At 39.4% G+C, this 144,179-nt stretch overlaps 5 protein-coding genes and 1 pseudogene across 5 annotated transcripts in view; all 6 read left to right on the top strand.

Moving 5' to 3' along the window:
- Positions 1-8,516: 8,516 nt before the first annotated feature.
- On the top strand, positions 8,517-21,584 carry LOC130222690 (NLR family CARD domain-containing protein 3-like). Its single transcript, XM_056455219.1, has 10 exons — positions 8,517-8,538; positions 8,707-8,791; positions 9,744-9,848; positions 10,407-10,491; positions 12,536-12,731; positions 13,991-15,776; positions 17,975-18,148; positions 19,244-19,417; positions 20,227-20,273; positions 20,987-21,584. Exons 1-10 carry the CDS (start codon positions 8,517-8,519, stop codon positions 21,514-21,516), a joined length of 3,204 nt encoding a protein of 1,067 aa, XP_056311194.1. The 3' UTR covers positions 21,517-21,584.
- A 14,266-nt stretch (positions 21,585-35,850) lies between these two features.
- On the top strand, positions 35,851-72,206 carry LOC130222043 (NACHT, LRR and PYD domains-containing protein 12-like). The gene is given in 8 exon segments (XM_056454664.1): positions 35,851-35,937; positions 60,663-60,842; positions 60,845-60,940; positions 61,353-63,174; positions 63,779-63,952; positions 67,538-67,711; positions 71,421-71,467; positions 71,538-72,206. Coding segments are annotated over 7 exon segments (2,997 nt in total). The 5' UTR covers positions 35,851-35,937; positions 60,663-60,682; the 3' UTR covers positions 72,062-72,206.
- Positions 72,207-86,835: 14,629 nt separating this feature from the next.
- On the top strand, positions 86,836-91,031 carry LOC130222689 (uncharacterized; annotated as a pseudogene).
- Positions 91,032-96,855: 5,824 nt separating this feature from the next.
- On the top strand, positions 96,856-99,939 carry LOC130222688 (NLR family CARD domain-containing protein 3-like). Its single transcript, XM_056455217.1, has 3 exons — positions 96,856-97,002; positions 97,853-98,048; positions 98,144-99,939. The coding sequence occupies exons 1-3, from the start codon at positions 96,856-96,858 to the stop codon at positions 99,937-99,939; spliced, it is 2,139 nt and encodes a 712-aa protein (XP_056311192.1).
- An 11,677-nt stretch (positions 99,940-111,616) lies between these two features.
- On the top strand, positions 111,617-122,350 carry LOC130222687 (NACHT, LRR and PYD domains-containing protein 3-like). Its single transcript, XM_056455216.1, has 6 exons — positions 111,617-111,627; positions 111,935-112,108; positions 112,223-112,396; positions 118,646-118,819; positions 121,481-121,527; positions 121,652-122,350. The coding sequence occupies exons 1-6, from the start codon at positions 111,617-111,619 to the stop codon at positions 122,176-122,178; spliced, it is 1,107 nt and encodes a 368-aa protein (XP_056311191.1). The 3' UTR covers positions 122,179-122,350.
- Positions 122,351-139,546: 17,196 nt separating this feature from the next.
- LOC130222153 (gastrula zinc finger protein XlCGF8.2DB-like) overlaps positions 139,547-144,179 on the top strand; it is a 9,344-nt gene continuing 4,711 nt past the window's right edge. The window contains exons 1-2 of the mRNA XM_056454779.1: positions 139,547-139,593; positions 140,185-140,334. Of these exons, the coding sequence (XP_056310754.1) occupies positions 140,250-140,334 (85 nt within the window). The 5' untranslated portion in view covers positions 139,547-139,593; positions 140,185-140,249. The remainder of the gene's footprint in view (positions 139,594-140,184; positions 140,335-144,179) is intronic.

Below are 144,179 nucleotides of genomic sequence, written 5' to 3'. Positions count from 1 at the left end.
AATTCATCATTCTGCTTGCGAGTGAGAAGGAGTGTTGGAAAGCACTCTTATCAGAATGTTTTCTCATTTGGTTTTGTATATGGATATGTATATGTTTTAGTTTCCATCTTAGTTAAATGCTGTTATTGAAGCAGTGGTGCTTTGTGTTTTTGGGTGTGACCACTGCGGGGCGCTGTTGTTATACATATAGATATATTCAGTTGTGTTACGTTTCCTTGACGTGATGCAGATGTGAGGAAGTAAAATAAAAGATTCTTTGAGTTCTGAGAGAAAAAGAGTCAGAGTCTTCATTTAAAACCAACAGTTGTAATTAAATCCTTTAGTTTAGGTGGACACTCACTGTTGTGAAGTATCTGTAATGACCCATAATGAAGGTACTAATTTAATGAAACTACTAACACAATAATAAAGTCAATAAAATGGAAGTGACCTGGCAAGTGAAGGAGGTAACAAAGAGCCAACAGTGAATGAGACGTGCCTGCAGCCGCTTACTTGTTGCACATGAATACAGACAGGAGTATTTCAGTGTTCATGTTAGCCTCACCTCAGATTTGGGTATTTTTATATTATTAAACTCTGCTAAATATTAAGATGTCTCATTCACATTCATTCATGGGTGTTTTCTGTCTGATCAGGTGATGGAGATTCTCTTCCAGTGCACTGACTTGTGAACTAGAGAAGTGATTGAGACAGACAGAGGTTTAGTCTTGATTTCTTCTTCTTTGTGTTGATTCTTCTCCTCTTTAACAGACAGAGAAACTCCTGCTGAAGCGACTGAGCTCCACCTCACACTATTATAAAGATGGTGTTTATTAAAGAAGAGAGAGAAGATTGAAGAAACATTCAGGGGTGGTTTCCCGGACCAAGATTAAATTAAGACAGACGTAGGCATTAATCTGGAATAGTTAATCATGTTTTAAACAATGGCTTTCTGAAACACAGATTAAGTACAGATTACTAACACCTGGACTATGGAGTCCCTTACCTAAAGCTGCGGTCAGACGAGAGTTTGTGTGTGCGAAATTCTGTCATGCGGAGCTGTGAAAAGGGGCGGGATTAAACAAGATGAGTAGACATTAAAAAAAGCGAGCGATTGCTCCATGTTTTAAATTTCTGTCCAGAGAGATCATGTTTTGATCCTCGATTGGTCTCACGCAAGTAAAGTGATGCGATTTTGCAGGTTAGAGTTCACTAAACTTGAACTTTGCACCGCAGCAAACTGCGAAACTTAACGTATGACCTTGCGTTTCCGCTCTGACGCATTCGCCTGTGTATGAATGGAAGTCTGTGGGAGGAAAAGCCCAGTGTGACCGCAGCTTAAAACACACTCCATTAATTTAATACCACCTGTGCAAATCAGGATTAGCTGGATTCAGATTGCTTATAAAACATGGAATGAACCAAGAGAAGGTTGAAATTGTATGCAACTAAGAAGCAAATGGCAATGGAAGTTGAAAAAAAAGAGTATAATCAAAGAACTTTAAAAGCAAATAGTTTCTTTTAAAGCAAATAGTTTCGAGACATCCTGTTATTGAAGATAAACTGCACACATCAGCTGTTGAATCAAACAAAAGGAATGCCTGGACATCTATTTGTAATGAATTTACTGCAAATAAACACACATCTACAAGAACAATACAACAACTCCAGGTAAGAATCATCAGGTTTATTATGGCTTTTTAAAATCACTGTTGTATTTATAATAGTTCTTTAATACAGGTGTTGTGGAAAAATATCTAAATAAACCTTAAAAAATGTTGCTGAAGCTTAAAGAGAGAGGTTTAAGACTGGTAGAGGACCTGCAAATAAGTTGATTTATAAACTTATTTCAAGAGGATCATGTGCTTATGATTGCTTGCGGCTGGCCCCGCATTCAATTTATGATTCACCAATCAGACGATTCCTAAGCCACTATAAATACCCCATAGAAGTTCCATATAACAGCCATCTCTTAATTTTGAAGAATCCCCCCTTCCACCCCTACTCCTCCTCCTTTCCTAGATGGATGTCATGGTTGCCCAGCGGTTAGCACTGTTGCCTCACAGCAAGAACGTCACTGGTTCTAGTCCTTAGCAAGCCAGCTGATGTTTCTGTGCGGAGTTTACACGTTCTCCCCATGCTCACATGGGTTTCCCCCGGGTTCCCCAGTTTTCTCCCACCGTCTAAAAACATGCAACTTAACTTAATTGACTGATCCATATCAGCACCATAGACATGCTCCTAGTAAGTAGTTATCTATCAAGAGCAATCACTATCTGTTCATTAGCTACTACAGCAGGGGAGTTCTCCAGATCTACCCGAGCTCAAACTTACCTCTTGCCTTGCAAACGGGAGGGAGCCCCGGGCTTGTGAGCTCAGGGCTCTCTCCCGGGACAGCATGCCAAACACTCTTTATAATCAATCATCAGCTAAGTGTGAACTCTTGAAAGACTGATGTGTTGGATGAGTTACTGACAGGAATACTGGAGAATCAGCAAGCTTTGGAGAACAGCAGATGATGACCATCTGGACAGTTCAGATGATGGATCACATGCACCTACAGTATATTAAGTTTTTGATTTTGGCTTTTGTTTCTCTCCTCTTCTGTTTGCTTCTGTCATGTGATGTGAAACATTTCCCATTGAATCTGTGTTTATTTGACCATATATGAACTGTTCATGTTTCAAGGAGAAGGTCCAAACAGAACTGAAGAATTAGAAAGCAGCGTACCCTCCACATCCTCAGAAGCAAGGGTGGCAATGTCTGCCAGTACTGGTAAGCAGAAGAAAAGTCTCACTGATCATGAAAAGTTGGCTAATGAATTTCATGATCATAAATGGAAGTATCTTAAAGAGGAGCAGGAAATGAAGATGAAGATTCTACAAGTAGAACTGGAAATAAAGATGAAGGAGAGAGATGCAACAGGCTCAAGTGTCACATCAGTACACGAATCTGTGAAATAAATATTGTTTTATTAGGAAAAGATGGATGTTGTGGTGGTCTCAGTAACATACCAGAGCAAAAGTTGTACACTTTTAACAAATATTTGGTTTTATTATTGCATGTATCAAATCTGAACCGAGGGTTGAAAGTTAAATAATGTAAACCGCTCTATTTAAAGTGACACAATGCAATAGCGTCCTGTATGCAAGTCCTTCTCTGTGGTTTGTTGTAAATGGTGGCACATCTGGATAGTAATCCTCTTCTATTGAAGAATCCCTGCTGTTTTAGGTAGTTGTGAAGAACAGCTGTTGCAATGATGACAGTGCAGCATCTACTTGCTTTGAAGCTGAGTGTTTTCCTAAGGCACTGGAAACGACTCTTCCAAACATGCGCTCGACTAAAGCCCTTGTGCACATATGAGCCTGGTTATAGCACAGTTGTTCAGCTGTTGTTGGGTTCAAGTATGGCGTAAACAAGAAATCCTTCTGAGCATACCCACTGTCACCAAGCAAAACAGTGTCTACAGAGATAAGTCGAGGAGAATCATGAGTTGCACCTTTCCACCGTGCAGCAATGTTTGAAAACTCTCACTGGGGAGTTCATACACCTTGGACATTTATGGAAACCCAGTTCTTTTGGTTCCTGTATTCCTCCGCATCTGGAGTAGAGGGACGCTTAATGGGAATATGGGTTCCATCTATGCACCCTATGACTCCTGGGAAATTTCCATATTCATTGAATAGTACCTTGTAGATAGCCTGGGTTCCAGCATCAGGGAAGTTTATGTGATGTGCTTTTAATTCACAAATGGTTTACTTCATGCATGCGGAAACGATCTCAAACTTATTACATCAAAACGTTGCAATGGATCACTTCTGTCTGCAAGAACTTGCCTGGCTGGTGGAAAACGCTGATCATCATTGACATAGTCCAAGTAATCCATGTGTCCTCCAAATGAAATGAATCTAAGTTAAACCTGCCTCCTGGTAGATTTAGTTTAAGCCTCAATTAGTCGTAAAGTTGCTCTAGTCTTCCTCCAGGAAATTAGCCTATTCTAGACTAGACTAATGTCGAGTTCAGACTGCATGATTTTCACCCTGATTTTGATTTGCCGACAGGTTTTGAGAAATCGCAGACAAATGGCTGAAATCACAGGTAAATCGCTCACCTACAGCCAATGACAGAGCAGCATCTACTAGTGTGGGTATCTGCAGGCCAGCGGGAGGTTGGAGGAGAAGGTAAAAGTGCTCATTTTCAGTTCATTTGGACCCAAGAAATGGAGAAAAAACTAGTGTAAATTTGCCAGGAGGACTGGGTCTGTTTGACGTGTCATCTGAGCAATATAACCGGGTTAAAAAAGAAAAAAGTTGAGGAGAGACTGCTAATTTCCTTCAAACCCAGGTGGGCAAATATGTACATTTTCTACCCCACTAAAGGCTTCTTTCTCATCATGTTGATGATAACAAAAGAAATACGATGTGTTTTTGGCTGTGAGACGTAGTTGAACAAAAGTCATGCAGTGTGAACCCCCTGTTGCTGATCAATCTTGCAGTGTAAACAAAGCAGCGACAGAATGCTAGCCCAGATAGTCATGCAGTGTGAAAACATCTGTGACACGATTACTTTGAAAATCTTGCAGTCTGAACTAAAGTCTTAGACTTTTTAAAACCATAACAGAGAAAACAAATTTCTGTTAGTCTGATTTAAATGGCCATTTCAGTCTAGGACTACGCATAATCTTGGTCCGGGAAACCACCTCTTAATAAAGTGAAGGAAAGCCATTTTAAAATATCACAGATAGATATTAGCCATGCAATCATTTATTTTTATCAGTGTTTTATTTTTGTAAAGTAAACAGAAACTATTATTAAATGACTGTTTCAGTTGTAATTACACTAAACTATTCTGGTTCCTCGTTATCTCATTATTATTATTATAGGAGCCATATTACTTTTCATTTAATTATGTTTATTTTGTATACCGATTAGTTTGGGTTTTACAGTGACGTATTATGGTTTGGTAAGGTTGGCAAACCTGGCACCTGCTAGAGCGAATAAAGCGCGTGCACACTCACACTGGTTTTAGGAGGAGAGAATGAGAGTGGGGTAACTGTATTTTTTGTTGACCGCCACGGAGCACGCGACAACCCTATATCACTACAACCCAATAATCAGCCTTTAACGCCTTATGCAACAGGTATTCATCCCACAGATTGCTGTATGTTTGTCATGTTTCAAGTTTATATAAAGTTTTGCTAATAACATCTTGGGCTCAGCGTGTCTGTCTCAGCCACAAGCACGTCACAAAATCAAAGGACCCCAGACATCCTAAGTCTCCGGGAAGTTCTATGCATTTGCTTGGGATGTCTGGGACCCTCACTGCCTCTCTAGCGACTTAAGGAGGAATCAGGAAGTCGCAACAATGATATTTTAGTGTTCTGTACATTTCTCATTATAACTGATTAAAATAATCTTGTTTATGGATTGTGAAGTAAAATTCTTACACTATTTGTAAAACATCACATTGACAGAACACAATGTATGCTAACTGATCCTGAATCTGTGAACTCTTTTCCACCGATCTAAAGGTTTTAATGATTCCCTGATTTCAGTCATTTAAGATATTTAAGTTCTCTGTATTTAATTTGAAAATTCCCTTTTATAATGGTTTGTGTGTTACTATGTATTCCCTTATGCTATTTCCCTTTAAACATATAATAAAAGAACAAATAAATAAATGAATAAAAGCTGCTAAGTTAGATTTTTTACTGATAATAATAAATCATTTTTCACAACCAAGACATGTCAACCCCGTCTTCCAGTTTCTGAGTAAATTATTGATATTTTTATTGACTTTTTATCCTGAATTTTGAGAAATGATGACAAAAACAATAGTATTAAACATCTGTATTTTAAATGAGGGATCATTGTATAATCAAAACATTTCATTAAAGCTGTCCTATTTTTGTCTTAGGACAATTTAGAAAAGCTTTTTGAATCATTTCAAATGTTGACTACTGTATATATACAATGCACAGCATTAATAAATACACTGCCTTATTATTAGCCCCCCTGAATTATTAGACCTCTTGTTTATTTTTCCCCAATTTCTGTTTAATAGAGCAAAGATTTTTACAGCACATTTCTAAACATTTTCATAGTGTTAATAACTCATCTCTAATAACTGATTTATTTATCTTTGCCATGATGACAGCACATAATATTTTACTAGATATTCTTCAAGACACTTCTATACAGCTTAAAGTGACATTTAAAGGCTTAACTAGATTAATTAGGTTAACTAGGCAGGTTAGGGTAATTAGGCAAGTTATTGTATAATGATGGTTTGTCCTGTAGATTATTGAGAAAATATATAGCTTAAAGGGGCTAATAATGACCATAAAATGGTGTTTAAAAAATTAAAAACTGCTTTTATTCTAGCCGAAATAAAACAAATAAGACTTTCTCTAGAAGAAAAAATATTATCTGACATACTGTGAAAATTTCCTGAATCTGTTAAACATCATTTGGGAAATATTTAAAAAAGAAGGAAAAAATTTGATGGGGGCTAATAATTCTGACTACAACTGTATATATATATATATATATATATATATATATATATATATATATATATATACATATATATATATATATATATATATATATATATATATATATATATATATATATTATAGTGAATGTATATGTATTGAATATAGACAAACAGATATATTGATTAAAATAAGTTTGAAAACACCTTCAAAGATAATACATGTAAATTCAAATTATGTGTTGCAAACAATGAATCGATGACAAACTACAACATTTTAACTAAATGCAATACTGTTTAATCGTTTTCTTGATTTTTCCTCTGTTTAAAACATTATTCATTTGTGTTTGCTGTTTTTCTTCACTGTGATCTGAAGTTTTTTTGTTCATTAGTTTCAGTTTTGCCTTTGATACTGACTAATCTATTGTATAAACACACTTATTGAATATTATTGAACAGCATCATATAGAAAATAATAATATAACAGAGATCTGTATGAGGTGTACTCATTTATATATAAATCTCTAATCTTATTTTATAGGTTCAACATTGCTGTACATATTCTTCAGAGACCTCTCAGATTTCATCTCAAATACCTTCTCTAAATCTTCCTTCAACACACTCGTGCTCAGAGAAGCCGCACAGATATCTTCAGCTCCAGTGGTTTGTGTGTTGTCTTCAGGACACGCCCACAGACAGAAGAATCTCATGAATATTCATGTCAGTGTCACTCTGTGGAGCCAATAATATTTCAGGATATACCTGTAGATCCCACAGGTGTGTTTTAGTGAAGTGAAAGAGTCAAAGAGCTCAGATTGTGTTCCTGCTGCACAAGAGTGTCTGTACTTCTGCATGTGAGTTTAATTCTTCTACATTACGCTTATTTGTGGAGATGATGAAGGGATTTTAGATGTGTGAGTGTGATTTAAATGTCTGATCCTGAGGATCAAATCCTCCAACACAGAATAAACACTGAGTCAAACACGGTCATTTAAACACTGTGTCTAAAAGCTTTATTTTTTAATCCCTTTAAAGTGTTTGTTCTCTTCTATATCAGACTGACTCAATAGTTTCCAATAATTCAGCATTAAATATAACTAAACATTCAGAGTCACGAAATCAAAAGTAAAGTTAAAGCAGACCTTTCAGTTGAACAGGAAGAAAAGCTGCTGAACAACAACAATCTGACGATCCTTAAACAAAACTGCATTTAACCTTTAACCGTCAGAGTAACTCATTAACTTACCAAATAGCCTCTTTAATAGATAAGACATTTTAACTAAATCAACAGTTAAACCTGAACTTATCTTGATAAACTCTATATAACATGCATTTATCTTAAATCAAATGTGAAATAGCTGGGGTGTCAGATCAGGGGTTAAACCAACTGCATTCATGTTAAGGACTATATATATATATGATTGTTTCCTGAACGCTCTGCTAATGTCTGCATTGGTGTTTTAGCTGCAGTATGGCAGAGGAGCGAGTAAAGGACTCATTTTCAGAGAAACACAGGTATTGCCTCTGTTTTTACACCATTATTTCAACACTTTCTCTGAAGAACAAAGAGCAACAACAATGCACTTATTTGTGTTGCTATTGCCTGATCAAATGATGGCCAAAGCTTCAGTTTAACTTCAGGAAATGTGTTTAGATCAGTCTAGATTACAGACAGCTTGATCTGGTGTCATATTTACCAGAGCTCAATATGTGTCATGTGTGCTGTTTAAAGTCCTGTACAACATCAGAGTTAAAGCTGACCACAGAACAGTTTCAGCTTGTGCTTACAAAGGAGAGAAAATGAAAATCAACTAAAATTAACACAAATGTGCATGTTAAACCTACAGTGTATAGTTCAGTGAAGGGAATTATAAAGTATTTTTGTCTCAGACTCAGAGATTATATTTATTTCTATAGATACAAACTAATATTTTGTATTTTATATTTCCACATCTCGTTTCTGTGGTCAGTTTTTACTCTACAGGTTCCATCACAAGGTTTTAGGTTCAAATGTGTTTTCAGTGAAACTGAGATTGTGCAGAATGAGAAAGCAGCACATCACTCGTCTGTTTACCCATGATTCCTGTGTAGCAGACCTAATCACACAGACCTTCAGTCAACTATTAGTTTGAGCTGAATTAAACTACACAAACTTTTTTAAAAGAGACTGAAATTTCTTCTTCAGATGTGTTTTATTCCTCTGGTGTGTTTGTGTGTTCAGTGTGAGATCAGGATCATGTGTGTCTCTGAAGAGTGACCAGTCTAAAGGTGTTGATCCTCCAGACTTCAGAGAGAAAACACCATCATCTGCTCAAAGGTATTGTGTGTTTTACATTATTGCTCACACATGGACTGTTTCAGTATTTGTTAGGACATTTTATTTTATATTTACATAACTTTAAAGCAAAAATGTTAGAAACACAAGAATAGTGTTATATCATTTTCTTGAATTCATCCACACTCCTGATTAGGACAGATATCTGACCATTAAACATTTATCTACAGTTTGCAACTTTAAATATTGCATCTGAATAAACTCTGCTAGTAAAATATCCTCTTTGTCATATAAAGTTATGAGTCACAAGCCAGAGGATTGATGTTCAGCATCTATTAAATCAAAAAATCTTATCCTGCAAATTCAGCCACATTAATATTTGAGATCATAAAACTATTATTATTATCTTTTTAAAGATTTTAATGATTACTTTTTAATATTGGGAGGGTTAGCCTAATGAAAGTGATCTTACACCAAACCCCCGTTAGCCACGTTTCCAACTATTATTAGACCTGTTTAATATAGGCTGATATAAATGTAATGAAAAATCACATCTAAACCTCAGCTTTTCCTTGTTAAACTGTAGACAGAAATAAAATAAAACACGAGCTAAATGAACAGAACCTTACAATACAATACGAGTTAAAGTATTCTGCAAGATCAGGGACTCCATTTATGAGCAAATAATGAGCAATTTGAAATGTGACACAAGTAATGCTTCATTAACTCCACTGAACACTTGAACTAATCTAACACACATTCAGCTGGTACAGGAAGAGGCAATACAAGTGAGAAATAAAGGTGTAGCACTAACAGATAATTAATCATTCATAATTCCCTATGAGCTAATTGTGTTACAAAGAGACAATCAGGAGCACAGGGGCTGATGGGAAATGAAGTCCAGGAAGATAAATCCCTGTGCCCTCTGCTGTTCATAAGAGAGACTGCAGCAGGTTGTGATGATCTGTTTCCTCTGATGTGTTTGTGTGTTCAGTGTGAGATCAGGATCATGTGTGTCCAGCTCTGTGTCTCTCAAGAGTGACCAGTCTAAAGATAATCCACCAGAGTTCAGAGAGAAAACTCCATCATCTGCTCAAAGGTATTGCGTGTTTTACATTATTGCTCACACATGGACTGTTTCAAACATGTTATTGTAAACCAACATTACAGTAAAGAGATTCATTCCTGAATGACTTTAGTGGTTCATTAAAACATTTACAGACAGCAGATTTTTACTCAGAGTATTTTCAGTAAATCATAATTTTATATTTCCATGTCAATTTAAAACATATATATTTCTTCATATAGAGTTCTCCAGATCTACCTGAGCTCAAACTCCCCTTTCGCCCTGCAAACGAAAGGGAGCCCCCAGGCTCAATGGTCTTATGAGCTCAGGGCTCTCTCCTTTTGGCATGCCAAACAAGCTTTATAATCAATCATCAGCTAAGTGTGAACTCTTGAGGCGTGTATGGGTGTTTCCCCAGTACTGGGTTGCAGCTGGAATGGCATCCACTGTGTAAAACATATGCTGGAATAGTTCATTCCACTGTGGTGACGCCTGATAAATAAGGGACCATGCTGAAGGCAAATGAATGGATGAATATCTGTCTCTGTTTGCCTCTAAATGTATAATTACAGTAGTTTTATCTGTTAACAGTGTTGAATATGAGTTAGCAGATTCAGGAGACGAGACTCACAGGAAACACAAGAGCTTCACAGACAATCTCCAGTCAATCTTCCAGGTGGGAAAAACTCATTTAGATTAATTAAAGTCACTGAAATAACTCCCTGAAACACAGAAATATTTGTTCACAAGACTGGAGAGAACTGAATCTTGTTACCTGCATGAACTTGGCCCCCCACCCAACTAAAAACATCTGCAAAATAGTCTTAATCTATGCAAGTCCTGAGAGGTCATGCAATAAAACATTTTTTCTCCCTTGTTTTCTTGTAATCATACCTTAATTTCTCATTTTGACACAGCAAAAATCTGTTTTTTAGTTATACCAACTTTTTCTTTTTCCTTTTATTTATTTCTGTAATTATTATTATTATTATTATTATTTTATTATTATTATTATTATTACTATTATTATGTCTTTCTGGAATGACCTAATTTTTCTGCCTTTTCAAAGATGTTGCCCCAGACATGCACAGTGTAGCTTCATATCACATTACCTGCAGGGATTCACTTTTTAAAGTAATAGTAAATCACTTGCAGAAAGGACACATTAAAGCATAAGCAGGATCTTCATCATTCTTCATAATCTAATTCATTTATGCAGCTTATATTGAGCTATACAGAACTACGCTATAAATGTTGAGGGAATATTATTGTAAATAATGAGATATAATGTTACACATAAATATAATCACAAATGTACATTAGTCATGAGTAGGGTTTGGCGATACATCAAATATTAGCAGAATAATTTTGTCGACGATGTAAAATCTTGAAATATCACGCTTATTGAATATTTCAAATTCAAGCATGACTACTTTGTCAATAAATCCACTGAGCGTCCAATATTACGCCCCTGTGAGCATTACCATGTGCACAAGAGACATGAGTTAGCTCCTGAAGATTCAGCTGTTTTCTCTGACATGTTTACCAGTCATGATGATAGAAGACACAGAAAGAGAAACGACTCCCTGTCAGTTTTACTCATTTAATAAGTGAACTTCATGAACTTCTAGTTTTGTTGTAATTATGAATAAATTTGCATAAATTTGCATATCTGCATCTGTTATAATTGTCAGCTGTGTAATGGCTGCTGCTTATATAGCCATGTGACAAGGATTGATCAGCCTTGAGAAATCTGACTCCACCCAAACCTATGTTGTGTACAGTAATCTCTCTGACATGATAAACACACAAGTTCAGTAACTGCTGCCAAATATTAAACTGATCAAATTTGAAACAGAAGCAGAGATCTGACTGTACCAGGGAAACACCTCACACTCTCGAGGTCCAGAAGTTGTTTTGAGATAAAGTTGCTAAATAATTTGCAGTTGGTGCTTTGAAATGGCTGAAATCCCTGCTCATTGAGAAGAGCAGAAATGGTACAGTACAGACACGTCAGAGTCTCCAAAATCTCCAGTGACTCCAGAAAAGAAAAGATTTGTCACTTTTTTGACATCTTGTTACTGGAAAAGTCTGCAAAGCCGCTAAATATAGCAACAAAGACACTAAATTAGCAAAACTTTTGACATATGTGTTCATTCATGTGTATTTGATGACTAGTCTAGATTAGGGCTAATCTTAGACGTCTATTAGATTTTCACTGACAGTCCAAATTTAGCAGAGATGTCTTTGTTTAGATGTTATTAGACTCTGGTTTCCACAGCCGTTCAGATGTTGTGTTTCAGACATTTGTCAGGTATTTGTTCTCAAACAGCTCCTGTGTGTAGGACTAGTCTCTTAAACCTCTTATCCAAAGACTGAGTTGTGTTTATTTTTGTCTTTTGTAGCTGTGAAATTTCATTTTTAATAACATGTGAATGTGTGTGTCTGGTGTGTGATACTTCCAGCTGTCATGTGTGTGCTGCATTGCGCGTCCGGTGTGCGACCCCCTTTAGTGTAATGTGCTCAAAACCTGCCTGGATCCAATTTAGCTGTGTTTATCTGAAAATAACCTTTGAATGTTCATCAGCTAATCAGAATCAAGCATTTACCACAGACTCATAGTATCATGTATTATAATGTATTTTGAGTAGTTTGTGGATCTACAACTGTGTGTGAATGAATCGTTTGGTTAAATATTGTTCTCGTTTCTTCACTCATAGAATCTTGAGAGTAAAATGATCAGATTTCTGAAGAATGAACTGGAGAAATTTAAGAAAATCTTACAAGCAGAAAACAGACAAGAGTTTGTAAAGGACTTTAATGAGAACAGAAGCAGAATCACAGAAGCAGCTCTTGATCTCACACTCCTCTTCCTGAGAGAGATGAAGCAAGATCAAGCTGCTGATACTCTTGAGGGTAAGAGACTCATGGGTAGACCTACACGAAATCGGCAGACTTTCACAGAGTTTTAGCCCATCATTGAGTTTATTTATTCGCTTGTGTAAATGTGTGTACATTTATATTCATTCAGTTATTTAATTTCAGTAATATTGTTGACTAATATGAAAATGTTCATCATTTATTTACAGTGCAGTTTGTAAAGTCATATTTTCTGTCCTTTAGTAGATCTGTTATACAAGAGTCTTGTGCTTTGTTTACCAATTAAGTAATTCTAATTGGATTTGTGTTGCATATTTTATTTTATATATTAAGTTTTTAGTTATGATATTCCCTAAATCTTTCCACAGTTATCTGCAGATTGTTTGCAAAATTCTCCACAGAAATAGCAAAAAATGACTGAAAATTCTAGGGGTGTAACGGATCACGGTTGATCCATGATTCATATGGATCACAACCCATGGTTAGGAAGACACGTGACCCGCAGATTAAATTTGTAACGATCGCTGAGAGATCTATATAAATAATGGTTATTTACATATGATTAATAATCCTCAAATCGCTGCATTCAAATCTGAAAATGCAAAAATGAAGTTACAAACAGTCAAATAACACAGAAGTACTGGGAGAACAGTTTATAGTTCAGATAAAATCACTGATGTTTATGTTGAAGATTAAAATCACAGTCATATGCTCAGAAATGAAAGTTGTAGGCAGCAATTACATTATTTAACCATTAGGAGGCAACAACCACTCAAACTCTTCAAAAAATCATCTAGCAATAAAACGAAGATTTATGAGTGAATAACTGAATCATTTATTTGAAAATGAGACTACAAATAAATATGGGCTGTTGAAAATTAAATGATAATGTTAGATTTCTACATTCAGCATTATCAGCAACAGTAGCAGTAACAGGGAATTTTTCACAGCACTGAATATTTTACTTTTTATTTTTATTCAGCAGATTATTTCTTTATTTTATTGTTAATAATATTACACTTTATTAGTTCTGTTTGTTAAAACCAAAAGTGTCCTGCAGTGCTGTTTCTGTAATAAATGGAAAGCAAATGACATTCGTCTCCTCTCCTTTTTGGCTGATCCGAAAAATGGTCCAATCTGTGACTAAAAAACCATAATGTGATCTGAACCCTGAGATTTGTGATCCGTTACACCACTAGGAAATTCTGCCAGGCCCATCTCATGGCCATCTGTCAGACTGTCACTTACAAATAAGTCAAGACTAATGCTATCTGTTTCTTTGCTCCTGTGTTTAGATAAGCTGTTCTTCATCAATCAGCTTAAATGTAGCCTGAAGAAGAAATATCAAAGTGTGTTTGAAGGAATTGCTCAGCAAGGAGACTCCACACTTCTGAATAACATCTACACAGATCTCTATATCACTCAGGGTGCGAGTGAACAGGTCAACACTGAACATGAGATCAGACAGATTGAAGCTGCTTCCAGAAATCATCAGTCACTAGAGATACAGGTTGAATGCAAACATTTGTTTAAAGCACCTGAACAAGACAAGCAGATCAGAACTGTGCTGACAAAAGGAGTTGCTGGCATCGGGAAATCAGTCTCTGTGCAAAAGTTTGTTCTGGATTGGGCTGAAGGGAAAGAAAATCAAGACATCAGCTTCTTATTTCCTCTTCCATTCAGAGAGATGAACTTAAAGGCGAAAGAAAGACAAAGTTTAAAAGACCTCATAACTCAGTTTTTCCCAGAGACTAAAGGACTGAACCTTACAAGAAGGACACGGTTCAAAGTCCTGTTCATCCTTGATGGATTGGATGAATGTCGTCTTCCTCTGAACTTTGCTGGTAATGAGATGTGTCGTGATGTATCTTCAGCAGTCTCTCTGGATGTTCTCCTGACGAACCTCATCAAAGGAAAACTGCTTCCTTCTGCTTTCATCTGGATCACCAGCAGACCAGCAGCTGCCAGTAAGATTCCTGCTGACTGTATCGACCGGCTGACAGAGATACGAGGATTCAATGATGCCCAAAAGGAGGAGTACTTCAGAAAGAGACTCACAGATCAGAATCAGGCCAGAGAAATCATTGATCACATTAAACAGTCAAAGAGTCTCTTTATTATGTGCCACATCCCAGTCTTCTGCTGGATTTCAGCCACTGTTCTCCAGAACATTTTGAAAGAGAACAGAAATATTGAACTGAAACACAGGGCTAATGCCGAAACACTGCAGGAATCTCCCAAGACTCTGACACAGATGTACACACACTTTCTCCGCTTTCAGATCCAGCAGAGCAGAAGAAAGTATGATGGAGAAAACACACCAGATGTCTCCTGGGATCAAAACCTCATCCTTTCACTGGGGAAACTGGCCTTCCAGCAGCTGGAAAGAAACAATGTGATCTTCTATGAGAGCGATCTGAAAGACTGTGGCATTGACGTCTATAAGGCATCGGTGTACTCGGGCATGTGTACCCAGATCTTTAAGGAGGAGACGGGAATCATTCTTGGTACCATGTACTGCTTTCTTCACTTGAGCATTCAGGAGTTCATTGCAGCCTTTTATCAACATCTGTTTCTAGACAGCGACAAGAAACGAGCAGAAAAAAGCAGAAATGTGTCCATAATTGATTTGCTGAAGGATGCAGTGGACAAGGCTCTGAAAAGTGAGAATGGACATCTGGACCTTTACCTTCGCTTCCTTCTCGGTCTGTCACTCCAGTCCAATCGACAACTGTTACGAGGCCTGTTGACACAGCAGGATGACAGAGACCAGAGCAAAAAGAAAATAATTGCATACATCAAGCAGAAACTTGAAGGGAATCTGTCTCCAGAGAGATCCATCAATCTGTTCTACTGTCTGAATGAACTGAATGATCAAACTGTGCTGAAAGAGATTCAGTTTCACCTCAATACAGGAAGTCTGTCATCTGCTCGCCTTTCACCTGCCCAGTGGTCTGCTGTGGCCTTTGTGTTGTTGACCTCAGAGGAGGAGCTGGAGGAGTTTGAGCTTCAGAAATTCCAGAGATCAGACGAGTGTCTCATCAGACTATCAGCAGTCATCAAAACTTCCAAAAGAGCTCAGTAAGTCAAAGTCTGTTTTGTTTTCATTTAAGAAATAGACATTTGCTGATATTAAATAATTCACTTGATCATGTTAATGAACGTGTACAGCATTGTTATTTTCGGCACTTCAAAATACTGTGAATAATTGTTTAATATTTAATATTTCAGATTGTTTTTAATAACCCTCAGATTAATGTATTGGCAGTGGTAGTGTAAGGGATAGTTTACCCAACAATATAAATTTACTCACCCTCAAGTGGTTATAAACCTTTCTGGAAGTTTCTTTCTTCTGTTGAACATGAAATAAAATATTTTGATGAAAGAAAAGTCTTTTGTGTTCAACAGAATAAAGAAGCTCATAAAGGTTTGGAACTCCTTGAGGCTAATGTTTGGGTAAATGTTTGGGTGAACTCTCCCTTTAAAGAGCATCTATGATGAAAATCATCTGTTGTAAGCAGTTTGAACAGATCTGTGTGTGGGTATAGTGTGTGTACAGTCATATTGGGGTGATAGTAACACAAGTCAGTCTCTTATTTTAAATTTCCTGGCATTAAAATAGGATCCAAATCTCTGCAATTCTGAGACCCACCAAAACTTTGTACCAACATTGTGTGTGACTCATCGTTCCAGAAAGGCTTTAATTAACTCCACAACAAATACATCAAATAAGCATAAGTTCTTACTGTAGTATTTCTCATTCTTGTCTGTCACTGTGCTGTTTATCTGACATGAGACGCAGCAGGAGATATAGACATGCCTCAGAGCAATATAGAGAGATCTCTGTGGCTCTGACATGTGGGAATGGTGGGCGGAGAGAACCGGCTCATTTGCATTAAAGACACAGGCAACAACACAGCTACAGGTGTTCAGAGTTGAAAATACCCATATTCTGAAAGGTATAATAAATAATCTGATGGGTATTTTGAGCTGAAACTTTACAGATACATTCTGGAGACCTTTATATAAACCATTTACCTACATTATCTATGAACAGTAGTTGATGTTACGGGAGAGGCAAAAGCATATTTAACAGTACAGTTTTCTAACCTTGTCTTCTGCTTCTCTGAAATATTGTAGATGAATTTGAGAAATGCAGATCTGCTCCTCATCTGTTGTCCTCTCTCGTTGAGTATCATTTTATAACTGACTTTGGATGTGTTGTACTGTTTCTGCTGTGTGGAAATTGAGTCCTTTCTGATAAGAGTGGAATAATCACACTGATGATTTCTCTATTCTGTTTATTTTGACCTTCTCTATTCTGATGATAATAAAGTAACACTCATCTGTGTCCCTTTACAGGGATAATATAATTTAAATTTAAATCTAGTAAATCATTTATTATCATCATTTTTGTTATGAATCGTGCAGGCAGGCAAAGCAACATGAGAGGTGGATCTTGGTGCAGTTTTAATGTTTAATATAATCCTTACACAAAGAAAGGAGCAGGGCTGAAGACCAGAAAACACAAGCAAGAGAAAGATACGCACATACACGTCTATGATCAACAAATAAGAGCTGCTTAAATACACAGAGATTAGTAAGTAAGCAAGGGGGTGAAGAGTAACTGGGCCAACTAACAAGGGTAACACGGGGATAAACTGTGGTGAAACATAGAGAGAGCACAGGGAACACAACAGTACAAGGACAAGACAACCAGGATCTATCCGACTATAAATGAACCTAATGGTCTGATATAAAGTTCAAGCTGAACTGCTGCACACTGACAGTCTGCAGAACAGGAAGTGGAACAGGGGTTGATGAGCTTACACTCTTAATTAATCAGACATTAATTAGACTATTAATTACACATTCTGCAGCTTGGAGCCTCGTCCTAAGCATTTGCAAGCCCTTTTTTATCTAAATTGCGTAATTGATGTAAAATTCCTATCAAACAAATGACAACAATAATCTAAAATTTTGTCAGCTAATTAATTGCAAAGTTTCTCACATGCATTAGTGCATTAGACTTCATAGTTTAACGTTTGCAGCTTCACTTCATTGCCTCTAAGAGTCGCCAACAGACAAAAACACAAGAAATTTGCATTCACCACTCATGAAGTTAGAGTGGGGGAACACACATACTCATGTTCAGTTTGGTGTTAGTACATTTGACCATTAGGGTGAAAGCTGGTGTACACATAGTTTTTGTGAGTAAGCATTGTTGATCAATGAGGTCTCAGATGACCACCTAAATATTGTGTTTGTCCTCTACACAGGCTACAGTGCTGTAATCTCACTGTTCAGTCCTGTAAGAGTTTGTCTTCAGCTCTACAATCCTCAACCTGTGTCCTGAGAGAGCTGGACCTGAGTAATAATGACCTGCAGGATTCAGGAGTGAAGCTTCTCTCTGATGGACTGAAGAGTCAACACTGTAAACTGGAGACACTGAGGTAAATGATTCTCCACTCAACAGTGAATACAAAAAGATAGTTACATATTGGGTTAACAAATATGGAAGCCTCTTTCCCCACTCAGTGTATTGTCAGTAAAAGAAATAAATATATTCATATATATAAAATATGTCATTTATATATTCCTATATATACAAACATGTGTATAGACAAACGTATTTAACCCTTTCACATGTATAATCACACCGGTGTGATCAGCCTTGGCTGGTCCCTGAAGCATGTGATCACACCGGTGTGATTAGAATGTTCAGAGCGCACGTCATCAACTGCTAAACTCAAATCTGACGGCACACACTGAGGCACAGAAAGAGGTGTGCTGTGCTCATAATTTATCTGTGCTTTCAAACAAATTAGCTTTCAGACATTCAAATACACACAACTACAAGCAAAACATACCATTTAAGGCTTGTAAAATACACGTGCAATAATACTTATGTGTCAACATAACTGGACGATGTTCTTTATTCATGTAAGATACACACTGTTTATGCTGCTAGAATATTTTCCCTATTCCTCACTCAGATAAACAGTTGTTTACCTTCATGTATTTCAGAAGAAAATGTAGTAAATCCAGCAGCTCAGATCTCTCCTGCGGTTGTTGCTATAAGGGATACAGCTGTGATCAAAAGTTAATGAAAAGTATTTATATTATTTATTAAATTACTCATTATTGTATTTTATTAGCAACTAACCATACAGCAACCCTAAACCCAACCCTCACGGTAATAAGCAAATATTATTTCTTGTGCAGTCTCACAAAAATGTTGCTATATTGATGTGAGTATCCTCAGCTGTATCTGATCTAGCCTTCACCGTGCTACAGGTGAGGGTGAAGTCTAGATGGGATACAGCTGAGGATATTTGCATTAATATAGCATCATTTTTCTAGCAACAACAGCGCTCCATTAATAATAATTTAGAGATCTCAGGGGTTGATCAATAAGTAGAGCTAATCAGGATGTGTGTGTTCATCACTGCTATTGACATGAGCAGAAACAGCAGTCAGCATCTTCACAACACAAAGAGATGTGTGATTGTCCAACTGTGTGATGTGGACTATTGCTGTGTTTGTAGATTGTCTGGCTGTATGGTGACAGAGGAAGGCTGTGGTTTTCTGTCTTCAGCTCTGACTTCAAACCCCTCACACCTGAGAGAGCTGGATCTGAGCTACAATCATCCAGGAGATTCAGGAGTCAAGCTGCTCTCTGAACAACTGGAGGATCCAAACTACACACTGGACAAACTCAAGTATGTGGAGCATCACTGGCCTTGTGCTTTTCCACTGAATGGCTTTAAAAAGACACTAGAAAGCTCTTTTCTGATCTTCAGTTTTCTGTGAGGGTTATGGGGTGAGGACAGCTTGTAGAGTATTCCAGTCATGTCTATGAAGAGCAAATCATTGAGTGTGAAATGAATCTCCTCTGTAAATGTTGGAGTGTATTGGCTCAGTTGTGACATTAAGCGGGACACACTGTACAGTTTCAGCATTTGAGCTGAGCAGAGAAACTTCTTCCTCCATTTGTGCTGAAGAATCCTCCAATATCAGGTCAGGAATAGGGTTGGGGATTGAAGATGGATTCAGATTCTGGAATCAGACACTTGGATTAATGTTCAGACTCTTGTTCTAAAATCAACATCTGGATTCCTCTTCTCTGTGCTCACATGTGTATTTTTCATTTGCTAATCTGTCAGGAACTTGGGCGCTGGCGAGCAGCTTTAATAATCTGAACATAGTTTAGAGATGGACTGCAACATGTGCTCAAAGGCTGCATGTGCTGAAGAACGATGGCAAAGCTAAGTGTGATCACTGTAATAAATGAATGTTGCAGCAGGGTGTCTCCATCAACATGAGCAGTATCTGCGCTCGCTTTACCAACAGCAGAGGAAAAGAACGCACTGTGTTAGATTCACTGTGCATCCCGGCTGGAACCAACAAGTGTTGTGTGTTTTAGCTGAAGAGTTTGGAGCGTGTAGCTGAGCAGCTCAGTGCTAGCTTTAGCTTATTAGCTGAGGGGGAAACTAAACAGCTCATTCTCTCCATCTGTGTGTGTTTACAGTCTGGATCATGGAGGAGACGCGAGGATTACAGCAGGACTGCACAAATGTAGGACTACACACACACTCACACGCACGCACGCACACACACACACACACACAAGGATTACAGCAGGACCACGCAAATGTAGGACTACACACACACACACACACTCACACACGCACACACACACACACACACAAGGATTACAGCAGGACCACGCAAATGTAGGACTACACACACACACACACACACACACAAACTCTCTCTCACACACACAAACTCTCTCTGTCTCTCACACACACACACACGCATACACACACAAACTCTCACACACACAAACTGTCTCTGTCTCTCTCATACACACACACATGCGCACACACACATGCACGCACACTCACACGGACTCACACACACACACACACACCACGCACGCACATACATGCACACACACAAACACACACTCTCTCTCTCTCTTTCTCACACACATACACACATACACACTCACTCGCTCTCATACACACACACTAACACAAACACACACACACACTCGCACACACATGCACAAACTCTCTCTCACACACACACACTCACTTGCTCGCATGCATACACACACACATGCTCACACAAACATGTACACACACACACACAGCTGTGGTCATACACACACTCCCTCTCTCTTTCACACACACACACGCACACACACACACACAGACACTCACTCTTACTCACACACACACACACACAGCTGTGGTTATAAATGTGTGTGTTCTTGTGTTCAGATGTCTGTTTCCTCACACTGGATCCAAACACAGCACACACTCGACTCATTCTGTGTGAGGAGAACAGAGAGGTGAAGAGTGTGTCGAAGAATCAGCCGTATCCTGACCATCCAGACAGATTTGATGGTGTGTATCCTCAGGTGTTGTGCAGAGAGAGTGTGTGTGGACGCTGTTACTGGGAGACCGACTGGAGTGGAGGTGGTGTGTGGATATCAGTGTCATATAAGAGCATCAGGAGGAAGGGAGGAGGTGTTGAGTGTGTGTTTGGATCTAATGCTCAGTCCTGGAGTTTGATCTGCTCTTCCTCCAGATTCACATTCATACACAATAACACACACACTGATCTCGCAGTAACTCCGCTCAGCAGGAGAATAGGAGTGTTTGTGGATCACAGTGCAGGAACTCTGATCTTCTACAACATCTATAGAAACACAATGAGCCTCATCCACTCAGTCCAGACCACATTCACTGAGCCGCTCTGGCCTGGGTTTGGGCTTTATTATCCTGGATCATCAGTGAAACTGAGCTGATGACTGACGAGAGATTTACCCACAATCCTCTGCAGGAGCAGTCAGCAGCTGTGTGTGTGTGGTCACTAGTGTGTGTGAGAGTGTGCACATGTGGTCACTAGTGTGTGTGTGTGTGCGTGTTTGTGTGTGTGTGTGCGTGCATGTGTGTGTGCATGCATGCATGTTCACTGCTGTGAGTGTGCACATGTGGTCACTAGTGTGTGTGTATGCGCGCATGTTCACTGCTGTGTGTGTGTGTGTGTGTGCGCATGCATGTTCACTGCTGTGTGTGTGTGCATGCATGTTCACTGCTGTGTGTGTGTGTGTGTGTGTGTGTGTGCATGCATGTTCACTGCTGTGTGTGTGTGTGTGTGTGTGTGCGCGTATTTGTGTGTTTGCGTGCATGTGCGTGCATGCATGCATGTTCACTGCTGTGTGTGTGTGAGTGTGCATGCATGCATGTATGTTCACTGCTGTGTGTGTGTGTGTGTGTGTGTGTGTGTAGCAGATCTCAAATGGATATCCCTCTCAGACACCACAGAAACACGGTCACACACAGATAAGGTGAAGGAAACGCTGATTTTACTCCTTAAACAGAGTAGTGAGGCACAGTGAGTACACACTATAACACCGGAGAGCTCCTCTCTCATCCCTCTGCTTCTCCACCAGCGTACACCACGCGACTGCGAGCGGGCACACAGAAAAATGTCTATTTTCTTATTTGTTAACCTTTAAATATAAATGAAAATAAAAGCACATAAATGAATCATGACTGTAAACTGCATTAATATCTAGATATTGAATCACCGACACCGTAAAACTCCTTCCATTAACAGCATTATTATGTAAAAATCTGCCACAGAACAATTAAATGATAGATTTATTGTAGTTTAAACTAAATCACATATTTGGATTCACAAAATAACAATTTAATAACCAAAATAACACCTTAAACAGAGTAGTAAAGCACAGTGAGGCAGAGCATGTGAGCGCAGCTGAGGGGTGTGACGCTCCGCTAAGCATTCCGCTCCTTGGGCGTGCGCTCCACTCAGTCACTAACTGCCCAAAGCAAGCGCTCCATTCGATTCCGCTCACGCTCGATCCATGGTGAGGTAAGTGACGATTTAAAGTTCACTGCCGTTCCATTTGAAGAAGTATCCGACTTGTGTCCTCGCGTCCTCAAGAGTTTGTTCTTACAAGTCTGAACTCTCAAGAACGCTAGTCAAAACTTTGCATACTTGATATTGAGAAACAGCCCGGTGCTCAAGTCTGCATTGCTGTGTCCTTGATATCAAGATCACATCCGGGAAGTTTCACACGTCCTTCGTGTTTGCGGTGTTGAGTATTGGAACTGAATTGATGACGTTACACGATGATGACGTTACACGAGAACATGAGGACCATTCTCCCGGTGTCACACTAATTACAGCCCCACCTACAACAAACATAGGAACTCTCGAACGGATGAAACAAAACATCAACTGCAAGTTCTGCTGAAGTTAACTACTTGATAAAACATGTTTTCCTTGCGTATAAAAATAAATCAATCAATCTCTCAATGAATCGGCCACATGTGTGCATGTGTTTACTACTGTGTTTGTGCGTGTGCATGTGTTCACTGCTGTGTGCATGCATGTTCACTGTTGTGTGTGTGTGAATGTGTGCACATATGTTTACTGTTGTGTATGTGTGTGTGCGTGTGAGAGAGATATAGAGTGTGTGCGTGTTTGTGTGTGTGAGAGAGAGACGGGCTCTATTTTGATGATCCATCGCAGGGCGCAAACGCATTAAGGGCATGTCGGAATCCACTTTTGCTTTTTTTAGTGACGGAAAAATCCGCTTTGTGCCGTGGCGCATGGTCTAAAAGTGTTGAGCTTATTCTCTTAATGAGTTATAGGCGTGTTTTGTGAATAAACCAATCACAGTCTTATCTCCCATTCCCTTTAAGAGTCAGTTGCATCCACACCAAAATGTTTCTGCAAAGTGATGCAACACAATAGGCCACGCCCACCAGATCAGTGGACAACCTGCATGTATAATTATTCACACTGGAACTGATGACCTTCACTCGTTATGCAGCAGTACTGCTGATGCCATGAGGACTGTGGCAGAGACCTCCAGTAAAAATCTCCACACTTCTTCAAGAGAGGACACACCACCACACATCATTTACAGCATCAATGCTGAAATTTCCAGAGGCTGTTCTGCGCTCTCCAATGTACATCTAACTCACCACCATCACATCGGCCTCCAACACCAGTATAATGGAGTTCACCTGCACAAAGATCAAACACCAACATCACATACACACCCGTTACCAACTGCACAATACCACCGACCTACACACCCAGACATGCTCCTCCAGCCCCTATGAAGAGAGACATCGCCTGGACAAACACACATTCTCCACCACACACACCAATGACTTCCTACACACCTGTAAACCTGCAGTCAACTTCACACCCACGGGTTACTCATCGAACCCCAATAAGAAAGAAGAAACCAGAAACCGCCCCACACCAAGAAAAGCCCCCACAGCAGAGAGCACAGAGCTATGCTGAAGCTGCTGCCCGGCCCCCAGCTGCACCCAGCACCTCCAGATAAGAGAGATGCTGCAGACACTATGCCAACAGCTCCTGCACAGATAAGAAGAGAAGAATATACACAAGTACAGTCTACTAAGAATAATGTGTGTGTGTGTGTATGTATTTAACAAATATAACTTTCATATGCTATTCTCCCTGTTCATTTCTTTGACAAGTAACTTTGTACTGGTGTAGGATAACACATTTCTAGTACATCATTCAAGTACATCAAGGCACATTGTTGCACCTGTAAACTTTAACAGATAGGCCTACAGTTGAAGTTAATTTATTTTGCCCTCCCATTCATTTAAAATAATGCTTCTGAACATTTTCACAGTGTTTCCTAAAATATAATTATTCTGGAGTCATAATAAGTCCTATTTCTTATTGCTTATTTCTGAAAAAAAGCAGTTTTTAATTTAAAGAAAAATGAAGGTCAGTATTATTAGCCTCCTTAAAGGGCACCTATGGTGAAAAATCTACTTTACAAGCTTTGGACAGACGTGTGTAGGTATAGTGTATAGACCGTCATATTGGGGTGAAATAAACACACACAGACCTTTTTTTTTTTCAATTTAACAAAATATAAACAGTGGACCAATTGGAGCGGTTTTCAGATCGACCGCAGCTTGACGTAGGAGTGCGGTCCCCCTGCCCACCTATATTGATTGACAGGCACGCGTCACCTAATCCTGTTTGTCGTTTCACGTCCGCCATTTTCAGCGTGTGAGTCAAAGCGATGTCACTACTAAAGGAACACCCTTGCTCTGTTTTTAGATGCCAGGCTCATTGGGCTCAACACAAGATCAGCATTTATCACATGATCGCTCTAATCGGAATTATTGTTTGTAACTTGGTTTGTTTGTAGGTAGGTTTGTAAACTAGTACTTTTCATTGCGTCTATCTTAAACTTCAGCCGTTTGCATTCCTCGAGGTCACAGAAGCTCCCTGTGAGTGTGATCTTAACTAGGTGCAGCTGAAAGTGCGAGCGCCTTTGCCTCATGTGAGTGTCGCTCCATTGGAAATAAAATAATGAACTTGCCTGCAACAACAGAAGCGCCGCTCGGCGACACGCAGCGCCATGCATTTTATAATTCTAAACACAGGTTTCTATCAGGGTATACACAACAGAGCTTCAAGTCGGCGGCGCCTAGCCAGGATTCGGGACACTTCATGTTTCTGCCGTGCCACAGAGCTACATCTGAATAGCTTTATTTTAAATATCATGCGAATGTCCGTGTCTGGTGTTCCGTGTCGCGGCTCTAAGTGGGTCATCCGGTGCTTCAGTCAAAGTTAATTCAGTGTGCGTGTTTATTAGTGTCGGTGTACACGCTCAGAACTTTAAACTAGCACACAATTGGCTGTAAAACTATACAGAGACACAAATGATTGTGTACTCTCTGCTTGGTCTGTGTCCGAGGCGTACATGTACGGCTAAATGCTGATCCTCTCATTCATGCTGCTTGCTTCTCTCTGTCTGCCTGTCTGATGCCTAACACAGAGCGGGGAAGCTCTTGGATCCACCCCCTTGTTACATTGGGCGGGAAGTCGAAACTAATTTTTATATGAAGCAACACACCCCTAAAACAGCGAGCTGTGTACACGCCCCCAAAATGACACATTATAACACATTATAATAGAAAAATCTGAACTGTGTTTTGAACTGAACCTAAACTGGCACTCTCACAAGAACCATAGTATTAATATTAAATCATAAAAAAGGGGTAAACTATGTGCCCTTTAAGAAATATTTACTGTATATTTTTGATATACACAACAAATCAGTTACAAAATAATTTGTCTTATTATTTTAACTTTCGTAGTTAACTGATTAAGTCTTTAAATGACACTTTAATCTGAATAAAAGACTATAAAACACTTAAAGGGACTTTGTCTAAAAACAACTGTCTTGCAAAATAACTAGTAAAATATTATGCACTGACTGTCACTATGGGATAGATAAAAGTAGATATTAGAAATGATTTAGTTAAACTATTGTTTAAAATGTGTTGTAAATAAATAATATGTTTAAGACGGAAATCAAAAATGAATGAAGGCAAAACTAAACGAGTTGAATATGACTTACATGAGCGTGGGGGCAAGCTTGTTGACACGGGGACTGGTGAAAGAGTGCTCTTTTAATGGAATTTGATACTGCACGTTAAATGGAAAGAAAAAAACTGCAATTCGCGACGCAGGTGTCTGTGGTCCTTTTAAGGTTATCAAAAATCACTGTTTACATGGAAGTATAGACTCTAAATCAGACTCTAAATCATATTAAAATCGGAGCATTGGTGTTTATGTACATACTCATTGAAAGTGCCAGATGATGTCAGAGACAGTGCATTCCTCTGCCTTTGAGCCTTCAAATGTGTCATTAAGCTTGACGTGTTTCCCTCTTGTAAAGCATCTGCTTCAAATTGTTGTGTCAGAATCCTTGCTTGTAAAATATGCTTTAGAACGCTTAGTTTAAGCAAATTTGATGAACGCGATCATGCGTGTTGATCTGAAGAGCATTCGTCTAATCCCTAAGTAACAAGAACAAACACCTGACATCGCCTGTCCGTACTCCTCAAAGTTGTTTAGAATTAAATGTTTAGAGATGGTGTCACAACATGTACCTATGTGTGCCTTTGATGCACCCCTTGATGCTTCTTGCGTTCTTGTCGTAGCACCAGTGGCACCAAAAGTAGGCAACGAAATTAATATGCTGATTTGATTTGGTACATACCGGTTACAAAGGTACCGGTGCTATAATAGCCCTACAGGCTACTATGAAATAACTATGCCCTCAGTTAAATCAAGTACAATCCAACATGGACAAGACTCGGGAGGAATTTTTGTGTGGTATATGGAAGCTCTGGCTAGACACATTTCTATTATTAAACTTAATAAATGTCATTGTTGGTTAAAATTAAAATCTCAAATTGGCATTGCATCTACTGACACTGTGTCTCTGTGCCATCTACATCCCTCCACCAGAATCCCCATACCATGATGAAGAATATCTAAACAATATCCGCACAGAAATAAGCCATTTCCAGGCCCAAGGGAACCTGCTGCTGTGTGGAGACTTTAATGCAAGAACCGGATCTGAGCCCGATAACATAGACTCAAAGGGCAATGAACATGTTTGGCCAGAGCCCCCTGAATCTCACTAAAAACCTCTCACCAAGAAACAGCCTTGACCAAACTATAAGTAAAACTGATAGAGAATTATTGCATCTCTGTCGAGCGTCAGGCCTGTACTGGCAGGACTCTTTAGGGAGGTTCAGATGTTGTTCAGGTCTTGGAGCTAGTGTAGTTGACTATGCCATCACTGACATGGAGCCCTCCTCTTCAGCGCATTCACTGTCATACAGCAAACTCCACTCTCTGACCATAACTAAGTGAACATTTATATTAAAACTCAACACATAACATACCCAAAACCTGCTAAATATATCAAATCCAGCCAAAATACATACGGGCTTCAGAGACCACAGACCAATTTATTCAAGCCCTCAATTCTGGAGAAATAAAAACTCTAATCACAGCATTAATTAACAAACAATTTAAACAACTAAAGATGGTGTTAATCCAGCTATAAGTGAAATAAATGACACATATAAAGAAATAGCATGTAAAACTGAATTGAAGAAAACTAAAACAAATAGCAAAAACTATGTCAAAAGATGAAAAATGGTTTGACTTAGACTGCAAAACATGAAGAAAGCATCTGGAAATGATCAAATTTAAAACTAAATAATGCTGAGTGAAGAACCAAATACTGTTCACAACTAAAACAATACAAAGACACAATAAGAGCAAAAGAGAAACAGAAGTCTACAAGACATTGAACAGTTTATAAACCAACATCAGTTCTGGGACATGTGGAATAATCTGAGCATGACGAAACCACAAGACCTGCCAATACAAGATGGAAACATTCAGATAAAACATTTTGACAATTTATTTAAAGAAATCCCTTTAAAACAACTCAACAATCATGACCAAATCAAACAAAATCTCCACAGTCATGAAAACACATTTAAAATAATCCAAACCCACTGGACTTCCCAATTTCACATGAAGAATTGGTGAATGAAATTAAAAGTCATAACTGCAGAGAATCACGAGGTCCTGACAATACTGTAGATGAAATGCTAAAACACAGCACAGCTGAGCTTCAGACTGCTCAAATCAATCAACCTTATCCTGAACTCGGGCTGTTTTCCTGACATCTGGAGCCAAGACTGTATCACCACATTCCACAAGAGTGGAGATAAATCAGACCCTAATCATTTCAGAGGCGTTTGTGTGAGCAGTAATCTGGGGAAGTTATTTAGAGGTATTTTAAACAATAGAATAGTAAACTTCCTTAACAAACAGTGTCCTGACACGAGTGCCCTAAGCCAGCTGGTGCTGAGACTGACTGACCTGAGCAACTCCACTGACTCTGAGCAGTATCAGACCAGCCCTGCTCCTCACACACACATCAGAATACATCACATTATCAAACAATCTAAAAGTACATATCTGGAACATTGGGCTGAAGACACTAAAACACAAAGTAAACTGAAACTCTATCAGACAATACAATCAAATTATGAACTGGAAGAATAGCTTCAGAGTGTTAGAGACGCAAAGCAGAGGCAGATCCTGAGCAAATACAGGCTCAGTGAACACCGTCTGGCCATCGAGACCGCCAGACACAGAAAGAGCTGGAGACCCACACAACAGAGAGTGTGTGTTCACTGTAGGACAGGCCAGATCGAGACATAGGTGCACTTTCTCCTTCACTGCCAACACTTTAAATCAAGCCGAGACACAAATTTCAACACACTCACAGACTACAGAGAGAACTTTCTGAACACGACTGAAGAGGAGCAGATGGACATTATTCTAGAACAGGGACAGACAGCAGCACTGATGGCCAGATATGTGTGGATGTGCCACAGACTGAGAGACACTAGATCAACTCAATTATAAGTGTGTGTTGAATGTTTTCAAACCTTTTTATTAAACTCAAGTTAATGAACTGACTCTTTCACTATATTAGTCTTGTTATGATACTGAACATCGGTACTGAATTAAATAAAAATGTCCATCTCTTGCTAACATTTAAACAGCTCTGATTTGCCGTAGTGTTCACCAGTGCTCAACAGAAGTGACTGTGATTGGCAACGAGCAATGCATTGATGACTGATCTTCACTCCAGTGTTTCTGTGTTTGTACTCGGTGAAGAGCGGTGAACTGATGAGCTTCACAGCCAATCACAGTAATTTCTTTTGAGCAATGGTGAACATTATGTTGAATCAGCGCCATTTAAGAACGCACTCAAATGTTAGTGGGAAATGGACGTTTTAAAAACATCAGTAGCGGGACAACACTTACAGACAACACGAGGGTGTCCTATAGAGGACTGCAGTGTTTTATCACTCACCTGGTTACATAGGCTGAAGCAGGGAAGCGTCCCCACGGTGTTTACATGCTGCCATGAACTGAAGTCTAGGAGGACACTGAAGCGGGTTACTCTGAAAAAGATTGTGATATTGTTTGATGCCTAATCTGCTGTTAATTGTGTAAATTAAACTGAACTGAGTGATATTAAAGTGATGTTTACACCACATCTGCACTTTGTGAAATCTCAGCAACAGCTGGAGGTTTGTAGTTGCTGCAATGTTTACAGTGCTGATCCTCTTTTCCAGGTTTCTTCCCACCGCAGCCTCGCTTTCGTGTTTTAAAATGGGGCCGCGTGAAATAAGTGTATAACTTACTGATTACACACATCCTGTGCTCTTTAACTGAAAGAGAATCTACATTCTGTTGAGTATGTAACAGAAGAGTGTGAGACACACTACCCTTACTTCATTAATTGTTAATAAACTCCCTAAATCACACAGATGCCCTTCCAGCTGCAACACATCACTGGGAAACACCCATACACACTCACATTCAGACACATACACTACGGACAATTTAGCCTACCCAATTCACCTGTACTGCATGTCTTTGGACTGTGGGGGAAACCGGAGCACCCTGAGGAAACCATTGCGAATGTGAGAAGAACATACAAACTCCACACAGAAACGCCAACTGACTCAGCTGAGGTTCAAACCAACGACCTTCTTGCTGTGAGGCAACAGCACTACCTACTTTGCCACCGCTTCACCCTGTATGCAAACTTACATTTTCCCGATTTGCCATCTGTTTCACTCTATGGTGTCGTTACATCTGGAAAGCGTTACATCACCTTCCTGCATTTGTTGCAAATTACGTGACGGAGGAGCTTGGCCAGACCCGCCTCGGCCTGAACCAATTGGATAGATCGAGCATGTCATTGTTAATATTAGGAGGAAAATAAATATATTTATGCTTTTTTGGAGCCAAAAAGTTTGGACAAAACTTGAACAAAATTGAAGACCTCGTAAAAACACGATTAAGATTTTTAATACCTTTTAAGGGCTTTCATTTTCTCGTAATTGATTTATCAATCTTTTCAAGACTCCGCGGACACCCTGTACATATATGCTCCGTCTTTTTAATGTGATCTCCTTGGGCTATAAATGAAATAATAAAATTAAAGGAGACATTGGTATATTATCCTCAATAATTTTTCTATCATTTATTTTACACCTTTCCAAAAGTTCTATACATTCCCATATTCAGTGATCCAGCGCTCCTTTAAGGTCCCAGCATCTCAAGCAAGAATCTGAAATATTTTCATGATATTTATGCAATAAACCTGGAGTTATGTAAATCCTCATCAACCACTTACACTGGAAGAGTTTCAGACAAGTGTTCATTGTCAGAGATTGAGCTTCATCCAGTCCTCTATAGAAATATCCTTCTTATGATCTAATCTCCAAGCTTCCGATAAAATCTCCTGATTAAGTCGTAATGGGACTCTCTCAGACACGCGTCAGTGCTCCTGTAAATGTGCTGCTTTAATGATCTGTTCAGTGGAGATATTTGGGTAATGTGTGTCAGAACATAAAGCAGCAAATGGATCTGTGAAGTATTTTTCAGGGTTTGGGATCATTTAAGACTGTTAAGAGTGTGTTCTGACCTGCTTCTTTGTGATTTGTTGTCCCTGTGTGTCGTCTGCATGTTTTTCCGGAGCAAGTACCTTTTGTTATGACAGCTCGCCATGTGCTCCATCCTTAGCGTGTTTCTCCCCCGCCTTCTTGTTATCCTATTATCTTTTCATTAGCGGTCAGGGTTGTTACCTGCATCCCCTATTTAATCCTTTTTGTCTCCTCACCTTTTGTCAGACAGTCTTGTGTGTTGTTTATGCAACTTGCTTGTGATTCGTATAGTTTGATCATTTTCCTGTCGTGTCCTGTCAATCTTCTAGACTCCAAGTACTTTAGTTTTGGTTTTGTTCTTGCCCTTTCTGCTTATTTCTCCTCTGCCTTCTCAGGCCCTCCGTTTTGGTGTCAGATCATGCCCCTGATCCTTTGTGGTGTTTAGATTCCACCCACAGTGATCTTCTTTGAGTTTAGTCACGCCGCTCTGCCCACTAAGCACGGGCACTCACCAAGTCTGCCACCGTGTGGCCAACCTCAAGAGCTGTACCACCGGTCTGGTCTCCTCCGGGCTTCATTAACACTGAACATTGACCTTTTTATTTGCTCTTTTTCCTCTACTAGAGGTGTTTTTTGGTTCAATCTAAGAAAATGAATTCTAATTGTTATCTGCATTATTGAATCCATGATTTCTCCTGTAGGGGATGGTATACAGTTTAACCCAAAGAACGAGCAGTCTGTCAGATGACGAAGAGCCGAAAGTTTATTACAGATAGTTTGCACTTTCATCAGCAGAAGCCAGCTTCAACACTCACAATGAGTTCCTAGGCCGCTCTACTCATATATATACCTACTCATTATACCTAATACCTAATACTCATTATACCATTATACCTATGGTTTGTGCAATCCAGTGGGGAATTGAAGAGACTGTCAGGAGAGCACAGCCACAGTCAGTGCCAGGTAATTGCCCTCCAGAGCGTCTCTTTGTACCTAACCATCTACGCTCTGAAGTGTTGCAGTGGGCTCATGCTTCCTTCCAATCGGGTCACCCTGGGGCTACAAGCTCACCCAGAGGAAATTTTGGTGGCCAAAGCTGTAGAAGAATGTCCGAAACTTTGTTGCTGCTTGCTCTTTTTGTGCACAGAACAAGGAACCAAGAACCCGACCTCAAGGCCTGCTGCACCCACTGCCTATACCTAAACACCCATGGACGCACATATCATTGGATTTTGTTACGGGCCTACCAGAGTCCAAAAGTAATACAGTCATTCTGGTGGTGGTGAACAGATTTTACAAGGCATGTCATTTACTCCCATTGCCCAAACTCCCAACAGCAAGTCAGACAGCAGAGTTTCTCATGCAGAATGTGTTTAGGATCCATGGCTTTCCGCAAGACATGGTCTCCGACTGGGGGCCACAGTTTACATCCAGGTTCTGGACGGAATTTGGCCGGCTCATTGGTCCTCCATTAGCCTCTTATCTGGCTTTCATCCCCAATCTAATGGTCAGACAGAGAGTGTAAACCAAGAGATTGAAAGGTCTCTGTGATGTTTGGTTTCAGACAATCAGACCACTTGGAGCTCTCGGTTGGTCTGGGCTGAGTTTGCACATAACCACTCTTCTTTGGGTCTACTTTTGAGTGCCAGTATGGTTTCCCTCCCCTTATGTTTCCAGGACAGGAACCAGAAGTCTGTGTCCCAGCTGCTGCACAACTGGTTCGCGGATGCAGATGATGGCAGAGAGCTCGAGTAGCCTTACTAAAAGCCACCCAACAACAGCAGAGACGGGCAAATAAGCGCCAAAGGCCAGGGCCCACACTTCAGCCAGGTCAGAAAGTGTGGCTTTCAACCAAGGATCTTCCTCTTCGGGTAGAGTCTCGCAAGTTGGCCCCACGCTATATTGGTCCATTTAAGATCCTCAGAAAGATAAATCCTGTATCCTACCGGCTACTCCTGCCCAGGTCCATGAGGATCATGGAGGATAGACTGGCTTACACAGTAAGCAGGCTTCTGTATTCTCGCCTAGTCCATGGGAAGGTGCAATACCTTGTCAACTGGGAGGGCTATGGCCCAGAGGAGCGGTCATGGGGGCCGGCTAAGAATATTCTGGATCCAGTGCTGATCACTGACTTTAAACGTGCCCAAAGACAGCTCTAGAGGAACGTCAGGAGCTGTTCTTAGAGGAGAGGTTCCTGTAAGAATCCATTAAGCTGCATTTCTCCTCCTAACCAAAAGGAGGTGCTCCAATCTTAAACAAACAGTATCCAATTTCTGCGCTGCCTCCGGAACAGTGGATGGCAACACTTACCTGCCGTCTGCTATATATATATATATATATATATATATATATATATATATATATATATATATATATATATATATATATGACAATACAAGATCAATGAAAAGATTTTTTGAAGTTATATTTGCATGAGCATACATGACTTGAGACATAAAGATTCAGCTACTTGCGCTGAAATCAGAGTAATTATTTTAAATTTCATTTCATTTAGAGTACGTATCATTGTTTTCTGTGGTGGGAATGGGATAATCCTATCAGACAAGCTTTAAGGGATTTTTTTATTGCATTTTTAAATATTTTGTACCATATCATGCCTCGGGACTTAAATGGCACCGAATAGTAGGAATGACCTAGTTGGGTTTAGGCATTGGGTAGGATTAGGAATGTAGAATGAGATCTAATAGTGTGAATTGTAACTTGAACTAAAGTGTGAAATGAATTAAGGAGCCGTAATGGAGACTATTTGAGTTCATCTGTCTGACTGATGTTCTGCTGCATTTTCCAGTTTTTTAACACTAATAAAGAGTGGGACATTGAGCTGCTGTCGTGTGTCATTAAAGTTGAGTTTTCATCTGTGTTTTCTGCTAAAGGAAGTGCTGATGAACATGAAGAAACCTGTAGAGGAATGCACAACACTTACAAAACAGGTTTATTTGGAGGACTGCCTCCTTCCACAGAATACTTGATCCTGAAGCAGGGAAACTGCACACTTATGAAGAGACAAACATCACAGTATATAGAGAGTATATTCAGTGAAATCAGATGCAGAAAGTCTTTTGTTGAGTCTAGCTTAATATGAGCTGCTGTGAAAGATATCAGGGTCATCAGTAAGGGTTTGCTGCACTTTTATTCATCAAACATAATCAATCCTGTCTGATTCCACATCACATCATTCCACATCAGTTACATGATCTCCAGATCTGTGTTTGTCATTGTCTCTGCTTCTACAGACACATGATAACCCTTACTGTACTCTGTACTGTTATGATCAAATACAGCAGACCATAAGAACAGTTCATTTTAACTCAATCAGACTCTACGTTCAGCAGCGACAGGTTTGTGTTCATCAAAACATTGTCTGACAGGGTGAACATTCAGCAGAAAGTCTGACTTTCCTTCAGCATTTGAAGAGTTTCCTAGAGTTTATCTAATATTAAAGTCAGATTGTCATCTGTAATGTGTTTTATTCATTTAATAGAACAGAGAGACAATCACTGTGATGAAATAAAGTTTGCAGATCAGTTCTACACAGATATTCTCTTCAGTTATAACCCAGATCCAGCAGTGGTTAATCTGATAGTCTGTCAGGACTTGAGTTTGACACCCCTGGCGTAGATCATCCTGTATGTGCTTTAGGAAATCCACCAACGCTCAAAAGTAAAATACAAAAGTACAGGACAGGACATCTGAGGAAGAGGCGCTGGTGTCAGCTTTACAGCATTCTGGAGTTCACCCTGGAGGCAGTAGTCATGTGATTACTGGTAATGCAGACCATAATCCTCTTGCTTTTCTGCACGGGATGAGGAGAGTTTATTCAGTATCTAATGATGATGATGATGAAGAACAGATCTTGAATATCCAATATACTGTAAAGATGTAAACAGCACAGCTTTCGAGATATTATTGTGCTGTAAACATATAAATATGAGTATTTGGTTTGTTCAGAGCTTTTATTTCCAATTGGTTAATGCTTGAAAAGATATTGGTGGGGGGTGTTACATTGGGTGGTTTGTTATATATATATTAAACTGTATATTTTCCAGAATCTGCTAAATATACCTCAGATAAGTGCACAAGCGGTGTTTGAATTACACACTACCACACAACTCCTCTGAGTTACATTTTCCTCAGCTCAGAGTCTATCTGGTCCCTCTCTACATTGAGTTAATCAGACAATTAAATGATGATTGAGCACTGATGATGAAGACCTGGTGTTAATAAGCGGAATCACTAAAGAGAAACACAAACACTTCAACTGACTCCAGTCACAGGCTTAGATGAAATCAGATGAAATAACCTCAAAAGCTGAGCAACATGTCTGCCATCCTGGAGTGATGAAGCTGTGTCTGGCTCTGCTGTGTTACAGAGATCAATACTGTCTGAAACGTCTCCAAAATACAGCTTATTATCATTGTTGTTGTGCTACTTTTACTCTTTTAAACTCTACACACTTCCCATCAGGGACAATATAAAATACACAACTTAACTGGGGCTAAAATTCATTCATTGTAACTTGTGTTACTGAGATTATAACAAGTACATTATAGTAACATTATAAGTACATTTGGAAAAGTGACCTGTTATTTTACAGTGACTGCTTTACTTTTGGGCTCGCAACACTGCTATTACCAGCTGAGCAAAAGTCTCCATTTGTATCTTCTATTCTTATCTACTTGTATGTCTGTGTTTTTCATCTCACTGGAAATTTTCTTATGTCTCAAACAGGTTGTGACGTGTTTTCCAGAAGTGAAAGAATTTTCAGATGTGTTGTTCAACTCAACAGTTCAGCGGAGGAACAGAAAGATCTGCAGGCATTATTTGAGGTGAGAGTTTGCTCTTTCTGTGCTTTATATCATCTATGAGTGTCGTCTGATTATCCGTCGATCATCTCTTTGTGTTTCTGAGACTTCACTGCTGAGCTGAAAATATTCTGATGATTTCAGTTCCACATTTTAATGTCGAGTGTGTTTCTGGAAGAGGATCACAGAAAGCAAAAACCTTCTCATTCTGATACTGAAATCTGTGTCCACTGTGCTCTCGCTCAACACAGTGGACATTTCTTTAGTTATATCGTTTTAGTCGTTTGATATGCAGTGGCACACAGTCGAATAATTCACCGAACAGATCAGCCACTTTTGACGCTCATAAACAATCATAAAGTCCTCGTGCTGCAGGAATTAGAAGGTTTGCTGGAGGTCCAGCTGTCGTGCAGTGAGGGGTTTGCGTCTTTAATAATCTGCGACAGTTTGATTTCATTGAACAGTAAGAATGATTAATAAATCCATATGAAACAGTCTCTTAAAAGTCACGTCTCGCCTTTAGTTTCCAAAGTGAACCAATTTCTGGCACACCTCTTCCAACTGGGCCAGGACCGGGCAACTGAACCGCACCTGAGCCCAATTCAGAGAAATCACACTTCTTAAACGTACAGGGAAACAGGCATGGCACGGTTCGGATAGCATAGTGTGAGTACGCCCTTACAGAAGCTTATAAATGCAGAAAACTCAAACTCAATAACAGTATTCATGAATGCATTTAGTTTGTTTTATGTGTGTAAATTAGTGGAAAAGAAGAGCTGAGTATCTTTATATGACAATAGTGATTTACAGTACAGTGGATTCACACAATCTTATTTGTAGATACATGAGCTGAAAACCCTGAAGAGTTTCAGCAGTCAGACATCAGTTCATTTGTTTGCCTGAAGTGTTTCTGCTTTAACTGATTCTGATGATAAACAACTGCTGTGGCTACAACTGTCACCTGTTTTATATTATTTATACACTTTTATTTTTCTAAATACTATTAAACCTGTACATTTCAGAGATCATGGCATTTCTCAAAACAAAAGCAGAAAACAAACTAACAAATTCTCCTCTAAAATAAGGAAAATCATTTTCAAAAGTACATTCAGATATTTATTTTTATTTTCGGCTTAGTCCCTTTATTAATCTGGGGTTGCTACCACAGAATAAACCACCAACTTATCCAGTATATGTTTTACGCAGTATATGCCCTTATAGCTGCAACCCAGTACTGGGAAACACCCATACACTCTTACATTCACACTCATACACTACGGGCAATTTAGCTTACTCAGTTCCCCTAGAGCGCATGTGTTTGGACTGTGGTGGAAACCGGAGCACCCGGAGGAAACCCACGAAATCCAGTTTGATCATGAAGATATGATGTGTAGTCAGAGTTGCAGGCAGGACTAGAAGGACTAGAAGGATCTATCAGCAGTAGAGGCTTTTGCTCTGCTTTTAATATTGGTGTTGAGAGTAACACATTACAAAAGTAAAGCAATCACTGTAATATATTAGTTTTTGCTGTAATGCAGAAATTTAACAGATCACTTTTACAAGTTTGGAAATATTGTACTCGGTACAATCTTAGTGATGCATGTTGTGGGTCTATGTGTTCTTTCTGTGTTGTATGTGTGTGGGTGTGGTATGTGGTAGGCTGATGTTCTGTGTTTACCTTCAGCATATGTGCGGTCATGTGGTAATGTTGTCACTGGTGATTCCTCGTTGCTTAGCACCACTCAGCTGATTCATCAGCACGCTACAGTTGCTGTGCATTACTATGCTTATATCTATGTGACGGATGGCAGGTGGGCGGATGAAGGAAGTGCCCCCCGCCAATATGATAGTAATTACACCAATTTACCCGACTACGCCACTTTGGGAATCCCACCCAAAGAATTAATACACCCACCAACTATAAAAAGGCACTGAAAAAATGGTTGGCTTTTAGTAGCTCTGCACCATAGACTTTTAGTTGCCAGTTATGATTGCTGACCCACCAGAGATTATCCGATTAGAGATGAGGCGAAGATGAACATTTGTGTGAACAACCCATTTATTGTCACCACTCAATAGACTTGTTTTGTAACACTTGTGTTGTGGTTTTTCTAAAATATAAAACACATTGAAAAGGAAATATGAATATACATAATGATAATCAAACAAATCACAATAGTAAAATACAGTCAATAACACAGCACAAACATTAAGCTTGATAATAATGTAATGTGCAAATGATTGTGGGCAAATTGTGCCAAGCTGTTACTTCAATATACCCTAGCATGCATAGATGTAACTTGACACCTTGTTAACAGAGCGCAGATTGTACAGCGCCTCACTCACAATGGCTTTAAGGGTTGTAATTGTTTACAGGGTTGTAAATACATGTTTACAATACAATGTTTTTTGCCAGTTCTTTGAGGTCAGAATTATACTGCCATTGTTGTATTATGAGCCAAGGGTCCAGATTTACTTTTTTGAACATCAGTGTTCATGACTGCATGATTTTGTTGTGTTTGGTCATCAAAGATCACCCCAGGATTCCTGACTGAATGAAAAGGATTAATTGTAGCTGACTCCAGTTTGATCATGAAGATATGTTTAGTCGGCATTGCAGACAGGACAAGATGTTCTGTTTTAGCTAGACTGAGCTGCAGATGATGGTCTTTCATTCATGTGGAGATGTTCTAGGTAATGAGGTCCAGGGAACAGGTTGTATATTGCCCTGAGAGAAGTTTGGACTCTTCTAACTTTGTGAGAGAGGAGGAGAGTGATTTATCTGCAGTAGGAGTGGATCTTAGCAGTTGAATGTTTTAGGAAACGGACCACTAATAATTGGAGCAACTTCATTAATATGCATGATAGCTTCGAAGACTGCTTTTACCTGTTACAGTGTTCAGATGGCAGAGAGATGCCATGTTGTGTTGCCAACTGTAATTAAAACAATTGAAGAATTATTTGAAGACATGAGTTGTCAGTGTTGCATTAATAAATGTGCCGCAATTAAGGTTTTGTTTTCATTAAGTGTCACATCCTCGGTCTGATCACTGGTTCATTCCTTGTGCTTCGTCTTTAACTCGTTTTGTGTTCACTCACACCATTCTTTGTTTACTTCTCGTTTCCCCACCCATCCGCTCTAATACTTTCCATCAGGCTATCTAGCTAATTCCACTCACCTGGTTTCCTTGATTTCTCACCCTATTTACTCCTCCCTTAACCGTAGTTCTGTGTCAGATTGTAGCTGTTCCCCTTCCTGCATGTCGGGCGATCTCCCGGTCTAGTTCTGTTCCTGCTTAGTCCTGTGAGTTTTGTCGTGTCTGATGTCCTGTCGATTTTTCCTAATATTGTTTTCTCCATCTGCCTTCAAGCCATTTCCCACCCATTTTTGTATCGCTGCCCATCTGACTCTCCGTCTCTACTCAGCCGGCTTTCGTCTCTCTCTCGCCGGTCTCAAAGCCTCCGTCTTCTTCGTGGCCGCGCGAATTCAGTCAGCGGCTGCCGGCCTCATCGCCCCCTGTCGGGTGTCAGGATATTGCACCCACTTGAGGATAGTTTCTCTGGCCTCTTCGGAGTTGTTTCATTTTGTATCATTTTGATGACTATATTACCTCACTGCTCTGTGTTTTTTGTGAATTGTGAGCCACTGTGCCAGCTCCATTACGGAGGAACTTTCAGTTTTTTTTGTTGCCCCCTTGAGAAAATTCAGGCTCTATAAATAAACATTATTGAAGACCTGCACCTGTGTCTCACCAATCTTGTCTTCATCCAGATCCCTGACATTGAGAGCACTGTTCTCAAAAATACGTTTGTAAGAAACATTTTTTACCCAAGAGCTTTTCACATCTGAAAATGGTGAAATCCCAATTTGCCACTCATCTTCTTTTAAAAAAGACACGGTTCCATTTTGTGTTAATTGTCCTGTCTCTACGGATTTGGTTTTACACCCTCTTCCAATGCATTGATGAAATTAACAGTTGGATGTGCCAAAAGTTTCTTCAGTTAAATAAAGAGAAAACTGAAGTCGTTGCGTTTGGGAACAGAGATGAGGTTCTCAAGGTAAATGTGTACCTTGGCTCTAAGGGTCAAACAACAAAAAATAAGGTCAAGAATCTGTTATTCTGAAGTCAGATATGAGTTTCAGTAGTCATGCCAATGGTGGTGATGGTGACTTTAGTCTATGTGGTCCACATATGTTTTAAGATAACTGGGTCACATTTGCCATATCTTCTCTGGGCCGCTTTAGGCTCACAGCCACATTAGCCACAGCTAACTGTGCCAAATCTTTGCCTTAAATGGCCTATGTATGAATTTGAATATTTGGCCCCCCTTTGCCATTGTACAGGTGGGCCACTTCAGGCTCACATTTATTATGTCTGGGCCGAAGGAATACCACCAGTGCCGCATAACTACCTAAACTGGCTCACATTCATATGCTATCTGGGTACTGTCTCTTTTATTCTTGTTTATCTAAAGCACTTTGAATTACCACTGTGTTTGAAATGTGCTATAGGGAACAGAGATGTTTTGTCTGTAGTAAACAGACTTTTGGGCTTGTGTTTGATGACCATCACTTCTGAAGATAGACGTCCATTGACGTCAAGATGGCGCCGCGGATGGCCGCTTCGGCGTGGGGCTCTCCAGTGTTTGCACTGTTTTTGTTAGTCTGTCCTGTTTTATGTTTGTCAAACACGATCAGTTACACCAGGGACGAGCTGCTGAACATTCGGCAGTGCACACCAACTAATCAAGAACTGGATTTTGATTTTTGTGGCGTTTTGCGGAACATTGTAGTCGGCGGAGCAGCCGCATTGTGGAAACGCTACAAGACGCGCAAGCGTGGGAAGCGAGCCGGCGCGCTCGTCAGGCTAAGACAGCGCGGCTTCAGAACGGCGCTGCCCAGCATTCACCTGGCGAATCTCCGCTCTCTTCCTAACAAAATGGACGAACTACTTCTGCTCACATGCAAAAACAAGAACTTTAACAACTCTGCTGTCCTGTGTTTCACGGAAACCTGGCTAAACGAAGCCATTCCGGACAGCGCATTAAACCTACCGGACTTTCAGCTGTACAGAGCAGATCGCGATACGGAGTCAACGGGCAAAACGCGCGGTGGTGGGACATGCTTTTACATCAACAGAAGGTGGTGTACGGATGTAACTGTGTTAAAGAAGATGTGCTGTCCTGATGTGGAAGTGCTTTTCATTAACTGTAAGCCGTTTTATTCACCAAGAGAGTTTTCCTCGTTCATTCTCGTCTGTGTTTACATTCCACCACAAGCACACGTGAGTACTGCGCTGCAACAGCTGGCTGATCTGATCACAGAGACAGAACAACAACACCCGGACTCTGCTTTTATCATACTTGGGGACTTTAATCAGGCAAAACTCACACATGAGCTGCCTAAATTCAAACAGCACATTACATGCCCCACCAGAGGCAATAAAATTTTGGACCATTGCTACACCACAATAAAGGATGCATATCGCTCCGTCGCCAGAGCAGCTCTAGGACTCTCCGATCACTGCCTGGTTCATCTTATACCAACTTACAGGCAAAAACTTAAAACTACTAAGCCAGTATTAAGGACTGTCAAGAGATGGACCAACGACACAGAGCAGGTCTTACAAGCCTGTTTTGAATGCACTGACTGGGATGTTTTTGAAGCTGCAGCCACAGATCTGGACGAGCTCACAGAGACTGTAACATCATACATCAGTTTCTGTGAGGAGTTATGCATCCCTACCAGGACCTACTTGTCATTTAACAATGATAAACCATGGTTCACACCAAAACTCAGACAGCTTCGTCAGGCCAAAGAGGATCCTTACAGGAGTGGTGACAGGATCCTGTACAATCGGGCCAGGAACACATTGACAAAGGAGATTGGTGTGGCTAAGAAAAGCTATGCCAAAAAGCTGCAAAACCAGTTTTCAGCTAACGACCCTGCATCAGTGTGGAGAGGCTTAAAAGATTTCACTAATTACAAGACACCGTCCCCCAGTATCGACAGCAATAAACATATTGCAAACGAGCTGAATATGTTCTACTGTAGGTTTGACACCTATGACCAGACACCTCACACCCACCCGGACCATCTCCCTACACAGCCATCAACACCACATCAACACAGCCCGGACCATCGCCCTACACAGCCATCAACACCTCCAGCCATCTTCCTCTCCCCCCCTGCTCTTCAGATCAGTGAGGAAAATGTGCGTCAGATCTTCAGTAAACAGAAGAGAAGGAAAGCACCAGGGCCAGATGGTGTCTCACCAGACTGTCTGAGAACCTGCGCTGACCAGCTGGCTCCCATTTTCTCCCATATCTTCAATAGATCACTGGAACAGCGCAAAGTTCCATCCTGCTTTAAGCGCTCCACCATCATCCCAATCCCAAAGAAGCCAAAGATCACAGGACTCAATGACTACAAACCTGTGGCCTTAACATCTGTGGCCATGAAGTCATTCGAAAGACTGATGCCAGCATATCTGAAGGACATCACTGGACCCCTGCTGGACCCCCTGCAGTTCGCCTATAGAGCAAACCGGTCTGTGGATGATGCAGTCAACATGGGACTGCATTATACCCTACAACATCTGGACAAACCAGGGAACTACGCAAGGATTCTGTTTGTGGACTTCAGTTCTGCCTTTAACACCATCGTCCCATCACTGCTTGAGTACAAACTGGCCCAGCTCTCTGTTCCTAGCTCTGTCTGTCAATGGATCACCAGCTTTCTGACAGATAGACAGCAGCTAGTCAGAATGGGCAAAATCACATCCGACAGCCGCACCATCAGCACTGGTGCCCCTCAGGGATGTGTTCTTTCTCCACTGCTCTTCTCCTTGTACACCAACGACTGCACTGCAAAAGACCCCTCCATCAAACTCATTAAGTTTGCAGACGACACTACTGTTATCGGCCTCATCCAGAACGGTGACGAGTCTGCATACAGACAGGAGGTGGAGCGGTTGGCGTTATGGTGCAGATACAACAACCTGGAGCTGAACACGCTCAAAACAGTGGAGATGATAGTGGACTTCAGGAGAAACCCCCCTGCACTCCCCCCACTCACCATCATGAACAGCACTGTGGCTGCAGTAGAGTCATTCAGGTTCCTGGGCACCACCATCTCTCAGGATCTGAAGTGGGACACTCATATAGACTCTATTGTGAAGAAAGCCCAGCAGAGACGGTACTTCCTTCGTCAGCTGAGGAAGTTCAACCTGCCACAGGAGCTGCTCGTACAGTTCTACTCAGCTGTCATCCAATCCATCCTCTGCACTTCAATCACCGTCTGGTTCGGCTCAGCTGCCAAAACTGACCTCCGTAGACTACAGCGAATAGTCCGGACTGCTGAACGAATCACTGGCACTACCCTTCCTACACTTCAAGAACTGTACTCTTCCAGAGTGAGTAAAAGGACTCGCAAAATCACTCTGGACGCCTCACACCCAGCACACTACCTGTTCGAACTGTTACCGTCTGGTCGGCGCTTCAGAGCACCGAGCACAAAAACAGCCAGACACAGGAAAAGTTTCTTTCCTCAGGCTGTCTACCTTATGAACAGTTAAATATTCCCCTACTGTGCAATAAATATGTGCAATACTTTCTCATACGCACTTGTACACAGCACCTTATATCAATATACAATGCAATACTTTCTACATTCGCACTTGTACACAGCACCTTATAACCTGTATATTTATAACAATCTGTACATACAACTCAACATCCAGGTGTCTTCACTAACCGCATCTGTTTAATGTTCATCATTTTTTATTATTATTATTTATTTTTTCAGATTATTTTGTGTTGTCACATGTCACTTTATGTACACTGGAAGCTTCTGTAGCCAAAACAAATTCCTTGTGTGTGTGAAGCACACTTGGCAATAAAACCGATTCTGATTCTGATTCTGAAAACGGGCCAATGAAATGCCAATTGAATTGGGAGAGCTTGGCTGCACAGCTGAACCTCATGAGCTCATCAATGCTAAATCAGTCAGCTGCTGGAGTCAGCTCCTCAGAATTTGCCTGCTGAAGAGCCGATCACTCAGCTCCCAACTGGAGACTCAGTTGCTGTGGCAGTGGAGACACACGTCTCTGTTCCCTTTACGGGGAATGTGGGTTACAGACGTAAAGTAAACAGACTTTAAGAGACAGTATGGAAAACGCCACAGCAGCCAAGCCCGCCACACTCCTGATGTGCAGTTTTCCAAGCAAAGTGTGAGCGCACTGACATTACCAAAAGCGCAACCTTCCAACATCCCCTAGGCCCAAAATATTACCATTACATGGGAATAATAATAAGAATTTAGATCGGGGGTCGTAAATGTGCTTTTTACCTAGCTAATATAGACTAGGGATTTTTAGAAAACGACAGTACATTAGGAAAGCGTTATTACCTAGAACCCGGGGCCAGCTGAGAGCCAGCACCTTTGTGCAGAGCAGGGAAAGCAGCCAGCGAAGGGCCGCTCAGAAGAAACAGCGGGATGACCTGGGCTTCTCTGAATCGTGCCCAAAACAGCTATAACATACCGGGGTGGAACCTCCGTTCCCCCGAAAACATAATGGTCCTGAGAGCATGTAAGCTGGCATGGAGAGCTTATACGGGATATGAACAGCGCGGCTTATTAGCCGCAAGACTCCGGAGGAGTTGATGTGCACTATCGAAGCCATGCTGGCTGTCCTAACCAACATGTGTTTCCCCCTCCCGCTTCGGTAGGGACCGGCGGAGAGCAAGAAAAATTGCCAACAGCTCCAGGCAGTTGAAATGCCAATGCAACCGAGACCAGTTTACGAACCTGCAGCTGTATGCTCGATACACACAGCACGCCAGCCCATACTGGAAGCGTCTATCATAAGACAGCATAACTAGATACTTTTTCTAAGAGCCCTCAGGCCCGTAGAACGCAAGATCCATCCAGGGGCTGAAGGTGCGGAGACACAGCAAGGTGACGTACATGATCTGGGGACCCGATTGCAAAGCCAGCACTGAATTGGTCTCATATGAACAATTAAGTGGCATGATAACAAATAATTTCAGTGAGACCACTATAACTGCCGAATTAATCGGACAGGGCAGCGCCAACCCAGCGTGCTAAGAGAGCACCGTGATGCAGACCAAGTCTAGCTCCAACCAGAGATGAGAGAAGCTCTGCCAGGGGGAGAGCCTGCTCATACTTGGTTGACCCTAAATTCAGAGACCAGCGAGAGGGCATCCTCCAAGCATGGAAACAGGGAGAGACCGAAGGGGAGGACTGTTACTACAATGCTTGGCCCCCACCGGAAAAATCACAGTATAAGGAGGAAGAGAGCGATACATGGAGTGAGCGTCCTTAAGGTCTATATCTGCAACCAATCCCACAGACGGACACACTGGGGGATGTGTTTTTGCATGAGCATCTCGATTGGCATCCTGAACAGAAGACAGATTAAAACAAGCAGATAGGAATGGTATAACCCACCACTCTCTGGATAAGATGAAGGGGGGCGTAAACCCATTCTTCATCTTGGCTGGAGGACTGTCTCGATTGTATCCTTCGCCAGGAGGATAACAATCTTCTCACATGAGACAGGGGGTGGCATAGCGATGATCGCTTAAGTAGCTGCTCTTTTGAGATCGCTATATACATTCACTGGTAAAGAACGGTTCTCCTCCTCTCCAAGTGGCCCGCCTCAGGTTCGCTTTGTGGTCCGATTACTGGACTTAAAGGTGACCAGTGACGGGAGCATCAACTCCCCGCGGGGGGTGGGGGTTGGCTTAGCGCGTTCACTAGCCAGTGGAATGGACTGTGACGGCGGAGCATTTTGGAGCTGCAAGAAGAGCTTACTCGGCGAGGAACAGCCTGCACGGACGGGTCTGATAGGGAGAGCAGTTTTCCGAGCCCACCAAGAGATGACCTGTTCCATCGCGCATGGCTGATCTTTCACCACCGAGGACTTCTGGGTAAAGTCCCCAATGGTGTCGCCGAGAAGACCTGCCTGGGATATGGGCACACTAAGAAAGAGTACTTTGTCAGCGTGGCGCATATCTTCAGGGTAAGCCAAGGTGGCATTTCCGGACCACTATGTGGCCATCGTCCTCCCTAAGGCACAGGCGGCCGACTTGAGAGTCTCATGAGAGTATAGTCGATCACCGTGCAATGCTTATGCATAAGCCTGGGCAAGAACCGCCCCTGTGCAGCACAGCCAGGAGGCCATGGTGCATGGCTGAAGCTGCATGGCTTGCAGCGGTGTGGACTGTGGCCGAGAGACACAGATAACCTAGCCGCCTTAGACAGGGTTCCTAGCTTCCTAGTTCCTAGCCTAGGCGGCATCCACCACCTGAGGAAATAGCTTAGTACCCACTGGCCGCCTCGCCGTTAAGGGAGGTGAAGGCGGAAGCGCACGTGGACCGGGCAGAGAAAAAACGCCCTCTATGCCAGCCTCTGCGAAGAAGGGGACGGGGGCTGGAAGATTAATCTTATAATAGCCTACACATCTAGTTGGTTCAGCGGTGAGACTGGGGGACAAGCCATCTCCAGCCGCACTGCTGAAACAGCTCAGGAAGCGCAGCCATTATGTCTGATTCGAGAACCGTGACAGCACATTGCACCCCGTAAGATGGAAGCGAGCCTGGTCTGTCATCTGAGCATAACAGCTCGCCCTGCGATGTCGCGATGGACCTTTGATTTCTGGTCTCATCAAGCGGAGGCGCAGGCATCCCGTGGAAATCTCGTGGGAGCAACGGGGGTGTATGAAGCCGCGATCTCAGCTGTGCAACAGCCACGCCCTTACAGTGAGAGCATGAGCTGTCCGCGGGCACCGCATCGACATGCGGGACCCCCAGATAGCGTGTCTTCAGTCTCGTGATCGGGTCTGAAGCAACAATTCTGAGGAGCTGACTCTAGCAGCTGGCTGATATAGCGTTGATGAGCTCTTCAGATTCAACTGTGGAGCTAAGCTCTGCCAATTCAATTGACATTTCATTGGCCTGTTTTCTTATCTTCAGAAGTGATTGGTCGTCTAACACACTGCCAAATGTCTGTGTGCTACAGACACACATTGGAGTTATGAAGGGGAAATAAAATTGCCTTGCCTTGCCTTAGTGTTTGATCAGTGTTCTTTTGTTTATGTTTATTCAGATGGCAAAGTTAGTTAGTATCATCAGCAGTACTTTGTCAGTTTTTAAAGACATACCTTAGTCAACCGAATGTTAACCGAATTATGTGCTATAACATGTAAATCGGGATCATGAAAGGAACATTCAAAAAGCAACTCATGTAAACACCTTAATCATATTATTGTCTTATTCAGATAAAGGCAAATAATTTAATTACTGATATCCATGTAAACGTATTCACTATATTGTACTTTAGAGCATTAGTCACATTTCCACTGTTGTGCCAGTGCAAACCAGGGCTTTTGCCGGGCCGGGCCATGCCAATAGCCTGGGAGCATGAGCAGTGAGGTCAAAATCATGTTGCATTTCCACAGTCGGGCTAGTAGCTTGCAGCAAACAGTGGTGGAAAGAGTACTAAAAAATTGTACTCAATTACAAGTACTATTACATTGCTGAAATTATACACAATTATACTCAATTACAAGTAAAAGTACTAGTGTTAAAAAGTACTTAAGTAAAAGTACAAGTTACTCTTAATAAAAACTACTCAGAGTACAAATTACTTTTTTAGCTGGTGGTATAATCCATAATTGCTGAATCAGACAAGATCCAGGCAATAAAACACAATTCGCCCACCCCTAAACATTCAGGAACGTTCAGGAAGCTGCGTGAGCTCATTATCCCCTGGGAAGAGAGCGATGAAGATGAAGCCTTTAACTTCACAAAAATGTATAAAAATGCTACAAAAGTGGACCAGAATAAAATACTCTCCGCTAGTCTCCGCTGATGTCAAGAGGAAGGCCACCCAGATAGCATACAGTTCTGGGCCACATCTGGGCCAACTAAAGCACATATGGCTCACTTCTGGCAATGGCAGGAGACATATGGGCCAGATCTGGCCCGCACACACATGCCAATATTATCATGAGTTGTGACTGATTGCATGTGGGCCAGATGTGGCCGTATGTGTCACATTGGGTGTAGTGTGAGTTGTGGCCTGCTGTATGTGGGCCAGATGTGGCCTGTGTGTCACACACCGGGTGTAGTATGAGTTGTGACTACTTTGGGAGAAACGCTTAATACTCTATTACCTGCGACTCATTTGTGTTCTGACCACATGTGCTTGGCTGTACACTATATCAATAAAGTGTTTAGAGTTTTAAAAACACTGTTGTAACACATTGAGCCACTAAGCATTGTTCTTATGATGTTTTTCAACAGGAGGAAAATGTGAATTACTTCCAAACACTTCAGATATAGTCTGTGTTAGTAAATGCAAGACTATTAATGAAATCCAGGCATAACACTGTATGACAACGCTTCAGGTGACGGTTCTAGAGCCTACAGCTAATCAATCTGTCAGATTCTGGAGGGCATTACAGTTGTAAAGAACATTATAAATGATAAATGATAATTTCACTCACCTGGAAAACGGAGGCCACGTGAATGGTTTGTGACCTGGACTTCCTGGAGCCAGCCCCCCAAGGCGAGTCAATATATTGCAAGTTTTAATTACTTCCGTATTGGCTTCCCGAGGGAGAGCGGGAGGTTGCCGCTTGGTCGTGGCCTGCTGTATGTGGGCCAGATGTGGCCCGTGTGTGACACACAGGGTGTAGTGTGAGCTGTGGCCTGCTGTATGTGGGCCAGATGTGGCCCGTGTGTGACACACTGGGTGTAGTGTGAGTTGTGGCCTGCTGTATGTAGACCAGATGTGGCCCCTGCCTCCCCTAGAACTGCCACTGTCTGTCAGTTTCCACTAATGTCAAGAAGAAGGCCAGGGGTTACAGTGAAATACTGCCTTTTTTCCTGTGCTCCTCCCCATCACAAGATGCCTGTCTGCCAGGCGACATTTCTAAGTGTCCTTTGTAAGTTTATTTTTTAAATAATTCTTTACATGTAGCTGAGTAGCCTATCTGAAGATTTATTTATGCGGTTGCACTTATTATTTATAGCCTAAAACCTCACATTAATTCTTGTTGTTGTTGTTGATTATAAGGGAACATAAGGGTACAGCAACCAATAAATAAGCTATTATTATTATTACAGTGAAATAATTAATTAAATATGGCGGGGCGAAGTGATCTTGTGTCGCGGACTCTGCAACAGAGAACTGTGACACCGCGGCTCCGCCCACTCTGATCATACAGGTTTGGTTTTCAGCAGCGGTGTGGAAGGAGCTTTCACTCTTTCTGTAACAAGCTACAAGTCGTTTATCTAACTAACTTAATCTTACTTATCAAACAAAACATTGATTCACTAGCCTTTTTTAATGGTATTACTGTAGTAGAATATAGCCTGGCCTTCACTGAGCTCAAGTAATAGTTTAATGTACAACAAGTGTGAATGAACTTAACTTAAATAATAATGTCAAATAACCAACATTTTTCAAAATGGATATATCTCGTTTTGCAACGAAACTCTTTATATATATATATATATATATATATATATATATATATATATATATATATATATATATATATATATATACACACAAATAAAATAAATAAATGTCTCAAATTAAGTCTTCTTACTTGTTTTACAAAAAAAATATTGTAACTTTATAAACAGTATTAACTTATCCCATTGTCATGGGATAACAAACAGCAAGGTTTCTGCAGATATCATAATGTCAAAATTTAAGACTTTTTAAAACCTTTTTTAGACCATTAAGTATTAAATTTTAAAACTATATCTCAATATCAAAAACATGCAAGAGAAAATGCACAATCACAACATTGTGGTTGAATAAAATTATTTAAATTGAACAGTACTGAAGACAGGTTAGATGCACGACTTCACTACAGGAAAAAAACAAACAAAGAAACATCTTAGGGCTGATTTATACTTTCGCCTAGCGCTGCATCGCGCACCTCCGCTGACTGTGCGTGCACCTCACGAAACAGACGAGGCTTTTATACTTGACGCATTCGCCATTTTTAAAACGACAGGGGGTGATCAAAAGAAACCCACTGTAAAGTCAGACGGATAAAGAGAGAAGTAGGAAATTTCCGGAACTACGTCATATCATTAAAATTGTTAAAGATTTTAAAACTAATTATTTTTTATTATTTTTATAATTTGTCACAATGATTACAGGGTGGCGCAGTGGGTAGCGCTCTTGCATCACAGCAAGAAGGTCACTGGTTCAAGCCTTGGCTGGGTCAGATGATGTTACTGTGTGGTGTTTGCATGTTCTCCTTACATTTGTGTGGGTTTCCTTCAGGTGCTCTGATTATAAAAGGAACAAAGCTGAAAAGATAATGAATGACAGAATTATTATAATATAACCATTCCAAAAAAATGTAAATCTAACTTTGATGCATCACTTGCTTTTGTTCATATTCTCGGACAGTTCTACCTATTAAAGTTAAAAATCAATGATAAGTGAAAAGGGGTTGCTCTACAATTATATATTTTATTATGGCAAGAATAAAATAAGAAAAAAACTTTTTTTTTTAATTTTACCCACTCAACAATTCACACATTAGTGTCTGGCTAGTCTCTGTCCTCTACTTATAAACTGAAAAGGCAATAATTGTCCAACAATCCTGTCCATTATCACCAATAAAGCCTGGAAATTGGGCATCAGTATACTGGAAACTGCAAATATTATTTTCCAGTTATCAAAGACATAATTTGTTAATTAATTTTAGTGTGTAGCTGTTGTTTAATTTCAAAATTATACATCAGTGTAAAACCTGGATGGACGGACGGATCAATAAGATGTGTGTTGTACAAAATCTCTTTAAAGTGTTTCAAATTCAACACAAATTAAATGCGGCGTCACGCGATCTGTTCACGCCGCCAGCCGAAATCATGTCACACGAAAAGCGAACCTCTGCAAACACTGCAATGACATCACATTCGCTGCGAGCACTGAGTCCAATAACAGAAAGCTGATTGGCTAATGCATGTTAGTTTCATTTGTAGTTGTAATACTACAAATTACATTACGACTAGTGAAATAAAGAACTAATAATGAAATAAAATAAAAAAACCTGTGCAAAAATATTTAAGAATTAGTATAGCGAATTTAATACTTTTTAAGGCTTAAAATTTTGATTTTTAAAGTTCAGACTTTTAAAGACCCCGTGGAAACCCTGTGTAAGCCAGAGGGTACAGCAGAGGGCAGGTGTCATCCACTTATTTTATGCGCTTTCTGGATGTGCACATAAAAACGATCAATGGAAACGCCATGATGCGCATACATTTTGAAAATGTGTGTGAATGGACAAACCAGCCGGCTGAGCACAAAAGCGTCTGCACTCCTTGTCTCGTGCCTTTAAATGCCACTGCGCGTTCACTGCGTGTCAGGATTGCAAGTCATTTATTAAATGAAGATAATATATTCACACAGCTTCTCCTACCGCAACAAATTCCGTAATTTCCTGTTGATATTTGTTGCCAGTTAATCAGGAAGTGGCGATTTTGTTCTCTTTGACTTGTTGGACGGAAACGCTGCTTACACATAATTTTACAACTATGTGTACACCTATTCATTGTACAAATCGCTGTCAACATTGCCAATTTTACATTGTCCTGTTTTTTTGGGAGTATGTTGTTGTATTTTGCACTGTTGTTGTATTTGGTTGAAATATTAATTAAATTACAGTACTCTGTAATGAATTGTGATTTTAAAAGTAACTTCAAGAGTTCACATTTAGATATTGCTTGATGCTATTAGCAGGTTGGCATGCTGGAGAGAACCCTGAGCTCAGAGATAATTGAGCCCAGGGCTCCAGCATGGTCGATAGAGCATGTAAGGGGAGTACGAGATCAGGTAGTTCTTGAAAGCTCCTCGTGGTAAAGGGGGAGAAGGGGTGGATGAGAGGTTTCTTTGGAGAATGAAGATAAGGGAGTAATTTTTGCTAGGCTACTTATAGTGAGTTTGGATTAATCTGATTGGCTAAGTAATGATTGTAGATGAGAGATCAGCTGCAGTCAATCATATCACATGCTCCTCTCGAAATTAGTTTGTGAAACTTCACTTCAAGAGTTCACACTTAGATATTGCTTGATGCTATAAGCAGGTTTAGCATGCTGTTCTGGGAGAGAACCCTGAGCTCGGAGATAATTGATCCCAGGGCTCCCGCCTGGTCGATAGAGGATGTAAAGGGAGTACGAGATCAGGTGGTTCTCCAGAGCTCCCCAAAATGCATAAGACTTGGGACAGCAGCCGTGTATTTGAAGGGGAGTTCAAAGGGAGTCAATTGCTCGAGAAACACTCTGAACGGTGATAGAGCTGGAAAGTGGCAGCAATTTATATATACATGTATATGTGTATATATATATGTGTATATGTATATGTGAACTCCTGCGGGAGTTAGGGGAGTGAAATAGGGGAGAAAGCTGAGTGAAACTCAGAGCTGGAAGGAAGAAGGCTAAATGGCTGGGTCGTGCCCGTGCCCTTGGGAAGTTGAAGTGGCTGGTTAGTGGCCCAGCTCTTGGGAGGTCGACGTGGCTGGATCATGCCCTCACCCTTGAGAGTTTGATGTGATTGGGTTGAGCCCGAGCCCTTGGCCCCTGGAACTAGTGTGTCTGCTGGTGAGAGTCTTCTGGCTTCTTTGAGATGGCTGTGGCTAAGGCGAATGTAGGATTTGAAGGCGTCGGAGGACCACCTTCCCAATGTTTGTATGTGCTGTTGTGATAGCCCTTGTGTGCGGCTGTGGTGGCGGCTCCGATTCTGAATAAGTGACTAGAGTATGATTCTGGTGGGAAGCCTGAATGGTGGAGGACTGCTTGAGATGTTTTGGAACCAAAAAATGTGTTACTGGGTGGTTTTCGGATGCCTTTGTAAGAGGGCTGATTTGTGAATTAGCTATGGAAATCAGATGTGGAGCCATGCGTTAACTTGTGGAACAATTTGGATTCTGCTTAGATAGAGCTGGCTTGGATGTGTTTTTGTGAATGGAGTTATGTGATGGATAAACTGATTGTAAGCGGGGAAAATTAGGGAATGAAGTGTTGTACGGGGAATGGAAATGTTTGGATGTGTTCTGTGGTGAGGAATTATTGAGATGTTCTGGGGTTACTTCTTAAAATATATGTATGGATGTTGATGCAAATTGTGTATGCAAAGATTATGGGGATATCATTTCAGAAGGAGGGATGGGGTCAGATGCGGCTCTGCTTCTGGTACCATTTACTGGAAATAAAAGCGAGAAAGAGAGTGAGCAATCTACTTATTAAACCAGTAACATGTACAACAGTTATAATTAATTGTTTATGGCTGAAGTGCAATTGAACCGATGGAGAAGCAGCATTAGAGTGAGATAATGATAACGCCCTTTATTTATGCAGTGAACAGTAACAGTAACTTCGTTGTAACCGTACGTTCACACCAAAAGCGGCGAGAGTGTCAAAGTAGTCATTCATTTTCAATGAGAGCCGGCGGCGAGAAGCAGCACGGCGCGTCTTCGCCGGTGTGGGCGTCGAGGAGAGTTGAAATCAAGTCAACTTTATGGTAATAGGCTATGATGCGGTTCGGCGGCAAGCAATCAGAATGGAGAAGTCAACCGCTTGAGAAGAGTTCAGAGAACACAGACCTGTGAACTTTGTTTCCGACCACAATTGTTCCCATGGGTTTGCTTATTGTGGTTGCCGGATTTACAATGTTTTCTTACAGGAACATGCATTAAATAAGTTACTGGCAAGTGATGTGCATTAATGTTTTATATCTTTATCTTTAAAAGAGCGGGAATCTCATGCGACAGTACAAAACAGCATTGCTGCTTCAGGATATTTCAGACATTGGATAACCTGAGGATTGTCAAAGACTGATTACACACACTACTTAAGCAGCACACTCACTCATTCCCATAGCCGAGTCTTGTTTACTGTAAGTGACATTTCAACGCTTTTCTTTTGTCTTGTTTTTCCGTGTGTTTACCCTAGCCTTGTAATCTTGTTATCCCTGTCTGCCGCCTGCCTTTCGACCTCTTGCCTGATACTTTGACCACGATTCTGGATTGTCTATATACATCTGTTTGCACCCGTGTTGACCATTGCTTGCCTGACTGCCGAATAAACCTGCATGTGGATCCTCACCTCAGTTATCTGTGTCACTCCCCGTGTTACAGCTAGACGGCGTCAAACATTCAGCCCAAATGCTCCAGGGAGACCTGAAACATATAAATTTTTCCCTAAGCTATATGACACTTAACCCTTAAAAACACAAACAGCCGCCCGCAGCTAAAAATAAGTATTGTTCTTAAATGTTTAATAACTTTTGATCTGCTGATCTGATCCGTACAATTCAAAGATTGGCATAAAGAAAAGAGTCTCAGTTTTCCATCGACATAACACATTACATTACATTCACTGCTCCGCAGTGTGGTTACGTCATCACATTTTGACAATGCTGATTTCACAATGGAACGCACGTGGCTTGTGTCTCCGAACAAACCAGACATGATGCATTGACTCTCCTCCATGCCCAGATTGGTTCAAACTCAATCTCTCTCAACCAATAAGCATAGGTTTTGCTTTGTGGACCACCAATCAACATGCTTTTGGTGAATTTGAACAACCAGAATTAGAAACAGGCTGTAAATGTACGTGCGGCTGAAAAAACGCAAACAAGCATTTTTGCATGAAATAATAATGAAGGTAATTTCCCTTTAATTATGAGAATAATTTAGCAATGTTGCATATTACTCGGTTATCTTAAGTAAAGGAAACTCTTGTCTTTCAGGACATAAGAGCAAGAAATAAAACATAGACCATAGCCTATATTTCGTTGCGCTCAGCAGCTATCCACTAATAAAGCTCCACATTTATAATTTCATTTTTAAATTTTACCATGTCATATAAAAACTTAAACACTTGTTTGAGGACATAAAACACATTTTTTTACTTGCAGCCTTTCCCAATCTGTTTATAAAGCTGTGCTGTGCAGGACTGGATGACAGAAAAGAATGTAGTTTTTGATTTTACTCAACCAAATAATGCTTTGTTTGCACGATTTTATTAATATCGTCTTATCCAAATACTTTTTTAAATAATATTTCAAAACTTAATTGTTTTTAGAAAATATCTGAAATCTTTTTTATCAGACAGGCATTTGTAAAATAAAAGTTTAAAATGGCTAAAACGGTTTAAATAATTTGTATTGTATATACCTAAATTGTTATAGCTTTTGTTTGTTTTATATTGGTTCAATATTTAATGTGATTTTATTATATCCAATATTTGTAATCCTTTAAATGATTTCAATATAGCTTAGGCTATTTTATCTAGATATGACACTATATTGTGTTTAGCCTACAAAAGTGGACAGGTAATTTGTAAATTTGATGTCTTTCAGTTGTATTTATATTTTTATTATCGTCAAAATAAATAAATAAAAAAAGAAACCCAGCTGCTTGCGGCATCAACAGAGCTGTCAAGTGAGCGCTCTTTCACCTGGTCTCTCTCTCTCACACACACACACACACACACACATGCATCTAAACACGCACGTTTCATGCACAAACACACCTTTTAAACTTAACAAAAACTCTCGACAACTGTTTCTGGCTGCTGTGTCTTTATTATGGTGTAAAGATTATTATGCGTAATTGAAACATCAAGGAGGACGTTGCAAAGAAATATTACTTATTGAATTAAAACTACTTTATTATTTTATGCAACAGCCTTACATTTAAAAGGGAAACATAAGGGCGATTATAAGCAAAAAAAAACCCTAACCTATAAGGGGTTTTATGATGTAGCTTATCTTAAACTGGCCAGCTTTATGTTTTTCTTTCCCTTATTTATTTATTTAGGCTATTTGTTTGGCACATGTACTCGTGTGCGATCTGAAAACTAGTGTATTGGCACACCAACTTTACCAGCCTCAGGCAAATTCCACCTCTCTTTCCACTCTGCCCTGAAGCCCCAGTTGGCCTCTTTGGCCCAAGGTATTTAGCAGGTCGAAAAAGACCACTCGCTGACCCTGAGGAAGCCCCGCTTTGGCCCGATCAGGCCCCGGAAGTGACAGTGGAAACGTGACTGGCCCTGGCACGCTCGCTTTAGGCATTATAGTGGAAACACGGCTATTGGTATTCACTAGCACACTCATTATGTGCGCATCCATCTATCTATCTATCTATCTATCTATCTATCTATCTATCTATCTATCTATCTATCTATCTATCTATCTATCTATCTATCTATCTATCTATCTATCTATCTATCAGCAATGGAGGCTTTTGCTCTGCTTTTAATGTTAGTGTTGAGAGTAACACATTACAAAAGTAAAGCAATTACTGTAATATATTAGTTTTTGCTGTAATGCAGAAAAATATCAGATCACTTTTCCAAGTTTAGTAATATTGTACTTGTTACAGTCTTAGTAACGCACATTACAATGACACACTTTAGCACAAGGTTTAGTGATGTATTTATATTGTTGTGTCTCTGATGCTAATTATCTAAGGTAACAGAGCAACAAACCAAAAGAGTAAAGTAAAATTAGTTGAGGTGAGCAAGTAGCAGTCCTCTGCCTCACATGACAAACATGTTTACATTTATGTTCAAGTAGTTTAACAAATGTACAAATGATAAAAGTAAAATCAGAAGCATAAAAACAAACAAAAGCAGCCTTTAATGGCTCGTTTCCACTGACTTGTACAGTACGGTTTGGTTCGGGTCGGTACGGGTCACCTTTATCAGGCTTGCATTTCCACTACCAAGGGTACCCTTTTGGTGGGCGTGGTGTATGACAGAAAGTTTCAGTCGACGTCATTCTCGCTGGAGGAAATGTCTACAATAAAGCTGTACAGGTCACTTGTATATCATATGAGAAGCACTTCTCATAAAACAGATGCTTCATACACATAAATACTTGTGTAGAAATGTTTATTACTAACTTTTCAATGAACATGAGTTGATTATAACTGCAGATCAATGACAGTGTGAAACAGCCTACTGTAACGTCTGTAATTATATTAAATAAATGAACATATATGAACACATACAGACCCTTACAGTCTCCGATATGTTACCAACTACAGAAGAACTACACACAGCAGACATTTCATCCTATTTAGGTTCAAAAACAACACAAAATATAGCCTACAGTCAGCAAAAACCTCTTATCTGTTTCTGTAATCTTCAAATCAAATCACTTTTATTGTCACATCATCAGCAGCACATGTGCGGTGATGAGTGAAAAGCTTAGATGCTGGCTCCAGACAGTGCAAAATACAGACAGTGCAAATACAACGACAGTGCAAAATGCAACAACATACAACAGCATACTCCCAAAAAACAAAAACAAACAGGACAATGTAATATTGGCAGTGTTGACAGCAATATGTATAATGAATAGGTGTACACATAGCTGTAGGCAGTATTGTTTTAAGTATCAAGGATAGGTTAAAGTGCAGTGCATGCTACATGTTGATGGTGTGCAGTGAGGGGTGTGGAAGAGTTTGTGTAGGGTGTGTTAAGTGTTCATCAGCCTGATAGTCTGAGGGAAGAAACTTTCCTTCCCTCAGACTATCAGGCTGAGCACAGGCTTCAGCAGCACATGTAGCCTTTGTTAGACAGTAATTCCATCATTCCCAGTTCATATTAGTCCAAAAGGTGAAGATAATAGTTATACATGGCAGTTTGTTCATGTTTGCTGAAAAAATAATGTGCTCCTTTTTTCCAGCTTCTCCTTTGCTTTTTCGCGCTTCACTCTTGCGTTTGTCAGTTTCTGACAGGATCGGGTTTCAAAAGCACGTCAATAATCAAGCGCAGGTTATTATCATCAGCTCAAGAAGTTTGTTATTTCAGATATAGATGCGCGGCAACGCAAGGAAGAAAGCAAAACCACTCGCACTTCAGACTGCCTCATAAAAAAGGCACAGGGTAGATTCTACTCTACTCCATGGCTTTGTGGCTGTTCATCAAGACGATGACGAGCTTTGTTTGAGCCCAGGTCGACCATGGCTCATTATTATATGTATTTATAATTCCGCTGTAATCTCTCGCTGTGTATTTTAAACATAGCAGATTTTTTGTTTTCATTCTGGCTTGTTGCGTGAGCGAATGACATATCTCTGTAAACCAATAACGTTCAGCTGCGCGTGTGGCTCCGCCTTTTGGTACCCTTTCTCGTGTTTGGTACCCTTACGAAAGGGTGCCGAAAAAGGGGTACGGTACAGTTCGGTACGCCTTTTGACAGTGGAAACGGCCAAAAAAGGGGAGGGAGTAAAATCATTTAAACCTTCAAATGAAAAGAAAATTAACAACAGAAACATACACTAATTACCTAAACAACTTTTCAAGCTGTTTGGACAGACATTTGTGTATGTATAGTGTATAGACCATCATATTGAGGTGAGATAAACACACCCGTCCTTTTTTTTTTTTCAATTTAACAACATAAAAACGGTGGACCAATTGGAGCGGTTTTTAGATCGAACGCAACTTGACATAGGAGTACGGTTGTGCGTGTCTAGTGTGCCGTGGCTCTAAGCGGATCATCCGGTGCCTCAGTCAAAGTTAATTCAGTGTGCGTGGTGATTAGTCTCGGTGTACAAGCTCAGAACTTTAAACTAGCACACAGTTGGCTGTAAAACTATACAAAGACACAAATGATGTGTACTCTCTGCTTGGTCTGTGTCTGAGTTGTACATGTACGACTGAATGCTGGTCTTCTCACTCAAGTTGCTTCTGTCTTTCTGCCTGTCTGTTGCCAAACACAGAGCGGGGGAGCTTTTGGCCCTGCCCCCTTGTAACTAATTTTCATGTGAAGCAACACACCCCTAAAACAGCGAGCTTTGGACACCCTCCCAAAATGACACTTTTTAACACATTATAATAAAAAAATCTGAATTGTGTTTTGAACTGAACCTAAACTGGCACACTCAGAAGAACCATAATATTAATATTAAATCATAAAAAAGGGGTAAACTATGTGCCCTCTAAAAAAAAGTGAGCGATTGGTCCATATTTAAATTTCTGTCCAGAGAGGTCATGTTTTGATCTTCTATTGGTCTCACACATCATGTGATGCAATTTCGCAGGTCAGAGTTCACCAAGTTTGAACTTTCCAATGCAGTGAGCTGTGAAACTTGTCACACGAGCTTGCGTTTCCAGTCTGACACATTTGTGTGTGTATCAATGGAAGTCTATGGGGAGAAAAGTTCAGTGTGACTGCAGCTTAAAGGTGCGGTCACACTTGACTTTTCCTCCCATAGACTTCCATTCAAACGCACGCGAATGCGTCAGACCGGAAACGCAGGGTCATGCGTCAAGTTTCGCATGTTGCTGCTGTGCAAAGTTCAAGCTTGGTGAACTCTGACCTGCGAAATCGCATCACTTGACTGCGTGAGATCAATCGAGGATCAAAACATGACCTCTCTGGACAGAAATTTAAAACATGGAGCAATCGCTGGCTTTTTTAATCTCTAATTATCTTGTTTAATCCCGCCCCTTTTCGCAGCGCCGTACGACAGAATTTCGCACACACAAAGCCCGGTGTGACCGTAGCTTAAGTTAGCAGCAGAGTTAAAGTTAATGAGACAACTAAGGGATTAATTAAGTGATGATTGAGCCCTGATTATGAACACCTGCTGCTGATAAGTAGGTAAACTTTCAACATTTTTGACTCAAAAGTTGCAGCCACAATATCGAGTGTTTGGAATAATCAATACATTTCCTCAGTAGGATGAATGTCCACTGGTCAAATTTAAGGCAACTATTTTAATAAGCCTCTTCATATTTCCATTGAATCTCTGTATGACAGTAAAGGGAGTTCCCAGATCAGTCGGAGTTACCAGACTGGTGCTAAAGAGTAGTGTGTTTTAACTTTTTATCTGATTGGCTCTGATGGGTTTTATCCATATTTGCATCATTGATACTGTGATTGATCTCATAGCCAGGAGAACCCAATTAAACTAGGTCAAGCTGGACTTTTTCCTCTTATCCTGGATTTCTTGATTCAACTTTTGTGCAATAACTCTTTGGTCGGCATCGACACCTAATAAGCCTTTTGTTTTCCATGTTGTTTATTGCTTAATTTTTTATTTGCTCCCATCGTGGTTATCCTTTTATGTTTATTTTTCTGTTTAAGCATTTGTGTACCTCAATCTAAGAAGAGCCTCAGTTGACTGTTTGCTGCTAAGTCAGAATTGTTTGATTTGGATGGCTCAGTGGTACACCTCTCCAGTCACTACACCAGAGTAGGGATACTCATAATAATCGATTCCCGGTTCAGTTAAACGATTAAAACTTATTATTATTATTTTTTTAAGCCTGCCTGCATAAATGTGCAACACATACTTGTTAACTTGCATGACGGTAACACATGCAACCACATGTGCCTACAGACATATTTCAGACAAAAACTGGTTTTATTAGTTTCTAAAATGGTTGTGGTTTAACCAGTTGAACATCAAAAAAACACTTCTGTAAGATGATACAGGAAGATAAGTTACAGAGCTTCTGCTCAAGACACCAGTTAAGTAGAGGAACGATAAACATCTATATTATTCCTGGTTAGTAAGTACAGCTTAAAATAGCGACAATCAATTTTCAAAACACAGCTTTGTGAAATGTCAAGTTTCTACTCACAGGTCATTTTCATTATTCAAATAATAAATAAATGCTTAGGTCCATATGTTAATTGTGAAACTAATTCAGATGTTGCTCTTGTCCTGTAGCTGTGAATGGATGAAGCACCATGGCGAATGTTAAACAGCTGCTCAAGAACTCACTGGATGAACTGGTAGAAGATGAACTAAAGGACTTTCAGTGGTATTTAACAAATGACCATAGAGATTTTTCAAAAGCTGAAATGGAGAATGCAGACAGGCGGAAGACAGTGGATAAGATGGTGTCATGTTTGGACCAGAAAGAGCTGTGAAGATCACAGTGGACACACTAAGAAAAATAAAGCAGAATGACTTGGCTGATCAGATGGAGAATACACATAAGCAAGGTATTGTTTAATTCCTTGTCAAACTTTACAAATGTGATCATTTGACATGTTTTTATCAGTTCAAATATTTCATGTTAAAACCCTGTCCTAGCAATGGTTTTTGAGTCAGATGTATTGTCATAACATGTATTGCACAGCTATTTAACCAGATAAACAGTCAAATTCAGCATTGCTATGGACAACAGTGATTGTCAATCATAATGCTAATGCATGTAGTTGGGTGCCTGAATTTCACATTATCAACATTTGTGGGCTTCAGGAAGCTGCATGTCTGGTTGTGCTGAATGTGAATATATTGTTTGTCTTCTTTCATCTAAATTTGTTTAAATTGTTAAATTGCAATTGTTCTTTTTCATAAAGGGAAGCACAGGACATAATCATGTTTTACAACTTTTCCCTCTCTCTTTTAAAGGTGCAGCTCCAGAGAACTGTAAATCTTCTCCTCTTGATTACACAAACACCAGCCATGAACTAAAGGACAAATTAAAGGAGGAATATGAGCAGATATTAATTGGTAATTCACAGACGGGTTGTCAGAAGTGCCTGGATGATATTTACACTGATCTATATGTGGTGGAGAACGAGATTGGAGGAAGAGAGAATGACCATGAGGTGATACAGATGCAGTTAAAACACAACCAACAGACAGCCAAGGATAAACCAATCAAGTGTAATGACATGTTTAAAGTTCAGCCTGACAAAGATCGAAAAAACAGAAGAGTCCTGACACTGGGGATCGCAGGAGTGGGAAAGACTGTGTCTGTCAACAAATTCATCCTTGACTGGGCTGAAGGAAAAGACAATCAGGAAATACTCTTCATATTTCCACTGCCGTTCCGTAGACTGAATCTGATTAAAGAAGAAAAGTACAGTCTCATAGGTCTGCTTAACAAGTACTTCTTTAGTAGACCTGGAGGACTGATCTCTCTTCCTGAAGAACAAGGTAAGGTCATGTTTATCTTTGATGGACTGGATGAATACCGCTTTCAATTGAACTTTAAGGAGGATGATGGATTTACAGATGTTGATAAGGAAATGACAGTGAGTGAGATAATAACACATCTCTTAAAGAGACAGCTGCTACGCTCTTCCCTCATCTGGATTACATCCAGACCAGCAGCAGCTAGTCTGATACCCCAAAACTACATTGATCAGGTGACAGAGGTGCGAGGATTCAATGATGAGCAGAAGGAGCAGTACTTCATCAAAAACAGCAGTCCTGGGGTTGCTGGAAACATCATCGGCCACATCAAGAAATCTAGGAGTCTGTATATTATGTGCCACATCCCCGTCTTCTGCTGGATCTCTCTCACTGTTCTTCAGCGTTTGCTGGGTCAAAAGAGCAATGAAAAAACACCCACAACTCTCACAGAGATGTACATCAACTTCTTACTGTCTCAAAAGCAACAGATGAAAGAAAAATACAGCAATGATTCTGAACCTGAAGCCAATGCCAGGTCTTTTGATGACATTGTTCTGAAGCTTGGGGAACTGGCCTTTAAACAGCTGGAGGAAGGACAACTGATATTCTACAAAACAGATCTGGAGAAGTGTGGCCTAGATGTCAAGGAAGGGTCTGTGTTCTCTGGATTATGTACTCGAATGTTTCAGGAGGAAAACCCCTTTTCAGGGGAACAGGTTTACAGTTTTGTACATCTCAGCGTTCAGGAGTTCATTGCTGCTCTCTATGTGTTTTTCACTTACAAAGACAAGAAAGCAAATCCATTTCTTGATTCCAGGAAAAATGAACTGACACGGAAACTGTCTACAAAGACCCTGTTTCAACTTCATAAGGATGCAGTCAAGAAGACTTTACAAAGCAAGAACGGACACCTGGACCTTTTCCTCCGGTTCCTGCTGGGTCTCTCACTGGAGTCTAATCAGAGTAACCTGAAGCAGCTCCTGCCAGGACTGATGCTTAAAACTGACAAGATCAAAGACACGACTGACTATATTAAAAAGAAAATAGAGAAGACGAAATCAGCAGAGAGGACCATCAACCTCTTCCACTGTCTGAATGAACTGAAGGATGACTTTGTGGAGGAACTCCAGAAGAGTCTGAGCTCAGGAAATCTTACAGCACAGGATCTGTCCTCTGCTCAGTGGTCGGGTCTGATGTTCGTGCTCCTGATGTCAGAAGAGACTCAAGAGAAGTTTGAACTGCAGAAATACAGAAGGTCTGATGAAGCACTGATGAGGCTGATACCAGTGGTCAAAAACACTAGTAGAGCACTGTAAGAGTTTATGTCTACACTTATGCTCATTTCACACATCGATTTGCAACACATCTGCAACCCATAAGTTATATGCATGCAGGGCAGAAACAGCACAGACTATTTGTGCTTTCACATCAAATATGTATTACTGATCTCCTGCTGTATACAATATCTGTTCTCCTTATGTTTACTCCATTTTTAGACTTTCTTTTCAATGCTTTGACTATTTTTACACAATACAATAATATAATCTCTCATTTCTGTAAACACATTGAACTGTGAAATATAGATAGTGTGCATTTCAAAACTGACAGCTCTAATACGTTAACATGAGCTTGAAAAAGGGATATAAAATATTGATTTTAAGTTTTGAATAATAACTAATTATTAATTATCACACAAAATTGTGAATTGTTAACTAAAGAAAACTTTTATGTTTATTTTACAGCCTTGGATTCTCCCTTAAATTCAGTATTTACATAGTCCATATATTGTTTTTACCTTTGCTCAAATTAAAAGACAACATTTAATTGTTTTTGTTTCTGCTCTGGATTACCCCAGCTAGATAAACACAAAATTATTTCTGTTATTAATTCATTATTTCTGTTTTTCTTCTACACAGGCTACAGGGCTGTAATCTCACTGTTCGGTGCTGTGAGAGTTTGTCTTCAGCTCTACAATCCTCAAACTGTGTCCTGAGAGAACTGGACCTGAGTAACAATGACCTGCAGGATTCAGGAGTGAAGCTTCTCTCTGATGGACTGAAGAGTCAACACTGTAAACTGGAGACACTGAGGTAAAATAAAAAAAGACAGTTTCTCTAAAATAAATGCTGCCACATTTTACTTTTACATTGAAAATACCACAAAGAATGATGACATGAGAAAAAAAATGCTGCCATGTATTTTATTTTTGCCATGTATTTTATTTTCAAGTGTGAAGTGATGTCAAATATGAGAAAAGTCTTGGTTTTAAAGGGCACCTGTTTTTACCAGATATAATATTGATCTCAAGTGTCTGTGAAATTTCAGCTCATAACATCATTGATTCATCTTCTCTGGGATTTTTGCAGCATGTCTTAAAAGAGCTGTTTTGTGCACTCACTTCAAATAATCAAACTATAAACCGAAAAGTCATCATTTTAAACGAAATCTGGCCCAAACAAAGTTCTATTGTAAGTTTGGGCATTTTAAAACAGCTTTGACCTGTAATTCCTTCCCCCTGATTCATTTCATCTCATTGTCTGGTTGTCAAACAGGAAAGCAACATTAACACAACAATACTAGTCACATGAATACATTAGAGTAGGGGTTCTCAACCTTTTGCAAGCTGCACCCCCCCCCCCCCCCTCCAAAAAAAAGCCGGTTTATTGCAGTTGTGGCCCCAGTATTTATTTATATATTATTTATTTTATTATGTTATGAGATTTTAATTTAGGGTTTTATTTACATATTTTACACTGTTTTTATTAGTTGCTTAATGTTGTCTATACAATATTTTATTTTACACTTGATCTTAAACTAAAATAATTTACAAAAAAGACAAGAACACTCAGTAATAAAATAATAAAACAAATGAATTTGTTTCACTTGAGGTATTTAAAACATGACAACACTACATTTTTCAAAGCAGTGTTTTAAGAGCCTTATTGTTTATTTTGATAAATGTAACAACAGATTGTTTGACCTGTAATACCTGCACAATTTAGTGATGCTTTCAGACAGAGCAGAATACCGCTATTATGTATAAATCACACATATACCTCATCCAGAAACATTTCTAGCATATTTATTTTGTCGTGAAGAAATAAAAAATTTCCACCTTTGCTAAAAGTTCTGCTAGGCTAAGTTTCACTTCATAATACAGCCAAATAAGTTCGTTAGCATTGTCATTGGCCATGCATCAATCTAATTTTAAATTCTTGATAGTTTTTAAAGTTTAGTTTTAAGTTTAGTCAAGGAGCAAAGATAAATAATTTCTACTTCTAAGCGATCGCGATTGTATACAGTCTGAGAACACACACGCGATGATGAGAGAGCACTTGCAGTTCATTTGAAAAAGCCTATTCAAGACCTCGCATATCCAGTTTTAACAATTAACATACATGACTGCGCTCTCGTGTTAAAATAAAGCACTCGCGACATTTGCAGTAATTAATAGTTACGCAATACCCGCATTCCTATGCCGACATTCAGACTGTATTAAACCAGGCTTCAGAAGCGTGACAGGTTAGAGGCGAGTAAATTTGCCGTCGGAGAAAAGAGAGCGAAACGTGTAGATCGTCAAAATGGCAGGAAGTATGTCCGCGGTTTAATTACTCTTGCTAATAACATAGACATCTCTATTGTGAAAACATCCGAAAAGCATTAATCCAATAAAACATTTGTTTATAAGTTGTTATTTTCTGACACTGTAACACAGACAGGCCTTTGTTCCCACCCTTACGTTTCACGCAAAACTAGACAAGGTCAACTGTGATTGGTCACTTTTCATGTCAGTCAAATCACCGCTTCGGAATCCCGGTATATTTTATATATTGTATAAAAAAATGTTTAATTATATTATATATTTTTGATGAAATAATGACTGTTTTGGTCTATTTTAGCAGCGAAAATAGATCCGATGAATCCGAACAAAGATCACAAATTTGCACATTGTTTTTTTTCCGTTCTTTTCCTCCCATCCTGTAGCCTACTCGTGCCCACCGTTTGAGAACCACTGCACTAGAGGGTCAGGTAGCAGAGCCAGTACAGAAACTTCTGCACCTGTTTGATCACTCAATGTAAATATGTGGCCATAAACATTATTCTCTAGTGGACATTATAATTGTGTCATGAATTTTATAACAGCGTCATTATAATGTAATTAATGTCATTAAACATTCATGATGCTGTTTTACATTTATTTGAAAGCAAACTGACAGTTTTATTGTGAAATTTTAATGACAAATTTGATTTTTTCCACTAAAAGAAATGATCATAAAACAATTCATGACACAATTCTAATGACCTCATGACAATTATGTTTATGACAGATTTATGAAGTTGGCTTGGCAATGTCAAGTTACACAACACAGACAGCAAACAATGTCATCTCTGTATTTATAATGGCATAACTGAGCTAATGAGACTTAATGACAATTGTCTTAAGCATTCATAACATCTCATCCATATTCATATCACAACATAATTATAAAGGTGTCATGACAGTCTTATGAACACCCCTTCAAGTAAAGTGTTTCCGTATTTGCTTTTGTGACTAAAACTAGAGCAAATATCAGCTTCTGCACAGGTGACTGTGTGTTAGTGACATTGGCTGTCAAACTAATGTGACGTGGACTGTTTGCATAGGCGGAGCGTGTGTAAGGCTGGGGAAGACCACGGAGATAGCAGCAAAGAAAAAAAATGCATTGATAACATGTAACCGGTGTAAGGCGTAATATGAATGTAATGTAATGTTGATGATTAACACAACACTTTAGCTAATGTAAGTTTGTTAATCAAATTTAAAGTCCCCTCTGCACAGAAATGGAACTGTCTAACCCCACACGTTGCACTGATGCGCGGCTTTTTAAAAATGGAGTTCGCAGCTGCTCTGAAAACCAAACCAAAATTGCTGGCCAGCGGACTATTCTGATTTGCTGGTCAATGACATAAGTAATAAAATGACAAATAAGTATTACGAGAGGGGTATAATAATATATTACACTGGTTTAACGTGTTAAATGAAATTGGTAGTTTCATTGTAGCGTAGTCTAGCCTGTAGTAATCTTGTTTAGGCAATCGTTTGGAGTGTTACATTTTAAAGGTCAAATATTTATTGCTGAATTACAAGTCTGGTTTTCGATTGGCCTCGTGAAAAAGAGAATGATTTCGTATTCTCAGGGCCACCGTGTCCAGAGGCGACCTAGGTGGCCGCCTAGGGCGGAAGAATTGTAAGGGCTGCGTCCTCTCTAATATTAATTATTATTACGATTATTATTGGTAATAGAAATAAAAGCAACAAGGAGTAATAATTTCATTTGAAACTGCATACAGTAAGTAATAAATAAATATTTAACAACTTTTAAATATTTAATAAATGCTGTCTTGATGAACAGAATAATTTTAATTTGATTTTTAAATAAAAGTAATGATAATAAAAAATAAATAAAGACCCCAAACTTTTGACCGGTAGTGTAGATCAGTGGGTTAGATAATAAACTAATTTATTGTGCATGTTGAATATTTTAGATATTTATTGATAGGCGGTGCTTTTGTTAAAACCTCTTCTTGGACGGTCGCAAAATCTTTTTAAATGCATTAAAGGGCAGCGCATATATTAGCCTTACCCTGGAGTTTGTTATCCCTCCGCTTATGACTGTTTGTGTGTGTTTTTGTAGATTGTCTGGCTGTATGGTGACAGAGGAAGGCTGTGGTTTTCTGTCTTCAGCTCTGAGTTCAAACCCCTCACACCTGAGAGAGCTGGATCTGAGCTACAATCATCCAGGAGATTCAGGAGTCAAGCTGCTCTCTGAACAACTGGAGGATCCAAACTACACACTGGACAAACTCAAGTATGTGGAGCATATACATGTTTTTGTTTTGGTGATTTCTGCATCGATGTAACTCTTCTCTTCCAGATGACACACAAATCACAGACACAAAGAACTGTTTTATATAGAAATATATATCCACTGGCAACAGTATGCATTTAAGCATGCATCGCCTTTCTGCGTTCAGCAACCATTTCTGCTGTGTTGCCACATAAAGTCATTTTAACAAAACATTATTTATATACAAAAGTTCAACATACCTGTAACAAGAATGTATATCCTCTGGCAACAGTATGCATTTAAACATGCATCTAAAAAAACCAAACAAAAAGTAAGAATTCACCCCTGCTCATAATAATTGTATCTTTCCAGCTACACATAACATGAGCAAATTAAACCACACAAAGTTGGTCACACACGGCAACCACTTGATAGATTGATATAAAACTTCACTTAATGTTCATTTTGGGCTTGTATGTGTTATTAACATGTGTTACAATACAGAATTTGTCACATTTTCGCTGGAGCACATTTTACCTACCGCCTCACTGCATTCAGCAACCATTTCTGCTGTAGGTGAAAGCTTCTGCTTTGCAGGTGAAAGGTGAAAGAACCAAGTACACACTGTTGCCACAAGAGGTCTCCCAACAACCACAAAATAAACAAAAGAACACTTTTTGGTGAAAGACAATTAAACGTTATTTTAACCCTGTTACATCAAGACAGATAGCGAATAATCTGGTGTATATTTATAGCAGCAGCTGTGGTTGCCAGTAAACTACTGTTTTTAACATTTTACATTCATAAATTCAGTTTACAGAATATTTCTGTTAAAAATACATTTCACATATTTAACCCCTCACAACCACCTCAGCAAACTCCTCACTAGTGTCCTCACTACAGAGGGTTGAACACAGTGATGAAGTTAATGAGATAATTAAGTGTCTAATTAAAGGTGGATTAAGAATTATTGATGAACAACTGTTAACAGCAGAATCACTCAAGGAAAGAAAAACACAAAACACAGCCAAAACCAAAGATGAAATTAACTGAGAATAAAACTCTAAATAAAATAACAATTAATGAAAATAAAAATAATTACGCAATAATAATTCTCAAAATCTCACAACTCCACAAACATCAGGAGCTTCACTTATTTTTGACTTTTGTCACGTGAACAAAAGTTCTTCATGAAATTTCTGTTGTTCATTTGAAGTCACCATGATGGAGGTCAGCATCTGCTTTAGTTGGGCTCTTCAACTTCTTGTTTTAAAATTAGTTGTTATTTTGGTTGCTATAATTAGTTGTGGTAATCACACTATTTATATAGCATGAAAAGCCAAAAAAACATGCATTCATATTCATTTGCACTTCTTATTTATGACCTAACTTATAAAAATATTAGGTTATTTATAATTATTTCTGTAACAATTAAGCGCATACAGTATAGTTGTGTCAGGGTTCTGCCACTCTGGTCTTGTAAATTCTTATTTTGGTGGCAGAGTCTGGACACTGGCTCTGTGTTGTCCTGTCCTGTTGTGCTCGGCTCGAGTTTACTCGGGTCAAGCTCTTGTTTTCTGTCGTTGTGTGTGTCTCTGTGTGCACGCCGTCATGAGTGCGCGCTACCGCTTGATGACACGCGCTCTTGTACTCGTGTTTGTGTTTTATTCTGTTCTGTCGGCATCGCGCTGTTTCATTCTCAGTGTCTCAGTCTGGTTTGATTTTGGTTTCGGTTGGTGTTGAGATGAAACATGTGCGTTGCTTATGTGTGAGCGCACGGTAAGGTGTTTTCGTGTGCTCGTGTCCTGCGACTGTTTATGTTGGTGTTGTCTAAGCACGTGGCTCTGCGTTTACATTGTGGTCGCGTGCTTTTGTTGTGTTGTGCTTGTCTTGTCATGACATATGAACATGTGGTTAATGAGTTCTCTCATTGGCTGCGTGTTCTAGTCTCGTTTTATGTGAGCACATGGCTTGTGTTGTCTCTTTGTGTCAAGTGCTCTCCTGTCTATTGTCTAGTCCCACCCTCCTTGTTAACCCATTATTAGTTTATTATGTTCACCTGTTTGTGTGTTAATTTACTTCTGCTTATATTCCCCTCATGACTGCTGTCCTGTGCCAGTTCGTCGTCGTATGTTGCCTTGTCCTGATGTGTTCTAGTCCTAAACCCTGCCAGCCTGCCCAGTCTAGTTTGTTTTGTTTGTTTGTTTATCTATTTTGTTAGTGTTTTCCCCCTCGGGGTAGTTTATTTTACTATTTTGTCTTTTATTTTATCGATCCGATGTCTAAATTAGTCCGTTGTCTTTAAGCCGATAAATTACGTAATTGTACAGAACTGTCTGCCTCGCACATGCGTGGGCGGAACTTGTTCATACTTGCCCAGTGCACTATAATAGAGCTTTCCTCACGTTGTTTATTCCTTCCGTCCTTTCTTCATGTGGTATTGCTGTGCGTTAATATCTCAGTAAGTAACCATGTTCCTTATCATTGTAGATATGTTTGATTGAGTGTCATTGTGTATTTTGCTTTAAATCGCCTCGGGACAAATATTACATGTGTAAACATAACAGCAGCATTGCACATGTGCTAAACAACTAGTTGGGTTGTTTGTTATCTAATATGATGATTTGTTCTTATCAACGCGTTGCTTGTCATGTGTTGTTGATGTAAGATTGTATTCAGCTTGATCTGATTATTCATATTGATTATAACGAAACTCACAGCGGTTTATCATTGTTACGAGGATGGTCACAACATTAAATAAGGAAGAACACAAACGGATCGGTCTAGGGGTTTTATTAACTGAACAACCAAACGTAAACAAAGTGTGGGAGAGAAAATACAAACTCAAGCTACGGTCACACCGGGCTTTGTGTGTGCGAAATTCTGTCGTACTGCGCTGCGAAAAGGGGCGGGATTAAACAAGATAATTAGACATTTAAAAAGCCAGCGATTGCTCCATGTTTTAAATTTCTGTCCAGAGAGGTCATGTTTTGATCCTCGATTGATCTCACGCAGTCAAGTGATGCGATTTCGCAGGTCAGAGTTCACCAAGCTTGAACTTTGCACCGCAGCAACATGCAAAACTTGACGCATGACCCTGCGTTTCCGGTCTGACGCATTCGCGTGCGTTTGAATGGAAGTCTATGGGAGGAAAAGTCAAGTGTGACCGCACCTTAAGGCTGAACACAAAAGGAGCACAACTGTGTCATCTATTAATGTAGAGTTAAAGATTAATAGATAATAAAATAACTATATGCTAATGCTTAATAAATAAGGAATTCACTACATGCTAATGCTTAATAAATGGTTAATAGTGTGTCGTTATTATAAAGTGTTGCTGAAAAACGAATTTCTAGAAGATTCCAGTAAATGGTTCGAGGCCAGAGTGGTTTACAATAGGTAAGAAGGCTACTATAGTTCTAACTATACGCTTTATAAAGCAGAAATAGGCAACAGCTCTTGTCATAAGCATACAAGGGGGCGCAGCTGCACATTTACAGAGGGGTGTGCAGGTTCAAGTGTTGGGTTCAAGTATTGTTTCCTCATCAACATGTCACAGCTCTGACCACAACTGAAACAGGACGAAGAAGGAGAATATAAATCACACTGAACATGTCAAGACACAAGGAAGACCATCTTACCCCACTGACAAAGAGATCTGTGTGTGTGTGTGTGTGTGTGTTATAAGCTGATGATTGTTTACTGACTAAATATGTGTGTGCGATTACAGTCTGGATCATGGAGGAGAGACGAGGATTACAGCAGGACCATGCAAATGTAGGACTACACACACACACACACACACACACACAGCTGTGGTTATAAATTTGTGTGTTCTTGTGTTCAGATGCCTGTCTTCTCACACTGGATCCAAACACAGCAAACACTGAACTCATCCTGTCTGAGGAGAACAGAGAGGTGAAGCGTGTGAGAGAGAAACAGCCGTATCCTGATCATCCAGACCGATTTGATGTTCATCCTCAGGTTTTGTGCAGAGAGAGTGTGTGTGGACGCTGTTACTGGGAGATTGACTGGAGTGGAGGTGTTGTGGAAATATCAGTGTTATATAAGAGCATCAGGAGGAATGGAAATGGTGTTGAGTGTGTGTTTGGATGTAATGCTCAGTCCTGGAGTTTGCGCTGTGATTCCTCCAGTTTCACATTCAAACACAATAACATACACACTGGTCTCCCAGTAAAGCCGCTCAGCAGGAGAATAGGAGTGTTTGTGGATCACAGTGCAGGAACTCTGATCTTCTACAACATCTATAGAGACACAATGAGGGTCATCCACTCAGTCCAGACCACATTCACTGAGCCGCTCTGGCCTGGGTTTATGGTTTATTCTGGATCATCAGTGAAACTGTGCTAAAGACTGAGGAGAGATTTACCCAGCATCCTCTGCAGAAGCAGTCAGCTGCAGCATGTGTGTGTGTGTATAAGTGTTGTAATGTAAAACCATTCACTAATTCACAATAAAATATTCAATAAATAAATAAAGTTTCAATAACAATGCATATATGTCCACCCTGTCAAAGAAAGATTTGTAACAGGATGGACAAATGACAAGGAGGACATTTTTGGCTAAAGATAGCATTCAACACAGGTTTTACCTGCAGCTGTAAAGTGTTTCCCTATTTAAGGTCTTTGTACACGGTTTAAAAGCTATATTTTTCATTTCTGAAAGTTTTTATAAAAATTAATATTTCACTATGACAGGGTGGACATGTTAAGCTTGACAACATTCATTTTCAAACAATATGAGGAAAAATACGAAACATTTACTTTGTGCACAGTAGATGATTAAACCTCCTCTGAAGAAAAGCAAAATGGGCACGGGGATGCCAATGAGTACATCAGAGGGTTTCTTAAAGGGGCCACATCATGACAGGGTGGACAGCAATTTCATGGACACGTGCAAAATGATTAATAATGTTATGAAAACAAAATCAAAGTTATTAAAATGACTTTTTTTTGTCAAATAACTTGTTAAATATAATAAGAATATTTTAAAAAATCTTTTTAATTTGAACTAATTTACCTACTTTTTAGACTCACTGAAGTTGTCTGAGCAGTGTGTGGGACATGACAAAATCACATCTATTCAATGAAAGAATTTGGCAAAAACATATTTCAAAACACTTATAATTTTACCTGCATGTGTATAAAAGTTTAACCAATTATATCAAAACATCAGAGTTTCATTATTGCGCATTATGTTCATATAGGACTGATTCAATCTTGTGGGACATCAAAGGCACTTTATAGTGATAATGACCCAGCTAGTGAAACTAAATCATGTAGTAGTAATGGGTGCTTTTTATTTAAAGGGCACCTATTTTACCCCCTTTTCAAGATTTAAGAAAAGTCTTTTGTGTCCCCAGAATGTGTCTGTTTAGTTTTAGCTCAAAATACCCATCAGATTATTTGTTTAGAATGTTGAGATTTTCTGCTTTAAACACTTAGACTTAGTGGATTAAAAATACTTTGTCAAAATTATCTTAAAATGTTTAGAGTAAAGGTTTTGATCAGCTCCAAATACTGAATATATGTTTGTGAGAAATTGGAAAACGAGAGAGAAATGTATCAATAAGTCATGACTGCAACATTAATTGGCAAAAAAAACGAAACAAAAAAAGACTTATTTTGGCGTGGCGTGTGACGTCATAAGGCTGCGCCGCTCTTGCAATGGGATTCGACAGGAGAAAGGTTTGTTTTAAAGCGTTTACCTAAATATAAACCGATTGATTAAAGTTTCAGTTTTTTTTCCGATGCTAAATTATGTACCTGCTGTTAACGATATTGTTTTAACCCTTTATACAATGTAGTACTTTTTTTACTCACAGTAATAAAGAGTTATTGTTTGAATAAAGCAACAGAAATGTGTGTAATAAGTGTTTTAATGAAGGTTTAGTTAATAAAATAGCTTAATGTCATTCCATTCTAAGTATACATCACTATATAAGAAATGGAGTCTGTTAAACATAGCAAGAACACACCTTTGTGAATACTAGAAGCTTAACGCAATTACTCACTCCCTTGGTTACATGCACAATTTCTCCAGTCTCCTGGTCCACACTGGAAATACAGAAAGCCTCAACAAATGCAGCTCAACCATTAACAATAATGCACACTAGCAAACAACTCCTACCTTTCCTCAGACCAAACGACACGCCTGAACAACGTCACCCAAGCTTCCACCTGACGTATGGTTTAAAGCTCAGTGCAACGGCGTATTATATGCCTCAAAGTAGTTAGGGGTACACCCCCTAATCTCACAACAGGTGTGGCGAATCACCACAAAAGCATCAAGCTGCGGTCACACTGGGCTTTTCTCCCCATAGACTTCCATTCATTCGCCAAGTTTCACAGGTTGCTGCGGTGCAAAGTTCAAGTTTGGTGAACTTAGTGGTGGGCAAAGCGAGGCTTCAGGAAACACTGAAACAGTCGGAGCAAATGTGTCAAAGCTTCGAGACGTTTCGAAACCCCACTCTACGGTGACACCTAGTGGTAATTTTTTATATATTGCACTGAAATAGCTTCAGCAAAGAACAGTTGAGCAAATTGAGGTATTACACCCCACTTTGTAAGCTAGGATCTGCAAGTGACTTAGTGGAGCGGTTAGGGTTCCTAACTATCATGTGGGGAAATTGGGTTTGAATCCAGACTGATGAAGCTATTTTGAAATGCTTTAATATCAGTATGAAATGCTTTGTTCTTGTATCGTTTTGTTTCAACATTGGTCTGACATCCGAATAAACACTTTGTGAATAAATATGTCTTGTTTTGGTCATGAAACAGGGTTGTTGCTTGATCAGACATGGTTGTGGCCAGAAGTTAACAAGAATTATTTATATTATTCAATAAATTTCCCATTGTATTTTATTAACATCTACCCACAACCTAAACCCAACCATCACAGTACTGTAAAATATTCATTATTGTTTTACAGTGTTACAAAAATGATGCTAAATTGATGGCGTATCAGCAGCTGTATCCTATCTAGACTACACCATAAAACAGTAACATTATTAAAATACATAAAATCATGAATTCGGAGTATTTGTACAAGTCGGGCTTCGAACCCAAAACGCATTTGAAGCTCAGTGACAACATGCACTAGCACGTTCCTCTAGGCTATATGAGACAAAAAAACGCAGATTCGCCAGGTCTCAAAGCACTTCTGAACTGATCGATGCTTTAAATTGCTTTAGTCACGTGACCAGGTGTTTCGAAACACTTTAGTCACGTGACTTGGGTGTTTCACATCATGCTTCGGTGCAGTTTCGAAACACTTGCGAGTCGGGATCTCGATACTGTGTCGAAACGTCAGTTTCACGTCAGCCATCCCTAGGTGAACTCTGACCTGCAACATCGCATCACTAGAGTGTGTGAGACCAATCGAGAATCAAAACATGACCTCTCTGGACAGAAATTTAAAGCATGGAGCAATCGCTCTCCTTTTTTAATGTCTAATCATCTTGTTTAATCTTGCCCCTTTTCGCAGCGCCGCACAACAGAATTTCGCATGCTCAAACTCTAGTGAGACCACAGCTTTACTTTTCAAGAAATACAATAAAAAAATATAAATTGGTGTTGTAACATTATGTTGATGTTTGAGATAGTTACATTTTTGCTTTCTCTAACATTTATTTCATGTTTTAGAATGAATATTTTTTTCTTGTTTAAATTAAGCAAACAAGGCTGTGCTCAATATAGTGTGCAGTGCAATGTTAATTTTATCTAATTAATATGTTTATTATTGATATTATTAAAATGTTATGCTTTATATGAATTATTGAATTATATTGATTCAATTATATGCCCCATGAATTAAATTAAGTATTTGCCCTTCAAGACTTAATATTAAATTTAAAGACTTTTTAAAGAAAACAGACAATAAGCAAATGTCTTTAATAAACACTGAAAAATGTTTCACTTTCCATATATACACAAATAAAAATATTTCACATTTAATATAGAATTTTTTAATATTCGTTTCTGTTCAGCAATGTCAAATTTAACATTTCATCTCAATGTCAAAAAATGCTTCTAAATCATCACATTTACACACATCTCAATTCTGAGTGGTGTGGCATTATTTAGTCGACTCTGATTTTGTCTTTCTGGTGTTTCCCGCTGTCAATGGAGCAGTCCAGTGAAATAACAAAGAAAGCTGATCCTGATTGGTCCTTGTGCATTAAAAATGCTGATTGGCTCCCAAAAAGAACCTTATAGAGCCTAGCTAGAGTTCAACTTTGTAGATAAATCGTTTTTGCTTTTTAAATAAAAAGTCTTAAAATGTAAACAACTTATAAAAAAAACATCATATAATGTAAATAAGATGTCATTTAATAAGAATATGAGAATAACTCAATTTTGACAAAAATGTCAGATAGAACCTTATAATTCTAAGGTGAGGAAATGTGTGTCTTCTTGTGTTCAGGGGCCTGTTTTCTCACTTTGGATCCAAACACAGCACACACTCTTCTCAGTCTGTCTGAGGAGAACAGAGAGGTGAAGTGTGTGAGAGAGAAACAGCCGTATCCTGATCATCCAGACAGATTTGGTAATTATCTTCAGGTGTTGTGCAGAGAGAGTGTGTGTGGACGCTGTTACTGGGAGACTGACTGCAGTGGAGATGATTATGTGTGTATATCAGTGTCATATAAGAGCATCAGGAGGTAGGGAGGAGGTAATGAGTGTGTGTTTGGATGTAATGCTCAGTCCTGGAGTTTGAGTTTCTCTCCCTCCAGTTTCACATTCAGACACAGTAACACACACTGATCTCCCAGTAAAGCTGCTCAGCAGGAGAATAGGAGTGTTTGTGAATCACAGTGCAGGAACTCTGAGCTTCTACAACATCTATAGAGACACAATGAGGGTCATCCACTCAGTTCAGACCACATTCACTGAGCCGCTCTGGCCTGGGTATTGTGCTGACTTTGACTATGGATCATCAGTGACCATTTTCTTTCTTCTTTTAAAATTTGCGCTGCTATCAATATACATAGTAAGATGAAAGAACTTAATAAATATATTTTTTTCATAACTACTGTTCATGTAATTCTTTAATGTCTAAATTTAACACAATTTTTAATAATGCACAGATTTGTAAGGAGTTTTGGACAGAAGTGTCCTGCTGTTCTTCAGCTTACATTAAATCTCTGACTTCAACAGTGAATGTACTGTTGTATTTGTGAGTCAGGTTTATAGTAAGTGGATGATGTGTTGAAACTGTTCACTCTTTTCAGCCTCTTATCTTAATAAATGTAAAGTTATTAATTGTATGCCCAGTTTTAGCACATTTTGTTTTGATTTGAAGCAAGTTTCTGAATCTTTCTGTGCATCTCTGAATAAGAAAGCTGCTAAAACAACTGTGATACTGGCATCACTGTAAGGAATGCTTACAGCTTATTTTATATCAGATCTATTTATATCAATCAAACAGTTTAACGATTTACTTGTTTGTTTGTCAGATGTTCGTTTATAGTAATTATTTGCCTTATATTTTTTTCAGTACCGAAATTCAGTATCGTGACAAGTCTAATATAGTGAAAGAATCAGTTCATTAACTTGAGTTTGATAAATATCATGTAAAACGTGTTTGGGAAAGAAAATGTTAGCTAACTAGTGCCATTTCCCTTGACTGAAAATGAAGTCCAGTATCCCTTTTTATTTTCACCATTCATTCAGAACAGACCTTCGGGTCACTCGGAAAGCAGTAAAATGATAAATTTGTGTGACTTTCTCTTCGCTGATAAGATATACAGCCAGGTACACAATGTTCCGATGTGACTTCAAGTTATACTTACGGGTTTCTTCCCACCACAGCCTCGATTTCACTTTTAAAAATGGCAGCCGCGTAAAATCAGTCTATAGCTCAAATGGCAGGACATGGCACTATACGTGCTAAAAACACTACGGCACTAGATTTAGTCATCTACCATTTAACCAACTGAGATCAAACAATCTATTCTAACTCTCTGATATCCAAATAGCATTTGAGGAAGCAGTAAGTGCTACATTTCGGGTTTTTTTTGTCTCAATCAGGCAGTGTAGATCATTGGTTTGAACAACACAGATCTTAAATGCAGCGAGTTTAGAAAGGCATGTCTGTTCACCAGAAGTGCCTGAGCTGATTTAAAGCTGACCATTAAATGAAGGATTACATCTTGAGAACCTCTCAAGATTAAATTGTATATATTCAGTATGTAATGTTTTTTTACAAGCAAACTTTGTCTCACGGGCTGTACTGTGAATGCAGTGCTTAACAGAACCACTCAAAAAAGCTTTTATGCTCTGTCTCTGAAAACCATACAATGCCTTTTAGCTGGAGGATCAACATTCACTGTGATCATTTTTCATCTCTTCCTGCTGTAGTTTCCTGTCACCTGACAGCAGAATGCAGCGTCTGCAGCTGTATAATCACACATATGTGGTGAGCCATTCTAGAGAAATTGAAACAGGTTACACAGCAACAATAATATGCACTTATCCAAATGCTCACTAATATGTTTTGAGGTTATATCGATTAATTTTAGAAGTATGTGGAATTACACGATTTAATAAAAATATAAAAAATGTATTCAAACCTGGATACAACACAAATCTGACAAAAACAGATTAACGTTGTTCTTAATATTCTCCTGTTTTTTATTTAACTGATGCTTGTCATGTATATATTGCAGCTCTTTAAACACGTAGCAAAACAAAATGGGTAAAAACATTTTTTAATTACTATAAATTTTTTGGCTTTATTATTCATTCACTTAAGAGCTAACAGTTTGCATAACCAGTGGGTGATACGTCATACTTCCTTTCTCCAGTGGAAAGAAACACGTTTAACCGAAAGAGTCAAAGAGCTCAGATTGTGTTCCTGCTGCACAAGAGCATCTGTACTTCTGCATGTGAGTTTAATACTTCTACCATTACACTTATTTGTGGAAATTATGAAGATATTTTATATGTGTAAGTGTGATTTAAATGTCTGTCCTGAAGCTTAAAGGGCACCTATGGTAAAAAAAATTTTTCAAGCTGTTTGGACAGACATATGTGCATGTATGGTGTATAGACGTCATATTGGGGTGATATAAGCACACCCAGTGCTTTTTTTTCAATTGAACAACATAAAAAACGGTGGACCAATTGGAGCTGTTGTCAAATTGACCGATACCCGACGTAGGAGAGTGGTACCCCCACCCACCAATATTGATTGACAGGCGCGTCATCATATCCTCAGTTTGTTGATTCACGTCCGCCATTTTCAGAGTGAGTCGAAGCGATATCACTAAAGGAACACCCTTGCTCTATTTTTAGATGCAAGGCTCGTTGGGCTCAACACAAGAGCAATATTCTCCACATTATCGCTCTAATCGGAATTATTGGTTGTATCTTTAGGTAGGTTTGCAAACAAGTGTACTTCTCATTGAGTCTACCTTATACTTCAGCCGTTTGCATTTCTCGCGATCCCAGAAGCTCCCTGTGATCGTAACTAGCTTGCGTTTCAGAATTCTAAACATAGGTTTCTATCAGGGTACACTCAAGTCGACGGCTGGGCGCCGCGGACTGCTGCAATAACCTATGTTTAGAATTCAAAAATGCGTGGCTCGACGATTCGGGACACTTCATGTCTCTGCCGCGCAACAGAGAGTGTCTGGTGTGCCGTGTCGCGCCTTCGAGCGGCGCATCCGGTGCCTCAGTCAAAGTTATTTCAGTGTGCGTGGTTATTAGTTTCTGTGTACAAGCTCGGCACTTGAAACTAGCACACAGTTGGTTGTAAAACTGTACAAAGACACAAATGATTTTGTACTCTCTGCTTGGTCTGTGTCAGAGTCATACATGTACGACTGAATGCTGATCCTCTCCTCCATTCAATCTGCCTGTCTGTGTTGCAAACACAGAGCGGGTCATGGCCCCGCCCCCTTGTTACATTGGGCGGGAAGCCGAAACTAATTTACATGTGAAGCAACACACCCATAAATCAGCGAACTGTGGACACGCCCCCAACATGACACTATTTAACACATTATAATAAAAAAATCTGAATTGTGTTTTAAACTGAACCTAAACTGCACACTCAGAAGAACCATAATATTATTAAATCATAAAAAAGAGGTAAACTATGTGCCCTTTAAAGCCTCAAACACAGTTTAAACACTGTCACAAAACTTTTTTTTTTAATTCTTCAATATTAGGCTGACTTGATGTTAGCTCATTCAGCATAAAATGTAACTCTAAACATAGACAAAACATTCATGATCAAGTCATGAAATCGAAAGTAAAATTAAACCAGATCTAAGATGGGTGCTTCATTGCCATGGACTACCGAACCATTCTGGAGTACCATGTGCACCCAACGGTTCAAACACTGTATCCTGAAGGCAGTGGCGTGTAACAGGACGATAATGCACCAATACACACAGCAAAACTGGTGATAGAGTGGTTTGATGAACATGAAGGTAAAGTTGAACATCTCCCAACACTATACTAATAAATTAGTGTGGTCTAAAACCAGGCTTTTCCGTTTCATTGTCCAACCCCTGTATATTGCTTCATATATGGCTGGTAAGTTCAAAGAGTCTCAAAATTCAAAAAAATGTTGTATATGCTCATTTATTACTTTATAAAATACCCCTACAATTAGAAGTTCCATACTGACCGCATTTGGATTGGCCGCCATTTGCATTAACATCCCACTGGGGAAAATAGAAGAATGGGAACGGATCAATTGACATGGTTTATCCATATGAAAATGGATTCTAAAAGTTAAGAAGCATGTAATTTTTTGTCTTGAGAAATTGGGAAAGCACAAACAAATAAAGTGTAATAGCTTTGTTTTTTTGATAATGAAAATGAAAAAGTATATGATATGCTATGAATACAGGGTCTTCTTATTGAATAATTATTGAATAATTTAAAAGACGGGTTTAAGTATACATTTGGACACTAGACTGTTTTATTTGACAAAACAACTAAAGGGAAAAATGAAACACCAAAAGCTAGACTCTAGAGTATGAAGTCTGTTAATGGGTAATTTTAGGATTTTCATTTTAGGATGGCTCAGCTCCTTACGAGGTGATATATATATATATATATATATATATATATATATATATATATATATATATATATATATATATATATATATATATGTTTACAGTTGAAGTCAGAATTTATTAGCCCCCCTTTTAATTTTTTTTTCTTTCTTTTTTTTTTTTTTTTTTAATATTTCCCAAATGATGTTTAACAGAGCAAGGAAATGTTCACAGTATGTTTGATAATATTTTTTCTTCTGGAGAAAGTCCTATTTGTTTTATTTTGGCTAGAATAAAAGCACTTTTAAATTGTTTCAAAAAAACATTATAAGGTCACAATTATTAGCCCCTTTAAGCTATAGTTTTTCTTCGATAGTCTACAGAACAAACCATCATTATCCTCCTAGGGCTTGAGTGTACACATACATGGACAGCAAATTTTAGCTCTTGACTGGCTTTGAATGTAATATACTTTGAATGTTTTATATTTTGTTACAGACACGCAGTGTCATCCTGCAAATGTTTTGCAGCGTATGAAATATCCCAAACACTATTTTTAACTATCCAAAAAGGAGGGAGGGGGGGGGGGGGGGGGTAGTTTACTCTCTGATACTCAAAGCAAGTTAAAAAAAAAAATATATATATATATATATATATATATATATATATATATATATATATATATATATATATATATATATATATATATGCTAAATATGCATTAACAGAATTCAGGAAAAAGTGTTTTATGTAAATTCGGACCACGAGTCCACATATATGGACATCATTTTTTTCTAAAAGTACACTGTATCAAAAAATTTCACTTAGGTTTTTATTCTAATTAGGTTCTCATTAGCCCAAACAGCAAAGACAAATAAAAAATGTATGTCAAAAACACCTTGGGCCTTAAGAGAATATACAATAACTTGCCTAATTACCCTAACCTGCCTAGTTAACCTAATTAACCTAGTCAGGCCTTTAATTAACCTGGTCAAGTGTCTTGAAAAATATCTGGTCAAATGTTATTTACTGTCATCATGCAAAGATGAAAATAAATCAGTTATTAGAGATGAGTTATTAAAACTATTATGATTAGAAATGTATTGAAAAAATCTCTCTGTTAAACAGAAATTGGGGAAAAAATAAACAAGGGGGCATATATATATATATATATATATATATATATATACACACACAGTTGAGGTCAGAATTATTAGCCCCCTTTGAATTTTTTTCTTTTTTAAATATTTTCCAAATGATGTTTAACAGAGCAAGGAAACTTTCACAGTATGTCTGATAATATTTTTTTTCTTCTGGAGAAAGTCTTATTTGTTTTATTTTGGCTAGAATAACGCAGCCACCAGCGTTGGCGAGGATCAGACACTTTTTCTGGGGCAGCATTTAATATCTGATCACCCTGGATGGGACCCCCATCACAAGCCGTTTCTTTTTGTTACAGCGTCTGAGAAAGAAAACAATTGAAATACAAATGTAAAAAGCAATACAGTGTTACTCAAGTTCTATGGACCCTTTTTACATTTCCGGGTTTCTTAGCAGCAGAAGTCATCATAGTTGTGTAAACTTGGAATGCAGTGAATGGGAGATCACAACTAATATTTTTGGCATTCCGATTTGCTCTAATAATAACAAAAAAAAAAACTTGATGGTGTTATAAAGGCTTTCAGAAAAAGCAAAAAATAAATGATTGAATAAATAAAAATAGTGTGAGATAATGGCAGATAGAAGAGAGAACTACCTAAAATTCACTGTCCTGCCCATAGACACAGCATTACAAACACCTGACATAAGCGTAATTATTATTTGTAATTTTTTGTTAAGATTACATAATACAAAGTATAGCTCTATAAGTGTACATAATATTTTTTATTTAAATATTTTTAAAAATCAGGATTTAAGATGTTGATTTCTATTAAAAGGGTCCATTTACCATAACAAGATGTATTCTTAAATACACTCATTTAAGCTGCAATTAAAGTATATTCACTATAAAGCAGTATAAAACTACTAGTGGTTTGGTAAAAGTGTACTCACTCGTGGCCTAGTAGTGGATAGAGACTTATGATTCAAAGGTTGCAGGTTTGAGTCCTTGCACCTTCAGGAATTTTGTGTGTGTATCGATGACTTGATAACTTCAGATGATTTAGCACAAAATATAACTTTAAACGTACAGTCACAAAATTGAAAGTAAGATTAGCCTTCCGTAAACAGGAAGAGTTCCAACCTGCGGATGTTCTTTAAACTGCATTTAACTGTTAATGTCTTGGTACTGCTAAATAGTTGGCTAAAATGAAATTTAACCTGTCAAACATATAAAATGCATATACATCAAATGTGAAATATGAGTGGTCAGATTGGCTGTGAAATGACTGAAACTCAGTTTGTTGTCTCCCTCATCATTGGCCTGTTTTAGTAAGGTCTTGTTAGTGAAGTCAGCATTGATTGCTATAAAGTGTGATGTTCTTAATCTCAGTATATTGTCATCTCCAGGTGATGGTCAGCGGCTAATTGTTTCTTCAAAGCTCTGGTGATGTTTGCATTGGTGTTTTAGCTGCAATATGGCAGAGGAGCGAGTAAAGGACTCTCTCTCAGAGAAACACAGGTATTGACTCTGTTTTTACACCATTATTTCAACACTTTCTCTGAAGAACAAAGACCAACAACAATGCACTTATTTGTGTTGCTATTGCCTGATCAAATCATGAACAACGCTTCAGTTTACAGCTTCAGGAAATGTGTTTAGATCAGTCTAGATTACAAACAGCTTGATCTGGTGTCATATTTATCAGAGCTCAATATGTGTCATGTGTGCTGTTTAAAGTCCTGTACAACATCAGAGTTAAAGCTGACCACAGAACAGTTTCAGCTTAAGCTTATAGAGGAGATAAATGTCTGTTTATCCATGATTCCTGTGGAGCCGACCTGATCAGATAGACATTCAATTAGTTTGTGCTGAATTAAATTGAACAAACTCATATTTGTCTATTAAACTCTTGTAAAGGAGACTGAAGTTTCTCTTGCGGTTTATTCCTCTGGTGTGTTTGTGTCTTCAGTGTGAGATCAGGATCATGTGTGTCCAGCTTTGTGTCTCTGAAGAGTGACCAGTCTAAAGGTTATCCACCAAACTTCAGTGAGAAAACACCATCATCTATCAAAAGGTATTTTGTGTTTTACACTATTGGTCACACATGGACTGTTTTTGTATTTATCAGGACATTTTTATTACAGTTAAACAATGCTTAAAAGAACAATATGTAAAAAAAACACAATAACGGTCTTGTATAATTTTCTGACATGAATTCTTCTGAATGTATTCATCCATACTCCAGGTAACGACAAATATCTGACAATAAAACATTTCCTTATTGTTTTTAACTTTAAAAAATCTGAAAAAAAAACAGTGAAATGTCCTCCTTGTCAAGATAAGTTATGAGTCAAAAGATCAGACAGAAGATCAATGTGTAGCATCTATGAAATAAAAATTCAAATATCAAGAAGAACAAAGCTAAAACAAAATAATCCAAGTAACAAGGTGGCAGACAAACGGCAAAAATATAATCCACAGAGCAGAGAGATAGAGATATAAACACAATTGTACACATTAATCAGTCCAACAAATGCAAATCTGAGCACAAAAATCAACTTATGACAAGGTTCATGTGGGATTTGTAAAACATTCATATGCAGACAATCCCATCATACGGATGATCGTATGTTGATGAAAGTGGTTAATGAAAACATTTGTCATTTGTTTACCACACTCTTAAATATTAATGTTTTAGAAACCTCACCCCTAGAGTTCATGCCATGGATAAACAGCCTGACCAAAAAGAGGAACTTCTCACAATAAGGGAGAAACGGAGAGATATCCAATAGTAATTGGATGCAGGATGGAGCCTTTATGATGCAAGCTGAGAGACACAATGCACTCAATGGAGCTAGTGACGTCACTGTGAGGGGTAGGGTTATGGGTGGGTATAGGTGAGCATATTAAAAAGCAGTGCATGCAGCTCAGATTGCACTGCACCAGGTCTGCATCTAGACCCCTCTCGAGATATCACTGATTGATAATGTGAAAGAGAAAGTAATGAACACATAAGCTTTAGCCAACTCATCATACAAAATTTAGCCACCTTTTTATGTTTTACATTATGTAATTTATATGTACTTATATATGCAAATACACCTGTTTAAGGGAAGTGACTATTCTTATGTTGGTGTTCACCAAAAAACTGAACCTATTAGGTGAACTGTTTGTGTGTGAGATCGCTCACCCTCTTCAACACCATTCACCTGCTTCACCTTGCTACTTGTTGTTGCATCACTTAAATGAATACCCTTGAAGTTTATCCTTGTCTTTCTTGTGTGATCTAGGCATAGCATAGCTCAACTGCAAGGTTGAGAGTTAAATTTGACCTAGAGCCACAAAACGCATGTGATTTTGTCAATGCAAAGTTTAACCACAGAAGTGGAAGTATCATTGGCGTGTGACTGAGCAGTTTAAGACCATTTAAAACATTTGGGCACAAGAAATGAAGACGTTTGGAGGTGTAAGAAAGATTAATTGTTTTTATGCTGAAGACTATACAGTGTTTTACATGTGCACTGCAAACAAATGCTTTTCTTTTTTACAGATTTTGTCTTGTTTCTGGTCCAAATGTCTACATTTCAAACTGAAAACAATATTATTTTACTCACCCCATTGGCAGATTGAGTGCAATTGCAATACATACTGCAGAAAACTAAAATATCACAACATCAGGTTTTTGCAATATCCTGCAGCCCTTCTTTGTATATTAAACTTATCGTATACCTCTGTTAGTAATAGCCGTTATTAGTAAAAGTTCTAGTGCACTTATACTTAATTAATCAGAACTTTTGATGAATTATTCATAATACCATATAAGCTCAATTTGCTACAAAGAGACAATCAGGAGCACATGGGATGATGGGAAGTGAGGTCCAGGCACATAAAACAGCAGAAAACTCAGTGCCCTCTAATGTTCATTAGAGAGACTGCGGTAGGTTGTGACGCTCCTGTTCCTCTGGTACCTTTGTGTCTTCAGTGTGAGATCAGGATCATGTGTGTCCGGCTTTGTGTCTCTAAAGAGTGACTGGTCTAAAGAGGGTCATATACCAAACTTCAGTGAGACAACACCATCATCTGCCCAAAGGTATTTTGTGTTTTACATTATTGCTCACACATGGACTGTTTAGAACATAATATGTGAACCAACAATTCAGTAAAGGGAGTCATTCCTGAATGAATCAGTTGCGTGAATTAATCAATAATAATTTCATATTGCTGTGTTAGTTTAAAAAAAGATTGTTCACCTCAATTCTAATTCTGTCATCATTTATTCACTTGTGGAGCATAAAAGATGTCTTAAATATGTTTATAAACAACACTATAGTAAAGGTATCTAAATACAGGCGAAGCTTTTTAAAAATAATCAGAGCTATTGTAGCTTAACCTTTAACTTGACATAATAAATTGCAAATCAGATATTTCTTTCTAAAATATTTTTTTCTACAGCTACTTTTTGAAATCTTTCAGATGCTAAACACAATAATGACTTTAGTGTGTGATTTCTCATATAAATTTTAACATGTGACACAGCAACGGCACTACAGAACATTCATTATTTTCAGTGTTTGTAAGATGTATCTGTTTGTCTCTAAATGTGTTATTACAGTAGTTTTATATGTTAACAGGTTTGAATATGAGTTAACAGATTCAAGAGACGAGACTCACAGGAGACACAAGAGTTTCTCAGACAATCTCCAGTGGATCTTCCAGGTGGGAAAAACTCATTTTGATTCATTAAAGTCACTGAAATAACTCCACGAAACACATACAGAATATTTGTTCACACGGCTTTTGAGAATTGGATCGTGTAATATACGTTGGCCCTTCACCCTACTAAAAGTATAAATATTAAAATAAATAGTCTTAATTGTTTGTGGTGCAAAAAATGATTTATGCTGCTTTTTTTTGTTTTTATATTTAAATAATATTTCTAGGTCATTCTGATATCCCTAGCCACCTCAACTTCTCCAGATTCAGCCCAAATAGTATCGCTTGTACAGTATGTGCTACGTTGGTTTGTGCCAGTGAAAAATTTATTTGTGCTGCTTCTGTTATTAAAATAATGGACATTCAGTTAAAGAAAATGGCATCACCTCTTGCCAGATTCAACTCCGATAGTCTTTGTTGTTTGTGCCTGATACAGTTTTGTCTGTGTTGCTTCTGTTATTAAAATATTGGAGAATGACTTTGAAATAAAGACAATGACTTCACCAGACCCCCACATGCTCCGAATTCACTCCAAACTGTTTCTTTTTTGTGCTTTGTGTTGATTTAAAAAAAAAAGTAAATTATATTTAACATAATATTAGCAATTATTATTGGTTTTTGCAAGTGAAAGTTTAGATTGTGCTGGTTCAGACTCACTCTTAATGGCCTTGTCAAACTTGAAATCAGCTGAACACTGAAGACACATGAGGAGCACAGCACCACACTTATTAAATGACAACTCCAGGTATCACACCTCATTCACACGGGGCTTCAGCATCAATGCTTGACAGAGGGCATGTCCGAAGTTGGCAATGACGCGATCGCCATAGCAGTGTCAGCCAATAAAATTAGTCAGCAGTCGGCTACTGTCTGAGCTGGTGTATTTGCATACAGCGATCTGATTGGCTGACGCGTCCGTTGGCGCTTGAAAAGTTCCCAACTTTCCCAACTCAATTCCCAACCTCTGCAGCGAGCAACGCCACTAGAGCAGCACCGACAGATCCACAATGCAGTTCAGCAATGCTTGACGTTACCCATTTAAAATAAATGGGAAGCGTTGAAGCTGACGCCCCGTGTGAATAAATAGCTCCACCATGAATGATGCCAGGGGCGACACGGCGGCTCAGTGTTTACCACTGTCACCTCACAGCAAGAATGTCACTGGTTCTAGTCCTGGCTGGGTCAGTTGGCATTTCTGTGTGGAGTGTGCATATTCTCCCCTTGTTCACGTGGGTTTCCTCTGGGTGCTTCAGTTTCTCCCACAATCCAAACACATGCACTATGGGTGAAATAAATATGCTAAATTGCCTGTAGGATATAATTGTGTGTATGTATGGGTGTTTCCCAGTACTGCTTTGCAGCTGGAAGGGCATCTGCTGTGTAAAACATATGCTGGATAAGTTTCTGGTTCATTCTGCTGTGGTGGCCCCTGATGAATAAAGGGATTAAGCAAAAGGAAAATTAATGAATTACATCATTGCTGAATACTCATAATTCAGTGTGTAAAATTTTAAAAACTGAAACCACACAAACAAAACTTCTTCTGGCAACAAACAAACGGACCATTTGTGGTGATTTTTGAGTGAAAGTAGGCTACATATTTCAACAAATTTTACTCAAATAACTGATTACAGTCTGACAACGGCCTGATTGGTATTTTCCAAATGTAGATGTAAAATATATGGTATATATAATTGAACAACACACTAAATAATAACAAGATACATGTGTAACAGTGGTCCGAAAGGAACAGGTGAACTGGCCGGCTGCAGTGGCAATTAAGGAGTGGGAGAAATTTGATCAAGATGTGGATGAGGTGCTGAAAGCAGCCCTGGCAGGAGATGTAGGAAAGAATCTCAAGGCAATGGCTGCCATTATGTGGACCATGGGACCTGATCACTTTGGGAAGAAAGAGTTAAAGGTGAAAGCAGGGATCCAGCTAAAAGAAAATAGACGTATGAAGGAAATATCAATCCTCAGAGAAGACCTCTCAGAGATTCATGACAACTTGAGGGAGTGCATTAAGACTTTGTGCAGAGCTGAGATGTTGTGAAAGGAGGAGACGATTGTGGAAGCTACTGAGAGTGACATGGAAGAAGAACTTTCTAGCTAATAGTTGGCTGGTGGCTGAGGGATGTTTCAGCTCTAAGGAAGGAAATTCTGCAGGAAATTCACTTCTTAACGTCGAAGGCAAGATTTTTCTTGGGATTCTGGCAAAGAGATTGACATCTTTCATGATGGATAATGGATACATGGATACATCGGTCCAAAAGGGAGGAGTTCCAGGGGTTATAGGTTGCCTTGAGCACACCAGCTTAATCACCAAAATCATTGAAGATGCGAAAAAGAACCATGTTGATCTGGCAGTCTTGTGGCTATATTTAACAAATGCATATGGAACAATATCCCATAAGCTGGTGGATTTGACGCTGGAAACCTACCATGTCCCAGAGCGATTCCGGAAGCTCCTGCAGTGCTATTATGGCAAATTCTATATTTGCTTCACCTGTAGGAATTTGACCACAGAGTGGCAGAGACTAGAGATGGACATTGTCACTGGATGCACAATTTCAGTGATCTTGTTTCTAGCAGCAATTAATCTTATTGTTAAGTCAGTAGTGAAGCTGCGGCGTGGAGCAATCTTGGCCAATGGCAACCAGCAGGTACCTAAAGAGCATTTACGGTCAACCTCACCATCATGGCAAAATCAGTACCTTAAGGGAGATGGATTCTAGAGGATCTCATGGAACTCACTGATTGGGCACGGATGGAGTTTAAACCTGAGAAGTCCAGGAGCCTGGTATTGAGGAGGGGGTGCATTCAGGACCGCTTTCGGTTCAGAATAAAAGGTACCACCATCCCAACAGTCAGAGAGAAACCAGTCAAGAGTTTGGGAAAGGTATAGGGCAGACTTTAATGATAAGGAAAGCGTGAGGTAAATGATTGTCCAAGTAGATACCTGGATGACATCTTTAAAGAAGAGTGGCTTACCTGGCAAACATAAGGCCTGGAGTTACCAGCATGGAGTACTTCCTAGACTGCTCTGACCTCTGCTTGTTTATGAGGTGCCTGTCTCTACAGTGGAAGGACTGGAGAGGAAGATGAACACGCATCTACAACGGTGGTTGGGTGTGCCAAGAAGGTTCTGCTCCATTGGTCTATATAGCACAGGCAGCAAACTACAGCTGCCAGCGACATCAGTCGTGGAGTATAAAGTCACGAAAACTCGGCAGGACATATTGTTGCGAGACAGTATGGATGAAAAAGTATACCAGGCAGACATTGGGGTTAGGGCAGGCCGCAAATGGTCAGCTAATAAAGTGCTAAGGGATGCTGAAGAACGACTGCAGCATGCTGATATTGTTGAGACAGTTGCACAGGGCTGCTTCTCTAGCGCATGCTGGAACAAAGCTGACCCAAAGGAACGCTGCAGGCTAACACAAAAAGAGGTCCGCAAAGCAGAGGAGGAAACTCGGCGAGTTAAAGCTTTTGGCATGAAAAAGCAGGGCAGCTGGACAAGATGGGAGGACGTAAGAGAAAGGGCCCTAACATGGCAAGATTTTTTGAGCACGGAAAGACAACGCATAAAGTTCCTGCTGTGTTTGGTCTATGATGTTTTGCTGACTCCATCAAACCTTCATATCTGGGGGATGGTAGAGAGGCCAAGCTGCTCACTATGTGGAAAGCAGGCAAATCTTGTGCATGTCCTATCAGCATGCCAGTCAAGTTTAGCAGATGGGAAATTTTGGTGGCGACATGATATAATCCTCTCTCAGATGGCGGATGGATTGGAGCAGGCAAGGAAGGTGAAAACAACATACTAATGGGCATTGCTTTATTCAGTTTATTAGGTCAGGAGAGAGCACTGCAGCAGGTCGAAGGAGAGGAGGGATTCTGACCTCAGCAAAGGATTGGGAAATGTGGGCAGACCTTAAAAAGCAGCTTAAATACCCAGAGGAAATAGCACACACTAGCCTTAGACCAGATATTGTCCTCTGGTCTAGAGGTACCAAACAGGTGGTGCTTATAGAACTTACAATACCCTGGGAGGAAAGAATGGAGGAGGCTCAAGCTCAAGAAATATCAAAGTCTTATACTTGAGCAAGGAGAATGGATAGAGGGCCTGGAATTTACCAGTAGAGGTGGGTTGTAGGGGGTTTGCAGGGCAGTCACTTTGGAGAGCCCTCAGACTGCTGGGAATTGAAGGAATTGCCAGGAAACAGCTGGTAGGAAAGGTCACTGAAGAGGTGGAAGCAACATCTCGCTGGATTTGGCTACAAAGGGAAGTAGGTGGAAAAGCCAGCCTGTTGAAAGACAAACTATATCATAGAGTTGGGTGGTGGTCAGCAGGAGAATATCCAGGAAGCTGGATCTGCTGTCGAGCCATCACGAGGTGTCATGGACTTAAATTGGTGAAACACCAAGGAAAGGGGGGTACCCATCTGATGACGGGCTGTAACCACCAACCCTTAGATAGAGTATATTCCTAACTGATGCTGAAGAAGGAAGGGGGGGGGGGGTTATGCCAGTTGCGATGGTCCCATTGTATTTTGCATATAGGGTAAGAATAAAAGATTGGGTAAAATATAGATAAAATATATTATCATTATTTAGATTTTTTTTTACATTTTGATTTTTACATCAATTTAATGTTTCTTTAACAAAAAAAAATGTTTTTTAAATACTAGGTATATCGCTCTGGTTACTAAAGTAACCCTCGGAAATGCTATGGTGGAGAATCCACTATGGGGATTTTGTTCAGAAAGCCAATCATCTGAAAGAGTATGTAAACAGGCCAATGAAATGCCAATGAGTTGGCAGCATCAGCTTGCGCAGCTGATGCTCATTGCAATCAATTTGCCAATATAAGCACAGTGAGAGCAAGGCTAAGGCATTCTTTTTAAGCTGAAGAGACTAAAACTCACAGCTAATGGGCAATCACTCTGGCGATGGAACATAGCATTTCCGTTTCCCCCCTCGGGGAACGAGGGTTACTTTAGTAACCGGAGCATTCCCCTTTGGATGGGTTCCCCTATGATGGAGAATCCACTATGGGGAAATGTCTGGAAATCTTCATTATGATTGAACCTTACCTTCGCCCTAGATGAGAGAATTGCCAGGCAAGCGTGAGCGCACCTGCATCACCTAGAGGCGTCTTCCAACGTGTTCCCTGACCCTTATTCTCAGTTTCAATTCTGAGAAACTAAGGAGTCAGTTCTCTTCCAGCGTCTCAGCATCGGTGTGGAAAAGTTTAAAAAACATCAAAAACTACAAGACACCATCCCCCAGCACTGTAGACAACAAACGACTTGCAAACGACCTGATTAAGTTTTACTGCCGGTTTGAGAAAACCCCCACACCCACTCTGAACTGTTCTTCACGCCACCATAAACACCTCCACCACCCCCGCCTTCCCCATACCTGCACTTAAGTTCAGTGAAGATGATGTGCGCCAGGTCTTCCGGAAACAGAAGAGGAAAAAAGCACTAGGCCCAGATTTTATAAGACCAGCCTGTTTAAAATCCTGTGCTGACCAACTGGCCCCCATCTTCATCCTGATCTTCAACAGATCACTGGAGCTGTGTGAAGTGCCCTCCTGCCTCAAATGCTCCATCATCATCCCCATCCCAAAGAAACCCAAACTTACAAGACTAAATTACTACAGACCAGTGACGCTGGTGCTGGCCCACCTGAAGGTCATCTCTGAACCCTCACTGGACTCTCTTCAGTTTGCATACAGAGCAAACAGGTCTGTGGATGATGCAGTAAATATGGGACTGCATTATGTTCTGCAACACCTAGACAGACCAGGGACTGTGAGTATCTTGTTTGTTGATTCAGCTCGGCGTTTAACACTATCATCCCAAAACTTCTCCCAAATAAGTCAGCTCTCTGTAACCACCTTTGTCTGTCAGTGGATCAACAGCTTCCTAACAGACAGGCAGCAGCTGGTGAAGCTGGGAAAATTCTCATCCAGTATCCACACAATCAGCACTGGCGCACCCCAGGGGTGTGTCCTCTCCCCACTGCTCTTCTCCCTGTACACGAATGACTCCACTTCAAAGGACTCCTCTGTCAAGCTCTTGAAGTTTGCAGACAACACCACACTTATCGGCCTCATTCAGGATGGTGATGAGTCTGCTTACAGACAGGAGGTTAAGGAGTTGGCTGTCTGGTGCAGTCACAACAACCTGGAATTCAACATGCTCAAAACAGTGGAGATGATAGTGGACTTCAGGTGCTCTTCCCCAACTGAGCATCATGGACAGCATTGTGGCAGCAGTGGAGTCATTTAGGTTCCTGGGCACCACAATCTCTCAGGACCTGAAGTGGGACACTCACATTGACTCCATTGTCAAAAAAGCTGTACTTTCTTTGTCAACTGAGGAAGTTCAACCTCCCAAAGGAGCTGCTGAAACAGTTCTACACCTCCATCATTGAATCAGTCACCTTATACATCAATATCTGTCTGGTTTAGCTTAGCTACTAAATATGACCTCCAAAGACTACGTTGAATAGTTTAGACTGCTGAGCGAATCACTGGTGGTACAACCCTTCCTACTCCCCAAGAACTGTACTTATTCAGAGCGAGCAAAAGGGCTGCCAAATTCACTCTGGACTGCTCACACCCAGCACACTGCCTCTTTGAACTTTTACCTTCTGGTCGACGCTACAGAGCACTGTGCACCAGAACAGCCCGACACAAAAACAGTTTCTTCCCTCAGGCAATCCATCTCATGATCACTTGATGATAATAATTGTGGAACCAATATCACTACTTGATATACACTTTTATACACGTATACACTTATTTAACAACACACTTTACATGCCAATTTGCACATAACAGCTGCACATATAACGTTGTATACAGCAATATACGTGTACATACACTTATCAATTTGTATATTTGCATTCACTACTTCTATTTTTTAAAATATATATATATTATCTGTTTTTTGTCCTGTCTCTGTAATTCTGTTGCATTGTAGAAGCTCTGTCACGAAAACAAATTCCTCGTATGCGTGAACAAACCTGGCAATAAAGCTCTTTCTGATTCTGATTCTTACTTATCCCACTTCAATAGAAGATTTACGGATTTAGATATATATTTTTCGGGATCTGAAAAGTGTCCAGAAAATTTCTAAGAATTTAAATACGACAGTACGTTGGGAAAGTGTGCAGTCCTGATAGAGAGGACACTGCGGAGGCCACCTGCTACCCAAGTGGGGAGATATGGTGGCAAGAGAGCATATGGACTAGCCCTGAGAAGGGGGAGTACATGTATGAATATAAGATGGTTAGCGGAGAGGGAAGACAGGGGTCCGCCTGTGAGGGGGGAATGCACCATGGCTGAATAAGCATATGTGATCGTCTAGTGGCCTAGTGTGATCGCGCATAGCAGGCAGCTATACCCAGAACGTGGGCTGACCAGCGGGCAGACCTGCAACGTAACGGGCCAGCAAAGTGATTTCTCCGCTGAGTCAGCACTGGGGGCCTTGGAGGAATCTCTGCAGGGCTCACCTAAGCGGGGAACTTAATGACAGAGTGAATTTACGCACCTATCTCTGTGTTAGGGAAAATGGCGCAGCAGGTGTGTTTCAACACCTTAACCGAGTTGTTTCCTCAATCACCAAGGGTTACCTAATACCCTTGAGGAAACTGGCTCCATTCAAAGATTGTAAAACCTTGCAAATGCATTAGGTGTCGCCCAGCTCGCAGGTCTACAGATGTCTGTTAGAGAGGCGCAGTGTGCACGCGCCCAAGAGGATGCGATGCTCCGAGTGTAGTGCGCACGAACTCCTGGGGGACACGGCTCACCCTGGCTCTGGTATGCAAGGGACATGGCATCCACTATCCAGTGGGCCAACCTCTGTTTAGATACAGCACTTCCCTGCTGCTGACCACCATAACAGACGAAGAGCTGCTCAGATGATCTAAAGCTCTGAGTGCGGTATAGATAAATTTGCAAAGTGCGAACTGGACAAAGTAATGAAAGGGCTGGGTCTGCCTCCTCCAGGGGCAGTGCTTGCAGGCTCACTACCTGGCCCTTAAACGGTGTGGTAGGAATCTTGGGCACATATCCAGGGCGGGGTCCCAGGACAACGTGAGAGTAAGCCGGCCCAAATTCCAGGCACGAGTCACTGACCGAAAATACCTCTAGGTCCCCGACCCTCTTAATCGATGACAATGTGACAGCAGAACTGTCTTCAGGGACAGAAATCTTAAAGATAATGAGTCGAGTGTTTTGAAGGGATCTGTACACAGGCTAGTGAGATTGAGGGCGAGATCCCAAGAGGGCATGAAAGGGGGGTAAGGTGGATTAATTCGCCTAATACCTCAGAGGAACCGGATGATGAGGTTATGCCTTCCCACGGTGATGCCAGCTACCGTGTCATGGTGAGGAGAGATGGTAGCCACGTAAACCTTGAGTGTGAAGGGCGACAGCCTGCTCTCCAGCTTCTCTTGAAGGAAAGAATGCACAACGCTGACCCTGGTGAAATACGCACATGTGAACTTGGGGGGCCGATTCGCGAACTGAATCGCATAGACGAGTCTGATTGTGCGTATGAGCCACCACGAAGGGCTGGCCCACGCTAACCAGGCGGGCAGAGCTCTCGCTAATGGACTCATTGCTACAATCACTGACTTACCAAGCAGTGGGGCAGAGCGGAGTGGGTGTGCTGATCCGGGAAGCACTGGGGTCCCGCAGAAGAGCTGGAGGCGAGAGATCCACTCTCACCTCCCACCCAAACTCCGGGGGGAGGGCTCGAGGAGTGGAAGAAAGGAGACAGTCCTCCCAGTGCCTGCGAGCCATGGCGAAATGCATGGAACCTGCAAGCTGGAAGGCATAGCGTCCCAGACTGGCAGAGTTCAGGCTGTCCTATCCGGGAAAGTGAAAAAGTGCTCTTTCATTGAGGTTTTCATGGCACTGAAAAGTGCCGTTGGAAATGGGGCCCAACCCTCCACCGGGGAAAGAGCAAATTCCCTCTTCTCTGGATGGCCTGTCTCAGGGACGCTTTGCGGTCTGTTTAATGGACTTAACGTTGTCCTAGACAGGGGGGGGCTGCCTGCTTCCGAGGTGCTCGATGCGCCTGCTTATGGTCCCGCCGATAGATGACATTACCCATCGCATCTGACTGCTCTCTCACCGCCTTGAATTCCTGGGTGAATTCAACGACGATGTCGCCGAACAGGCCAGCTTGGGATATGGGGGAGTGTCGACTTTACACATATAGGTCAGGTTTGGTGGCACTCTTGGACCACTAATGTAGACATCGTCCTCTCCAATGCACACGCAGCGGACTAAGTGGTCCAAAGAGCATAGTCAGTTGCGGTGCGGAGCTCGTGTAACAAGCTTGGGTCGGACCCACCCTCGTGCAGCTGGGCCAGGTGGCCATAGCGTGCAAGGCGGAAGCAGCCTGGCCCACAGCTCTGTGGGCTCTAACTCTGAGGGAATCAAATAACCTGCAGGTTTTGAATGGGAGACGAGACGGGCCCTGCAAAAGGAAGGTGCCACGCTGACAAAGATTGACCGCAATGGCGCGCTCGACCTGTGAGATCGCCTCATACCCCCTGGCCGCTCCACTGTCAAGAGTGGTGAGGGCGGGGGGCCATGCAGCACAGGCAGAAAAAGATGCCTTTCAAAACTGCGTGAGCCTACTCAACATGGCACCCATCTAGTCAGTCTGGCCGCGGAGCTGGGGAATAAACCATCTCCAACCCCACGGCTGAAGCAGCCCGGGAAAGCACAGCTAACATGTCCGTTTCAGAATCTGTGACAGCACTCACCTGCCCGGAGAGGGCGAGCGGGTCTGGATCCTTGCCAGACAATGAAAGCCCACCCTCCGATGCTGCAGTGGACATCTGGTCCCCGGTGTCATCGAGCGTAAGGGCTACCATCTGGGTAGACGGATCACTTCCTCCGCTTGAAGCTTGGATGGAGCGCTTGGAGGAGCGGGAGGTCCGCAGGCCCGGGGGCGGTGAATAGTCTCCCTCTGGCACCCTCAGACCAGCCCGAGTGCCCACTGCGGTGCAGGGGACAGCTGGGGTGGTTCGCCCTTTTGCAAGGGCTAGCCGCAATCTTAACTGCGCAACAGACATGCCATCACAATGACGACATGAACTGCCCATGAGCACCGCATTAACATGCTGGACCCCCAGACATGCAACGCAATCATTAACATGCTGGACCCCCAGACATGCAACGCAGTGCTTGTGCCCATCATCCGGGAACCACCGCACAGTCGGAGCGACATCTTGAAAAGGACGCACTGCATGACTGTGTTGCTCTTTTGGTGAAAGTGCAACTATATGCACTGCTCTGGGGGACCAGACCCAAGGAACGCCAGGCAAGGAAGAAAACCCAGCTTGGGAGACCGCTCTCGTTCGCTCAAAATCGCTGTTGATCAGCAGGAGGAAGCCTCATCGACTCTCTCAGAAGGCTGTGAAGTCTCTGAAGTGAAAAGGATGCCTCAGCCTTGCTGACGCTGCCAACTCATTGGCCCGGGTACATACTCTTTCGGATGATTGGCTTTCTGAACAAAATCCCTATGGTGGATTCTCCACCATAGCATTGAAGTTCCCCATCTGAAGGGGAACACAACTTTGCAACACTGTTGTAATAGAAAGGGTTTCTTGCACATTAATTCGGCATATTGGTGTATTTTCTAAATAATCTTGGGACAAAAGAATTAATATGAAGTAATGATGAAAATTATGATCACAAGAATAAATGATATTTTAAACACAAAAACTATTACTTTAAACTTAAATAATATTTCATGACATTTTATTTTGGCTGAAATAATTACAGCCTTAGTGAGCTTTTTTCAAACTTCAACTCTGGTAAAATAAATTATAATAAATAAATAACTTGCATTTTACATGTGTCCCCTTCTGAATAAAGCAGCATTCGATCATGGTAGTCTCCTGAGGTCATATTTCCAACTAATTACTGACAATGAAAATGAAAAACTTCTTTCTATCCATTGCCGCGGTGTTTGTTTGTGGATATTTACAAGTTCAGCTGGCTGTTATGTGATTTGTTGCTAAGTTAGCAACACTGTTCACATGTGTGCTCATTCATTTATGGGTATTTGATGTATTATGTCTATTATATTTTCACTGATAGACCAAATTTAGTCTTGTTTTTAGCCAAGCTGTCTTTGTTTAGATCTTTATTAGACTATGGTTCCCACAGCTAAAGCCACTGTTTACATCTATGCAGACATTTGTAGTTTGTGGATGTACATCTGTGTGTGAATTGTTTTTTGGTTAAATATTGTGCTTCTCTTTTTTTCAAACATAGAAACTTGAGAGGAAAGTTATCAGATTTCTGAAGAATGAACTGGAAAAGTTAAAGACAATCTTACAAGATGAAGACAGACAAGAGTTTGTAAAAGACTTTAATGAGAACAGATGCAGTATCACAGAAGCAGCTCTTGATCTCACACTTTTCTTCCTGAGAGAGATGAAGCAAGATGAAGCTGCTGATACCCTCGAGGGTAAGAGACTCATGGCCATCTCTCAGACTGTCACTTACAAATAGAGCTGGAAAAGTCAAAACTAAACCTATCTGTTTCTTTGCTCCTGTGTTTAGGTGAGCTGTTCTTCATAAATGAGTTAAAAGGCAGCCTAAAGAAAAAATATCAAAGTGTGTTTGAAGGAATCTCTCAGCAAGGAGACTCCACACTTCTGAATAACATCTACACAGATCTCTATATCACTCAGGGTGCGAGTGAACAGGTCAACACTGAACATGAGATCAGACAGATTGAAGCTGCTTCTAGACATCAATCACTAGACATACAGGTTGAATGCAAGTATTTGTTTGAAGCACCTGAACGAGACAAGCAAATCAGAACTGTCCTGACAACAGGAGTTGCTGGCATCGGGAAATCAGTCTCTGTGCAAAAGTTTGTTCTGGATTGGGCTGAAGGAAAAGTAAATCAAGACATCAGCTTCATATTTCCTCTTCCATTCAGAGAGATAAACTTAAAGGAGAAGAAAAAACAAAGTTTAAAAGACCTCATAACTCAGTTTTTCCCAGAGACCAAAGGACTGAACCTTACAAGAAGAACACGATTCAAAGTCCTGTTCATCCTTGATGGATTAGATGAATGTCGTCTTCCTCTGAACTTTGCTGGTAAAGAGACGTGTCATGATGTATCATCAGCAGTCTCTCTGGATGTTCTCCTGACGAACCTCATCAGGGGAAATCTGCTTCCTTCTGCTCTCATCTGGATCACCAGCAGACCAGCAGCTGCCAGTAAGATTCCTGCTGACTGTATCGACCGGCTGACAGAAATAAGAGGATTCAATGATGCCCAAAAGGAGGAGTACTTCAGAAAGAGACTCACAGATCAGAATCAGGCCAGAGAAATCATTGATCACATTAAACAGTCAAAGAGTCTCTTTATTATGTGCCACATCCCAGTCTTCTGCTGGATTTCAGCCACTGTTCTCCAGAACATTTTGAAGGAGAACAGAAATACTGAACTGAAACACAGGGCTAATGCTGAAACACTGCAGAAATATCCCAAGACTCTGACACAGATGTACACACACTTTCTCCGCTTTCAGATTCAGCAGAGCAGAATAAAGTATGATGGAGAAAACACACCAGATGTCTCCTGGGATCAAAACCTCATCCTTTCACTGGGGAAACTGGCCTTCCAGCAGCTGGAAAGAAACAATGTGATCTTCTATGAGAGCGATCTGAAAGACTGTGGCATTAACGTCTATAAGGCATCGGTGTACTCGGGCATGTGTACCCAGATCTTTAAGGAGACGGGAATCATCCTTGGTACCATGTACTGCTTTCTTCACTTGAGCATTCAGGAGTTCATCGCAGCCCTTTATCAACATCTGTTTGTAGACAGTGACAAGAAGTATTTATCTATTTTTAGGCAGAAAAACAAAAATAAAGGCATGATTAATATGCTGAAGGCTGCAGTGGACAAGGCTCTGGAAAGTGACAATGGACATCTGGACCTTTATCTTCGCTTCCTTCTCGGTCTGTCACTCCAGTCCAATCGACAACTCTTACGAGGCCTGTTGACACAGCAGGATGACAGTGACCAGAGCAAAGAGGAAATAATTGAATACATCAAGCAGAAGCTTAAAGGCAATCTGTCTCCAGAGAGATCCATCAATCTGTTCTACTGTCTGAATGAACTTAATGATCAAACTCTGCTGAAAGAGATTCAGTCTCACCTTAGTAGAGGAAGTCTGTCATCTGCTAACCTTTCACCTGCCCAGTGGTCTGCTCTGGTCTTTGTGTTGTTGACCTCAGAGGAGGAGCTGGAGGAGTTTGAGCTTCAGAAATTCCAGAGATCAGACGAGTGTCTCATCAGACTATCAGCAGTCATTAAAACCTCCAAAAGAGCTCTGTAAGTCAAAGTCCTTATTTCATCTAAGAAACAGACATTTGCTTAAATTAAATTACACAACATATCATGTTAATGAACACTTTACTTCAAAATGCAGTTAATAATTGTTTATTATTTAATATTTAGAGTGTTTTTTAAATACATTTTCAGATTAATGTATTGACAGCGGTTGTTTAAGGGGTAGTTTACCCAAAAAAGGAAATGTACTCCTTTACTCACCCTCTAGGGGTTCTAAACTTTTCTAAAAGTTTTTATATCCTGTTGAACTTAAAAGAAATTATTTTAAGAAAGCTGGAAACCTGTAACCATTGACTTACATAAAATTTGTTTTTCCTACTAAGGATGCCATTGGCTAATGGTTTTCATCTTTAGAAAATCATCTTTTGTGTTCAACAGAATAAAGAAGCTTATAAAAGTTTGGAAACACTTGAGAGTGAGTAACTGTTAGGGTGAATTATCCCATAAAAACAGCCATGAATCAGCTGTCTATGAACAGTAGCTGATATTACTTGCAAGCGAAATCATATTTTAAGAATACAGTTTTCTCTCTCCCTTCTCTGAAATATAGTAGCAAATTAAATTGTGAAATTCAGATCTGCTAATCTTATGTTGTTATCCTCTCTCATTGTGTATCGTTTTATAGCTGACTTGTGAATGTGTATGTGTTGTATTGTTTTGTTTTTGTGTGTGAATATTGAGTCCTTTCTGGTAAGAGTGGAATGATCACACTGATGTTGTTTTCTCCATTCTGTCTACTTTGACCTTCTCTATGCTAATGATTATCAGGTAACATCATATGTCATATGTGTCCCTGTGTGGGATAAATTGCCATTGCCTTCTGATTACAGTAGTCCACTAGTATAGTAGTGTTTACTATAAAGCTGGTTAGTTGATTTTCTTTATTCTTCGTTAAAGTTAGTGATTGATTTATTATCACTCATTTTGTTGTTGTTTGTAGATAGGTGCTATGTTCATATATGGTCTTTCCTGTACCCCTGATGAACACGCAAATTCCCTATCCAGGTTATGTACAAGTTAATGTTGTTGTTCCTGATAACTGACTCTATTTTCATATTGATAAACTACATGGTGTCAGAAGTGAAGAAAGTTAAAGAAAGAAGAAATAATGGCTGAGGGATTTCTCCGGCCTGACCCGCTGATCTTTGACCGCAATATAACTGAAAACTGGCGAAAATTCGAATTGGAATTCGACATACGCTCCAGCAATACTGGCGGACAATGGTCAAGATGTAATCACACCAGCGGAGTCAAGAGAGAATCCTGAATGTTTAAAACGAAAATTCAGAGAAGTGCGTAATCCGGAGACAAACGTGACGATGGAGAGACATTCATTTAATACCAGGAATCAAAAACCTAGGGAAACTATCGAAGCTTACGTGAGTACACTTAGAAAAAAGCATAAAAAATGTAACTTTGGTGCGCTCACAGACGAACTAATAAGAGACAGACTGGTGTGTGGCATAGACAATGATAGCGTGAGAAGAGTGCTGCTCAGAGAAAGTGATCTGACGCTTACGAAAGCAATTAAGATATGCCAAATCAACGAATTGACCAAACAGCACAGAAAGTGCAGGCTGCACTGCGTAGCAGCGTTGACGCAATACATTTTAATGCAAAGGGGAGAAAAAAGACTGTTGAGCACCAGCAGCAACCGCAACGAAAATACATCAGTGGGACAAAGAATATTGTTAATTGTAAAAATTGTGGTGGAAATCATCCAGTCAAACGTGATCAATGCAAAGCTTTTGGACAACAATGTCACCGTTGTAAAAAGTTTAATCATTTCAAGTCCCAATACAAATCTGTGTCATACGACAATTTCAAATCCATTCATCAAATCACTGACGCAAACACAGACAGTAGCGAAGAGTCATTTCATATTGATGGTCTGTGTCTGGGTGCCAAGTGAAATAGATGCAGTCAGTCATCATATAATAAACAAGCAAGAAATACATTGCAGCTTGACAGTAAATGGCAAGCCACTTGAGCTTAAAATTGACACCGGAGCAAAGTGCAATGTCATTTCAACTGAAACATACCAAACAGTGAGAAATGATGAGACAGTCAAGGAAAAGTCAAAAACAACATTAGTGGCTTATGGAGGCACTGTGATTCAAACACAAGGAACGGTGATGATGCAATGCTGGACTAGCAAACAAAAATCACATCTGTTGCAGTTTCATGTTGTTGATAAAAATGTCAAATCATTGCTGGGCCTGCCAGATTGTTAAAAATGGAATTAATATCTCTTAAGGAAGAAGTGCATGGAATTGATATCAGTAAAAATCTAAATTTGCCACAAGAAATATTTATAGAATATGCTGACCTGTTTGATGATAAGCTAGGCACCTTACCTGTGACATATTCAATGAAGATAAACCCGGACATTACTCCTGTAGTCCGCCCCCCTCGCCGATTACCTGTGGCAAAGCGGGACAAAGTGGAAGCTGGATTAAAATACATGACAAAGCTGGGGGTCATAACACCCATTTCAGAGCCCACACAGTGGGTGTCCTCAATGGTTGCCACGCATAAAAAAGACACTGACAAGATTCGTTTATGCATTGATCTACGGGATCTAAATGAAGCCCTCATGCGCCCTCACCATCCTATGCACACAGTAAAAGAGGTAGCTTCACAAATGTCCAATGCCAGTGTCTTTTCAGTGCTTGATGCTAAAAGCTTATTCTGGCAAATTAAGTTAGATCACGAGTCCTCCCTGTGCACTGCTTTTGCAACTCCCTTCGGAAGATTTCGTTTTTTGCGCATGCCTTTCGGCATCTGAGGTGTTCTAGAGGGCAATGAAACAGATCTTCTCAGGATTTCCAACTGCCATAATTGTAGATGACATTATTGTCGGAGGAAAAGGGGAGAAAGAGCATGATGAAAACTTAAAGAAGGTTCTAAACAGGGCACGGCAGGTGAATCAAAAACTCAACCTACAGAAGTGTAAGTTCAGGCTCAGAGAAGTCAGTTATGTGGGCTATCTGTTCACAGAACAAGGATTAAAACCAGACCCAGCCAAAATACGGGCCATTACAGTAATGCAACCACCAAGTGACAAAGCTGCCTTGCAACGTTGTTTGGGCATGGCTAACTACCTCTGCAAATTCATTTCAAATTTTAGTGAACTGGCAACACCACTATGACAGCTGCTCCACAGGGATGTAGCTTGGTGCTGGTAGCAGCAACAGCAAGAGGCATTTAACATTCTAAATAAGTGCATCACATTCCCACCAGTGCTGAGGTATTTTGATGTAAGCAAACCTGTAACCATCACGTGTGATGCTTCTCAATATGGATTGGCCACAGCATGTCTACAGGATGATCAGCCTATTAGCTATGCCTCATGCACTCTCAGTGAAACGAAAATGAGATATGCTCAAATCGAGAAAGAGCTATTGACTGTGGTCTTTGCCTTTCAAAAAATCTACGATTATATCTATGGGAAACCGGTTTTGGTGGAAACGGACGATCAACCCCTTGTCACAATTCTGAACAAACCTCTACAATCTGCTCCAGCACGACTACAGGGAATGATACTGAAGCTGCACAAGTTCGATTTGACCCTAACCTACAAAAAAGGAAAACAGCTTTATCTGGCTGACACTCTGTCACATGCTCCCAGAAAGGTGACAACAAAAAATGAGGAGGAGGAGTTAGATGTCATGGCTGTCCAAATGATTTCAGTCAACCAGCTACAAGAGCTCAGAGAACACACTGAAAAAGACAGCTCTCTGCATATTCTGTGTAACGCCATTAAGCATGGCTGGCCGAGAAAAATTCAAAGTGTTCCAATGCAACTGAAACCCTTTTTTCCTTTCAGGGATGAGCTCAGTGTTGGGGATGGAATTATCACAAAGGGAACAAGAGTTGTAGTTCCTCACAGCCTGCAGAGTGAATATTTGCAGATTTTGCGCAAAGGCCATGCAGGAGCGGAAGCGACCAAATGCAGATCACGCGATGCTGTTTTCTGGTTGACTATAACACAGGATATTGAGAATTTTGTACAGTCCTGCAGCATATGCAATGCTCTGAAGCCCCATCAACAAAAAGAGCCATTGCACCTACACAAGATACCAGAACTGCCTTGGTCTGTTGTTGCCACTGACAAATTTGACTGGAACAGCCAACAGTACTTAGTGCTAGTGGATTCATACTCTGGCTGGTTTGAGATAAATTCACTTAAAAACATATCCTCACAAATCATCATCAGCAAACTAAAAAGGCACTTCTCTGTGCATGGTATTCCCCAAAAGCTTATCACCAATTTTGGCACGCAGTTCACAAGCCAGATTTTCAGAGACTTTACAAATTCATGTGTCTCTTGTCACATCACTAGTCGTCCTGAATACCCTCAGGCGAATGGCCTCGCAGAGAGAGCCGTTCAAAGTGCGAAGCGCCTGCTTGAAACTACCAAGAGGGATGGGACGGACCTGTGTTTGAATTCGCCAAGCATCCGCTACATTCCTCGGGATAAGATACTGGGTTCACCAGCACAGAGACTGCTGTCCAGGGTAACACTTACCAATATGCCAATCAGCAAACAGATGCTGAAGCCGAGGACGAAGGACACAGTGAAGGTAAAAACACAACTTTCCAAAAAGAGACAAATGCAAAAAAATGTCCTACGACAAAAGGAGCAAGCCGCTCTCCCCACTACATGAATCCCAAGTAGTAAGGGTGCAAACAACAAAAGGACATGACAAGATTGGAGTTGTTAGAACCCCTCTTGCCAAGCCCAGATCGTACATTGTGGAGTCCGATGGCAAAGAGTACAGGAGAAATCGTCGCCATCTGCTTCCTGTAAAAAAACCACTGCCACACTGCAGACAGGCCGATCTGGAGGACTTGTTGTCACAACTCGAATCTATGCCAGACAGCAACAGCTCACCAAAAGATGTGGTGCGTACTGAAGAGAACATTCCAGCTGAGCCAACTGATCAAAAGTTGCCTCATCGCACTAGATACGGTTGGGTTTCAAAACCTAATCCAAAGTACTCTGCTTAACTAAATGTTGTTGAGAACTCAACCTAAAGAACGTGTTATTGCAGAGAGTAATTCTGATAATTGTTGTTATTTTCAGTTGCAATTTAAGTTTTGCTATTTCTATAAGTTATTAAGACATTTGTAAAGTTATGAGTTTACACTTAGAGGAAAGTACAAAAAACTAAAGAAAGGGGATGTAGATAGGTGCTATGTTCATATATGGTCTTTCCTGTACCCCTGATGAACACGCAATTTCCCTATCCGGGGTATGTACAAGTTGGTAATGTTATGAGCAGCCGAGCACGTGCAAGCTGAAATATAGAAAGCATATTGTTGTTCCTGATAACTGTCTCTATTTTCATATCGACAAACTACATTGTTTGTTTTTTTTTGTTATGAATCATGTAGTCATAAAATAGCAAATGCTTATTATGCATTATTATTAACCTTAAGGGAATACACAAAAAAGTGTGAGTTCATCGAGCTGGAGGTGCTACAGTGGACAAGGGGGAAGGACAGGTTAATTAAACCATGACAGAGTACAGAACAGATGTTCAGGGAGTAAGACAAAGCTAAGCCAGGGACTACTGGACCAGAAAGCAGGTATTCTGTGGATCAGGATCAACAGCTGGAGCACAGAGCTTTAGTTGAGCCAGTAAAACCCTCAATAGTGATGCAGGTGTATTCCGGAGATTTCAAACACCCATGGATTGCTTAAGTATCCATAAATGCTGCATTCACAATTCCTGGGACCACAGAAGGGGCAGCCACAAAATGAGAGGACAGTGGCTTGAGATCCACAACAGCTGGAGACTCCGATGTGGCCACCATAACAACTGGGGGCATGGCGGGCATCTTGTAAAGTGACTCTGGGCATGCAATCATCCTAGGAAGATACTGAGGGTTAGCAGCCATAAGCGGGTGTAGGATTTTAGAGTGTGGAAACTGCTGTGCTTGAGATCCTTGAATCAGGTGTAGTAGAGAACATTAAAACTGCTGTGCTAGAGAGAACTGAAGTGGTGGACATGGCTGGATGAGGCTGAGGAGCTGCAGGCAAGATTACAGGGGAGGAAGTCCTTGTCTCTGGTGTGGAGGAATCTTTAGAAACGAAAACATACAAACAACATGTTTTTATTTGTATCTTATTGGCAGAGATGTATAAGGTACCAGAGACCCAGACTAAGTAAAAGTACAAGTGCTCTATTAAAAAACTGACTTGAGTAGAAGTTGAAGTGCTCTTTAAGCACCATACTTAAGCGGAAGTACTAAAGTATTCAACATTTTTTGTACTTAAGTATTGCAAGTAGTTTATTCAAATATTTACTACTCAAATACTGAAAGTAAAAGTACAAGTATTGTGTAGCTATTTAAAAAAGCAGTAAACATGATTAAGCAGAATGAAAAGAATCATGGTTTATGATTAATTATATATATATTATTTAAGATAGTTAACTTATCTAGCACTTACTGATAGCTCAAACTGCTGTGTTTTGTGTATTATATTATTTTTATCTTACCTTGATATGTTTCTTCAAATTCGACGGTGAATTTTTGAAGGCCATTATTTTGCAATCTTTTGGGAGGCAGAGTATGCACTTCATTCCATATGAATTGTCTTTCACTCCAACAAATGCAAACATGGACTCTAAATAGGGCCACGGGTGGTCTTTTTCCTCATCGCCATAGACAGTTGAAAGTGAAGGAGTTGAAGGTGGAATTTCAGGGTTTTTCATGTCGAAAACAAACTAAAGTGCTCTCAATGCAGTCTTCCTTGATCATCTGAATGATGACAAGCCAGCTTATTCAAACCTGTGACAGAGCCATCTGCTGCTCTGGCAGTGATAATGTGGGTTTGGAATGATTCGTAATATTTTTTATAATTGTAACGAGTAACGATGCAGCACATTAAAAAAAAATCTATCGGAGTAAAAGTATTAAACTCATCGAAAATAAGTACTGTAGTAAAAGTGGAAGTAGGAGTAAAAAACAATACACCAGTAGAGTACAGATACTGCCCTTTAGTACTTCGTTACGATACATCTCTGCTTATTGCTGAATTTACCTCTCTTCTATATTTCGATTATAGCTATATTTCAGTTTCATTTTATTTTGCAAAGTGCCTTAAGATGCAAGTTTTAAAGATGCTACAGAAAATGATTGTTGTTAGCTTTGTTTATGTTTATTCTCTTACATCTTTGCACCATTTGGTCCAGAGATCTTCTCTTTTTATTATTTTGATAGATAAAAAACTGAAAAAAAAAGTATTTCCCTGTCTTGCAATGGTCAGTGTATAATGAAGAGTTAGACTATTGAAACATGTAAAAAAGTTGTTTAAAAACATTGCATAAATTATACATTTCAGTATGTTAATGCAACCACTTCTGCAAAAGGCAAGCAGCAAAGAGAAAAGTAACATTTTAAGTGAGAAGAAAATTCAATTTATGGAATTTTGAAATATAGGAACAATTGAAGGTAGAAACTAGAAAAGTGAAGAGTTTAGCTGATGCTGTCAACGTGGTGGCATTGAAAAATCTGACTATAAATGAACTTAAAGTAAAATGAAATCAAAACGAACCATGTGATTTTGATAGCTCACGTTGCTAGTTTTGTGGTGAACAATTAATCTGTGCATGGCATTAAGAAAAAAAAACATTTGCCAATGTAATCTTTAATTGCACTTCCTGTTTTTTTTTTTTTTCAACTAAATTGTGAGATTACATATGTTTTAGGTATTGAGCGAGGTTGAAAAACTCTTCTAAAACCCTTTTCCCAGTCTTTTTGTTTAAAATGCCTACTTTACTACATTGAACCAGCTTGCAATTGTACTGTTTCCATTTCTCTAGCAACTGAATCACAATAAAAAAAGAAAATGGTGCAGCTTCCAGTTCATGTAGACTTTAATGGTCTGATATAACTCTTCTTTATCTTTAGGCCATGTTCCAAATCCTTACAAGTTAGCTGTTATTAAACCTATTATTAAGAAACCACAACTGGAACCCAGCAACTTAGCTAATTATAGGCCTATTTCAAACCTTCCATTTATATCTAAAATACTAGAAAAAGTTGTTTCTTCTCAATTATGCTCCTTTCTGCAGACCAACAATGTTTTTGAAGTGTTTCAGTCAGGTTTCAGAGCTCATCACAGTACAGAAACTGCATTAGTGAAAATAACCAACGATTTACTCTTAGCTGCTGACCAAGGGTGCATCTCGCTATTAGTTCTACTCGATCTTAGTGCGGCATTTGACACCATTGACCATGGTATCCTTATTAATCGCTTAAAGTCTACAGGTGTCCAGGGACATGCCCTACAATGGTTTAAGTCATACTTATCTGACCGTTACCAGTTTGTGAATATTAATGGACAGCCTTCACAAATCAGCCCAGTAAAATACGGGGTGCCTCAAGGATCAGTTTTAGGCCCTTTGCTGTTTACAATATACATGCTACCTCTGGGAGACATTATTAGAAGACATGGGATCAGCTTTCACTGCTATGCAGATGATACTCAATTATATATTTCAACTAAACCTGATGAGACGTCTAATCTGTCCAAGCTAACTGAGTGTATTCAAGATGTTAAAGACTGGATGACCAACAATTATCTTCTCTTAAACTCAGACAAAACAGAATTATTACTTATTGGGCCTAAATCCTGTACACAGCAGATCTCACAACTCGACCTACAATTAGAGGGATACAAAGTTAGCGTTAGCTCTACTATAAAAGATCTGGGTGTCATATTAGACAGCAATTTAACTTTTAAAAATCATATATCCCATGTCACAAAAACTGCTTTCTTTCATCTGAGAAATATCGCTAAGTTACGAAGTATGCTATCCATCTCAGATGCAGAAAAGCTAGTCCATGCTTTTATGACTTCTAGGCTGGACTACTGTAATGCACTGTTTGCTGGCTGCCCAGCATCCTCTATTAACAAACTTCAATTAGTACAAAATGCAGCTGCCAGTGTTCTTACCAGGTCTAGAAAATTTGATCACATCACCCCAATTTTATCCTCCTTACACTGGCTGCCTGTTAAGTTTTGTATTGAATTTAAAATATTGCTTCTTACATATAAAGCTTTAAATAATCTAGCTCCTGTTTATCTAACCAATCTTCTGTCTCGCTACAATCCAATTCGCTCTTTAAGGTCTCAAAACTCAGGGCTTCTGGTAGTACCTAGAATAGCAAAGTCGAGTAAAGGAGGTCGAGCCTTCTCATTTATAGCTCCTAAACTCTGGAATAGCCTTCCTGATAACGTCCGAGGCTCAGACACACTCTCCCAATTCAAAACTAGATTAAAGACCTATCTGTTCAGTAAAGCATACACTTAGTGCACCACTTAGGGGGCTTCCACACAGGTTATGCATCTTGTTGATATACACTGTGAACATCAGCTACGCTAATTATTTTCTTTATTCTCCATTTCCACCTGGGGATACTCTTCCCGAGGCCCTCAGACTATGCAGAGTCACTGATTCGATCCAAGACCAACGACGAGATGATCCCAAGGTTTTTTATATCCTGGACCTGGCCGAATCCTGAGCAGCTACTGTGATGGTCATGGAAGAGTGGAGAACATGAGACTGATTCCTGTGACGCTCCAGAGACAGATGAGTCTTCGCTGAGGCCAGCTTCCAGCCTCCGCCACTGAGACTGCAGCTCTGCACAAGACGTTTGGCCAGCGGAGAAATTAAAATGATCGTGCCTAACTGAGCCTGGTTTCTCTCAAGGTTTTTTTTTTCTTCACTTCCGCCTTTAGTGAAGTTTTTTTCCCCTCTCCGCTGTCGCCACTGGCTTGCATGTTTCGGGATCTGTAGAGCTGCGCATCGTTGGATTTGCTCTTCAGTATTTGGACTCTCAGTAGTGATTATTAAACCACACTGAACTGAGCTAAACTGAACTGAACTTAAACACTACAAACTGAACTACACTGTTCCTATTTACTGTTACCTTTTATGTGAAGCTGCTTTGACACAATCTACATTGTATAAGCGCTATACAAATAAAGGTGAATTGAATTGAATTGAATATAAAGATGGAAGTCAAGCAGAACTGCCTGCAGAACATGCAATGTAAAAAGCTTTGGTGACACGCTTTGAACAGAGAGTTGCCTTTATCAAAATCAGGATATCATGTCTTAATTTGGACTTAGAAAGTGAAATCCAGAGCCCTGTGTTCAGTGTTTCCATTGCTCCCACGCTGTGTGTTGTTATGACCATAAAAGTTATCCAGAGAAGTCAAAGGAGTCTTTTCTTTTTCCCTTTGAGGAGAAATCACTCCTCATAGGGACTTCAATAATTACATGCACACTCACACACAAATAATACAATGTCCTCAATGTCTTTTTTTGTTCTGTACACAGGCTACAGTGCTGTAATCTCACTGCTCTGTCTTGTGAGAGTTTGTCTTCAGCTCTACAATCCTCAAACTGTGTCCTGAGAGAGCTGGAGCTGAGTAACAATGACCTGCAGGATTCAGGAGTGAAGCTTCTCTCTGATGGACTGAAGAGCCCAAACTGTAAACTAGAGACACTGAGGTCGGAGTTTAAAGTACTTTAATTGTTTTTTATTAAGTTGAGTATTAAAGCTACACAGTTAATTTATATTGTGTCCTTCTTGTTTAGACTTTCCACATGCAATCTCACTGCTCAGTCCTGTGAGAGTTTGTCTTCAGCTCTACAATCCTCAGACTGTGTCCTTAGAGAGCTGGATCTGAGTAACAATGACCTGCAGGATTCAGGAGTGAAGCTTCTCTCTGATGGAATTAAGACTGTAAACTGTAAACTGGACACACTGAGGTCAGAGTTCAAGCAACTGATTTATTGATTGATTGATTGTAAGTATTATTTACATGAAACGAATTACTAAAAATTAAACTTTTATTAAATTTTTTTTCTTCAGATTTGCCATGTGTAAACTCACTGTTCAGTCCTGTGAGAGTTTGTCTTCATCTCTACAATCCTCAAACCTGAGAGAGCTGGACCTGAGTAACAATAACCTGCAGGATTCAGGAGTGAAGCTTCTCTCTGATGGACTGAAGACTGTAAACTGTAAAGTGGAGACATTGAGGTTTGAGTGAAAACTCCTCATGGATTGATTGTTTCATTATAACTCTTATTTTCATTAAACAAATTACTTAAAATTACATTATAATTTGGATTTTTTAATTAATTTATTTATTTTTTTCCAGATTAGTCACGTGTAACCTCACTGTTCAGTCCTGTGAGAGTTTGTCTTCAGCTCTACAATCCTCAAACTGTGTCCTGAGAGAGCTGGAGCTGAGTAACAATGACCTGCAGGATTCAGGAGTGAAGCTTCTCTCTGATGGACTGAAGAGAAAACACTGTAAACTGGAGACACTGAGGTAAATGATTTTCATCTCAACAACATCAACAAGTGTTTTGATTTAGATTAAAATTCCCAAATATATTTAAAAGCATTAGTGGATAAACTACAAAATGCTGCTTTTTCAAATGAAAGTTGCTCTTTTTCTTATACAGTTGAGGAAATAATATTGAAAGATTATTTTAATTAATCACATTTAAATCTTTTATTCAGATTTTATATTTTTATATTGTCATATTTATAGTTTATCTTTGAATTGGTTTTTGGAAAGATATATTTAAGAATTTGTCAGATGTTTTGGTAATTCTGGCAACAAAAACAATGTGGATGAGGTCTGAGGGGGTTTCTGGGCCCTGGAGCAGTGTTGATATGCTCTGATAATTTGCATTTTTTTTAGGTTCTTGAAAATACCTCATGGCACTCTTATCTAAAGTATTGCAGTTTTCTTACATTTCAAAATATTTAAGAATATTAGATGGCATTTAATATTTAGTTTTATTAAATAACAATTGTCAATAATTCTATTTGAATTTTAAAGTTTTGTCATATTATTGTCATAGTTTCTTTTTTTTTTTTTTTTACATCAGATGAACTACTAAAATTCACACTGTTAATGTAATCTGTGTTCTTCTTTCTCAGACTGGCCATGTGTAATCTCACTGTTCAGTCCTGTGAGAGTTTGTCTTCCGCTCTACAATCCTCAAACTGTGTCCTGAGAGAGCTGGACCTGAGTAACAATGACCTGCAGGATTCAGGAGTGAAGCTTCTCTCTGATGGACTGAAGAGTCAACACTGTAAACTGGAGATACTGAGGTCTGAGTTAAAGCCCCTGATTGATTGATTGATTGATTGATTTTTTTTTTAATTCTCTTACATCAGACAGATTATATTTACAGTGTGTTTTTTATCATTTGTGTTCTTTTTCAGATTGGTCACGTGTAAACTCACTGTTCGGTCCTGTAAGAGTTTGTCTTCAGCTCTACGATCCTCAAACTGTGTCCTGAGAGAGCTGGAGCTGAGTAACAATGACCTGCAGGATTCAGGAGTGAAGCTTCTCTCTGATGGACTGAAGACTGGAAACTGTAAGCTGGAGACACTGAGGTAAATGATTTTCAACTCAACAGAAACTGTAAAAAGATAGTTACATATTTTATTAACAAATGTAGTTAAGCCCTGTTCAATGTATTGGCAGAAGAAGAAACAAAACATTTGCAGGGATGTGTTTTTATTCATATCTATATGAATGTATCTTTATAGCCAAATGTATTTAAAAGCATTACTAAATAAATAGAAAACTGTTGCATTTTCAAATTAAAGCTTCTCTTTTTCCAATATAACTGAATATGACTTACAGTTAAAGGAATCAGTTTATTTTAAAGATTCGGTTTATATTTTATATTTTCATATCATCCTATTTATAGTTTACATTTGATTTAGTTTATTGGACAATCTTATTTGGATTTTGTCAAATGTTTAGGCAATTCTGTCAAAAAAATTATAATACAAATAAAATTAGAGTTAAGCCCCTGGATTAAAGAAAAAGTAAAGCCTCTGGAGTAAAGAGAAAGTTAAGCCTCTGGAGTTTTTGTGACCTGGTGAAGTTTTTCTTGAAAACATATAAAAGTCTCTGGACTCTCTTATTATTATGTAAACCGCTACAATAATATGAAGACACACACACACACTCTGGCTATACCACTAACTGAGCCCTCTTTCTCTCTCTCTCTCTCTCTATAAAAAAAAAAAAAAAAAAAAAAAAAAAAAAAAAAAAAAAAAATTGTGCTTCTTAGACTTTTACACGCCTGAAACTTGTCTATAGCGCTTGTTCACTGCTGCTCTTATAGTTGTGTAAATTGCTTCCTTGTCCTCATTTGTAAGTCGCTTTGGATAAAAGCGTCTGCTAAATGACTAAATGTAATGTAAATGTAAATGTACACACGCACACACACACACACACACACACACACACACACACACACACACACACACACACACACATATATATATATATATTGGGGCGACAAGGTGGCACAGTGGGTAGCACTATCGCCTCACAGCAAGAATTGACACAATGACACAAATCATAAAAATAAAGCTTCTTTATTTTGGTCTCTTGTCAAGACAAGATCTACAGAAATAAACGGTAGGGATTAAGCCAAAGGCAGGTTGTGTGACTCTTATTCCAAGATCTTACTTTTTTCTTTTCTGATTTCACTCCCCGGAGCATCAGACATCATGTACCTCACTCAGGACATGCGTTAAGGCTCATTTATACTTCTGCGTCAAGGGCACGCTTATGCTCCGGCGCAGCCTACGCGTGGTCTCATAGCCCTCACCATGGCCGTCGTTGACCTCACCTCTCAAAAAATGTAACTACACGGCTCTGTGATTGCTTGGCTTGGTAGAGCTGACAAGTGTGGGTGGAGGTGAGAACTGCATGAGCCCCATGCAGCGAGTTTTTACAAAGGTCGAGTCCCGTGATGGAGCTCTAGAGGGAAACTTGTTTTGTTTACCTTATCATTTAAGTTGTTGCACGTCGGCCAATTCCAGCCTCAAAATGAGGAAGTTTGAGCCACTTGTACATTAAGGTAGCATTTAGACAAACAAAACACCAGTGGTGAAACTCGACACAGAGTAACATAAACACCTACTGTCAGCTAGCGTTTCTGGAGTGTTCTTGCAGAGCAACACAAACAGCGCGCAGATGTATAAATGCACAGTTACGGGCATTGCATGCGCCATGGGTCACACTGATCACTCAACGCAGAAGTATAAACCAGGCTTTAGGGCTTCCCCTACCGTAATACACCTAAAACACGGATTGACGTAAAACTCGTGAATGGCAGGGAAAGAGTTAAGCGAAAACATTTACCGTTTTGATGCACATCATAATACCAGCCGTACATGTAAAGCACAAATAATGTCCTTCAATTGGGCCATCATCCTTGAACCAATCTCCATCATTGTAAACCGCTTGCTTTTCTGTCTGTTCCACTGCTTCGTTTATTAGATGTTTGCTCACACTTTCTTTTGCAGTCTGACACGTGTCAAACAAACAGCCAATTCGCGCCGTGTTATTCACTTGATTTGCGCTACATGATGTCTAAGCGCATCTTTGCATTGACTTCACATGTTAATCTCTCGCGCAGTTCTAAAATACGTCTTTGATACATAAAACACACACACACACACACACAGACACACAAAGATGAATGAAAGTTTGCTCAGTGTTAATTGGCTGATGGTCATATTTCTTCATGTCATGCCACCTTTGACAGAGAAACTGGATGACAAATTTCTAGTTGATTGGATAAATGGTTGCTTAGACACAATATTTTTCAATCTATATACATTTACTATATACAAAAACACATCCACAATGGACAAAATAGTGACACAGAGAAAAAATTATGGAAAACATTATTTTAATAATAGTCAATCATGCTTAAACATATGTTGTGTCACATGTAAATTCATTCATTCATTTTCTTTTCGGCTTAGTCCCTTTATTAATCTGGGGTCACCACAGCGGAATGAACCACCAAATTATCCAGTAAATTTTTTACGCAGCAGATGCCCTTTCAGCTGCAACCCATCTCTGGGAAACAATTTAGCCTACCCAATTCACTGGTACCATGTCTTTGGATTGTGGGGGAAACATGCAAACTCCACTCAGAAATGCCAACTGACCCAGCCGAGGCTCGAACCAGCGACCTTCTTGCTGTAAGGTGACAGCACTACCTACTGTGCCACCGCATCACCTCACATGTAGATATTTGAACTAAATAATATGTAATGTTAACTAGACTTTTTATTGAAGGTTACTGTATGTATACATAATTTTCAGCTTTCGGTGTAATTATTATCATTTAATAAGTGGAAACAAATTAACTTTTTTTACATCAAAATTTGATTTTAAATGCAATAACAGTGTTTTACCCACAGACTGTAATAAGTGGTCTTTTGCTGCCATCTAGTGGTACAATGACAAAACTTGAAGAACTTAAATTTTTCTATATTGGTTTAGAGTCATGCCACATGTGCTTGAATAGCTGAGGTTTTAATTTTTATACAATCTGCTACTTGCATATTGTAGTTGTTATTATTATTATTATTACTCGCTACACATTGTATTTTGTTATTGTCTCTATTCTGCTATGATAAGTATCTACCTATATCATTTTAATTTGTTGTAAATACACTACTATTGTAATATTATAATAGTAGTAAAGACTATAATTATAGTATGAATACTAATGTAGTATTACTCATATTATAATTATAGTCTTATACATAGGTATGCATGGTCTATTTCATATTATATTTGCTATTATTAATCTTATCAATTATAATGTATTATTTTATTCAGTTATAATAATGTATGATTCATTCCTTTTTTTAATAACGTTTTTATTCATGTTTATATAGATAGACTACTGCTGTACATTATTGTTTGCGATTGTTTACTGTCAAATCTCTCTTTAAGAGGTAAGATCTGGAGCAACTCTAACACTCCACAAGGTCCATGGAAACAAACATAACAAAACTGTAAAATTAAAGAGGATTCCAGCACTACTTGTGATAAAGGAGATACATTTATTGATAATACAGCTCTTTTTATAGCATAACATATTTATGATACGTTTCAGCTTCTTTACTTTTAAGTAGCTGGAGTTTTTTACACCATCAAATCATAATAAGTTCATAAAAATAAGCGTTATTGTATTTTGTATGGGAGAAAACAACAGCCCCTCAGTTCAGTTGCATCTGTTTATATATGATGTATCTTTTAGAGATATCTACAACATCATTAGAGATATCTTCAAATGAGTTTTGACTAGTCTAAATATATTTACAGACATCTCTAATCTGATTTTTTACTAGTACAATCGTAATTGCAGATGTCTCTAATTGTGTTTCTGAGATATCTCTAAATATATTTGTGGATAGTCAGAACAACGGAAAGGCTTGACATAGAGCAGAGCTACAGTCGCCTGCTAGCATTTTGCTTAAACAGACTTTTCTTGGGGAGAAGTGCATAATACTTCATCACCTGCAACTCGTTTGTGTTCAGACCACATGTGTTTGATTATGTACTATATCATTGAATTGTTTAATCTTTTAAAAACACTGCTGTAACACATTGAGCCACTAAATATTGTTCTTATGATGTGTTTCTAAAGAAGGAAAAGGCAAATTACTTCCAAATACTTTCTTTGTTAGTAAATGCAAGGCTATTTTTGAAATCCAGGCATAAAACTGTATGACAATGTTTCAGATGACTGTTTTATAGCTGACAACTAATCAATCTGTCAGATTCTGGAGTGCATTACAGGTCATAAGAAAATTAGAAATGATAAATTATCTTAAATAAACCAAAAACATTCATAGATATGGTATATAAGTACAGAATTTTACTCACCTGGGAAATGGAGGCCACGTGAATGGTTTGTGAGCACGATTAAGTGTACACAGCATGCAATAGTATCTGATAATTGTAGGAAATAATTCCAAAAGGCAGCTGACTGTGTAAAGCCACATAAAACAACACAAAAATACATGTATATGCAGAGTTCAGTGGCTAATCAGATGGAATGACATGACGGCGATCAGCGAGACCTAGCTGTCACTGAAGGGGCTACACCCTTAATTATGCAGACTTAATATAACTTAATAAACATGTAACGAAAAATTCACCCCCTCACAGTTATCATGAAGGGTATTATTAGCTACATGCACCAAAACCATCTTTTGTACCAGGCTGTAAACAAGTTTTTAACAGCTGTAAAATTGGCCAATTCAGTGAACATCTGGACTTCCTGGAGCCAGCCACCAAAAGGCGGGTCAATGAATTGCAGTTTCAATTACTTCCATGTTGGCTTCACGAGGAAGAGCGGGAGGTTGCCGCTTTATGGTTTACTAGCGATCTGTACAGGCTGGATTGCTGGTGATTGTGACATCATATTAAACAATTAATTGAAATAAACTGAAATAAATCTAATTTGACTGTATCCCTACTGAAAAAAAGCTTAAACCTGCCTAAGCTGGTTGGCTGGTTTTAGCTGGTCGACCAGCCTGGTTTTAGAGGGGTTTTGGCCATTTCCAGGCTGGTTAGCACATAGCACAGACACACACACAGAGAGAGAGACAACGCGTTAAGCTTTGCACTCGTTTTGCACGCATATGTGACATGATACTGGTAATCTCCACTGCTGTATGAATATCTGTTATGTTAATGAACAAAATAAACCTGATTTAATGTCCACAAACCGGGATTGAAGCATCTTCCTTTATAATTGTTCTGACACGCAGCTGTGCTGATGAAGTGAATCTGAAGTGAATCGCTGTAATTCATTACACACATGCTCTGTTTTAAAACATTTTAAACATGTAAAACTCACTCTTGATCACATTTGATGATTATTGATGATCCTAGCGAACTGAACACATTTTTTATTCCCGGTTTGCTTTGCGCATGTCTGGTCTTCTTGATATGATTTTATGCATTACTACAGAGACATGTTAATGCGCGCAGCTGTCAATCAATATTGGTGGGCGGGGGGACCGCACTCCTACGTCAAGTTGCGGTCGATCTGAAAACCGCTCCAATTGGTCCACCGTTTTTATGTTGTTAAATTTGAAAAAAAAAAAGAACTGGGTGTGTTTACTTCACCCCAATATGACAGTTTATACACTATACTTACAAACATTTCTGTCCAAACAGCTTGAAAAGTAGATATTTCACCATAGGTGCCCTTTAAGAATTTTGCAAGATCACAAAATATTGCGGCTTTTTGTTGAATTTGTGTTGGATTCAGTGATCACGAAAAAGCAAAAACTAGGAGGGGTCTGCAAAATGATCTAAAAATAATCCTGATTACTCATTCTCCTGAAACAATATATTGTATAGGCTGTATGTGAAGGAGAGTCAGCAGTCATATTGATGTTATTCTAAGCTGACAGAATAAAAATCCCTTAATGAACCATCAGTGTGAATGTGACTCTTAGGCAGGTGACAAATACATTAAGAGAGTGGGTTTGTGTTTGAGCTCATTTTGTTTTAGTCAACAACAGAATCAAAATATAAATTATGAAATCAGCTAATTTTTAATTGTGTTTTCTACAATACTTTAAGATTTCCTTCTGAGGTCAAATGTGGCTTATTCCTCACAGCAGACTTTACAGTTTCATGTGATGTATTATGAACAATGTCTTTGCTCTGTACATTAAAAAAAGTGTGTATTTTCAATCACTGCTGTTGACATGAGCAGAAACAGCAGTCAGCATCTTCACAACAAAGAGATGTGTGATTGTCCAACTGTGTGATGTGGACTATTGCTGTGTTTGTAGATTGTCTGCCTGTATGGTGACAGAGGAAGGCTGTGGTTTTCTGTCTTCAGCTCTGACTTCAAACCCCTCACACCTGAGAGAGCTGGATCTGAGCTACAATCATCCAGGAGATTCAGGAGTCAAACTGCTTTCTGAAAAACTGGAGGATCCAAACTACACACTGAACAAACTCAAGTATGTGGAGCATCACTGGCCTTGTGCTTTTACACTGAATGGCTTTAAAAACAAACTAAAAAGGTCTTTTCTGATCTTCAGTTTTCTGTGAGGGTTATGGGGTGAGGACAGACAGAAGATACAGCTTGAAGAGTATTCTAGTCATGTCTATGAAGAGCAAATAATTCAGTATGAAATTAATCCAAATCTGTACAAATGTTTGAGTAAAGTGGGGCAGTTCTGACATTAACAGGGACACACTGGGCAGTTTCAGCATTTCAGCTGAGCAGAGAATCTTCTTCATACATTTCAGCTGAAGAATATATATAATTAATTATATATATATATATATATATATATATATATATATATATATATATATATATATATATATATATATATAATTAATTATATATATATATATATATATATATATATATATATATATATATATATATATATATATATATATATATTAGTGGTGGGCCGTTAACGTGCTGCGTTAATGTGACACTCTTATCGCACGATAAAAAAATATCACCGTTAATCTAATCTCAAAGTTGGGTTTGGAGCTGAGTCTATTCTACGCAAGAAATGGTGACTTTCACCTTGATATTTTAGCGCGGATGTATACCTGACCGGTGAGCCGTCTGACAAAAAAGTGCCCTACAGAATCAAATCAGCAGGATGCCCTTCTGGATCTTTCACTTATGCCGAGACTGCATGATTTTAGCCCTGATTTTGACTCACCAACAGGTTTTGAGAAATCACCAACAAATGCCTAAAATCACAGGTAAATCTGTGCTCGTTCATGTGAGTGACAATCACACAGTATGAATTATCAAGGACAAGATATGAGAGAATCGTTGATGAGTCGCCGACTCGTAAGATATTTGGCATGCTAAATATATGGAGCTGTTGGCGATTCAAATCATGCCGTGTGAAATGAGTTTTGACTAAAAATAACATCGCAATCGCCTATAGCCAATGAGAGAGCAGCATTCACTAGTACGGGTACCTGCAGGCCAGCAGGAAGCTGAGGGAGAAAGCGCTCATTTTCAGTTTATTTGGACCCAAGAAATGGAGGAAAAACTAGTGGAAATTTGGCAGGAGCACCCGTGTCTGTTTGACGTGTCATCTGAGCAATACCACAACCAGGTCGAAAAGTAAAAAAAGTTGAGGAGAGATTGTTAATTCTCTTCAAAAGCCAGGTGAGCAACACAAGTTTCTAAAGCCTTCTTTTTCTATTATGTAAACACAGCACTGACAGAATGCTAACCCAGATAGTCATGCAGTGTGAAAACATCTGTGACACGACTACTTTGAAAATCCTGCAGTCTGAACTCGGCATTACTTCGAAGACATACTCACTACGCTTACATGCACGTCTGTAATCTTGTTATTTGCCTTAATAGACAATAATATAGTTAAGGTGTTTACGTGAAGTGCTTTCATGTAAGAGTTTCCTGTAATTTGGGTGACTTTAACTGTTCGGCAGTTTCACTTTCACTCATGAACATTTCATTCACTCCCTCGTGACAAACTGGAGTATTAGATGCAAAAATAAGGAGTAAGAACTGGTGAGAGTGTTATGGAATTTAATAACGCACGCCAAATGGAAAGTAAAAAAACTTTGGTATTTCGCAATGTGGATGTGTGTGTGGTCCTTTACTGACAGCTGCGAATATGGCAAATAGTCCTTCATGACTGTAATACTTTGATTACGGTGTTTACTTCAATAATGTCACTAATATCTGCATACTCCACGTGTCTTAATTCCATTTCTGTTTAGTTCAGTTATGACTTTGGTCGGAATAAGGTAATCAAAAATTGCTGTTTGGAGCTTCTGCAGACCTACAGTTCAAAATTCATGTTTAACTGAATAAACAGTTAGTAAACACAAGTACATCTTATTGAACATAGTTTACTTTTATCACCAATTAGTAGAACAGTTTCTCAAGCAGTTTGTGATGCATTTTGGAAACAGGAGATGAGCCCCTGGTCTAAAGCGCCACCTGGCTTGAGAAACCCGTTCTCTTATATTTAGTAATTATTCGGGTAGCACACATATTCTGAATGCGTTTGGCAGAATTCAAATGAGCCATTTTAATATAGATTAATTCCAAGATTAATCTAGATTTACAAAAAATATATATATTCCCACCTTTTATATATATATATATATATATATATATATATATATATATATATATATATATATATATATATATATATAATTGTTATAAAATGAACATTTGGATTCCTCTTCTCGATTTCTGTGCACACATTTGTATTTTTTCACTTGGTAATCTGCCAGGAACTTCTTCGCTGACAAGCAGCTTTAATAATCTGAACATAGTTCAGAGATGGACTGCAACATGCTCAAAAGTTGCATGTGCTGAAGAACGATGGCAAAGCTAAGTGTGATCACTGTAATAAATGAATGTTGCAGCAGGGTGTCTCCATCAACATGAGCAGTATCTGCGCTCGCTTCACCAACAGCAGAGGAAAAGAACGCACTGTGTTAGATTCATTGTGCATCCCGGCTGGAACCAACAAGTGTTGTGTATTTTAGTTGAAGTACTTTGAGCGTGTAGCTGAGCAGTGCAGTGCTAGCTTTAGCCTATTAACTGAAGGTGAAACTAAACAGCTCATTCTCTCCATCTGTGTGTGTGTTTACAGTCTGGATCATGGAGGAGACTCGATGATTACAGCAGGACTGCGCAAGTGTACGTCCACACACACACACACACACACACACACACATACACACACACACACACACACACACACACACGCACACAGCTGTAGTGAGTGTTGTTGTGTTAAAAATGTGTGTCTTCTTGTGTTCAGGGGCCTGTTTTCTCACACTGGATCCAAACACAGCACACATTCATCTCATTCTGTCTGAGGAGAACAGAGAGGTGAAGCGTGTGAGAGAGAAACAATCGTATCCTGATCATCCAGACAGATTTGATAATTATCTTCAGGTGTTGTGCAGAGAGAGTGTGTGTGGACGCTGTTACTGGGAGACTGACTGCAGTGGAGATGATTATGTGTGTATATCAGTGTCATATCAGAGCATCAGGAGGAAGGGACAAAGTGATGAGTGTGTGTTTGGATATAATTCTCAGTCCTGGAGTTTGTTCTGCTCTTCCTCCAGATTCTCATTCACACACAATAACACACACACTGATCTCCCAGTAAAGCCGCTCAGCAGGAGAATAGGAGTGTTTGTGGATCACAGTGCAGGAACTCTGAGCTTCTACAACATCTATAGAGACACAATGAGCCTCATCCATTCAGTCCAGACCACATTCACTGAGCCGCTCTATCCTGGGTTTAGTGTGTGTTCTGGATCATCAGTGAAACTGTGCTGAAGACTGAGAGACTGAGGAGAGATTTACCCATAATCCTCTGCAGGATCAGTCAGCAGCAGTGAGATGTTCTGGTGAGATGATGGTCTGTTCTGTGTGTTCAGCTCAATTTCAGTCACTGAGAGAAAAAATGTATGTCAAACTTCATTCTAGAACTGTGCCTGTGAGGTTTTGAAACGGTGGAATAAATGTCCATAATCTTAGAGAAACTGGAGTATGCTCCCAATCTGATGCACTCTTCTACCACTCCCTCAAACTCTTCTGCTCTTGCCAGTTTGAAGATGGCGCTAATAAACACCAGATCTATTTCAAACAAGACGTTTTTATTAAATGATTTTATTTACTCATGAGAACTGGACATTTTGTGCATAACTGAAACTTGGCTTAGTGCTGGTAACTCTGACTGCCTATTGGAAGTTCCTCTAACAGACTTTAACTTCTTAAGCACTCCCCGTCTCTGTTGCGGGCGTGGGGTAGTCGCTACTATATTCAAAAATATGATGAAATGTCGCCCGCTGGCAGTTCAGGACTACTCTAGTTTTGAGTTGCTCATTAGAGTAGACTGCTTTTGTCCGATTATTTGTGCACTCATATATAGACCTCCAAAATACAACAAAATGTTTATTCAAGAGTTTTCAGAGTTTTTAACTACAATTGTACCAAGGTTTGAGAAAATCTTAAAACTTGGTGATTTTAATTTGCATATTTGCTGTCCCAAAGAGCGTATGGGGAAGGATTTTTTTTTTACATATTATTGATTCATTTAATCTAACTCAATCTGTCTCAAAGCCTACTCATAGATTTGGACACACTTTAGATTTGGTGCTATATTTAGAGATTCCTATCTCAAATATAGACATTAAAGATGGTTATCTGTCTGATCACAATCCAGTTGTTTTTAATATTTCGATTCCCAGCCTTTTTTTAAATAACAAACCACCAGACCGCCATATTCGTTGCCTGAATCTTTTAATGACCAGAGTATTTGTTAAGGCTTACTCACTATTTCCATCTTTGTCTTTTGGTTTGGAAATAAATGAGTCAATGTCAATATTTAATTCCACTTGTAATGATATAATGGAGCTATGATATCATTAAAGCCAGACGGCAACCATGGTTAAATGGCGATACCTATAGCATTCGTCAGCTATGGAGAAAATCTGAGAGAACATGGAAGAAAACTAAACTACAGGTGCATTATGACATTTTAAAAGACTGTATTATTAAATATCAGAATGCAGTTAAAGCCGCACAAACAGAATATTTTGCTAATCTCATAAAAAAGGCTCCAAATATCCCGAGTTCTTTTAAAAACAATTAATTTAGCCTTAAACACTGAGACTACTACTGGTCTTGCTATTTGCCAGGCAACATGCAAAAAGTTTTTAGAGTTTTTTACTAGTAAAATTTAAGCCCTTATAGCTGGGATCCCGCCTCAAGGCACTTTCCTTGACTGTACCATCTCACCTTCACTAGCACACTTAGATGAATTTAAACCAATCACATTATCTGATTTAGTGGAATTGGTCCTCCATATGAACCCTTCGCAATGTTTACTAGATGTTATCCACATCTTCTTATTTAGGTATTGGAGGTGGTTGGATTAGACCTTCAATTAATAATGAATTCTAGTTTGCTGAGTGGAGTCGTGCCATCTTGTTTTAAACATGCTGTAGTACAACCCCATTTAAAAAGCTCAACGTGGATTCATCTGATTTAAAGAACTATCGAAAAATTTCAAAATGGTCCTTTCAGTCCAAAATTTTAGAAAGAGTTGTCTTTCAACAGCCGTCTACTCATTTAATTGGAAATGACATTCTAGATAAAATTCAATCTGGTTTTATCTGCATAGCACAGCTCTCCTTAAAGTGTCTAATGATATTTTTCTGACTGTTGATTCTGGAAAATGTGCACTTCTAGTTTTACTAGACATGACTGCGGCATTTGACACAATATATCACAATATTTTAATTGAGCGTTTAAGATTGTGGGCTGGGATTCAAGGAAATGTTTTGAATTGGTTTAGTTCTTATAGTTTAGGGAGAACCTTTACTATTGAACTAGGAAATTTTTCTTCCTCATCTGCACATATGGAGTGTGGTGTCCCCCAAGGATCAATTTTGGGCTCAGTTCTTTTTTCCATTTACATGCTTCCCTTGGCTGCTATCTGTAAGAAGCATAATGTAAGCAATCATCTTTATGATGATGATGCTTAGCCTTATATGCTCATTAAAATCGGAGACAACTCTGTTTTACAGTCCTTTTTGACCTGTTTTAACGAGATTAAGGAATTGTTGGTGGGTAATTTTTTACACTTGAATAAGTCAAAAACTGAAGTGCTAGTGTTTGGCCCTCCAAGTGTCTGTGAATCTACAATTAATCAATTAGGTTCGCTTAAGCCTAAAGTCCACAGTCATGTAAAAAGTCTTGGGAGTTATTTTTGACACTGAGTTAAAGTTTGATAAGCAAATAAGTTCAATCGTCAAAAGTGGTTTCTATCAATTAAGGAAAATTGCCAAATTGAAGCCTTTTCTGTCTTTTAACGAGTTGGAAACCATTATCAATATTTTTATTATGTCTATATTGGACTACTGCAACTCTTTGTATTCAGGAGTTTCGCAGGCTTCAATTGTACGCCTGCAGCCGCTTCAAAATGCAGCTGCTAGGCTTTTAACTGGGACAAAAAAAATTCTAGTATCTAACCTTTAATCATCTGTTCACTGGCTCCTAGTACAATTTAGGATTCAATACAAGTTATTGTTATTTGTTTTTAAAGGTTTGAATGGTCTGGCACCTATTTACATTGGTGAGCTTCTTCACTGGCATACTTCATTGAGGCCAATCAGGTCGAAGGTTTCAGCTAGTTGTTTCCAAACCACAGTTAAAATCAAGAGGTTACAGGGCCTTGTCTGTCACAGCCCCTTATCTGTGGAATGGTCTTTCCTTACACATTAGGTCATGCTCTTCCCATGGTGCTTTTAAGTCTCATTTAAAAAAAATCACTTTCTTTCTTTCTGCATTTTAATTGCAATTAATTAATTTGACATATTTTGTTTATATATATTTTCATATTTTGTTTTATATATATATATATATATATATATATATATATATATATATATAATGTTGGTTTTGTAAAGCACTTTGGTCAACATCTGCTGTTTTTAATGTTCTCTGTAAATAAAGTAAACAAATTAATTGTATGTTTTCACTGCTGTGTTTGCACTTGCATGTGTTAAATGTGAAGCAGATTCAGATAGTTTTCTCTAACATTTGCTGGATTTGAGTTCCTTCCTTTTTTTCTTTTGTGTTCTTTTTCTCTCATGTACACAATATTTGCATGTTACGGTAAATGTCATTACACAATATGTTAATAACATGTTTTAAAGGCCAAAACTTGTAATTGGATATTTCATTAACAGTAAAATAAAGTATATTGCTATGTATAAAACATGGTAATTACAGTAAGTTTAATGGTGTATAAGCAGATAAGCTGAGCTTTAGGTGTCAGAAACAGTAAAGTGATGAAGCTCTGGGTAATTCTAGCAGTTTATCTTTACACATGAGCTCCTCCAGAACAGGTCATGATTTAGGCTTAGTTTACTTCGTGGCTTTAAATCTGTGCTTATATACATATAGTCATCCTTATACTAATATTTAGTGAACAGGAGAAAAACATTGAAGACTCCATATCAGGAAAGAGACTCAAACACACAGTCAAAGCTGTCTCAGAGAAGAGCGGATGAGCCCTCATTGGTCTGCTTGATGAGTTCTGCTCTGCTAAATCTTCTACATCTGGATGCTCTTGATCATTTGTGTTGTTTCTGTGAGCGTCATCAGTGAAGATCATCTGGGATAAACCCATGCTGCTCCAGTGGCTGATCCTGTGCTGCTGCACAGTGATTATAACCTGCTCTTGTGAGACGTGTTGATGGAGAACTGATAACATGGGCTATATTTCAGTCAAGTCTATATCGTCTGAGCAACACTGAAGGTGTGTCAGTGACAGGCTGATTTCTGTTCAATGCTGGATGGAGACAGCTGTGGATTTGAGGAAGATGGCCGCCTCATGACTCTTCCTGAAGGAAAAGCCTGTCAGTTCATCTAAAGTGACTGTAGGCTATCGTGACTCTCCTGTGCTGCGTCCCCTAGTAGACTTATCTCCATCTGGCCTATCTATCTGTGTCTGCAAATACTCAATATTTGACACTTTCAATTTACCTCCGCTCTCGCTCTTTGTAGGATGATGTTCGGCTCTTTACATTAAATCACACATTAAATCTTGCTGTCCTGCAGGCGTTTCTCCAGGATTTCTCTGAAAGCGACAGGTTTCCATCCAGCACTGATGAGGTTATCCCTAATTAATGTCAGATCAGAGTGTGTGAATGAGAATATTGACGGTCCAGCAAACTCTACATCATGTCTGATCATAACACTCTGTAGTCTTGATGGAGCAGTACAAACCCCTACAGTAAGGATTGTGACCATCCAGACTCTGATCTGCCTCTAGCCCTTCTCTCCTGTAGACGAACTTGCTCTCTGCCAGATAATGACACACGTCTGGATCCGTTACTGCAGATAAACCTTCAACATTCGGACTCAAAAGACCTGGCCTCAGTATCTATTTAAGGGCTTCGCTGACTCCACATAATCCTCTAGTGTTAGCAGTAGTTTTATCATAGACTGTCCATCACAAATGATTTGTTGCTTTGATTTCTGTCTATAATTGATGAGCTTGTGTCACCGCTGATGGACAGTTTGGGGTTTTGTCAAATATGTTTTGTGAAGGAATGTAGGAGAGCGGTGAGCAATGATGGCCTATTTTACACTGTCACAGGGTTAGGACCAGTGGCGCAGTGGGTAGCACTTTCGCCTCACAGCGAAGGCTGCTGGTTTGAGCCTTGGCTGGGTCAGTTGGCATTTTTGTGTGGAGTTTGCAAGTTTTCCCCATGTTCGTGTGGGTTTCCTCCAGGTTTCCCCCACAAGTCCAAACACATGCGGTACAGGTGAATTGGGAAAGCTAAATTGTCCATAGTATGTGTGTGAATCAGAATATATGGGCATTTCCCAGTGATGGGTTGCAGCTGGAAGGGCATCTGCAGTGTGAAACATGTGCTGGATAAGTTGGTGGTTCATTCTGCCGTGGCAACGCCAGATTAATAAAGGGAGTAAGCTGAAAAGAAAATGAATGAATGAACAGGCTTTGGACATCTGCTTTAGGCTCAGATTTATAACGATTTCCCGAGATTGAGAATTAGATTTATTTATAGTCAGATATAGCCCACCTTGCTCTTCACCTCAGAGAGCCCTCCAGCCCTTGCAACAGCGCCAGGTCCCAAAAAATGCCTCATCAGCTGGTGAACATAGAAACTCTCAGTGATGTGTGTCGGGTGTCCGCTTAAATAACAGTATCTTTAACAAATGTTTACAGAACAAGCGGGAACCCAGCATGCCTGTAGCTTTCCTCAACACAGGTAAGTATTTTATTATGTGACTGAAAATCAAGGGCAATTCAAGTCTCATCACAAGTCATTCAAATATGGTATCTATTAAATGTAGATCCTAGACTACGGTAGCGAAAATAGCTAAAACTGTTAAGTTAGCACTTTTAAATATCTGATTACTTAACAATAAGTCACATTTAGTCAACAATTTTTTCAACACAAATTGCCTGGATTTCATTAAATGAAACTTGGCTAAATGAGTTGTAGTGTAGCAGTCTTAAATGAGGCAGCCCCAACTCCCCACATTGAATGTTTGCAGAGCTAATAGGAGAGCTGAGGCATTGCTGTTTTGTTTAAAGATGTCTACAAATGTAAGCAAATGTCCTTAGTTCTTGTGGCAAATATTCAGTTTTTTGTTTTTTTTTTGCCACAGATAATTAGTCATTGAAACATGTTGCTTTTTTTGTCAGTCCATCTCCACCAACACCAACTTCAAATTCTTCAGTCTCAGATGGGTCTCCTGACAAGTTCCTGTCTGCTCTTGATCCCTCAATTACATTGTCTTCTCTCACTTGAAATGTCCACCACATTGCCATGTATATATGAAGACACTTGTATTGCTTTTTTTGTTCCTTTACAAAGACAATACCAGTGTCCCAATCTATCAAATGACACTCTTATGCGACCAAAGATGTTCTCTTCTACCTAAATAAACTTAAAAATATATAAATCTTTCAGACTCTTCTGTGTCAGAATCTTTCTGACTCTCTGGAAAAATTGGAAAAACAGAGCAGATTCCCTAACCTGATGCTGATTTACAGTGATTTAGGCATTCTGACACTCAGTTGTTGGAAATCAACCCTTTTTCCTGCATTATCTTTAAAGACTTCTTTCAGAGACTCAGGAGGAATGGACGGTGGAGCAGAAGAAACCCTGATCAGATGCTCACATTGCACCAGGCTTTCCTCTAAGTTTGTCCAGAGTCATGAATTTTCTACACTCTGGTACTTCGCAGGAAATTATTTGAGAAGTGGTGTTTTTCTGAATGTGTATAGGAACTCTTTGGCCTCTAGTGTTTTTTAGCTGTGATGAAGAACCCTTGTTGTACATCAACACAGTAAACAGGTTTTTGATGTCTTTGAAGACTCCCTGCAGTAATAAACGAGGATGAACAGTAGGAACAGAGAAATCTCTGGAATGCTGTGAAGGTAAGCTTGAAGGTAAACAGAGAAAATTAGATGAAGGTAAACAGAAATCTCTGTTCCTCACCTGGAGCTTGTTCAGCAATTGCACTGGATTTCTCTGGCATTCTCTAAAAACAATTACAAAGGGAGTTTTAGAATTTATTAGAGTTTAATTCATTTGTGACATAATTTTTTGTAAGCAGGTTTAGTAAACATATTTAAGACCTTCTTGTCAAATCCAAATATAAATGCCATTTCAGTGACAATTCAATTTGAATATTGCATCAAAACAAAATGTCAAATATACTACAAACAGCAATAAACCAAAATAAACTCTCTCATACAGCAATATCGGTAAATATCTGGAAAATTACAGGAACTACTTTACTTTAATTCAAAAAAGCGCTGTTCACACAGGCAAGGACGTTGAACATATGGAGGAACACTTTCGCAAGTGGAGATACATTTACATACATTTAGTCATTTAGCAGACGCTTTTATCCAAAGCGACTTACAAATGAGAATAAGGAAGCAATTCACACAACTATAAGAGCAGCAGTGAACAAGTGCTATAGACAAGTTTCAGGTGTGTAAAGTCTAAGAAGCAAAGCATTAGTAAAAATTTTTTTTTTTTTTTTTTTTTTTTTTTGGAGAGAGAGAGAGAAAGAGAGAGGGCACAGTTAGTGGTATAGCCAGAGAGGCAGTTGCAGATTAGGAAGGAAAGTGGAGATTAAACAGTTGCGTTTTTAGTCATTTCTTGAAGACAGCAAGTGACTCTGCTGTTCTGATGTAGTTAGGGAGTTCATTCCACCAACTGGGCAGATTGAATGTGAGAGTTCGGGAAAGTGATTTCTTCCCTCTTTGGGATGGAACAACGAGGCGACGTTCATTCACAGAACGCAAGTTTCTGGAGGGCACATATATCTGCAGAAGTGAGAGCAGATATGAAGGAGCCAAGCTAGAGGTCACTTTGTAAGCAAACATCAGAGCTTTGAATTTGATGCGGGCAGCAACTGGCAGCCAGTGCAAACGGGTGAGTAGCGGAGTGACATGTGCTCTTTTGGGTTCATCAAAGACCACTCGTGCTGCTGCTTTTTGAAGCAGCTGAAGAGGTTTGATAGAACTAGCTGGTAGCCCGGCTAGCAAAGAGTTGCAATAGTCCAGTTTGGAGAGAACAAGAGCTTGAACAATGAGTTGAGCTGTATGTTCAGATAGGAAGGGTCGGACCTTTCTGATGTTGTAGAGTGCGAATCTGCAAGATCGAGCAGTTCTAGAAATGTGGTCAGAGAAGTTCAGTTGGTCATCAATTGTTACTCCAAGGCTTTTTACCATTTTGGATGCAGTGATGGTTGCTCCGTCTATCTGGATTGAAAAGTTATGGTGAAGAGTCGGGTTGGCAGAAACTTCAAGCATTTCCGTTTTCGTGAGGTTAAGCTGGAGATGATGATCTTTCATCCAGTGTGAAATGTCTGACAGGCAGGCTGAGATGCGAGCTGGAACCGAGGGATCGTCAGGGTGAAAAGAGAGGTATAGCTGGGTGTCATCAGCATAGCAGTGGTAGGAAAAACCATGTTTCTGGATGACTGTTCCTAAAGATGCCGTGTAGATAGAGAAGAGAAGTGGCCCAAGAACAGAGCCCTGAGGTACCCCAGTGTTTAGATGCTGTAGGTTGGACACTTCTCCCCTCCACGACACCCTGAATGACCTGTCCGAGAGGTAGGAACTGAACCATTGAATAACAGTGCCTGCGACGCCCAGTGACTCAAGCGTAGATAGCAGGATCTGGTGGTTTACAGTGTCAAAAGCAGCTGATAAATCCAGCAAGATGAGGACAGATGATTTAGAGTCTGCTTTAGCCAGTCTGAGATCCTCCACGACCGAGAGCAGGGCAGTCTCAGTTGAGTGGCCTTTCTTAAAGCCAGATTGCTTGTTGTCCATGAGGTTGTTTTGAGTAAGAAAGTCCAGGACTTGATTGAACACTACTTTCTCCAAAATCTTGGCCATGAATGGGAGCAGGGATACCGGTCGGTAGTTTTCAAGTAGCGTTTGATCCAGGTTGGGTTTCTTTAGCAGTGGGGTTACCCTAGCCTGCTTAAATGAAGTAGGGAATAGACCAGAGTCAAGAGATGTGTTAATTATGTGAGTCAGTGTTGGTATGACTGCAGGAGAAATGGCTTGCAAGAGATGAGAGGGAATGGGATCAAGCGGACAGGTGGTTGCATGGCTTGATAGCACGAGATTGGACACCTCAGACTCAGAGAGCTGGGAAAAAGAGGTGAGTGTGTGTGGTGTTGGTGGTGTATCTTGCATGTTTGTTGCAGGTGCAGCAAATTGAGCACTGATTTTTGCAGTTTTGGTGCAAAAGAATGTAGCAAAGTCATCAGTAGTGAGTGTGGAGGATGCTGGTAAAGGAGGAGGAGGATAGAGGAGGGAGGAAAATGTTTTAAAAAGTAAGCGAGGATTGGTGGCACTGTTGACTTTCTGACGGAAGTATGTCTGCTTTGCAGAAGTAACCTCAGTCGAGAAAGAAGACAGAAGAGTTTGGTATGTTATGAGCTGTTCAGGATTTTTAGTTTTTCGCCAACTTCTCTCAGCAGCCTGAAGTTTTGAGCGATGCTCACGGAGAACATCAGAGAGCCAGGGTGCAGGAGGACTGGCCCGGGTTGGCCTGGATGTGAGAGGGCATAGTCTGTCTAGACATGATGTTAGCGTGGAGCAGAGTGTATCAGTGGCACTGTTCGTATCAAGTGCAGAGAGTTTGCAAGATGGAGGAAGAGAGTTAGAAACAATGGTGGATAGTCTATTGGGTGAGAGAGAGCGTAGGTTTCTGCGAAAGGCAACTAGAGTTGGAGTGTGTGGCGGCTCAGGAGTAATGTGGATGTTGAGAGAGAGAAGGAAATGATCCGATGTTTGTAGTGGAGTTACTAGTGTTTGATCAGCGAGGCAATGTCGAGTGTAAATAAGGTCTAGTTGATTACCTGATTTGTGAGTAGCAGAAGTAGGTGCTCTTTTGAGGTCGAAAGATGCAAGCAGAGTCTGGAAGTCAGCAGCTTTCAATGTGGATGTTGAAGTCACCTAGCACCAACAAGGGAGTGTCATAATCAGAAAAAGATGAGAGAAGAACATCCAGTTCATCTAAGAAGTGACCTAATGTACCCGGTGGGCCGTAGATGACAACCACATTTATGCGGAAGGGGTGGATAATGGTGACTGCATGGAATTCAAAGGAGCTGATTTTTGGCAGGGACGGTCTCTGAGTGAATTTCCATTCTTTGGAAATCAGTAGTCCAGTCCCATCCCCTCTCCCTGTCTGACGAGGAGTGTGGGAAAGAGAGAAATTAGTAGAAAGAGCTGCATGTGTAGCAGTGTCCTCCGGTCTCAACCAGGTCTCAGTTAGAGCCATGAGATTAAAGTCAGAATGAGTGGCTATGGAGGTAATAAAATCTGCTTTGTTAACAGCAGATTGACAATTCCAGAGGCCCACAGAGAGAGAGAGAGTTGTGAAATAGAGGATACATGAATTGATCGAAGGTTGTGAGGGTTGCGCCTGCAGCATACCTCCCGTGCTTTGCGAGTGTTAGTAACAACAGGAATTAGTAAACACATAATAAAAGTGCAAGGAAAACAATAATGAGTGCCGAGATAACGTAAAACAATAAAGTAAAAAGTACTCAAGTGCTTTGTCGGTGTCTTTGCTCGGTGGAGTCGCGCAGGTAGAGTCGATGGTCTTTACACTCGTCGATCTTAGTCGCGCAGGTAGAGTCGATGGTCTTTACTCTCGTCGGTCTTAGTTGCGCAGGTAGAGTCGATGGTCTTTACACTCGTCGATCTTAGTCGCGCAGGTAGAGTCGATGGTCTTTACTCTCGTCGGTCTTAGTCGCGCAGGTAGAGTCGATGGTCTTTACACTTGTCGGTCTTCACACGAGGCGGGCTTCACACGAGGCTGTCGCGACCGCTGCCGCGGTGAGACTAGTCGTTTATATACACCCCCGAGCGCTTTGCTGATTGAGCTCAGCTGGATTAATATTGCAATTAACTCTGTTGTATATACTGATATATTATTAGTAATTCTTTTCTTAATATGAGATTGATTAACTGGGATATACTGCTGCGCCTGTATGACCTATTTCAGGGTCTTTGGATCCATCTGTAAATAAAAATATTGATTCCTTATAATGTTTCTCTTAATAATTCTGCACTATACATTTAGTTGGAAGATTATTATTGTTGTCTTTTAACTCCTGTTGTATACTGAGGTCAACATTAGGTAATGGAAAAAACCATGGCAGAATATATGGGGTTGGGACTGACCAACACAATCTCACGGTAATTCGTAACTTTTAAATTTAGTGGCTAATTTGTACGAATTCGTACGATCTAATTCGTACAATTTAGTACGATTTGCTCATTCCCCAATGATGGTTGGGTTTAGGGTAGGGGTTAGGTGCCACACCTCCTTTTTAAAATCGTACAATTTCATACGACTGAACTTGTACGAATTCGTACAAATTAGCCACTAAACTGTCAAAACGTAAAATACTTAAGTTTTCTCGTGAGATCAGGCTGGACTGACTTACAGTATTGCAATTGATCTAATCCAATAGTTCTGGCTTTTGCCTCAGCTATCCATCTGAAACTTATGAAATTGGTTTCCTCATGCTCCCAACATTCTAATAACATACTTATTGCCTGATGTAATTTATTTTGTCCCTGAATATTAACCCAATACGCCATTATTAATTTCATTCTTCTAATGCTTAAGGGCATTTCTCCCATTTCAACCTGCATTGATGAAACTGGCGAGGTTCTAAATGATCCACTACAGATTCTAAGAGCCTGAGCCTGCAATACACCAAATTTCTTGAGGTTTGATTCTGCTGCCGACATGTAAGCTATACACCCATACTCAAGGACAGACCTCATGAGGGCCCAGTATATATTTTGTAATCATGTCCTACTCGCTCCCCACTCTTGCCCTGACAGGCAACGAAGTATATTAATAACCTTTTTACCTTTGTCTATGATTTTATTCAGATGATGTCAGCTTTTCATCAAACCAAACCCCAAGAAACCTTACAGTTTTTACTTGTTCTAGCGGTTGCCCATACAGTTTTAAAGTGAGTGATATGGTTTTATGCCATCTTGAGAAACAAATGACCTGAGTTTTTGCAACAGATAGTTTGAATCCCCATTTATTTGCCCATTTTTCCACCTCAAATATTGCATTCTGTACTTTCTTTTACACAAATGACACATTCCTGCCTCAAATCCATATTGTCCCATCATCTGCACACAACAATTTTCCTACACTTTGTTCAACCTGAGAGAAAATGTCATTTATCATTATATTGAACAACAATGGGCTGCAAACACTACCTTGAGGAGTTCCATTCTCCACTGTGTATTCATCTGAATATTCTTTTCTTACCCTAACTTGTATCTTTCTTCCAAATAAGAAATTCATGACCCAATTATACATTTTACCAGTGACTGCTAAAGATTTTAACTTAATCAGCAATCCCTCCTTCCAGAGCATATCGTACATATGCCTTCTCTACATCAAAAAAAGATAGCTATAACAACTTCTTTATTAGTCTGTGCTTTCCTGATGTCTGATTCCAAACATAATACTGAGTCCATTGTATTTCTGCCTCGACAGAACCCACTCTGATATGGAGAAAAAAGGTTTTTGCTTTCTAAAAAATAGGTCATTCTTTCTGTTATCATTCTTTCCCTAACTTTGCATAAGTGAGATGTCAATGAAATGGGTCTATAGCTAGATGGATCTGATGGATTTTCCCTGGTTTAAGTATAGGTACTACTATAGATTGTTTCCGTACTAAAGGTAACTGAACTGTGTCCCAAATTTGATTGAATAAATTCAATACTATTTCTAGTGATGCATCCGACATGTGCGACAACATTTTATAGCATATTTCATTTTTACCAGGGGCAGTTTGTCTAGCGCTACTGATTGCTCGTTTTAATTCAAACATATTAAAATGTAAATCTAAAGGATTTTCTGTTGTTTTTTCTTTCTTTAAAAGATCAGGATGTTTAATTAATGTACAGTTTCTGCAGTTCCTTTCTCCAGTTGAATCACAGTGCTGAAGCGACACCGCCTGATGACGTCACACGCCACGCCAAAATAAGTCTTTTTTGTTTAGCTTTTTTGCCACTTACTGTTGCAGTCATGACTTATTGATACATTTCTACCATGTTTTTCATTTTAAACTATATCTGCTCTCTCTCTCTCTCTCTCTCTCTCTCTCTTTCTCTCACACACACTTCAGTATTTAAAGTTGATCAAAACCTTTAATCTAAACATTTAAGATTAGAAATTTTGAGAAACTTTTTAATCCAGTTCATGATGACTTGCATGTCTACAACACATTACTTCCAATTAATATCTGAGTCCAAATCTCATCTTCATAATTATGACCTCTTCTTTTCTATTTCTACAACTATAGGCCTATATATGGTTTCTTTTTTTTTCACAGAGTAATAAGAGTCGTTGTCTCTTATTATCTATGATCCACGTTTCATGTCATTCTTTAGCAATATCTTCAGTAATAATATTTAATTTACCTTTACTTACAGAAGCATTAAAGGGGTAGTTCACATAAAAATTACAATTCTGTCATTTACTCATCCTCTACTTGTTCCAAACCTGTTTGAGTTTCTTCTGCTGAATGCAAATGAAGAGAATACAGGAGCAAAAACAGCCACTATATGGTTCAACAGTTCCTACTTTGGCTGCTTTTTTCAACAGTTTCTTGCACACAAAATATTCCTGGAACTCGATTACAATTGAACCACTAAAGCCACGTGGACTGTTTTGACAATGTTTTTGCTTCCTTTTCTGCACTTTGAGCATCTCGGGACTCTTGCTGTCTGTGACAGACAAGGGAGCTCTCAGATTTCATCTAAAGTGTCTTCATTTGCGTTCTGAAGATGAGCAAAGTTCTCAGGGGATTGAAACAACAGGTAATCGTTCTCGAGTGCCTATTTTACACTATAATGCACGCCTTCCACCACTGCTGATATACAGCCACATCACACGGCTTTTATTTTATTTTTTTATTGCAAAAACAACAGGTCATTACAACAAATAGAAATACAAAAACTGATAGAAGGCCACATCCACTGCTACTCGTGTGATATTACTCATATATTCATCCATTTTCTTTACGGTTTAGTCCCTTTATTAATCAGGGTTCACTTAGTCCTTCTATTAGTTTTTGTATTTCTCACAGTGGAATGAACCGCCAACTTATCCAGCACATGCTTTACGCAGTGTATGCTTATTTGTCTGAAGAGATGTACGGCAGGCCCTGTTCATGTAATATGCTTTAGGCTATATTGGCATGAACAGCTATACCCGTTTACAGGTTTCTTATATGTAAAACGGTCCTATTCAGTTAATGATCTGGCCTATTAGGCAGCTATTAATAAAGATGGTTGCACATAATGATGATCCATTTATTTAAATGATTATGTGACACAGATATTTAAATTTCATTGTTGCAAACAAGTTACAGGATTAAGTGCAGTTGTTGTTTTATGAGATGTCCACCACTGTAATTACACCATGGTGAAAAAAGAAGTCTGAGAAATGATGTAGTTGGTGTAGGTGGAGCAGGTTAATCACATTAAAAGTTTTGCATTGTTTGGATATGAAAGTGAACTCTTATCATTAAATAACCTTGTATAAACTTCCTGTACAATAAATTTACTTGTGATGTAATTATTTTCTAATTATAAATATATAGATGCATGACAGATTTAATAGTGGACTCCACAAAGGTAAGACCAAAGCTTGAAATATATATGAGCATATCTTAGACAGAGTGGGAGCATTTAGAAGCTGCAGTGCTGTGGAAGTTCCTGACTATAACTTGTTTTCTTGATTTGTTTGTGTTACTTGTTGCTTGATTTGTGCCTGTACCAAGACAGATCTTTCTTGTTGTGAGATCTTTCTTTGTAACCTTTAATGTGTTGTGATTTTTGCACATTGATTCGACTGCATTGATTCCTGTGTCTATTAAGCTAGTTTCAATTGGATTGCAGAATGTCACTATGCAGAGTGAGCGCATTTCCCTCCTTCTCCTGGTTAAGAGTTAAAGCTCTGGAAGTTGACAAAATCAAATAAACCCAACCTAGTGTAAAAGACTTTAATTTGAAGCAAAAAAAAAGATGCAGGAGGACTGGATCAGATATATGGCACTTTACTCACACCTGATTACCTCTGCAGTTTGTACTTAACATTTCACAGCACCTGGAATGAACACAAATGAGTTTGAAGTTACAGTGTTTCTCATCCATTTGTGATTAATGTACAAACAATTATCTACAAAGGCCAAAAGTAGCAAAAAAAATCAACAGTATGTGATCGCTTTACTGTGTTAAAAGGAAAAGGTTTTGTCACAGGGTATCTAATATGTGCTTTTGTGAATGTTTATGCATATTTGTATGCACAAACACAAGTAATAATTAGAGGGAAAAACATCTTTGTTACCTACCAGGTGAATAAGAGGCATAGAGAGAGCTGAGCTGCTCACACATGTTCTGTTCAACTAAAAACCGAAGGAAAATCTAAATTGGCACAAAAACAAGTTACATTTTGATAGTTACAATTTACAGATGTTTTTGGACAGAAATAATTGACCTGTTAAGAGTGTGTTGACAGTCTTACAGAAACCAGTAATAAGCTGCATGTGCTTTAGGAGAAATAAAAGACTCTAAACTCACATAAAGAACAAGTTCAGTGATAAATAAATAACTAAACATTGCTAATAGTTAGCTCATGTCAATGTATTGACTGAACAAATAAATAAAACCTCACTGTGAAGTTTAGAAATGGTTTCTATGAATGATGAATAAATTAAAAACTAAAACCACTGTATAAAAGTATGAGTCTTCTATAACTATTATATAAGTGAATGTAGTTGTGTGTATTAAGACATCAGTGTGGATTGAGTCTTTAATGCTCATTTGCATCTTTAAACAAAGTCTTCAGCCAAGCAACTCTGAGAAGCTTCTACAAAAACAACACAACTCTTGTATTACTTTATTACCAGGCTTGGGAAAAATACATTGAAATGTGTTTCAAATCAAAATACCTCAGAATAAGTGTATCAACATTAACTACAAAATGCAGAAGCCACAACATGAATCAAAATAAAATAAGTTTAAAAATACTACTAAATACTTTTACAGGGGAGCATGAAATGTATTGGCAAAGCTTCCATCAATAGTCAGATACAACAACAGCAACAAAACAAATAAAGATGACTAAAGTCAAAAGTTATTTTCTCAATACGTCATCATTTCTATGTAAAAAAAAAGCAGCTGAACTTCCGCTCCCCCACAGTAATGTGTCTTGAGTCTTCACTGCTCCTGCTCATTTGCATCTTTATACCAGCATTAATGGGGGCCAATTGAGTCTTATCCAATCACATTCCAGATCCAGTAGCTCGGCAGGGTTGTATCTATATATTCTGGGTTCCTAACAGAATCTTCATTGGCTTATTTTGCTGAGTAAAGAGAACAACTTGAGGACAAACTACATTTGTAGATTCCTACATTGGGATTATTAACCAACAATAACATACAAAGAAAAGTCTACTGAGACCATTTCTTCATTGAAGACTGAAAAGGTAAGTTGCACATTCTGAATTTACACTCAAATAATATCTGAATGCTAACATTATAATGTCTCAAATTTAAATATGTGTGGATGCATTGTTCAATGTTGGATTAAGTTCTTTAGTAATTTGTAAAAGCTTCTTTACTACTATTTAATTTTTGTTTGTTTGTTTATTTGATTGATAAATATTGTTTTTATCCTGGCAAATGGACTGTAGCCAATATAAGTTTTCTTATTTGGGGTAAAAATGGGGTTTTGCAATTAATAGAAATAGTGATGGTCCGACAAATGCAAAACACGGTATGTTGTCAAAAAATATTGAAAATAATCACTTTACAGACAAAATGTTGATTACTTGTGTGTATGGCTTTTGTGCTTTTATGGAATAGGAGTTGTAAACATATTCAATGGTGTGGACAGATGGGTAGCATTTTGATTATATACAGTGGGCTACTCTGGCTCTAAATGCCAGGGCTGATTTCTTTATTATTATTATTATTTTTTTTGTCTCAGTCCAGCCCTGGAACCGTTGACCCATAGTGGCTGTTTTTTGCCGCTGTATTCTTCAGTATATCTTCATTTGCATTCAACAAAAGAAACTCAAACAGGTTTAGAAAAAGTAGATAATGAGTAAATGACAGAATTGTAAGTTTTATGTGAACTACCCCTTTACTGCTTCTTTAAGTAAAGGTAAATTAAATATTATTACTGAAGATATTGCTAAAGAATGTCTGGAAACATTGAATACAGATAATAAGAGACGACAATTCATATGAAAAAAAAACCTAGATAAGTTGTGAAAATAGGAAGGAGGTCATAATTACGAGGATGAGATTTGGACTCACATATTAATAGGAAGTAATGTGTTTTAGACATGCAAGTCATCATGAAGTGGATTAAAACGTTTTTCAAAATTGTCTTAAAAATGTTTAAAGCTTTTGATCAGCTTCAACGAATATCTGTGTGTGTGTAAGAGAGAGAGAGAGCAGATATAGTACAAAGTGGAAAACGAGAGAGAAATGTATCAATAAGTCATGACTAAGTGGCAAAAAAAGCTAAACTCAAAAAGACTTTTATTTTGGCGTGGCGTGTGACGTCATAAGGCTGCGACACTCCCACACTGTGATTCAACTGGAGAAAGGTTTGTTTTAAAGCTTTTACACAGATATAAAGCGATTAATTAAAGTTTCAGTTTTTTATCTAATGCTTAATTGTGTACCTGTTGTTGAAAATATTGTTTTAACCCTTTATACAACGAAGTACTATTTTACTCACAGTGATGAGGGCTATTGTTTAAATAAAGATAGGATAAACTTTATTTGTGCCAGAGAGGAAATTTGTCTTGTGCAAAAAAGTGCTACAACGTTGCTGTAAGCAAACAATAAAGTAAATAAAACAAACAAAACAATTAAGAACATATCTGAATAAAGTTTGAATAAAGCAACAGTAAAGTGTGTAATAAGTTTGGTTTGATTAAAGGTTGAATTGATTAAATGGGATAATGTCAGTCCATTATAAGTTTACATCACTATATATAAGAAATGGAGAACTAGTTTTAATCAGCTCATTTGTGGCCATTGTTTCTTGCTCAGATTTACCTGATTTCTTTTTGTTAATCACTCTTATATAAAGAAACTGTTGAAGCGAGTGTTGAAGAGAAGTTATTTTGTTTTTGGTCATTGTTTTATTCATTTAAACAGAACATTTTTATTGTTTTGTTTATTTTAAACAGGATAAAGTGTTCAAACGCAGAGAAAAACTCCTGCTGAAACGACTGATCTCCACACTGTTATAAAGATGGCGTTTATTAAAGAGGAGAGTGAAGATGTGAAGATTAAAGAAACATTCACAGTCAAACAGGAAGATCTGCAGGAACAAACAGGTTGATTTTCATTCTCAAAGACCAACTCAGTCATTTGATCCTCATTCAGATATATTTTAATAATAAGAATACTAAATTAAATCCATCTTGCAGCCCTGAGTGTGCTGCCTAGTTCTCCTAAATGCACATAAGCACTCATTGAAAGACAGGAATGAGTTTCTTTTGTTACTTGTTCTCATGTCTTTTGTCATTCGTTTTATGTATTATTAGTCTCCCATTTTCTCTACCTTCTTACGGTTATTGCTTTTCTTGTTATTATACTGTTTGTAAAGCGTCCTTGAGCACTGGCGCTATATAAAATAAATAAAAACAATAAATAAAAATAAGTTTAACTGAGCTGACAATATTTGACCTACAGTATTCTCATAGAAGATATCTGCTATTACAGTGATAGTGTTGGCTTAGTACTTTCCATTTGCATGTCACGTTGATCACAATTCCAACTTCTTTATGAGTTTAAACTTGTTTTTAGTCGTTGTTACTAGTTCTCACAGATAGTATCTGAGTTAGAATTACATCATTATTATAACAACTAATAACCAGGGCTCTTGTGTTTAAACAGGGTTTTCGCGGGGTCTTAAAATGTCTTCAATTCCAAAATCTAAATTTTAGGCCTTAAAAAGTCTTAAATTTACTGAAATATTGTGTTGTCGGTCTTAAATCTTATTTTAAACAAGTCTTTATTTTCCTTTGTTCATATTTTGCTTCCCAATCTGGCCAAAACCCATACAATCACCAACAATCCATCTCAATAAAACTTTTAACTTTTTATTCAAAAAGGTAATTTTAACTCTATTTATCATAATAGTTTAATTATTTTCCTTACAATAACATTTGTTTAAACGTGCTTCATGTATTTACTGCTGAGGACATCGACCTGGACAGATTGTTGTGCATAGATTTAATTTATTATAGTTTTTTTTAACTTTTAAAACATTTGTTCTTTTTTAAATTTAAATAAAGTTTATTTTGGAAAAAAGTGTATGGATACAAGTATAGCTTGCAATTTTTTACACAATATTGAAAATATTTTGCTAAGAAATATTTAAAATATTGTCTTTTTCATTATTCATTTATTATTGTATTATTAGCCCTTAGCCCTTTATGAGTCTAAAATTTCATACATAATGGTTTTAAAAATGTCTTTAGAAGTCTTGCATTTAACTTGGTGAAATCTGCAGAAATCCTGGTTTAAAGTATGTCAGAATTTAAAATATGTTGAATGAAATGGACATTAAAATAATTAATTGTTATAAAACATTGTACAGTATTCTAAACTATATGATGATGTTGTGGGACGACATGAAGCAAAACGAACAAATTATAGTGGAACAGTAACGATTAGCATTGCACTGACTACAACTGGCCAACAAACTAGTCTAAAAATGACTTTTGCGCCGCCATTGGAATCTTTTTGCTTGAGATATTTCTCAATATTTCTTGATATTTCTTGTCCCAGTTTGTCTTCCCATTTTTGCTTTATATGATTTAGGGAAGGGAAGGCACTATACTATACTAAACTTTTTTTCCAGGGTAGTAAGAGAGTCGGAGTATCCACCCAACACAGACTCCAGAGCAGTCACTCTTTCTTTCGCTGCTTCCACTCTGGCGTTAATGTGCTCCACAGCATTACGTAACTCTGTTTGAAGCTGGTCAATATGATTGCAAAGTTCATTTGACTGCGCAACGGCCTTTTCCTAGCATTAGCATGGAGATTAGTAGCGGATTTCGCCTACCTACAGTTGCTTTGGCCTTTATTCATTCTGATTCAAGTTGAATTATGCTCAGAACAGCAAGACTCCGACACTTAAAGCTTATTTTCCAGTATAGGTAGGTTTAAGATAAAATATTTAGGATAAGAGCAATATTAAACAAAATTTTACATTTCACGTGAGGACCTCAACAGTTTGCGTCTTTGCATGGCGCCGCTCCAACTGGAAGTCCAAAACAAACAATATAACAATAATCACAATGAAACACAAAACCCTCAGCACTTATAACTCAAATGAAAGTGAAAGGAAAAAAATGCAAATAATTTCAGGCCAGCAGATTCGTCACATTTAAAAACAGGGAAAAATAATTCTGATAATAATAGTACGGAGAGAAAACAAAATAAGAGGAATAAAATGAGAATTTGGGCAAAGAAAAAAAAACTTTTGCTTCTTACCCACGGAGCAGAGGGGACAAGGGACATGAGAGGGGAATGACGAATGTGTAGGTGTGGATGTGAAGGTTGAGGGCATCGATGAACCCAGCCGGTGAGTCGGCTGCTGACTCTATGCTAGCAAGATAAATCGGTAAGTTGATTTTGTTCAGGACAGTACGTTGCACTAAAGTCTTTGGTGACGCACTCGTTCACAGATGTCACGAGCACTTCAGTTACAAGACAGCGGTCTTTGCCCTGTTGCTTCGATATGTACTTTCGCTTTTTGTTCCTCACAGTCTTGTTAAGTTTACACTGCTCGTCTCGACCCGGATTCTCTACTCGTTTTTCCGCACTGCAACAGTTCAGTCAACTTTGCTTTCTTCTGCACACCACATAATGCCCTCTTCAACTCTCCTCCTCTTCCTTTATACTCTCACCCATTTCCTTTTTGCCATCCCATGGGTGAAGACCAATTAAACAATGTTGACTGTCGTCACAGAAAATGTCCTGGTTACGTACGTAACCCACGTTCCCCAAATAGGGAACGGAGATGTGTCTGTATAAACAGACTTTGGAAGTGCTTTAGACGACCAGTCACTTCTGAAGATATGAAAACGGGCCTATGAAATGCCAATTGAATTGGCGGAGCTTAGCTCCACAGCTGAAACTGATGAGCCAATAAGGGCTATATCAGTCGGCTGCTGGAGCCAGCTCATCAGAATTTGCTTGCTGAAGAGCCGATCGCTCAGCTCCCAGCTGGAGACTCAGGTGCTGTGGCAGTGGAGACACATGTCTCCGTTCTCTATTTGGGGAACGTGGGATACGTACGTAACCAGGACGTTCCCCTTCATAAGGGAACTTCTACGTGTGTCTGTATAAACAGACTTTGGGAGACTGTATGGAAAGTGCCACAGCAGCTAAGCCTGTCGTGCTCCTGATGTGTAGTTTGCCAAGACAAAGCGTGAGTGCACTGACATCACCAAGAGCGCAACCTTCCAACGTCCCCTAGGCCCAACATATTACCATTACATGGGAATAAAAGTTTTAAATCGGGGGTCGTAAGTGTGCTTTTACCTAGCTAATATAGACTGGGGATTTTAAAAAATACGATAGTATGTTGGGAAAGCGTGCCAGTCTCTGAAGGGGGAAGACGCAGTGGAGACCACCTACTACCCTAGAAGGGGAGACCTGATGGTAAAGAGACATATGGACTAGCCCTAATGAGGGGGAGTGCTACATATGATAAGCTGGTTAGCGGTTTAGGGAAGACACAGGACCGCCTAATAAGGGGGAACACCATGGTAATAATGCATATGGCATCACCAAATGGGGATGCACATAGCTGGCACCGATCCTCAATATGCGTGTAGACCAAATGGGCATACCAACCGCAAACATTGAGCCATGCACTCGACTCCTCCAGTGAGTCGATGCTGGGGGCCTCGGAGGAATTCTCTAGGGTTCCCCTGGGAAGGGGAACTTACTAGTAGAGTAGGAAAAGTGCACGCATCTCCGGGTTAGGGAGCCTGGCGCAGCAAGCGTTGGTGACACCGAGCTTAATTCCCCCCCCCCCCTCACAAATAGAACCTCACAAATGTGTTAGGTGTTGCCCAACCCGCAGCTCTGCAGATATCTGTGAGAGAGGCGCCGCGTGCTAACGCCCATGAGGAAGCGACATCATCTCTAGTAGAGTGCGCTC

This window comes from Danio aesculapii, chromosome 4, assembly GCF_903798145.1.
Source record: "Danio aesculapii chromosome 4, fDanAes4.1, whole genome shotgun sequence".
Classification (NCBI taxonomy): domain Eukaryota; kingdom Metazoa; phylum Chordata; class Actinopteri; order Cypriniformes; family Danionidae; genus Danio; species Danio aesculapii.
Note: the sequence above shows the minus strand (reverse complement) of the source record. Positions and strands in the feature narration are given on the sequence as shown.

What these genes read in the sequence shown, in the direction of transcription:
- LOC130222690 (XM_056455219.1), top strand. Translation starts at nt 8,517, where the DNA reads ATGAGAAAGCAGCACATCACTC. An exon ending in AGCTGCTGATACTCTTGAGG is followed by an intron (nt 12,732 to 13,990) that starts GTAAGAGACTCA and finishes TCCTGTGTTTAG; the next exon opens with ATAAGCTGTTCTTCATCAAT. An exon ending in TACAGCAGGACTGCACAAAT is followed by an intron (nt 20,274 to 20,986) that starts GTAGGACTACAC and finishes TCTTGTGTTCAG; the next exon opens with ATGTCTGTTTCCTCACACTG.
- LOC130222688 (XM_056455217.1), top strand. Translation starts at nt 96,856, where the DNA reads ATGCACTGCTCTGGGGGACCAGACCCAAGGAACGCCAGGCAAGGAAGA. An exon ending in AAGGCTGTGAAGTCTCTGAA is followed by an intron (nt 97,003 to 97,852) that starts GTGAAAAGGATG and finishes TTTCAAACATAG; the next exon opens with AAACTTGAGAGGAAAGTTAT. An exon ending in AGCTGCTGATACCCTCGAGG is followed by an intron (nt 98,049 to 98,143) that starts GTAAGAGACTCA and finishes TCCTGTGTTTAG; the next exon opens with GTGAGCTGTTCTTCATAAAT.
- LOC130222687 (XM_056455216.1), top strand. An exon ending in TGTAAACTGGAGATACTGAG is followed by an intron (nt 112,109 to 112,222) that starts GTCTGAGTTAAA and finishes GTTCTTTTTCAG; the next exon opens with ATTGGTCACGTGTAAACTCA. An exon ending in TACAGCAGGACTGCGCAAGT is followed by an intron (nt 121,528 to 121,651) that starts GTACGTCCACAC and finishes TCTTGTGTTCAG; the next exon opens with GGGCCTGTTTTCTCACACTG.